Genomic DNA, 144179 nt, shown 5'->3' with positions numbered 1-144179 from the left:
TTTTATCTACTATCTACTGACCACTATGCTAATGGATATATATACATACCACATAAAAAGTTTTTTGTTTATATGGTACCATTATGTCTAATGTGTCCTTATACTATGTATCTATCACACAGTCATATTTTCTTTTTAAATCACTTTATTGAGGTATGATTGACATGTAAGATGCTATGCATATTTATGCATACAACTCAGTAAGTTTTGGGTAAGTATACACTAGTGAATCCATTATTAACACCATCAATGCCATAAACATATTAATCACCTCCCAAAGTTTCTGCCAGCCCCTATTACTATTATTATTATCTGTGCATGTGTGTGTAACTATGGTAAGAACACATAACATAAGATCTACTCTCTTAGCAAATTTTAAGTATACAATATAGTATTGTTAGCTATAGGCACTATGCTATAAAATAGATCTTCAGAATTTACTTATTTTTGTACACTTTCACCATTACTTCCCCACTTTCCCCTCCCCCAAATCCCTGGCAACTACTGTCCTACTCTCTGGTTTTATGAGTTTGACTATTTTAAGTTTCACATGTGAGTGAGATAAGACAGCATTTGTCTTTCTGTGTCTGACTTATTTCACTTAGCATAATGTCCTCCAGGTCTATCCATGTTGTTGCAAATGGCAGAACTTCTTTCTTTTTGAAGGATGAATAATAGTCTATTTTATGTGTTTTCTTCATCCGTTCATCTGTTGATGGACATTTAGGTTGTATTTTGGCTATTATAGAAGGAACATGAGAGTACAGATACCTCTTTGAGATCTTGATTTCAATTCCTTTGGATAAATGCCCAGGAGTAAGATTGCAGAATCATGTAATAGTTCTGTTTTTAATTTTTTGAGGAACATCCACGCTGTTTTCCATAATGGTTGTACCAGTTTACCTTCCCACCCACAGTGCACCAAGGTTCACTTTTCTCCACATCCTTGCCACCGCTTATTATTTATTTTTTTAGTAATAGCCATCCCAACAGGCTTAAGATGATATCTCATTGGACTTCGCTTTGCACTTCCTTGATTATTAGTGATGTTGAATACATTTTCATATACCTTTTGGTCATTTGTATGTCTTCTTTGGAAAATGTCTTTTCAATTTCCTTGCCCATTTTTCAGTTGGTTTTGTTTTGTTTTGTTTTGCTATTGAGTTATATGAATTCATTACATATTTTAGATATTAATCCCTTATCAAATATATAGTTAGCAAAGATTTTCTCCTAATCTGTAGGATATCTTTTCATTTTGTTGATTGTATCCTTTGTTGTGCAGACGTTGTTCAGCTTGATGTAATCCCACTTGTTTACTTTTTACTTTGTTGCCTTTCCTTCTTATGCTATCTCCAAAAAAACATTGCCAAGACCAATATCAAGGGATTTTCCCATTTTCTTCTAGAAGTTTTATGATTTCAGATCTCTGTTTAGATATTTCATCCATTCTGAGTTTTTTTTTGTGTGTGATACAAGGTAAGGGTCTAGTTTCATTCTTTTGCTTGCAAGTATCCGATTTTCCCAACACCATTTATTGAAAAGGCTATCATTTCCCCTTTTGTATTCTTGGTGATATTGCTGAAGACTAGTTGGCCTCATATGTATGGCTTTATTACGAGGCTTTCTATTCTGTTCCATTGGTACATGTGTCTGTCATATGCCAGTATTATGCTGTCTTGATTAGTATAGCTGTGTAATACAGTTTGATATAAGGAAGTATAATGTCTCTTTCTCAAAATTCCTTTGGCTACAAGGGGACTTTTGTGGTTCCACCCAAGTTTTAGGATTGCTTTTTTCTACTTCTGTGAAAAAAGAGTTACTGGAACTCTCATAGGGATTGCTTTGGATCTGTTGCATAGTATAGACATTTTAACAATATTAATTCTTTTCATCCATGAACATGGGATATTTTCACATTTATTTTTGTCTTCTTTAATTTCTTTCAACGATGTCTCATAGCTTTCAGTGTACAGATATTTCAATTCCCTGGTTCAATTTATTCATAACTACTTTATTGTTTTTGATGATATTATAAATGTGATGGCTTCCTTTCTAATTTTTGTATCTTTTTATTTCCTTCTCATCTAACTACTCTGAAGAGTTCCAGTAATATGCTGAAAAGAAGTAGCAACAATAGGCATCCTTGTCTCATTTCTGATATTAGACAAAGAGCTTTTAACTTTTCACTGTTGAGCATGATGTTAGCTGTAAGTTTGTTATATACGGCTTTTATTATGTTGAGGTACCATGCTTATATACCTAATTTGTTGAGAGTTTTACCATGAAAGAGTGTTGAGTTTTGCCAAATTTTTTTCTGTATCTACTAAGATAATATATGATTTTTTATCCTTCATTCTGTTAATGTGCTATATCACACTTATTTATTTTTTTGGCATATGTTGAACTATACTTGCATTCCAAGGAAGAATCCAATTTGATCATACTATGATCTTTTTAATGTACTGTTAAATTCAGTTTGCTATTATTTTGTTGGGACGTTTGCATCTATATTGATCAGGGATATTGGCCTGTAATTTTCTTTTCTTGTAATGTCCTTGTCTAGTTTTGGTATCAAGGTAATGCTGGCTGGCCTCATAATGCTGGAAGTGTTTCTTCCTCTTCAATTTTCTGGAAAAGTGTGAAAAGGATTGCTATTAATTCCTTGTTAAAAGTCTGGTTAAATTCACCAGTGAAGCCATCTGGTCTTGGGTTTCTTTGCGGGAATTAATGATTCAATATCGTTACTTAACATTGGCTTGTTCAGATTGTATTTTTCTTCATCATTCAGTCTTGGTAGTTTGTATGTATCTACATAAGTAAGTTATCTATTTCTTCTAGGTTATCCAATTTATTGGTATATAATTGTTCAGAGTAGTCTCATAATTTTTTTATTTTTGTGGCATTAATTGTAATATCTCCTCTTTCATTTCTGATTTTATTCATTTGAGTTTCTTCTTTATTTCCTCAGTCGTGCTAAAAATTTATCTTCTCAAAAAAAAAATCTCACTTTTGTTGATAATTCCTACTGTTTTTGGAGTCTGTTTTTACTTATTCCTTTGTTATTTCCTTCCTTCTGCTAAATTTGGGCTCAGTTTGTTCTTATTTTTCTAGTTCCTTGAGGTATAAATTTAGGTTGTCTATTTGAGACTTTTCTTTTTTCTTAATGTAGGCTTTTATTGCTATAAATTTCCCTCTTAGAATTGCTTTTACTGCATACTATAAGTTTTGGTTTGTTGTGTTTCCATTTTCATTTTCCTCAGAGTATTATTTGATTTCCCTTTTGACTTCTTCTTTTACCTGTTGGTTGTTTAGGAATGTGTTTAATTTCCACATACTTATGAATTTTCCAATTTTCCTCCTGTTGTTTATTGATTACAGTTTTATACTTGGGTGTTCAGAAAAAGTATTTGATATGATTTCAATCTTCTTTACTTTGTGAAGACTTGTGACCCAGCTTTTGATCTATCCTGCAGAATGCTCCATGTGTGCATAAGAAGACTTTGTATTCTACTGTTGTTTAATGGAAACTTTTGTTTATGCATGTTAGATCCACCTGGTTTAAAGTGCACTTCAAGTCCAACGTTTCTTAATTGATTATCTGTCTTGAATGTTCTATTCAGTGTTGAAAATGGGGTATTGAAGTTCCCTAATACTATTATATTGCTGTTTATTTCTCACTTCAGTTCTGTGAATATTTGCTTCATTTATTTTGGTGCTCCAATGTACATGCATATATAGTTATAATTATTATATCTTCTTGATTTATTAACCCTTTTATCATTATATAATAGTTTTCTGTCTCTTGTTACAGTTTTGACTTAAGGTCTACTTTGTCTGATAAAAGTATAGATACTCTGGCTTTCTTTTGGTTCCATTTGCATGGAATATTTTTTCCACTGCTTCATTTGCAGCCTGTCTGTGTCCTTAAAGTTCAAGTGAGTCTCTTGTAGAAGACTGATACACCACCATTACACTATTAGAGTATTCTGATTTTGACCATATACTTAATATTATCGGTGAGTTTCATATTTTCGTATGTCCTCATGTTATTAATTAGCATCTTTTCATTTCAGCTTGAAGAAGTCTCTTTAGCATTTCTTACAAGGCAGGTCCAGTGGTGATGAACGCCCTCAGCCTTTTTTTTTTTTTTCTGTCTGGAAAAGTCTTACCTCTCCTTCATTTCTGGAGGACAAATTTTTGGGTAAAGTATTTGTGGTTGGTAGACTTTTTCTTCTAGTACTTTGAATATACCATCTGACTCTCTCTAGGCTTGAAGTTTTCTGCTGAAAAGCCTGCTGATACCTTATAGAAGTATGTGACAATTCACTTTGTGTGTCACTTTGTATGTGGCAATTCACTTTTCTTTTGCCTAAAACATTTTATAATTATGATAGTCTATTTTAAGTTGATCACAGAGTCTACCAAACTAAAATCTTATGTAGATATTAAGAATGAAAGCACATTTATTAATAGAAGAATAAGTACAATATTTTACTTTCACATGATTATATTATGACTGAAAGTGCCTCCTATGCTCATTTATAGTAATGTGGAAAATGTTTATAATAAACGTTTTAAGGAAAACACACACAGAAACAACAAGTTACATATGATTACCAGTAGATAAAGACAAACAACAATAGAACAATAAAGCCAAACACAAGAACAATAATAAACTGAATAGAAAAAAGATGGAAAGGGAAAATCAATCATCTTTTTATGAGTTATTTTCTTTGGGTAATAATGTTTAAAGTTTTAAAATGTTTCTCATGTTCTCTAATTTTTCTTTAGGGGAATGAGTTATATTAGCAAGCAAGTGCTAAATTTATTTATTTATTTAAATACAGCAAGTACAGGTAACTTGATTTAATTTAAAATTGGACTTACAGTAGGCAGTTCTTAGCTCCCAAATTATTACATTTATTTTTCTTCTTTTGGAGAAAAAAAATGGTTTTTAATATAATGTCCTACATTCATATGTCTCCATATTAACTCATGTATCTGACATGGAGAATTCACATGTAGCCATCTATTAAAATAAACTTTCATATATATATAATAATCTAAACATTTAGTGAAGAATATCTATAGAAAAAGTCCCAAAGCACAACTCTGTCCCTTCCTCTCATTAAACTAGTTTCTGAGTTTCCTTTATAAAGGAATAAAACTGAAAAATTTCAAAAGATTTTTAACTATCAATTCCCTTTTATACTTGATGTTTTTTCTTTCATAAAATAAAATATTAAATGCTCTAAAATTAATTTTAAACATATGCATTATTATTAAGTGTTTTCTACTTTGTGTATTCATTACTATATAAATTTATCTTTATACTCCTTGTTTCATGACCTAGTTTGGCTTGCTTCACTTTCTCTATTCTGCTTCCAATTGACTTCATTTTTCTTTGTTTTGTATCATTTTTCTGCCTAGTTATGTCTCTGAGGGAATGCTCGTCAGATTTCTTTACAGGGAATAGACTCCAGTGACATCCCAAATTGGTGGTTTGGATTGTTTCTTTTTTTTTTTTTTTTTTGTAATTTGTCATGTAGCATTTTGTAAAACACTTCCTTTCCAGCAGTCTTCAAAAAGCCACATTTTCTCTGTCAAAGAAAACAAAAATTGTTTATTATTTGTAAATGTACTGAATGAGTAGCAAGTACTGCAAACTATTTTTTGTACTGAATAGAATTTGACCTATTTCTCTTCCAAAATATGACTTGGAAAAATACCAGATAAGAGACATTTTGGGGAAAATGATCTGTAAAATTGTAACACATCTAAGATCAGAAACAGGAAACATCTTTTGGTCTAGAGATATTTTTGTTTTATGATTTTTTTTCTTTTGACATCTCTTCTTCCATGTGGATGCACTCACTATCACATTTAGTGTTTGTCTGCCTTTGGAGGAAATCCTTTAGAGTGCTCATAAAGCTTTGCAAAATAAACTTAATTATTGCTGATTCTCTACCTTTTAGGGGAAAATACATTTTGGAAACTTTAATTAAAAAAGAAACTTGCTTAGCAAGATTACTTACTAGCTATAAAAGAGAGATGGGGCATTTGAAAATAACTTCCATAAGGACAGATCTGTAGGTTCTAAGCAAAATGCTATATCAAATGTGATCAAAGTATAGCAACCTTGAAAAAAAGTGCATTGAAGAATGAAATGTGATATTTCCATTATTAAATCAATACAATGTACAAATAAATGTATGTTCACTTAACTTCCAAATACATGTTCTTTAAGTAAAATTGTTCCGTTTTGTTTTTAAGCTTCAGTGTTACAGGCACAAATTAAGGCTAAAGATAAGTAACTCCCCTTTATAAAAGGAAGAAAGATTTTAAGGGAGGAGAAAGAATCTAAGAAACAAAAGGTATAATTTTAAAAACCAACCATTTTCAGCTTAAATTCAGTTAGCTTTTCAGGAAATATCACTAAAGATGAGGAGAGCTTTGGAGTTGAATGAGAAGATATATTTAACTGTGGTCTTGTTTAAAGTGCTAAATTGCTGAGAAATCTCAACTCATAGATAACAGTGTTGTGGCATTTTATTGGGAGTGAATCAATTTTACTGACTTACAAAGAAAAATTAAATGGAATTTGGAGAATCAGTATAGTCAGTGTTGGTGTTTCTTTCTATAGTTGCCTACCACTGATTTAGATCTAAATTTGAAGGGTTGCTTTAGTTAGGTATGTGATTAGCACCATGCAAAAGAACACATGTGAAATTGCTGGCTTTCATCTTTCCTTCTTTCTCTTAATTGGTTCTTCTATTTTTCATTTTCCTGTAACTTTAAATGAAAAAAAAATCAAGTGTGTGTGTTGGGTAGGGGGTAGTGGGAAATCTAAGAAAACCCTAAGAGCTATGTGTCGGTGTGCGGTGAGATTGAGAGTAGGTGGTCTAAACGGTCATTTGACCTACCAAAGGGGCCAAAGAAAGGAAAACAGTGTGTGAGCCATTAATCTTGAGCTTGTTTATACAACTGTAATTTTGTATTGCTTGTTTACTGCCACTCTGATGACAGAAACATTTCTTCCTTGACTTAGCAGCAGGCTCCTGGTCATCATCCTAGAAGATAATTTGCGATAACAATAATACTATTTAATAAAACAATTTAGTTTAATCTGATGCTTTTAAGTAAAAATGACCTTTGTCTTAAAGTATTGACAAATTAACTCTATCAGTTAAGTACTGTGGCTTCAGTGCTTACTTTTCTATAAAATGAACTTAAATATGAGGAAAATAATGTTTCTGCAATCTAGTGATAAGTACTTCCTAGAGAGTATTTTTGTCATACCAGATTATTGGCTTGAGATATATATATATATATGTGTGTGTGTGTGTGTGTGTGTGTGTATATGTGTGTGTGTGTGTGTATATATGTGTGTATATATATATGTATGTGTATATATATATGTATGTGTGTATATATATATATATATTTCAAAGATCTTTCATATGAATTTTATTCATCGTCAGTGTTATAAGATCTTTGGGTATTTTATTCACACTGTTTATACTGGATAGTTATCTCTTTGTGGGCTCTGTTTTAAAAACATATATTTAGGTTAAGTTGTCCTTTTGGTAAAGTTCTCAGAATTACTGCATAATAGGTGATTATTTTGTGATATAAATAAAGTCCAAAAAATTGTGACAATCTAAATTGTGAAAATCTTTCACCCCGAATGTCTTACTTCATTGAAAAATTTCATTAAGTATCTACATGTACCTACATGTATCTACATGTGCTGAGGATGGAACACCAAACACACTACTTATTCTGAGATTCCCAAATTTGCAGTTGTGCTGGAGACTGGTTTTGAGCAAACAAATAATTCCATAATATGAGTATGACAAACTCTGACAAGAGGATAATTTAAAATGTTTATAATTCTAACAAAAATAATTCATTCCTTGATATTTTCTTGAAAACATTAACCTACATGGTCTAAGGTGAATGCCAAGTTTGAATGAAAATTACTCTATACCACAAGAAAATGTGTAGTGAATGCAGGAAAAAAAATCCCACCTTATTTGATTGCTATATTTCCTAATTATGAAACATTATTATATGTTATATGTTAAATATATTATATCAAAATATATATTACATATTAAACATTATTTACTAATTATTAAACTTTTTCCTTTTTTAAAAAAAATTTTTATTGATTTTTTTTCAGTGGTTTCAAATTCTCTTTTAATAGAGTATTGCATTCAAAGCTTTGTCCAAACCTCAATATATAAACCACATGAAAGCAAAGATCTCTGGCTAATGTGGGGGTGGGGGCAGAGGGAAAGTCATTCTCAGTTTTTTTGAGGGTTTTTTTTAACATTTTTTATTGATTTATAATCATTTTACAATGTGTGTCAAATTCCAGTGTAGAGCACAATTTTTCAGTTATACATGAACATATATTCATTGTCCCATTTTTTTCTCTATGAGCTACCATAAGATCTTGTGTATATTTCCCTGTGCTTTACAGTATAATCTTGTTTATGTATTCTACATTTTGAAATCCTGTCTATCCCTTCCCACCCTCCACCACCTTGGCAACCACAAGTTTGTATTCTATGTCGATGAGTCTATTTCTGTTTTGCATTTATGCTGAGTTTTTTGTTTTTGTTTTTTAGATTCCACATATGAGGGATCTCATATGGTATTTTTCTATCTCCTTCTGGCTTACTTCACTTAGAATGACATTCGCCAGTAGCATCCATGTTGCTGCAAATGGCGTTATGTTGTTGGTTTTTACGGCTGAGTAGTATTCCATTGTATAAATATACCACATCTTCTTTATCCAGTCATCCGTTGATGGACATTTAGGCTGTTTCCATGTCTTGGCTATTGTAAATAATGCTGCTATGAACATTGGGGTGCAAGTGTCATCCTGAAGTAGGGTTCCTTCTGGACATAAGCCCAGGAGTGGGATTCCTGGGTCATATGGTAAGTCTATTCCTAGTCTTTTGAGGAATCTTCATACTTACTTAATGGTAGTTCTCAAACTTTTGACCATTTCAAAAACCTGAGAACTGAAATATGTACTTCCAGCAGTAAAGGGGCTGATTGACAGAGTGACTCTGAAGGTGTGGGAGCTTGATATCATTCCATGTGGCTGGATTTGGAGGAAGCATCGGTAGTTAAAGGGAATTCCATTTCTCAATTGATTTTGACACATCTTACTAATAGGGAGGAAAACTTTTTCTGTTCTTTCTCTCTGCCACCCTTTCCACTAACTAATAACTAATTAAAATAACTAATTAATTTGAAATAATCTTAGAAAACCTTTATACATGAGAGATTTTAGAGAATTCACAGCTAATTAAAAGAGGTCTCTCAGTAGAGCTGACATGAAAAATATACCAAGAACTTTATAATATTGATAACACAATGCACGGAAAGAATTAAAACTATTTAATCATATAATATTTGTTCACCAGGAGTAATTACTACAATTGCTACTGTTTATAAGCATTAAAAATGTATTTTTCCCTGAAATTAGACTTTTTTATGGAAGAATAAACATGAACTATGGTACTTATCTGGCTCTTCAGACATATATGTATACATATACATATACAAAAACTTGAAACAATCTTAAGTTAGTATTCCTATTATGGATTAAAACCACAGGGTTCATTAAAATATTCAGCATTTCAAAAAATCAGCCAATATCTTGATAATGTAAAATAATATTTAAGAATAATACTTTCAGAATATAAATTTTCTTAAAAAATACATAAGCTTTAGGGAACTGCATCACTGAAAGGCATAGTTTACTTTTTAAAAGTCAGATTTTCCAGCTTATGTGGGATAAAAATTAGGTCATGTTAGAAGTAGTTTCAATGTCATACATAGTATCTAACTGTCATGTGCTCAAGTTAATGTGGAAAGAAAGAGCTCTATGTTGAAGGATGGAAGAAATGAGGCAAGAGGGAAGAAATCAGATCCAAAATCTCTCTGTAGCTTACAGAATTCCATTACCAATAAACACATAAAGGATAGAAGCCAAATGAACCCAAAGGATTCTCATTGAAAATGGAGAGCTACTTGAAATAATAATTATTCCTTGAGTTTAAATGACCAAGCTTTACCCCCAAGGTATGAAATGATTACACATGCACAGAACAGCCAGTGGAAATTGATGAGGATGTCAGCAACGCTGGTAACAGAGGGAAAGAAGGGTGGGCAGAAAACTTCAGAGGGAAATTGCCTTGTGCGTGAGTGTATGTGCTTAAAACAGGCACTTCAGGATTATAATCATAATCTGGTCACTTAATTTTGTTCTTTTATATTCCATTTCTATTCTCAGATGTCCTTAAGATCAGAAAAAACTAAACCACTTTCTGTGAAAGTGTAAGCTACTAATTTAAGTCCCTACAATCAAATAAAAACAAAATCATAGATTCTTCCTATATCTCAGTATTTTTTTTACTTTTATTTTCACATAGTACTCTACTGCTATATTCATTTCATTGATGAAAAGAATGTTGCCTGTAGTTTTTAAATCAAAGTTACTTTTCAACATTTACCCTGGTAAAAGACCCTTCGTGAATTTATTTGTTGTAACTATAGTGTCATTGTTTTAAGTTTAAGAGTCTCAGACTCTTTTGTTTTCCCCACCTGATGGAGTTACTTCTAAAGCTCTAACTGCTTCCTCTGTATCCACCACCACAGCACTGGGCACATGGCCCAAGTTGGCCAGAGCACTGCATTCTCTGGTTCACAGAAAGCATGTGGCCCATGCCCAGTCAATTAGTGTAACGTTGTTAATAAAAATAGTTCTAGAACTGTATATTCACTTTATCATAGGAGGGACATTGCTTATACCACTGTAACCCTCACACTGGTTACAGTTTAAATACAAATAAGTGAAAGAAAATACCCCCAAAGGAATAAAAACTTAAACTAAACAAAAAAAAAACCCTTCTGAATTCTAATCATCATGGAAGGAGCTTGAAACTGGCCAGTCCATCCCAACAACAAATAAAAAGCTGCACAAACGGAAAAATCTACAGTTCCTCTTAGAGTCATCAGAGAAGTGAGGTCAAGGCGCAAACCACTGTCACCAAAACTGGAGACAGGCAAACAGAGAATCATCACTTACCAGAGTAGAAACCCATGAGAAGAAATCTCCACAGGAACCAGTGCTGGGGTAGGAAATCTAAACCGTAGTCACTGAATTGCTGGAGGATAGATGTGCTTGTGTATGCTAATTTATAAGTCAAATGAGTAACAAAAATTATTTGGGAGGGAGGAATTAAGATGACTATGTCTTAATAAGATATTCACCTGACCCACGAAGTGATATGGTATTATTTGAGTGTGGAAACGAATTAGTTGTTAATACATTGCAAACTGCAGGTTAACTGCTAAAAAAAGGTAAAATTTAAAAAGTGTAACTGATATGCTAAAAAGGAGATAAACAGGAATTCAGTAAAATGCTCAGTTAAAACCACGAAAGACAGAACAAGAGCAGAAGACAAAAACAGAAACAAACAACAAGGACAACAAACAGAAAACAGTAATAAATGTGGCAGATATTAATTCAACTATATCAAAAATTACTTTAAACATCAATGATCTAAAAATACCAATTAAAAGACAGAGATAATCAGAGTCGACCGAAAATCAAGACTCCACGATATGTTGTCTACAAGAATCTCACTTTAAATATAAAAACATAAAAAAATAAGAGTGAGTTGATAGAGAAAGATATGCCATTCTAACAGTAATGAAAAGAGCTATGTTAATTTCAGAGGAGAAGGTCCTTGATTATCTGGCTGAGACCTAATCCAGTGACACACGTCTTTATGAGAAATACACAAAGCAAAAACAGATACGAAGATAGAGGCAGGGTTTTGAGTGATGTCACAACAAGCCAAGGAAGCCTGTAACAACCAGAAGATAAAAAAGACATGAAACCAATTCCTAGAGTCTTTGGAGGAAGTGTGATGCTGCTAACACCTTGATTTCAAACTTCTGGACCCTAGAACCAGGGGACAATAAATTCCTGTTTTTTTAAGCCACCAAGTTTGTGGAAATTTGTTAAGGCTACCCTAAGAATTAAATAAACTGACTTCTAACTGAAATAGAAACGTATTATATGCAATGATTTTCACTATGATTTTGTACTTTTGTCTTCGGTTTTTCATATCAGCACATATAAATGCACAAAATCCTATTAACATCTGAAGAGTATTTCATTATTCAGCTGTATCAAAATTCATTTAACCAGGCTTCTACTGATGATCATTGATGTTGTTTCTCATTTATTGGTACCACTAACACAATTCACATTCTTCTATACATGCCTGTGCACATGTGTAACATCCACAGAATAAATTCTTAAATGTAGAATTATTTTTGAAGGTATGTACATTTTAATATCTCCCCTTCATTCTATTAATCTTATTTCTCTCTGTCCTACCAAACCCAATCACTGTACAATACACTGGAGATGTAAACACAATGTACTTTATTGTTCCTGATGTTCTAGTAGAAGATGTGCTGATAAATAAGTACACTCAAGGGTTATAGGGATACACAGTGCTAGGGTCAGGGGGCACATGCAATGTTCGGAGGAATGGTTGATTCCAGCTTTAGCAAAGACATGATACAGACAACTCTTGAGTGTTAGAAAAATTTGTGCTTATTAGGGCATTCCAGGCAGAATGAATAGCCAGGAAAAAAAAAAAAAGACAGGGAACTGTGAAAGAGCAATAAATCAATGTACCAGAAGCAAATGTTTAAAAGAAGAGTGCAACCAGAGAGAGCCTAGGGAAGCAGGTGGGTCCAGGCTGTGGAGTTCCAAAGAGAATCTGAAATCTTTTTTCTCTATGTCAATATGGAACCAATGAAAGATTGAATGAAAAGGAGTAATATGGTCCAAGTTGAATTTTTATAAAATCATTCTGAAGAATGATTAGTAGAAGATGGATTTGAGGAAGTATAGGTAGGGGCTGGAGGCCATAATATCAGTTTATCAGTTTGGAGATAAATTTCTATTTTACTTGGCGTGCTTCAAGGAACCTCAAACTCAATATGTTCAAAATTGTGGTTTTCTTTCTACCTAGTACTCTCACTGCACTCTATATCTCAGGTAAGAGAATTCTAAATCTTTCAAGCAATAGGTATAATATAAATGATTCTTTCTATTACTCTCATGTTTTATGTCAATTTGTCATCACCCACCAGAGGATCTGTCTCAACAAAATCCTGGACTCTCTCTCTGTCCTTATTTCCACTGCCTTTAGGTCAAACCTATGTCATCTCTTGCAAGGTCTGTTTCAAATGCCTTTCATCTGATCACTCCCTCCTTCACTTTCACCACCTATATTTCATTTTCCACAGTACTGAGAAGTGTGTGGCTAGTTACCAAAGCCCATCTACAGAAGAAATCTGGTTATGTCATTTCACAGCTTCAAACCTCCCTGGGTTTTCTGTTGTCCGAAGGACTGAGTCCTGCCCTCCACAGTCTGATTGAACGTTACCCTACCAACCTCTTCAGTACCTGTTTGAACCATTTCTCAAACTCAGTTATCTGTCATTCCCTGAGGACACCAGGCTTTTCTGTGACTTCTTTTTGTGATCTGTTTCCCTGCCTGAAAAAACTACCTCCTTCTTCATCTGAAAGCTCCAACTATTTTTCTTTACTGTTACTTCTTCTTGAAGAACCGCCTCACAGTTTATGGCAGAGCAATTGTTTACACTTTTAGTGTGTTATGATCATCTTTTGGTCTTACTTATATTATGGCACATTGTTCCCTATGCTGATTTTTGTGTTTTTGTGTCAACTGACTTTCATATCTATTCTGAGGAAGTCTAACCTGTTACCCGACACATTTTAGATCTGAATTTATGATTCTGGAAGAAATAATTAGCCAAGATTATATCTCTACTCTAAGAATATGTTACGAGTTGACACTAACTCTTCATTTAACTGAAGTTCACAAATGCCATACTTTCTGTGACTAACTGAGAGAGTAGTAAGCAATTTGTTTTAAATTCAGTTTGATTATGTATATTGTTTGAAGAATTGTCAACTTTTACTGGGTTTGCTTTTAGTTTCAATTTGCTTTTAATGTCATCAGAGGACCTAATACTGTACACAGAGTCACATAACTTATTTTGAAAGAGATTTACAATTCACAAAGTGTTTGAATGAAATTCTGATCTTACACATACATGAAGTTAATGAAATATTAGTGAAATTAAACTGCATAAAAAGCCTAATATTATGTTGCTCTATTTTTATGTTAAGAACTCAACAGAAATTAGCAAGGAAAAAAATGTAGGAACTAGAGTGAACTGAGATTTCAGACTGCCAGAGAAAAATCTAGACATCTAATGAAGACAAAAAACACATCCTCCTTAACTCTGAAGTAACAGCTAAGTTTGGGTGGCAATTTATGACTTCCCATAGCCTGATTAAGAAGTCATTGTGCTTTCAAAACATAATATGGCATTGAAGTATGAATAGTAACTTTTTTCTCATTTAAAGGAGGTTAGTTTACCAAATGTTTCCTGTCTTTATGCCTATTATGCTGTATACCCAAAGACCACTAGTAAATTTAGACAACACTATCCAAAAAAGATACCTTAACAATATAAACACAGTCAGAGCACATTCAGAAGCTTGGTGTGTTCCAATGATCTGCTGCCTTTTGTTCTGACCTCTCCTGCAAACCCATGTACACTGGGTACAGAGACCACTGTGTGTAATAAATTTAGCCTCCTACCTCTTTATGTTTCTGTTTCTGCCCCTCTCTCCTACTAGAACATAAACTCTTTGAGAGCCAATTCTGTGGCTTTTTTTTTCCCACAAAGCCTAGTGCCTCATACAAGGCCAATGTTCAAGAGACACCATTTGAATAAGTGAGTAAATAAATGAACAATCGTATACCTTGCCTAGAAATCAATTTAGTTAGAAGGTAATAAGAGAACATTTTGACTCCTATATTCTTTGTGAGGCTTTAAACATATAATCTGAGGGGCCTCATTTAAGATATATAATATGTAATAATTAGTGTGAAACTGCTAGGGCCTTTTTCTTTGCTGTGGAAGTGGTCTATGCAAGTGAGGTTCTCTGAAGTCACAGCTCCGCTAACTATATGAGAGTTTTGTTTAGTGTTACGTTAATGGTCTTCTCTGTGGCTAGATCTAAAATCTGTTTTAGATCACTCTTATCTGAACAATTTTCCTTAGGCTGGATGGACACCAGAGAGATGAGATCCCAGGGTTCCCTTGAGGATGTATGTCCTGAAGGAATCGTTTCCATTAAATACAGGAGGATTTAGTTTGAAGAGTAATTTTAAAACTGTATAAGAATTAGTGTCATTTTTAGGTAGATTTCTTTAGTTTCTTGCATAAGGTTAAAATTCATTTAATTATTTAATAAAGATACACTGACTATTAAAATTAATCTGAGAGTCAACTTTAAGGATATTTATACACATATACAGGTAAAATGAGAGGGAGAGATATATGCATAGATGCATGTACAGTTAGAGTGAGCCTGGGAGAGTTCAAAGGTGCATAGGTACATAGTGTACATATATGTATCCTATTAGCTCAGAGGGTGAGAATTTTTAATCTTTCCCCACCTTTACACAAAATGGGCTTACCTCTATTTATTTCAGGGTAGAGTTGCTGATTTGAACTTTAAGGCCTGAGATTACATCAGGGAAATCTGGGTTTTCTCCAGATGGTTTACTAGGAGGTCTGGACCGCCCATTCCCCATTCTTAATTCCTGCCTTGTTTATATCCAATTTAATGACTGTCTGGCCTCTATTACTGGCAAAAGGGTGTTACAAACCCCAGTGGTCACTGGCGCAGGTTTTAGCCACAGCTCCAGAGAGAAGAAGAGAGGAATGGAAAGGCTGGATTTGGCTGCTACTCATGCTGTTTATATCTAAACTGTCTCATAAAGTCTGACAAGTATATAATGGTTACTTCTGTTCACAGCAGGCCTGGCTGCTGATTCCACATCGCACTGGTCTCAGGCTTCTTATTTGCAGGCTCCCTCAGACTTCAGTCCTCACGGATTTACTCATCCCTCAGTAAACCAGTTCCTCTCAGAGATTAGCATACTGAACTTATTTCAGATTAGGTTTGCCAATTTTTCAAATTTGTGTTCTGGCACAGCAAGTCTAAGTTAAATAAAAGGCTCAGTGGCCACTTAGGTCTAATAATTTTAGTGTAAAAATTTGCAAAAAATTGCAAAATTTTTTACCCTCAGTGTTTCTTCTCCAAATTTGTCCTTCCTTGCTAACTCTTTGGTGACAACAAAAGCATGTGAATATGCCACTCTGAATTATTTGTGCCTTGCGATGTGAAAATAATCCTTTAAACAATCTTCATATACATATTCCGGTATCAGGGTAAAAAAATTTAATAATTAAACATTCATTCATGTTTCTAAGTTTTTATCCATATTCTGAACTGAGATTTTATTAAGTCAATTGGCATTTAAAACTTGGCTTGACCCTTTCTTTTTCTTGTTGTTGTTTGTTTCTACTGTTAACAACACATAGACAGGAATGGTGCCTCATTGAGATTTGTATTTAAGGGCTTGACACAGATTATGTGTTATGAATGAAAATGAATTATCAAAGGTGTTGATGTGCTTTGGAGGTTTGGCATCTTAATGGGACACCGTTTTTATTATTTTATAAATCATTTACAAATAGAATGGTGTAGTGAGACACATCCTAGATTGTAAACCAGAGTTTAGAAAAGAAAGTACAAGATGAAACTGGAATGTTTGTAGTGTCAAAAAAGGCTGAGAAATGATGGGAAACCCCCCACAGAAATTGGTGTGAATGGGGTCCTGCTGACCAAATATGGAATAATTTGACGATCAAAAAATAGCGATAATAATAGATTTTACCTATCAAACAAAATAGTAAATGATAAGGTCAATAAAAATATAAAACAATTAATGGGTATATATAAAGTCTGATGAGGAATGGGTTATTTATCATTTCAAACTACCTCCTCATAAAGTATGTATTAATTACAAAGGGGTATAGCAAAACTGAACAGTAGAATGGCTTTGGCTGACATTGTCTTAATGAAATGATCTAAGTAAACATTATCAATAATTGAAGAGACTGAAATTGTGTGTCACTTTATAAGATGCAATGAGAAAAACACAACATCACTTCTATAAAGGTACTGCCCCAAATTCATAACCTAAATCTACTCAAATCTATTTGGAATAGATTGTAAAAAATAATTAGCTTATGCCCTTAAAGATGAAGGTCATGAAAGTCAAGGAAAGACTAAGGAAATATTCCAGATTGAAGGAAAACAATTGAATGCAGCGTATAACTGTAAACTGGATTTTTTACTACGCAAGTCATTAATCAGACAATTGAAGATGCTTGAACGGAATCTGAGGTTTAAGTAATATAAATGTATATGTAATCTCATGGTTCTTCATGGTGTGTTATGTTTATATAAGATAATGGCCTCGTTTATAGGAAACATACACTAAATTATTCGACGGTGATGAGATAGCAACTTATTCTCAAAAATATTATTTGAACTTTTCTTCCAAGATTATTAGGTATTAGTAGTTGTTACCAAAATTTAAAAATTAAAAGCTAAAAAATAATTTTAGGGTTATAAAAATTTGTGAGAAGTTATATTGTATTCTGTTTACAGTCTTAACTTGCAAAGCAAAAAATAATAAAATAAAGCCTGAGCTGAACCTTAAAAATAATGATATGAAATCAATAGGGCTTTTTTTTTAACACCAAAGAAAACATTTTTACAAAGTGGACATAATTTATGGGAGGGGACTACTGATCCAATTAAGATGCCCAAAGAATAATTAAATATAGAAAGATGTAATTCCATGCATAGATTTATTTCTTCAGTGTGACTGCTGCTTCTCATTCTCATAAATTTTTATTTTTGCTACTGTTTTTATACACTGGAATGTACTTTGTGGCACTTAAATTACATATATTTCTTTGGAAAAGAATATTATGAAAGGCCCATAACATTTATGTTTATTGACCTCAGTAAAAATCTAGGCTATAATTGCACAATAGAAAATCCATCTGTTTCACTAGTGTGTAATAGATTTTGACTTCCAGACAGGGTAACTGAGTTATGTTGGGTATTGATATATGTTAGTACTCACTTGTTCCTTCTCCATTTTTATTAGGTAATCCTTTCAAAACAGTCTCCCCAGAGTGAGTTGCAGGCATTCTGTAAAAACAGGATCTACTCACTTAGTTGTGGACTACCACATTTCTCTTTTAGTAAGACAATGGAAAATCTGTTACTCATTAGACAGCAATATATTTTTTATTAAATCATGTAAGTTGACTCTAAAATTTTGTATTGGGTCTAATTATTTGGTTTAAGGGCTTGTATTGATTAAAATATTAAAGTATCAAATTGTTACTTTAACATTTTTGTTCATAATGAAATTTTTGACTAATTTTCACCCTTCTATGGAAGAGAACATTTCATGTTTTAAGATACAGTAATTGCTTTACATAATCATTACTGGTGACTATTAATGTGATCTAAGCTTAGCACACAGTTTTCAGAGATTATAGTGTTAATCATTTACGAAGAAGGTGAAGATCCTAGAGAAGATCCTGATGAGTAAAATGGCCAGATCATGAAAAGATATGATGACTATCTACCAAAGGACAGTCAGATAATCTGTTTCCAAAGTTCACTGAGCCAAAACAGAGCCAAGTGAGATCAACCTCTCCGTAGGATATGAAAGCCAGAGATAGAACAACAGGGAAGTGTTGCCAGTAACTACAGACGTTGGGAGAAGGCCCACATCAAACTGCGTCCTCCCAGCATGCAGTACAGGTCACTTGCCAGTAGACTGCTGATTATAAATGGACTCAATTATTCTAGACCAAACTAGTAGAAGTGTTTTCTGCTTACAGTGCACATGGACACGGATGGAAACAAACCCATATCAAATGTACATGCTGGCAACTAAAACACTTAAGGTAATTGGGAATGTCTTCCTATACATTAATGATAATGTGAGGTTATAATGGCACCCTTCATTTACAGGCTACAAAATGAAGGCAAGTGTTCTTTCCTTGATATTTTTATAAAATCTAGAAACACTAAGTGATGATTGTTCCAAATATGATATATCAGATGAAGTACTGTCAGTATACAGTGAGTCAGCTGTAGCACAGCTGGTGTTATTAATTCTACCATATTGAGAGTCTCAGCCCTGAATTGTTCGTAAAGTCCTCTACTATTGTCTTTGCCTATAATCATCTCCTAATTTTACATTTTCCCATTTCTATCTTCAAGAGAAGTACAACTTTTCTTGACCCTCTATGTTTTTGTTTCTCAAGTTTAGTCTTTTATTCTTTCTTTGAAATGCTTAATTAATGGTGGAGACAATAACTCAGGATGACCTGGAAAGTAGCTGACCTTTACTTATGTGACAGTCATATAACTGGGAACTTGATCTAGAAATATGACAACTCATCACTCCACCAATTCATCACTAAAACTATTATTCTGAAAACTCTTGTAGAATAAGAAAAAAGAAAAAGGAAGCAAAGAAGAGTCTTAACAAGTCAGATTCCAGTTCCAGAACCACTAGAGAAGCTTGCATTGAAAGGATTAGAATTTAGAAATGAGATTAGCCCTTTGAAAAGACTCAGGCTAAGACAGTAATCTGGAAAGCATGGTGGTAATAATTCAAACAAAAGTGAAACTTGGGGAGATCTAGCAAGAAGTTACAATGAGTTCATGGACACTAGGTACTCAAGAAAGAGACTCAATTATCAGAACTGGTGGGTGAAATAAAAGTGTGGTTTCAAAAATAATTTTGAAGTGCACTTTATAGATTTAAACTTAATGTAGGAAAAAATACCAACTCAGTTGTTTAGACTGGTTTACTTAAGCTCTTAAGTTGGATATTTTAACATTGTCCCTGGGATAAGCTTCTCCCTGCGGTAGGATTAATTCTGATAACATGAGTGAAACAGAGCCTATGTACACTCAGAAAAATGGAAGAGAGCTATAGAGACAAGGAAATATGTTGGTTATTACTGAGCTAATATATCATTGCAAGATGTTTCTGAGTTTCTGAGAAGTGAAGGAATAGATTTTGCTCTTCTGATAATAAAATAAATCCATGGAATCAATTTCTATTTTAAGATTTATTCTGTCTATATTCCATCTGGATTACGTAAATTTCCAGTTTCTACTTCGAAAAATAATGCCATCTCTTCTTTTTTCAAAATTCTTCTAGTGTATCTGTTGGGTGCCTAAATCACTCTTTTTTAGACACAGTCTTAAAAGTATGGTCTATAGTTTGAACTTTACCTCCTCAACAACTTTTGAAATATAATTTATTAACTCTAGTAAAATCACTCATTGATTTTATCGTCACCTAAATCCAATGGATACTTTCTTATCTCTCATCTTATTTAATCCCTCTGTAACATAATATTGAGCTCTCCTACTTCTTAACATACATGTTTCTGATGGCATCAGGTAGCCATTTCTCTTCCTAGCTTTCCCCTATCTCCAGTCTCTCTCATCAGTCCTTCTCACCCTTCTTTCCTAAATCTGTTCTTTGAATGTTCTTATTCCCTACAGTTTAATCTTGGATCCTATTCTTCTTTATGTTTTACATGTTTTTCTCTTGATGTTATCATTTACTTGGTAGTTTAATAAATAATTTGTTCACCAATAACCTTTTCTATCATTCTTATCACCTAATTTTCTATCACTGATTTCTCTGAGTTTATTTATGATTGAGTTCCTAATTGCCAATTTCTATCTTTAGTAGGATATTAGGCAGGAAACATAATAACACAGGTCCTACATCTAATTCATTTTCTTCTCTGGAAAACTTGCTCCTTTTCCTCTTTTCTTATATCTCCCATATTACTTAATGGCATCACTATTTGTTCAGTTCCATGGCAACTACCTCTAATTCCTTTCTCTTTCTGATGCTTCACGTGCAATAAGTTAATAGTTTTGTTCGTTTTTGTTACTCCTGTCATAGTCTAGGTTTTCATCATTTCATAGATCTTTTCTGTTGTCCTTGACACAAATGCCCTCCTACATCAGATGCTTTGTTTCTAGAAAATTTTAAGTTCCTCTGACCAATAGCATAACCTGTCTGTCACAGGAATTGCAGTCTAATTAAACCCATTTTTATTTTAAGAGCTAAATTGAAATGACTGTAATCCTCCATCTAACATTCAAGAAATTAACCATTGCCCCAGGTCTACCTTCCCTCATTCTACCCCCATTATATTTGGAAAAATTCAGAATGAAGTATCTCATATGGATCCAGAAATAAGTCTGGCTTGGTCTTCCCTTTGTTGCCCAAGTACATAAGCTCTTCAAAATAATAACTGCTTTTCACAACTTAATATTGTTTCTCTGTGCACATACATTTGTCACTGGAGGGGTGATAGAAAAATTCTAGTTTCAACCTGGAAATGTGTAAATATCTTTCTTCTCCAGCTTACTGAGATGCTTTGGTATCTTGGTGTTGAAGTGGCATTGCTTGTGTCTTGATTCTTACAAAATTCTGAACATCAATTCATTTTTTTTATCAATAAATAACCAAGCAACATGAAAATATTCTCTTACACATACTCCACTGAAACAAGTGTGGCTAAATTTTATTCCTTAAATTTCTTTATGATTTTCTCTGTTTTGTTTTGTTTTTGTTTTGTTTTACCTTCTTCCTGTTTAACAAGATAGCAGGACTTGCATTTCCTTTCTGCACATTATGTTTGTGGGGTAATAGCTTGTTCTTATTTTAAATCTAAAGCCTACTGATGAGATTAAGTGAAGTGCTCCTAAAAGAAATACCAAGAGAAAAGGATGTGTGGGAAATATTTGGAGAAACTCAGTAGTTGAGAGGGTGAAGAGTAAGGCTTTCCTCTAGATAGAAAAAAAGAAAAAAGAACCTCCTTAGGCTACAGAGAAACAATGAGAAAGGTGCTTGTGGTTCTGCAGAAAAGGAGACCCTTAGTCCAGCCTCTTGGCAGCATGGCAGGGAGTTAGGGATATGCTGAAGGAAATAACTGTGTAGTATTTTTGGACCCTGTGAAGCATTGCCTTGCTCTAATAATGAGTAGAATTCAAAGCAGTGGAAATTGAAGGATTAAGCACCCAGAGATGATGAGTATCTCAGTGCAAAACTTTGACCCACTGAAACTAAAGACCCCGATACAACCTGCTGATACCTTGAAGCAGGAGCATGAGACCAGCCAGACACCCAGGAAGAATGGAGGATATGCTTTCTGTCAGCAATAGATGGGGATTAAACCCACACTTTCTACCAAAATTGAATCCTCATCCAGCCAAGTTAAAACTAAAGATAACTGAGTGTCTTATCAAGACTCACTTATCAAGTGAGGACCTATCAGGTAGACTTATCAAGGAGGAAATACCACCCTTTCTGTTATTCTATGTCTGGCTGCCCTGAGATGTGCGGAATGTGATTTATTAGCATAGCATAATAGTCAAGAGCTTGGGCTCCAGAGACAATGAATTATCATAACCAGTGATTCCAAAACTTCCCAGCGCTGGACCTTGAAAAATTATGTAACCTATCTCTGCCTCAGTTTCTTGATCTGGTATTAAAAAATGATAATAATGTTACCTTTTTCATACAGTTGCTATGAAAATTAAATGAGATCATGCATATAAAGACTCAGAAGAGCACATGGCACAGAGTGAACACTCAATACAGTATTATTACTCCTGCAACGCCACCCCAGGTGAACAAGTTGAATAATTTACACTGTGAACAGTCTCAACTTTCCCATAACTTTCCAATCCAGATAATAACCCACTTAGTTCAGGGGCTTAGATTCCACTTTCAATTTAAGGCTTAGGGATGGGAACAAAAAGCATTCATTTTTTTGTTTTAAGAAAACATGAATTTTACAGGGATATTAGTTGTCAAAATAATATTTTGAGGTTTTAATTCATGCACTGCCTCCTCACCAAGCAGGTTTCTCCTTATCTCTTTTCCCCATTCAAATAGATAGCAGGCACACTAACTACTTCCTTGCTCAAAAGATAGTGTAAGAAGGGTTGTAAAATTCCAAAAATCAATGGTCTGAGTAGTAAATCACTATAGATACTCCTGAGAGAAGTCACAAAGAAAATTATCTAAAGCTATAGTTTGCTAGAGAAATTGGGCTTTGAGTGGAGTTACCCAATTCCAAAGGGAAGGAAGTTTACCCAAGATGGGGAGTATACAAGACAGAAAGATCTCAGGAGTCAAAAAAGTCCAAGCTGGGTTCTAATCAACTAGCTAAGGAGTTTGCAAGACCCCCTAGAGGGAAATGGTTTCATGGTGCAGCTACACAAAACATGTCCATCCTAGAATGTAACAGTCAACTCATCGGTGAGTTAACAATACCCTGGAAGAGAATGGTTTCACGATATGGCTATACAGAAGGGACTACACAGTAAAGTTTTCAGGCCCCAGAGGTGACCCAAAAGCATCCAGCAGTCACCATCCTGAAGAAGTCCTGAGGACAAGGCTAACAAGCATCTCTAAAAACTTCTAAAAACAAATGGCCAAAGACTAGGGACTCTGTCCTATCTGCATCTCCTTCCACGTACAGATGTCCCTCCTCCCTCCCTGGAAATTAACAATGAAGTGGACGCCAGAAGTAAAGCACAGTGTTGTGGGAGGGAGTTCATCAAGAAGACTAAAGTTTAGCTTTCTGACATCCCAGAGCGAGGAGTGTGAAATGAATTTGATTTACACAAAAGGGAAGTTTTGGCCTGAGGTTCATACTTCTTAAGAAAACAACAGGTGAACCTTAATCCATACTTACAAAAACATATCTCAGAGAATAATCTCTCTCTTCCACACAAAGAGACCACACCTCACATTTTCTAGTAAAATGTTCCTTTGATCTACAGTCTAAACACCTGCATTTTCAGTTTGTGGTTTTTGCTTCTCATCTGAAGATAATGCATTCAGGCCAGCTAATGGTCTGATTAATTGATTTTACCACAAAGGAAGAATTTCTTCTAAGGGTGGGGACAAATCTCCTCTTTCATCAAATAAAACTAAACCAAAACTTCCTCATAGCTTCAAAAAGAAGTATTTTGACTTCTACTTTTCCCACTAAATTTTCAGATATGGGTCAAAATTCCATGAAAGTCAAGCTCCAAAAGTAGGTTTTCTTAAGTGTGAGGCTTATGAATGGAAGCCTGGTCCCAAAATGACGGCAACGAGACGCCTTTTTGCCCCTTTCACAGCTCTTCTTTTGCTCTGAGATCTCAGATACACTAGGAGTCTGTACTAAGTCATTCATAAAAGTGCTCCCTTCAACTTTTCCTTGCCAGTGTCACCTCCATAAGCATCCTCTTTACATCTTAGCCATGTTAAACATATTCAAACATATCCTTCAAAGTCCTATCTCCTTTACCTACAGTCTCCTACTGCTGTGCCTCCTGCTGTTTTCCCCCTTCCCACAATCTCCACCATTGTTCTCTATCAGTAGGACCTCTCCTCATCCTCAAAGAACCCACTCAAGATTTTCGTTACTTCCTCAGGCAAAAAGTGTTGCCTTGTCTTCTGGACTTCCATAAAACTTTCCAGTGTCTGCATTATAACACTTACTGCAATGACTAAAATTATTTATGTGTCTGTCTCTCTCAATAAACTACACACTTCTTAAGAAAAGGGACAGGGTTTATTTTTCTTTAAATCTTCAAAGCTTGCACAGTGCTTCGCATAGTTGGGAGTTCAATGTTGATGAATGAATGGCTGCATGAACTAGTAGAAACTTAAGAATCCACTGCCCAATTATTATTCTGAAACACTTGCATTAGCTCAAGACTTTGCATATTTTAAAGCTCCACGAAAAAGGTGTCAGAGATACATTCATGATGCTCTATTAAAAGAAAGAATATACACTTTTTGTACTTTCAGTGAAACACCTTTTACAAAAGGTACTGCGTATTTTATTGCATAGGGGTACATAAATGTTGTGCTGCCCACCTTTTGACTAAAACATAATATAAAAATGCGGCATTGATAATTGTATAGGTGTCTACAAGGAAAGATTACCCCAAGTGACACTGGAACTTCTCTGTTGGTCTGTTGAGTAATCTGACATTTTTAGTGTGAGAAAAAAGTGTTAGGAGAGGTGTGCCACATCAGGAAACTGCCTGCAGAACTGGCTTCATTCCTATTATCGAAAAATCTAGTGGTTCGGAGCAGTCATATTACAGTATTTAAGTAGCTTCCCCTCTATACTTACCTTGAAGATGTAGTTTACAGTTACCCCTCCTTCCCTAAAAAACTCCGTTTTCCCTAAATAGGAAAGAGAAGGGAAGAGAATATTTTTATGCTCTTTTTTTTTAAGTTACTGATGTAATTTGGTTAACTCAAGTGACTAACAAAGGGTATGGCTTGTATAGTTTAGATTACATTAAAATTGCCAACATTAAAGGTAAAAAATATATATACGTGAAAAAGAAAAAAATGCAAAGAGTGAAGCTTAATTTCTATCCCTAAAAGCTAGAAAGAGAAATATACTAAAAGCAAAAACAGCATGCTGATTTAAGACAATAGAAAAAGGAATATTCTCCACATAAGTGGACAGATGCTCTAAACAGTCAGCTTTGGTTTCTGGATATTAGGAAAAAATGTTTTATAAGGCTTGGACTTCCTAGGTCTAATGAAGGATGACTTAGAAGGAGAAGCCAACCCCAGTCATCTTCCAACTTCACACTTCAAGAGCTGCCAATGTTTATGGTTAATGAGGTGGACTTGGAGCCATGCCCTTAATTACCTTGACCCTGTGAAATCCTGTTTCTTAAACGTTTTAAACTCATGACCCTCTGAAGCTTTCTTGTTCTGTGTATTTACAATAGCTAAGAAGACCCTCTCTTGTTTTTCTTTATGTACATTGAATTATACATTTAAAAAAAAACCTATGCGTCATAGATGCTTTTTCAATATATTTGGACTATTGGTGATTTTGACATGAGTCTTTCGTGTGGATTTTGCACTATGTGTCACCTCTTAAAAGTGGGCTTAAAATATGAGAGCTGTATGTACAACTTGTAAGTTAGGGTAGTCTACATGAGCTGGCATGTTATTCGAGGTTCTTCATGAGTGTTATTGAAGGAATTCAGTAACATCAGACACACAGAAGACAGAAGGAAAGGCTTTAAACTTATCTTCATATTTAGTTTTGTCTATCACTTGTACATTCATTATATGTACATATATTTTCACATAATTTCACTGAAATTTTTAATAAGCACACATTATTTTAGTTGGTATGTGGTGGAGGAGAGGGCCTCTACTGTGGAACAGGATCATAATTTTAATTTTGCAGTTTAAGAAATGTGTGGGGTTTTTCCACCTAGAATGTGGTATTATCAAAAATAGGATTGAGTGTGGTACAAATCAGTTACTCTACTACTATTAGGAAAGTATATGAAATTGAAGACAAGAAAATTTAATATGTATACTTGGAAACAGCAGAGAATAAACATTTTTATCTTTATGATTCTCTAGATTTTAGCTTATATACCACTACAAGATGTACTGGGATATATGACTCTCACTTAAAAGTATAACTAATTTAAGTGACACACACCCAATGAGGGGTCTGGTCACAAATTTTAAAATTGAATTACATTTACTGAATGCTTCACAAACTTTCTGAACAGGACTGGGCCAATTTTGAGAAAACCTGTGCTGATTGATTATTTGAAGTAGAAGCCATGTAAATTCATGGTTTCAAATGGATTCAACTAGAAAGGAGACATAGCCCATCAATTCTGCAAATGTTTATAGTTTTACTAACATGAGAGTAATAGCCATGAATTCACATAATTCTTAAGTGAAACAAAAAAAAAAAAAGAAAAAAATTAATCCCAACTTATATCAAATTTTGGACATCTATAAGATAGGAAATTTGATTTTAACTTGTTTCTACATTGGCATTAAATAGGATCATCTAATCTAATTCTGTAGGTATTTGAAGACACACATTCTGAAAGTATATATGTTGCTACTATTCAATACATGCTAGATTCAGGCAATTCCTAGATGTATGCACTTTAAATAGTATCAAAACACTTACTGTATCATTTTGCCTTGTATTGAGGACTTGGCCTGACACATCTCAGGAATCAGGAAACACATTTTGATTTTTCTTGGGACAAGATTTCAAATTGTGTAAGAAGTATCTTGGCAATTATTAAAATACAGATTTCTTCACTATACCCTCAGTGATTCTCATTCAGTATTTCTGGGGTAACAGAGAGCAATTTGCATTTTTGACAACTAAGCCTAAACATTCTGATGGAGGTGATATGTTTAATATAATTGGAGCAACTCTGTCACAGCTAATGTAAGAACCACATACAGTCCACTGTGCATGGTACTGAGGGTAGGGCAATAATGAAATGGTTACTTTATAAAAACTCAAATAGCTAGCAAACAGATATTGCCAAATTTCTGCTTTTAAAAAACAATTCTGTCTTCCTGTGGAAAAACTATTTGCGGGACTGACAATAAGATTGAAAAATTACAGTTTTATGATAGCCTTAGTCTATGCTTTAGAATATTATATAATAGAGGTAAATCTGTCTCGATGTTTCTGAATACTTTTCTTTTTTTCAAATCACTCACCCTGCTCTTTCATACAACTAGCCCTAAGTGTATAATTGCCTTTGTGATCAATTCAGCTCTTCAAGGGGTAATACTTCAAGCATTTAAGAACGAATAAGGCCAGAGCAACTGTCAATCATATAGACTCTAGACCCAGGCAGAATGAATGGAATTTATTAAACTTTGGTCAGGGAACAAAAGGCCTGTCCTGGTGTCTGCCAGCTGAAGATCGGCCCACTGGCATCCCAGCCACGCCAGCCCACCTGTGCTTGAGAGGCTTTTGGGTTACTCTTGTTCTTGTTCAGTTTCTCATGAATCTAGATTTTTGTTTCTTTGTCGAAAAGAATTTCACTTACGAATTATACTATTTCCATAATACATTTGCATTTTGATAGATATATTCTTAGGATAAACAAAATAACTTAAGAAAGATGCTCTATTTGTCAAAATTTTTAGTACTGTGGCCTGCTAATTAGAAGGTAAGTTAGTATAAATGATATTGTTAGGTTTTTGTCTAGGAATTATTCATTTACTGAAAAAAAAATTATGCCCATTTAATGCCAGAAACTGTATAGGATATGTAAATATAATTATAAACAATTTTGTATAAATAAAATTTTTATAAACAAATCCTATCTTTACCCATTGACCTGAGTGTTACATGAGCAGGTATCATCACTTTGTGGGGTGGGGGTAAGGAATGAAAGAAAAGTTTTATCCCAGTGTTGCACCAGCTGCTGTAGAGACAAAGGGAGTCAAGAAAATATTTTACTTCTAGAAGGAAGAAGTCTAAGGATGCTTGTACTCGAAATAGAAGGTGTTCCCAGGTCTCCCCTTTGACTCTATCTTTAGCCTACATATTAACTACCCAATATTACAACATGGTAAGCTTTAAAGACCAAGTACCTCCTTCTGAACCACAATGCACCAACCCTTTTCCCCTAAAACATGCAGTAGAAAAGCCTGATAGTCTCAGAGGGTAGAAAATCTAGCCATGCAAACAGAACATGACAGGATGTGAAACTCAACAGTTATTTGTAAAACATAAGCCATAGTCTTCTTGCTCTTTTAAATGACAAATATTTACTGTATTTTCTCAGGATAAAAACAAAAATAATAGATGAACACCTCTTTTCATCCTAAGAGATTTTAATGCTAGATGATGATATTGAGGATCAAAAACATAAGTGATTTGACTACATGTATATAACAGATTAAGGGAAGGAATAGTGACTTGAGAAAAACTTGTTGAATCTATAATTCAAGTTCTTATTTAGCACTATGCTACCTTTTTCAGATTACATTCCAAGTACACCCTCAAGATGTGCTCCTAAAATTACATTTACATGCATGCTGTAAGATTTTTTATCTCCAGTTAAATGTTAAAATTCCCCTTTCTCTTTTAGAAATAAAAACTCTTTTTTCCTTTATCTTATAGATTAATATAGTAATAATCCCTGTTTACTGAGTGTGTACTACAAGCTAAGTATTGTGTTCAACTGTTTCAAACATACTTAATCTTTGCAACAGCACCGTCAAGTGTTATTATCTCAATCTAAAAGATGAAGAAAATATGGTATAGGGTGGTTAAGTAAGTTACAGAATTGGTGAATGGTAAAAGATCTGAACCACATTAGTCGACTCCAAATTCCATGTTCTCAAACATTATTTTAAGAATTTGGAAAAATAAAAGTGGAAAGATGTGTAAGGAAAAAAATGTGATGAGGTAGTCTGTAGACAAGAGAATAAAACCAGAAGTGTTAAAGTAAATCTTTTAAAATATATTTTCAAATAGCTCCCAAAGATCATAAACAGGATAGAAAAAAAATTCTGAAAAATAATATAACAATGTAAAAAACCTTAAGTTGCATAAGTAACTAAACTAAAAAGAAAAAACAAGGAAGGAAAACTGAAATATTGGAGTCTTTTAAAAGAGGTAATAAGAGTTTGGAGATTGAAGCACAGGATGGGACAAGAGGGGAACAAAAAGAGCAGAGAGTTTAATGGGAACACACACTTTCCACATGAAGGTAACAAAGATGCTGGAAAATGAGGAGAGTCTGGTGCAATCCAAGACACAAAGGAAGAAAAGAAAGAGAGAGAATATGTCAGTGGTTTCCTATTTCTTTTGGCAACAAGAAGCTTCAGAATTACATCTGTTTTTCCGTTTCCCTTTACTTCTAGTACTGTTGGATTTGAAACTCCAAACCTCCAGTAAATTCCATCCTATGCTTTGGTAATCCTGCATAAAACACAGAAAAGTGGAGGTATGATTTTTTGAAAATAAAGTCATTCTATCCTGTTCTCCAAAATTGAGAAATTGTGTTGTTAGGATTTCATTGTTTGGAATAGTAAAATTCATCACCTTTTCTCATTCAAAGTAGGTGAAGGAGAAATGTCTCCATATAGGAGCCAAAGGCAACAACATCGACTTCAGTGCAAGAAACATTTAAGCTGAATTTGGTTATTTTCTATGTGTGTACATATTTGCACCTGGGAGTCTTAGGTGATAAAATTGGCAAGTAGAACTATGACTTCTAGAGAAAATCCTGGGGCCCTCCTTCTCAGCACAAAATGGGCACTGGGACAATAACACCTGCATTTCAGTCTGTATATGAGTATCTTTGGGTCAGGAAATAGTATTTTTGGCCGTAGCCTTTTTCAACATTCTCTTAGATGGCTGTGAAAATTCTCTGTGCAGAGAATGTATTCTACTTCAGAAGTCAAATAAATTAGAAAGACCTTCTTTCATGAACTTCATTTATTTAATGTAACTGGTGCTCACTACCTTTGCAACTTCAGACAAGTCACTTTCCATGGTCCCCTCTGTCTTCAATCTATCAATGTACTGTCTAAGGAAAGATAATTTATAAATTTGCTTAAGCTTGGTTATTATATTTACATATAATAACATGACTGAAATGAATGGTCAAGGAATAGGCATTAAATTTATTTTTAATAACTTTACTGTTTAAAGGATGGATGGGCTTCAACCATTTAATAACTAGGTGTATGTCAGTTATGCATTCAACAGTTGATTAAATTCTTAACATGGCAACCAAAAGAGCGAGCGAATAAGGATGTGCTTGTATTTCTGCTGCTAAATTCAGGATGCCTCCAATATTGGTTTCACACTTTGGAGAAGGACTTGGGGACCCAAGTGTTGCTCCCTTTTCTCTTCTTTCTTAGTGACTGCTGCCCCAGAGGATCAAGGGGCATGATGCTTACCACATTTAAATGTTTAATGGCACTCTGGAGTTTCCTTGCAATTTACACTTTAGAAAGCATAGCACTCTTGTAAATTTTAGAACTTACAAGTGTCCCTTTCCCCACAGGAGCCACTAATCTCACAGGAAGGGAAGGGGGGTGGAATCTCACACAGTTTAGAGATTTACAAGTCTGTGGTGAAGTCTGGGGTGTAAATTGCTGAAAAACCCAAGGGCATATTTAAATATTTAAAGTTAAGAGACACCTAGGTGTTCCTCCTGTTTGAAACTAATTAGATTGGGAGTTAGAAGGCGGAATAAGAAGATGCCTGGCCTTATCCCAAGATTTAAGCCTTCTGCCAAAAAGAAAGGGAGAGTTCGTTAAGCTATCCAAGTCATATTTTGTATCAGGCATTTAAGTTAAAGAGACAGAAGATTCTCAGAGCAGGCAGAACTTCTAAATTACATGAATGATTAATAAGAACAAAAACCTTACCTCTAGAATTTGAAAATCTTCAACATTTAAGTGCTGTGATTGTGGCTTTCATAAATTATAGAAGTGGCTATATAAATTTATCATCTGTATTGAGACACTACTAAAAATTAACAATTATGCTAGGACATCAAAATTATTATGACTAGTAATGATTAAGACAGCATAAGAGGTAAAAACTGGGACTGCCCAGTGAAGACTGAGACATAAAAATGTTTCCTTATTAGGTTACACTTAGGAAGACATGGAAAGAATATTTATTAGTTACATTTTCTCTTTTCTAAGATAATAATGATGATTAGGTATTTTAGAATCTCAAGATATACTTAAATTTTATAGCATAACAATTTAGGACTTTAAAATCTTCCATTTTTATTGCCTGTTAACTGACTATGTCTTATTGGACATTTCAGAGTAGACATCTTCCTTTTTAAGCTAGACATATTAGAATGGTGCCAAAAGGTCATTTTGTCACATAACCCAATCAGAATCAGAGAATTCAGTGGCCTCAGACAAAGGTTTCAGCCCCAGAGAATTGTACAGTCCAGCAACTAAGAGCATTTGGAAGCATAAAGCCCTAGGTTTGAATCTCATCTTTGTCACTTAAGAGCTGTATGACCTGTGCAAATTATTTTGTTTCCTCATCTATAAAATTGAGATGATAATAATATCACTTATCTCTGAATTAAATGAATTGTTGTGTCAAATGAATAAGAACAAACAGAACACAGCATTGTGCCTATCTCCAAGTTAATGTTCAATGAATGTAGGTATTGCTATTTTGTATTTGTTTTTAATGACATTTAAAAAATCTCAATCAATATTATTCATAATTCTAGTTTAAAAAATTAAACCTTACTAATAAGCATACACTGAAAAACAACAGTCCTCTGCTCAAACCTTCCTCATCCTTGATTCACCCTCCTTTGATACTTTTGTTGTTTCTTCTCATATGTCTCTTCTCACTTCTAAATAATGCACTTATATTTCAATTTCTTGATTTGTCAATTTTAGACATTTTTCTATTACCTTTTTTCAGCCCCATAATTTACTTTATGATCTCTAGTTTCTAATTCTCCCATCCCATATTTTCGGTATTTGTGTGGCTGAATTGGCTTGCCTTTCATTGGTATTCTTCATTACATATATCATATTGATACTCAGTTATTATCTATTTTTTCATTCATATATTTCTATATCTTTACTGTCATTGCATTGGTGTCATGACGGACAGGAAACAGTAATGTGTTCAATTCAACCACATTCAACTAAGAATACCTTTGTTGATATTATTCACCATTCTTCCCTAAAAACTTTATTTCCACTGATAGTTAATGGTATATATGTTTCAGGTATACTGACATCACCTAGACGTCAGTTGTATTTGTGACTGTTTTGTGTTACACACTTCCACTTTTATAAACTATTATTTTTTGTAAGTTTTAAAATTTTCTATCTTTACTTTCTATAGTAGATTGAGCAGTGTCACCCCTCCCCTCAATTCACATCCACAGGAACCTCAGAATGTGACTTTATTTAGAAATAGGGACTTTGCAGATGTAATTAAGGGAAGGATAAAGATGAGAGCATACTGGATAAGCATGAGTCCAAAATCCAAAAAATGTCCTTATAAGACATAAAAGGACACACAGAGGACACAAGGAAGAAGGCCAAATGAAGAATGAGGCAGAGGTTGGAATTAAGCTGTTACAACCCAGAGAAGCCACAAGGAGCTGAGAAAGGAAGGAAAGGATTCTGTTTTAGAGCTTTCAGAGGGAGTGTGGCTCCGCTGACATCTTGACTTTGGAATTCTGGTCTCCAGAACTGGGAGAGAAAAAATTTCTGTTTTTATGAGCCAACAAGTTTGTCAGAATTTGTTATAGCAGCACAGGAAACTAATACGCTCTCCAATCCACAAAAATAGCATTACTTCAAATACAACTTCTCTCTCATTTGAACATCTCAACCTTTTCTCCAGTCAATTTTCCTCTCCAGTGAATTCTCTGTGCTGTTTACAATGACACTGGCCCTTTGTTATCTGCCTTTTTAATCTTTCATTTTGACCAGGCTAGCCTCATTTATGGTGACCTCCTCTTTTGCTAGAGGTCACTTAAAACTGCCTTAGATTAAGACTAAGACACTTAATCAAAATGACTCTGACTGGATTTCCTCTCCTTTGAATTATCTGTTTTTCTTCCCACTAATTACACATCTCTTGAAATTCTTTGATGTCTCAAGAAGTTGACCCAACTTACTAATGAGAGGAGATGGTATATATCCAGTCTAAACATGAAATTGTTCATCATATCATAAAAGTTATATCTGGCTTACTTTTACACATAAGACAAATACTTGTATATATTTCCATGTTAATGTCTCTAGTTACTTTATATTTTAGATTATTAATGTTGTAATATCCATATTGTAAACAGTTAAGAGTAAAATTATTAACTTCACATTTTAAATTCTTTCTAATGAGCTAATAATAAACCATAAGATGACTTGTTTTATAGATGCTAATAAAAAACATTGAAAAAGTACATATAATTTTCCAGATAAATCTCAGGTTTTTTTGTTTGCAACAGCACAAATCAGAGCTAATGGCACTAGAATAATTAAAGTAAGCAATTATAAATCACTTTAACAATAAAAGTGCCACGCAAATGTTCAGAAATAACTATTCTCTCTAGACACAAAAAATCATGCGTATTTCAAAACTTTATTTTAGTGAAACAAAGAGATATGTTATGTTACTAATGAGGTTATACTAGATTATTTGTTATTAAAGGAGCTAGAAATAGCTAGAAATGACTAGAATTACATTCTTTAATTTTTAAATTAGTTTCAGTGGAAGAATAAGAATTCCCAAATGTTTGTGATGCTATTAAAACAGTAATATATGGTGAGTTTTTGTATAAGTGAACTTTTTTTAATAGAGCAAAATACTCTATATTAGACAAAAATGCAATGATTCTCATATATGGGCATTTAATTTCTTTTGTTGAGAAAATGTTTGTTTTAAAAATTAAATTGGTAATCAGTTGGTAAGGTTTTTGACCCCCCAATGTCAGAGCAAAGAATATAAATAAATCAGAAACCTCACATTTATTCATATTTTACTGATAAATCCAATCCAAAATTCTGGAATCCATCCAGTTGAGGGAATTCTGGAATGTACCATACGACAGTTGAGCTTCTTGCATATAGGAGAAGATAGGCAGAAAAGTTTAAAAACCCAGGCAAGGTGTTTTTAAAGCATAAGGTTTTGACATGCTCCTGAATTATAACAGGCTCATTACATATTTAAGTATGCTGGATGTCTACAACTTTAAAGTGTTTAAGAGTACAGAAGTACATTCCAGGAAATTACATTTCAGGACAAAGTAGACTTTTCATTGCTAAATTTATCTAGCAATGAAAATTCTAATCAGTTTGGTGACCTAGGTCTTTTACAAAATGAGCCAAATATTTAGATCAGAACTGCCCTGATGTAGATTAATTCTGTCATATCTAGTATTTTCAGTATGTCTCTTACTACAAATAATCACTCACTTTCTAATATCTAACGCAATTTTAGCCCATATACACAAAGCTCCTCTTCATCACCATACTCCCCCACTCCCTCTGTCAATAGTATAAGAAAGGCCATGAAATTAAATACAAAGCAAAATAAAACATAGAGCTCTGAAAGCACATCTGTGCTCCAATTTGGAAGAAAGGAACTCTCAAGCAGGAAAGTGCCAAATCTCATCTAAGTTCACATGCATAACTATCTCACTTTATTTATTTCATTTTTCTTTTTTTCATGTAAAATTTGCCACATTCTTTGAAATTGTACCATTTGGATATTAATTGTGATTAACAAGCTCCTCTTTGGAAAATGCTAATAGTTTTGAAAGAAGAAAAGTGTTGAAAATCTTTCCCAGATGAATGTGATTTAATTTAGCCATTTCCCATTTTATTTATTCAGTGCACATTGTTTATTGTCATGCTCTGCTCCAAGCACTTTAGGGGAATAGAGGGAAATGATCTGTTTCTGAGTGCAGTGTTGAAGCTCAGCAGTGAGGACCTGCAACAGCACATTGGCCCTGTGCACATTCTAACACTGTGGGTCATCTATCACAATCTTCCAATACACTCAGGTGTATCCATCGTCAGATAATACTTAAGATAATTAATACATATATGGTTTTAAAACACTTTCAAGCTTTTTTTCCCCACTTTTCTTTCTGCCTTTATTTTACAAAATAGAAAGTTTTAATATTAACTGTATTTCATAAGTGGGCAACCTATGGCTCTGAAGACTATATAGACGATATGTTTGGAAGCCAGATTTTCTCATGCCAATTGTAGTGATTTTTCTCTGAGTTCTTCTAACTCTAAACTATGCCTTCAGGTTCTGAGACTGGACATATCCCTACACATAGGAGAAAATGAACTGCTAGAAACAACAGACCAATGACGGTATCAAATCAGTCTTGCTATGGTGGCTTCTAGTACCTCCAAAGCTGCATTCACTTCTCTGTTCTTTGCATTCTGCTATTTACCTCAAGTCTTCTGGGATTGGATTCCTGCCCCTCAAATTTGGATTCTAGTATTTTTTTGCTTAAACATTAATAATGCCATTTTCTCTTGTTCATCTTTCAGTATCTAATTTTGAATTCCTGCTCCTTTAATTGTTGATACTTGCCCACTTCTTCAATGCAGAAACACTCATGTTCAGCTTGAACACAGATACTTTTGGGTCAAAGCATTCATACATTTCTTTATTCTTTTTCCATGGATTTTTCTCCTGGTATCCCTATTTGATAATCTTTAAAACAGTTAATCTCCATTTTCTCTAACCTAAACTCTTTGATGCAGAAATTGTTCTTGTTTATCTTGTGTGTCCATCCTCTAGTATAGTGTTTGGCACAAAACTGATGCTCCAATACTTATTTTTTTAATTAATTGTAGTAACAACACAACAACAGCTAAAGTTTCCATATTGTTTATATGTTGTCAATCATTGTTCTAAAAGCTTGAAATACAGTCTTCAATCTATCTTCATAAAAACTTTATGAGCTAATTACTAGCACTATCTCCATTTTATAGATAAGTACACAAAGACACACGGTGATTAAGTAAATTGCTTAAGGTCACAAAATACATTAGTGGCAGAACCAGGATTTGGGGCCCACAAGTCTGGTTCCAGAGTCTGTGATCTTAACCACTCTGAAAATGAAGGAATGAATGTTTACATGTTGACCTTTCTTTTAGTCCTAGGACTCTGACCACATTTAATGGACCACTCCAGTGCATGTGAATGGATGCACACTTGAAGGTAGAAAAGAAGCACAGAGGCAAAGATGCTGACCTAAAGGAAAAACTCCCCTGTCACAATATTCTAACTAGTGTTGTGCTTGACTCTACTTGTCCCTTCTCCCTCCTCTTGGTCCTTGATTCCTATAATCCATCACTTAGGTTATGTATTTCCAAAACACACGAGGTCTGTACTAGGCAAATCTAGAAAACTAACATTGTTTTAAGAGAAAATTCATTTTGAGTTCAAAAACATTCATAAATAAATTTTCAATGTCACATGTTCTCAAGTTAAGTCCTTGCCTGCATAAACACACACACACAGCATACAATCTTACTGTTTCTTTTGAATTAGGAAGTCCTTCTTGCCATTTACAAACATGGCTTCCCTTTCCCAAACAAAAATTTCTATTACATAATTTTACTGTGAAAGTTTATAGCTAATAAATTGATTCAATACTGAGCTATTTATAGAAAGAGACATCTAATAAAACCCAGCAAGAGCAAAGGAAGCAAAGCCTCTGAAAGTGAAATGAGATCATGAATGTCTTCCCTATAGACATTAATGAGGACAGTGAATGGGAGTGTGGTATTTGGGCCATCTGGTGAAATACTGGGAACTTGTAATTAAATTTTTTCTTTTTGCTATCACAGAGGAAAAATAAAACATTTATATTGGGCTGAATCTGCTGGGCTCTAGAGGCTAAACTGGATTTGTAATTTTTTTTTTTAAATTTTGGTGATGATGATGTTGGTACTAATTTCATTTTGGTTTTTAAATCCTCAAGGCCAAACACAGTGGACTTATATAATCTTTGTCACCATTTAGAATCTGTTTGTTTGTAGTGATCCACACAGGAGAATGATAGCAGGAACATATTTGGAGGCTTTTCAGTGTAGACATTGTTCTGTAATATATAATAGGAATTAAAATTTATTATGCATTCTGTATAATAACACAGTCACCTGTCACAAGTATGCTTAAGGCTGTAGATCACTAAATATACCACATTGACTACAAAGGCATAAATCTTCAAGGGTCTATAAATCAGTTGCATAGCCAGGCATTTGGTAATAAAGAAAATCCATTTGTAGAGGAAAAAATGCAAAAGGAAAACAGCTCATTCATAACCATACAAAGACATGATTCGATTATTATCATAAAGTGTCTAATGATGTTTGCTTTGAAAGTAAAATGAGAAAAGCTACATAATATCTTCCTCTGGATCCAGACTACCAGGGTCAGTTTCTTTCATTTGTTATGATTATACTATAAGCAAATAACTATCTCTCTGTGCCTTAGCTCTTCCAAAAATCTGGAAATGGTGAGGAAGTATGAGGATTAATCAAGATAATATTTGCATAATGCATAGAACAAAGCCTGGGAAAAATAAGTCTTCCTTAAGTGTTAGTTATGGGATAGTTTTTTTTCTTAGAATTAGACATAATATAACAACTATAGTTCGAAAAATTCTGAAAATAGAAATCAACTACTCATAGCTTAATTTCTTGAATATTGCATCAGAAACTAGAACTTTTGAATACCTCCAAATTAGCATGAAATCCTTTGATTCAAAAGGTGCACTGGCATGTTTAAACTAAGTCTTTAAAATTTATCAATTACTAAGTTTTCTACTTGTTAGTATTATTTTCCATTTATATAAGTTAAGACACTTAGAAAAATGACAAAACATAGATCTTCCCGTTTTTACAGATTTAGTGGGCATCGGTTAATCCTGGAGGGACTTTAGGGATGGTGGGTAATAAATGTTCTATTAATTTTGTCATTGAGGATATGAACTACTGAGTAAAGATGCAGTGAATTTTAAACAGATCCACTAGCCAAAAATACAAACACACACACACTGGACATATATTCCATGTATTCGTATATGGTAGCAGAAATTCAATGACATGATAAACATATTCAGACATCTGAAAGGAGTCCTCAGAATTGCAAAGTTATTATTGGTGTTATAGCCACTGGCCTGTTGGACTCTTAAGGATTAGAAAATGGGAGTGGAAGCAAGGAGACTGGCTCCTCCTGAAAGGAAAGCATGACGATTTCTCTGAATGACATGGTTCTCCCTATTCAGTCTCAGTGGTCAAAGCCAGAGACTGAGGGAAAAACAGATTTCTTCTACTTAAACTGTGAAAGGATGATTTAAAAAGGACTATTGACTTGCTGCTGGGTATATGGCATCACAGAAAGCTGCTGACCTAAGGAAACAGAGATACAAAGGCACAACCTTTGACCAAGTACTGAGCCCAGCTGCCAGCTGGTTCTGTGATTGAATTTCTGATATCCAGGATATCTTCATGAAATGGAAACTGCCAAATGCCATTTTAATGAATGCATCTGGTCTGTGCTAGAAGAAAGCAATCTCAAAACTGCAGAAATGCTAGAGAGGGAAGAAAATAATGAAAACACAAAATAAAATCAAAGGAAAACAAACAAACACATACATACATGCACACACACACACTCACCAGTAACAACAAAACAAAATCAAAATTGCCGAAACGTTCCCATTTAAAGTATGCCTACAAGATAAAATTTCAAGAAATTAAATAATAAAAAAGATAGCATCAAATCAAGTAATGAAATTCATATTCACTCCAAGAGAAATTTATGTTAGAAAATTTAAAATAATTGGAGTTTGGATGCTCAAAAAGAGTCATACTACATATTAAAAATTATACAAAGTGAGGTGGATAAAGCTCAGTGGTAGGGCACATGTTTAGCATGCATGGGGTCCTGGGTTCAACATCAGTACCTCCATTAAATAAGTTAATTAATTAATTAATTATACATATGTAACTAAAATCAGCTATCATAAATAAGAATGGTAGATATGCAAAACAATCAACTAATAACTAAGAAATAGTTTCATCAAAATTGTAATTATTGAAAGGATAAACTTTGTGTGACTCATATATAAAAGTTAACCCCAAAGGAGCATAGAGCAAAAAAAATTTAATATGTAAAAAATTTATATATGTGATGTATAGTTACAGATTTCCCATCAGAAATATGAGAGATTTAAATGAAGAAGATAATGAAGAATCAATATTTGAAGGGGATTAACCAGGATGGTTCCAGAACTGATGAAGTTTTCTGAGATACAAAATTCAGTGCAAGTTCCAGGCAGAAATAAATAAATAAATAAACATAACCTTACATCTGGTCATATCAGAGTGAAACTGAAGAATAGCAAAGCTGAAATGAATAAATGACAAATTTATGATAGAAAATATGCTGCAGACTTTGCATCACCAATGAGTGCATCTTCAATGTACTGAGGGTAATAATTGTCACCTAAAATTTTAATATTTAGTGGCTATATCACACAAGGTGAAAGCAAAATAAAACTAGTTTTGGACTAAAGCAAAAGATTTTAAAGCTTAAAATCTGACTATATTACTTTCAAGTAGTTTCTTTTGAAATAAACTAGAATCATAAGGGTATGAATGTAAGAAACAAAATTGAACAAAGTAATTGATAGGAATATGGTTAATAAATCCAACTGTTTAACATAAAATTAATATTTTTGAGTTTGGTTTAATAAAAGTAAAAAAACCAAGACTTTCTATTATATAAATAAGATGAAAGTGATGATAGGGAATTTAGAGGGTACTTAAACATGCTAAAGTCATGTATACTTGTTAGGTTACTTATGTAATTATGTTTTAAAAGATATTCAAAAATAGTAAGAATAATGTCTGTTTCCTCAATATGATCTGAAGGTAATAAATGTGGACACTTTCTCAATACAACAGAAGGCACAAAAATGGAAAAAGTGAAAAAAGGAAATAAACAGCAATCAAAAATGATCATAAAGTAAAGACACTTAGATAATTATAAAAATTAGGAATGGTCAATATAATCTATAGAAATAGAGACTAGCAGATTAGTTAAATAAATCAAAATCAAACTTAATGATTTAAGAACATTCTTTTCTAATCTCCTAATTTATAGAGCTTGAGGGGAAAAAATGATGAAAATCCATGGAACATACAAAGTCTACTCAAAAGAAAACTGGTAGAAAATTAGAATATCAGACAAGATACAGTTAACAGAAAATGTGCTAATATTTATAAAAAGTGGACAAAAGATAAGCTATCAAGAAAATATATTGAAAAGCATAGTATAAATATATATAAATATAAACAAAATATATCTTTGGAACTATAAAAATAATAAAAAAAGAAATTGATAAATTCATAAGCACAATGGAAAAGAACTCAATACACTTGTTTGAGAAACTGGTGAATGAAATAAAAATTTTTTTAACAAAAATATTCTTTCCAATATTAAATTGTTGAGTTATCTATAGTTAATCAACATCTTTGCTCACAATTGCTATGTTTATCCCCTTTCTTCTCTAATTACAGTTGACTCTTGAACAACAGGAGCTGGGGTTATTAGAGGTATCAAAAACCCCATATAATTTTACAGTAGACTCTCTGTATCCACAGTTCCATGGATTCAACCAACCACAGACCATGTAGTACAATTCTTGAAAAAAAATCCCCAGATAAGTAGACTCACAAAGTTTAAACCCTTATTGTTCAAAAGTTAACTGTACTTTATTTCAGAAGATCATGCCTTAAAATACATTTAATTGAAGGTCTGCTGGTTATAAATCCTATGGTTATTTTATGTACGAAGGTGACTTTTTTTTCTTACTCTTGAGTAATAAGTTCACCTAACATTTTTTTTAAGTTCACCTAATATTAAACTTTAAAAATTAGCTTTTAACAGGAAAATTATCAAGACAGTTGTAATAGATTAATGCTCAGATACACAAGGAACAATTAAATAAACTGACTATTTGGTCATAAGAAAAATTTTAACAAATTTTAAAGAATTAATATCATGCTGAATATGTTCTCTACTTATAAGGAAATTAAATTAGAAACAAGCAATACAAAAATCATATATGTGTTAGGAAACTTTAAAATTCACACTCAAATAATTTATGAATCAAAGAAGAAATCTTATGAAAAGTACCATATTTCTAGAAGTGAATGGCAATGGAAAGAGCATATTAAACTTGTAAGAAGCAGTTAACTGATTCTTAAAGTAATTTGTAACAAGAAGCTGAAACAATGATTTTATATATATTTGTTGGGTTTTGTCATTTTTGATAAAATGTATGTTTTTATTTCCAGTTTTATTGAAAATGAAGTTTGATAAGTCTGTCTCTTCAATTAAATTTCTTTCCTGGAGAACAAAGGTAAATTTCAGGGATGCCTTATAAGGAGGGTGCTCTATAATTTATCATCCTAGCTAGGATGCTCTTGAAACTGAAAGGAAAAACTGTTAATAATTACACTGAGACAACAGGAATGATCTGACATTTATGACCATCCTGTTTCTCACTCTCATAGGTAGAATTTAGAATATTTTATTTCCAGAAATTCATGTTGTTTACTTTGTTTAAAATCACGCCATCTATTTCAAGGGTCAACATCAGTATAATTTTATGTTTAGAACAAAAGTGTTACCACTCTGCTTTTGTTAGCACTTCCAAATTTTGCATAGATGTTAATTTACTTGAAATCTTTGAAATTACTTCCTTCTAGGTCACTGTCCACTTGGCCTCAAAAATAAACTCCTTTTTATATACTTTTCTAATCTAAAATTAAAGACTAGATAATTCATATAGTCCTATAAATGAATTATGTTTCATTCTGGTATAATAAATGCATCTGAAATTACAAATACTTCAGGGATGAATCTGAAAATCCTAATAAGCAATAATAATCTAAGCTCAGACAGTGTCTTAATACGGTGCAACTCACTCACAGCCTCAAATAATTAGTGAAATTTGACACGAAGGAAGTAGAAGAAAAAACTGTCATTTTGAGTAAAGCATTTTTTCACCTTGTAAAATTGCCAGGCAGCCTACTCAATTCCCAGCTTACATAAATGTTCTAACAATTAAATGTGACTTTGAAGGGTCATTGTCTTTATGCTTTATATTTTTCCTAGTTTCTAAGCTTGCAGGATGTGAAAATGTATGGATAAGCTGCATTTGTGAATATGTATCACTGATGCCAAAATGCACAGGTATAGATTTTAATCTGATTGTCTCCATAGGATATATTCCATCCAAAAGGGTGAAAGTCCCAGAGCTCCTCAGAGATTGCCAAAACCGTCTTCCATTCTCTTGGGGAACCGCATTAATCGCTGGGTTGTTGTGAGATGATGAATTCTAAATTTTTTTAGCTCAGAGCTTTTCGAACCCTTTGCTTTCCTTTAATGGTCGAACTGTTTCTTCGAATGAGATCTACATATAACTTTTTAATGATTCCTTATTCTCAGTTGCTCTAGGTTTAGCAAGCTGGACCTTCTTAGCAATTTACAACCCCATTTACCCCATTTGACTAAAACATTGATACTGCTTCATTCTTCTTTGCACAACAAACAGTTATGCTCCTAAAATGAAGTTTACGTAATGCCATTTCCCCTCTTTAAAATTCTTCTGACTTCCCAGAAATAATTCCAAAATTTTCAGGAAAGCAAAATAGATAGCCTGTGATCTGGCAGCAGCTGACCTTTTCTCTTTATTTCCTGCCACATCTTTCCACTACCACCACATGTTCCTGACCAAACATATTTCATACAGTTGAAAAAAATTACTCAGTTTTATTCTACTTGTGTAATCTCTCTCCGAGGTAGTCCAGATGCTCTCTCATATCATCTATGATTTTCCAGTATCTTGGATCTCTTATTTTCAAGATGTTATAATAAAAATTTGTTCTAAATTGCAAACAATTTTTAAAGTATTTTTTATTGAGTTATAGTCATTTTACAATGTTGTGTCAAATTCTAGTGTAGAGCACAATTTTTCAGTTATACATGAACGTACATATATTCATTGTCACTTTTTTTTTTTGCTGTGAGCTACCACAAGACATTGTGTATATTTCCCTGTGCTATACAGTATAATCTTGTTTATCTATTCTACATATGCCTGTCAGTATCTACAAGTTTTGAAATCCCATTCTGTCCCTTCCCCCCTCCCACATTGGCAACCACAAGTTTGTATTCTACGTCTGTGAGTCTGTTTCTGTTATGTATTTATGTTCTTTTTTTTTTTTTTTAGATTCCAAATATGAGTGATCTCATATGGTATTTTTCTTTCCTTCTGGCTTACTTCACTTAGAATGACATTCTCCAGGAACATCCATATTGCTGCAAATGGCATTATGTTGTCGGTTTTTATGGCTGAATAGTATTCCATTGTATAAATATACCACATCTTCTTCATCTAGTCATTTGCTGATGGACATTTAGGCTGTTTCCATGTCTTGGCTATTGTAAATAGCGCTGCTATGAACATTGGGGTGCAGATGTCTTTTTGAAGTAGGGTTCCTTCTGGATATATGCCCAGGAGCGGGATTCCTGGGTCATATGGTAAGTCTATTCCTATCTTTTGAGGAATCTCCATACTGTTTTCCACAGTGGCTGCACCAAACTGCATTCCCACCAGCAGTGTAGGAGGGTTCCCTTTTCTCCACAGCCTCTTCAGAATTTGTCATTTGTGGACTTTTGAATAATTGCCATTCTGACTGGTGTGAGGTGATACCTCATCATACAACTAATTTTCGACAAAGGAGGCAAGAATATACAATGGAATAAAGATAGTCTCTTCAGCAAATGGTGTTGGGAAAACTGGACAGCAGCATGTAAAACAATGAAGCTAGAACACTCCCTTACACCATATATAAAAATAAACTCAAAATGGATCAAAGACTTAAACATAAGACAAGATACAATAAACCTCCTAGAAGAAAATATAGGCAGAACATTATCTGACATACATCTCAAAGATGTTCTCCTAGGGCAGTCTACCCAAACAATTTTTGATTAGAGGTGAGAGTTTTTTTTGCTCTTCCTATTCCTGCTGGGAAATTATAAAGATTATCTATAGTTGGAACAAAAATTTAAATTATCTTAATAATCCCTCAATCAGATCTCAATCTCTGATTAAACAGAGTGAAAGATGTCACTTCCAATTTTGAAGCTATTAAAAATATCTAAAAAGTCCTTTAAGTCTTTAACAGAAACTAGCCTATTTGAGCTGTCACCATGTAGCTATATTCACAATTAGTGCCAATTTTTGAATCTCAGTCAGCCATATAGCAATTGGCATCCTTTAATATGGCTGTGTTGTGGCTTCATCCTTTTCACTTTTTACATTCTTTGCCTCAGAGGCAGAATTCAGATACTTTGAATAGAGCCATGTAGACTTTCATGACTTTGGACTGGCAAAGGAATCTGATTTTAATGGAGTACATTTCAAAAGAAAAGCAGAACACATGTTCTGCAGCTGAACTTCACAAGAGATCCTGGTTTAATGAAACAGTAGTAGCCACCTCTTCTATAGTCCCCCAGTAGCAACAAAATGGTGGCACCAAAGGGAGAAAAATGTAACCTTTCACATGTTTTTTCAATCTTAATATAAATGTATTAGTTCTTGGGAAAAAAAGGAGCTGAGGAAATTATAATTCCCTAAAACCACTGTAAAAGGGTAAAAAAATAAAGTAATAAAATTATAGCTTCTATTTAATTCTCTGACACAGTGTGTCTCCATGTTAAATATATAATTTTTCATAAAATCATATGTAAGTTTAAGCACAGGGCTCTATTGTCTATTCTTAACAGTAATTCAGCAGCCCCTATATAAATAATGTTTATTTCTCTGGGGACTAATTGGGCTGTGTCTACTTGTCTGGCTGCTAGGAGAGAGCAGATTACATGTTTTGCTCCAAGCTTTTCTTTTTGTAGCCTTTTCATGAGGAATTTGGCTTTTTCTTCAGGCTCACTTATAGAAAGATTGTAGACAAATTAATGAAGTCCCATATATCTTAAGTCATTGTCAGAATGGCTGATGAGTTTAAAGAGGCTAATTCAATTTACTTCCCCTTTCAAATGTAGTTGGGTATTTCTTTTTGAATTTTAAAAAAGAAAATTTGTTAATCAATGGATCTTGCTGGTATTGATTATATTCTTGTTAATTTGTGCATCAGGGTCAGTATTTGGATTTCCTATCAGTTGTAGAGCATAGGCTGTGTGGAGAAGTGTGTCTCTATAAAGGTGCCTTGCTCACTATCAAGTGACTTCATGTGACTCCATATGACTATAAACTGTTAATTCACCAGGTGTATTTCCCAAATCAATATTCTTAAAATTATCTCCCAATTTTGCATATAACTCTTCACAGCAAAAATATGAAGGTAACCACACACATATTGCTTTAGTAAATACCCTAGGGTTTTCCTTTTACATGTTAATGTTAATTTTTGTCTCATTCTCCTGCTACTTAGTGACAGGATAAACTTTTGATAATGCCCTGAAGAGAAGATATTTGCAAATGATATATCCAATAAAGTGCTGATGTCCAAAATATATAAAGAACTCATATAAGTCAATAACAACAAAACTCAATTAAAATATGGGCAGAGGATCTGACTAGATGTTTTTCCAAATAAGATATACAGATGACTAATAGGCACAAGATGCTCAACATTACTAATTATTAGAAAAATGCAAATCAAAACCATAGTGAGATATCCTCACACCTGTCAGAATGATTATCATCAAAAATTTTATAAATAAACAATTTTGGTGAGGATGTGGAGAAAGGGAAGCCTACTACATTGGACTGTAAACTGTTGCAACCATTATGGAAAACAGTATGGAAGTTTCTCAAAAATCTAAAAATAGGACTACTATATGACCTAACAATTCGACTGCTCAGTATATATCCAAAGAAAAAAAAATTTGAAAAGATACATGGACCCCAATGTTCAAAGCAACCTTATTTACAATAGCCAAGATATGGAAGCAACCTAAGTGCCCATCAACAGGTGAATGCATAACAAAAATGGGATACACACACACACTCACACACACAGTGAAGCACTAGTCAGCCACAAAAAACAAAGATGAAACCTTGCCATTTGTGAAAACATGGATGGAGTATTATGCTAAGTGAAAAAAGTATTATGCTCAGTGAAAAAAATATTATGCTAAGTGAAAAAAGTATTATGCTAAGTGAAAAAAGGCAGAGAAAGACAAATACTGTTTGACTTCACTTTTAAGTGGAATTTTAAAAAAACTAATGAAAAAAACAAATAAAAACAAATACATACATCCAGAGAACAGAGAAGTGGTTACCAGAGGGGAAGAGGAGGGGGAGGTGAAATGCATAAAACGAATCAACTATGGTGATGAATAGAAACGACACTTTTGGTGGTGAGCAGGCTAAAGGGCAGATGGAAACATGGAAGCAGAAATCTAACGTTGTACACAGGAAACTTACATAACATTATAAAACAATGTTACTACAATAGTAAGTATCAAAAGAAGAAAGAAATGAAAAAAGAAAGAAAGAAAAACAGAGAAAAAAGAAAGCTCTATAAAATGGAGAGATCAAGTAATATATATATATATATATGTTAAATTTGAATATTAAAAGGAAAAAAATCAGGCAAAGTTAGAAAAAGTGATGGAAACTTAGCAAATAAAATCTGTGTTTTTTCAGGGTAATATGGTATTACTATTTCAAAGATTATCAAACAATATAAAAATACAACACAAAAATTAACAATGTTTTTAAAGGTAACAAAGCTCTTAATTTACTTAATACCTACCTATTTCTTGCAGCACTATATTATTGAGGAAAAATACCCAAAAGTCAGAAAAAATGGTAAGGGATAAGGAGAGTGTCAGGATGCTTCTTCAATGTCACACAAAGGCATTTTCATGAATTATTTTATTCTCTAGGAAAATTTACTTATGTTTGACTTCGTATTTACATGTTGATTAAAGTCAAGATATCATACAGTTCTTATACGTTAACCTGAATATTTCTGTTACTCAGGAGGATATACATATAATTATCCTATTATATAGGACAAAAGATAATCCAAAGGTTATGATTTTATCGCCCTTACCTAGTTTAGTATCTGACAGAATCTTATTTTTTTTTAATACCTATAAATTCTTAGTTTCTAAAATGTCCTTGGAACCTCGTTTACTATTTTATTATCCCCTCATTCATGAGTTTAGTAAAATTTTGATACATGCTATATTTATATTTGTGTGAGATTGTATTTAACTTTTTGAAATTATACCTTGACACTATACTAATGAAATCTAGGATTCAGAAAAATATTAGATCCTACCCTTTAAAAATAGTCTCAGGTGTTTAGTATATCACAAAATACTTGGTCAAAAACTAAAAAGTATTTGAAGAATGACATGATGTTCAATATACTTCACAAAATGAGAAACCAGATGGATGCTACCGGATGGAAGTTAAACTATATCTTTAAAAAGCCATGATCTGTATCTTTGTAACAGGGGAAACAAGTTTCTGCTCTAGAATCAGCAACATATGACAAGTTTACAAATGTACTACTGTTTCATTCTTCAAGATACACCGCTATTCAGCATTATGTATGACAGCCCCAATGTAGAAATAACCCAAAAGTAAATAACAAAATGTGCAGAATATAATTCAATAATAATAAGGGATGTAGTGAAGATACATTCTCAAACATGGATAAACTTTTAAAAAAATTATGCTAAGTGAAAGAAGCATGTGATAGAAAACTGCCTGTTATATATCTCATTTATGAGGAATGTCCAGAATAGACAAATCTATAGAGACAGAAAGTAGATTAGTACTTGCCTGGGGTTGGGGTGGGGGTGAAAATGGGGAGTGACAGCTTATGGGTATGAGATTTCTCTGTGCAGTGAGGAAAACGTTCTAATACTAGATTATGGTCCTGGTTGTATAGCTCTGTAACTATACTAAAAGACATTGAAGTGTTCAGCTAAGTGGGTGGATACTACGGTACTTAAATTATATCTCAATAAAACTTTTTTAAAAAGATGCACTGTTATTGCTGCAGAGTTTTCAATATTTTCTCCTATTTCCTAATGTAAATCTACTGAGTTTGGGTTATTTTTATTATTTAATTAGGACATTAAAAGAGTAAATGAATTATATTTATAAGGTATGATCATCTTTATAGTCTTATGGGCATGAAATGAGATTAAAACTAGCAATATTTAGGCTAATCATAACAGATTTTGATGGTACGTGGACATGTCATCAGATTTGAATTCAGTGTTACCCAAATTACATGACAATCAGCTACACATTCATAGCATTTGGTTTTATTTACTAATTCAAGACATATTCAGCATTTTAAAGAATATTTCTTGAAACTGCAACATTACTGGGTTACCAGGATGCTGGTAATAACTAGCACCTAAAATAAAAATGAAGAGTAGTCTAGAGGGAAAGAGTCTTAAGTAAGTTGAAATTCGCTATACAAAGGCAAATATTCTTCACCTTTTTCCCTCCTTCCCTTTTCTTTATCCTTTCTCTTCAAAACTCCTCACTCTTTAATTCCTGTTGTCCATTCATTGTCTATCCACACAATCAGCACATACTGAAGCAAACTTTTAGGGTTGATAATCACTTACATCAACAGGATAAATAAGTACGATTGGGGGAAGAGGAGTGTAATTTCAATTTCAGAAAGGAGATTTCATTAACTATGTGGCTGAGAAAATTTTATCATCACAAAGCTGGAACCATGAGAATGGAAGGGTAGAAAGTATGCATGTATAAACTTTTCCTTTCCAAGGGAAAGACTCTGGCTGTAGTACTTCCAAGGAATTAATCACCAGAGAAGGAAGCAAAATAGGTTCTAAGATAACTTCTAAAATTATGTAGTATTTAAGTGCTCAATACATATTTTATTAGAACTGATGTTAATTTACTAACAGGATTCTCTTTCTTGTACTGTTTTCCTCAAAGTTACAAATCCTCAAGTTTCATGATCTCAATGTTTCTGTTTATGCCTTCTTAAAAAAAATCTGACCTCGGCAAAATAAAGTGGAGCCTGAATCAACAGTAAAGACACACTCTATTTCCAGAACTCAGATAGTTTTATAGGTACCTTTCCAAAGGCACAATTTTGGAGTGAGAAACTGCTTTTCATCTGTATTTAGAAGGCTGTGTGATTTTCATGTTGAGATGCATATTTTGGCTGTTGTAGAGTGTGCGATAATGAGAAACTTGCAACGTCTCAGCAGACAGCTATGTCACTTCAGACAACCCACTCCCTTTCCTGTCTGGACTTTTTTTTAATTTTTGTTTTTATTTTTAATCCTTGTAAAATCTTAGGCAATACTTGTCTTTCAAACATGATTTCGTGTCTACTGGCATTTCTTCCTCTAATTTTATGGATCGAAAATAACATATGTGTTTTTATTTACTTGTGGGCAATTTTCACACGATGGAGTACTATTTATTTATATGTATATATGTATGTATGTATGTGTGTATGAACATATTTTTCACACAGAGATTCTGGAGTTCTTCATCTTTGTTTCACCAGACTAGCTATCCAATTCTCATGCAAAAATTATAGACTAACAACATATCAACAAGTCTTCCATGTAAGATTGTTTAAAATCCATTTCTTAAACAGCAAAAAGGTGTACAGTAACATTTAAAAATGACCCACTGCAATATATTTATCTATATAGATTATGTATTCACAAGTTTTGACCTTTCAGTTACTAATATTTACAACTTAAAAATTCATACATTACTAAAGCTCAAAATAAATATTAGATATTATATATTATCCTTCTTTAATAATTTTACCTGGAGGGATTGTTTAAATATTTTGAACCCCTGCGTAAAATTATAACTATACATCTGTGTGATCAGTAAATTATAGAGATTATAATCCAATAATAATTGTCAATGTGTTTCTGTGAAAAAGAGTATTTTTGTGTGTGTGGGTTTGTTTATTCTGGCTGATTAATTGGCCTACTCTATTTGTATGACTTTCTATTCCCACCACATACATCAACTCCAAGGAAAGTCAAAAATGTAGGTAATGGAAGGCTCAAGTTTCTTCTTTCTTAATTTTCAGTTTTTAAAATAAATTTCTTATTCTATACATTTTTTCCTATTCAAATAGGTCAAATTGTCATATCACAAATTTATACTATAAAAAATAATTATGGTATATAATATATATTATATTGTATCTGTGAAAGTTTTTTTTTAAATTTAAAACAAAAAATGAGTATTTAGCCAATCTTTCAGGAAAAAAAACCCTGTATACATGCAGTTCTCATAGTTAATTTTTCTAATTAACTGTTTTCTTTCCTTTTCATAAATTTTATAAATACATAAGCCAAACAATATATTTTGGTTGAATGATATCTTAAGTCAAAGTAAGAATTAATTTTTTGAAACACAGACTTGGCAAAGTAAATTCAAATAAAAACTGTAAATGCTTTTAATGAAATTTACTTACAACATATTCTTGATCATGTTGAATAGCAGAATTAATAAAACAGAAACAAAAACAATTTAAATTAAAAGATGGCCTATAACAAATTTACACAAGGCATTCAAAAGAACATTTTTATACTAAATGACATTTTCAAGCTGAGAGATAACAGTAATTATATATATACCCTTTCACAGGTGTATATGTGAATTAGTGTTATTATTTTGTAAGTCTCTAGTTTAAAGGTATTTTATATTTTTCATGAGGGTAAAATACTGGAATTATTTGGTGTCTGTTGTTTCCTCTATTATTTTCGTAAGAGATATAAACACCAGCTAACTAGAAAAATTAACAGATGTCTACCATACATCTTGCTTATTACTGCAAAGTTTTCCTCAAATATAATGTAAATATTGTGTTTGTTAAAGCAAGTATGTAAATGTGTGTCTGTAGTGTATGAACAGAAACATCATTATATACTGTATTTACGAAAGATAAACTCTTTCCTATATATTTCAATAATTGTTAGCAGCAACGTGGAGGATAGACCAATTAGAAAATCAAAAGATCCAAACACAATGAAACTATGATCCCGATGAAGGTTTGAAGGTCTTGGCAAGAGGATTCTCAGTGGGACAGATATATGAGAGGAATTTATACAGTAGAGAGAAATTTTCTCAAGTAAATTCTGATGGGTAAAGTTGAAGCAATTTTATTTCCAATTGGAAGGAGAGGGAAAAGTTGGAGGAAGGGAAAACTTTCTTCTATGTATCTCTTGGTATCATGATATTACTATTAAGTGAGGTATAGATTGCCTTAGAGAGAGACCAGTTTGTGCACCATCTTGTCCAGACCACTCCCATCCCCTTCAGGAGATGGTTGACAAGTTCAGTGGTTGACAAGTTGCCAACTGACAAATTATAATCAAGATCCACTCCAAAGACTGTCCTGGTCTGAAGAGAGCCATCTTGCCCAGTCATATCCTCTTCCTATGACTCAGCGTATATGTGCCCTAATTCCTTGCTCTTGGCCTAGAACCATGCCAGCTCCAGAACTTGCTGTGAAGTCAACTAAGGCTTTTCCTAAGACTGTGTCACAACTTCTGTCATTCATACTTCCTTTACCCTTACAATTGCTGATACCTAGAGCACACCTCATAAATTTCTTCCTTTCAGACTCTATCCCAGCATCTTTTAGTTTAATTTTATATGCATTGTGTTTAAGGTAAATCTAGGACTTAACATAGTGCCCTTAATGAAAGAAATTGAGTCAAAGGGCATTAGAAGTCATAGTCATGAATAACATATTCATGAATAACAATGTCATGAATAAAAATGTGATGAATAACAATGAGAAAGGAGTGGAACAAGGGAAAATACTTGGGAATACAAATCATTTTGAATTTGGACAGAAGAAAAGACATGAGGAGAGAAGACTAAGAAAAAGAGAAAAGATGGACAGATGAGAGAAAAGTCATGGAAATAAGGAGCCACAGAAGACAGAAAAAGATAACATTTTAAGAAGGAAAGAATGGTCTCAAAGTCAGATAATACAGAGATATTAAGTAAGAGAATAGAAAAATGACTGACAGTTTGTTTAGCTCTAATACTAAATGCTTATTATGGGAGAAGTCATTTCAGTGGAATCATAACAAAGAAGCTGGGCTAGGATGCGTTGAGTAAGAAATTGAAAATTGAAAACAAATTAATTTAAATAAAAAAAGAATAAAAACAAAGGTACGTGATGGTTAATTTTATGTGCCACCTTGACAGGGCTATGGGCACCCAGATAACTAATCAAACATTACTTTATTCTAGGTGTCTGTGAGGGTGTTTCTTGATGACATAGATTAACATTTGGATCAGTAAACTGAGTAAAGCAGATTGCCATCCCTGATGTGTGGTCTTCTTCTAATCAACTGAAGATCTGAATAGAACAAAAAGGCTGAGTAAGAAGGAACTTCTCTGGCCTGTCTGCATGAGCAGAAATATTGCTATTTTCTGGCTTTCAGACTCCAACTGAAACACTGGCTGTTTTGGGGTCTCAAGCTTGCCTGCCTTCAGACTAAAATGCATACCATCAGCTCTCTTGGGTATCAGACCTGACTAGTCAGAAGGTCTGAGACTTTAACTACTGGGTCCTACTAGTTGCCCATTTGGGGATTTCTCAACATCCATAATCATGTGAGCCAACTTCTTATAATAAATCTCTTTACATATTGGTTCTGTCTCTGAAGAACCCTGACTACTACATAGAGACTATAAGTTGTTTCAAGAAGTTTGGCTAGAAGTGAAGAATTTTACTAGTACGTATGTTTAAATTTTAAATGAGAATGCTCCAGTGATAAAAGGTGCTACTTTTGCGTTCTTCCTTGGTTTTCTTCCTATTTCTATTTATCAAATACATAACACTTTATTATTTTTTATGTAATTTTCCAATGAGCCCTGTTGTTACTCAGAAGACTTTATCATGCGTTCTAGATGTTGAAATGTCTACCCAGAATGTGAGTCCTAGAATGTTCTCTCCACGTGGTGGGTCTCTCCACATGTCTGCTGTTTTGGTTTCCTTTGCATTTAACACTCAGAGGGAAAAAATCTTAAGTATTATCTCTATACTCAACTTCTATTAGCATGGTTATCTGAATTCCTTCTTTGCCATCACATTCAGCAGTTTACAAAACAGAATAATATGTTCTTAACAATACAAATAATTTTCACTCCGAATTTAAGTCACCTACAAAACTGTACTTATAAATAACATTTCCAAAGTATTTTCCATTCACTTACTCCTCTGCAGATATGTCAGCCCATCTGCTTGTATTAGTTTCCTAAGGTGGCAGTAACAAAATATCTCAAATGAGGTGGCTTAAAGCAACAGAAATTTCTTATCTCACAGTTCTGGAGGCTAGAGGTCCAAAATCAAGGTATCTTCAGTGCTATGCTCCCTCTGAAACCTACAGAGGAAGAATCCTCCTTTGCTCCTTAGCTTCCGGTGGCCCAGGTGTTCTTTGGCTTGTGGTAGTGTAACTCTAGTCTCTGCCTCCACCTTCACATGGCCATCTTCTCCCTGTGTGTCTGTCTTCACATCATCTTCCCTCTTTTTACAAGGTCACCAGTCATATTGGATTAGGGACCCACCCCACTGCATTATGTTTTCATCCTGACTTAACTAAGTACATCTGCATTGATTCTATTTTCAAATAAAGTTACAATCTGAAGTACAGGAGCTTAGGACTTTAATATATTTTTTTGGTGGGGTGGGGACAGAATTCAAACCATAAAACTGTTCTTTCTTGAGCACACCAAGTCTTTTTATACTTTGTGGCCTTGCACTCCTTTGCCCTTTCTTGTGCCTGTCACGTTCTTCCACTCCTTCAGGACTGTGCTCAAATATAACCTTATCAGAGAGCCCTTCCATGACCACCTACTGCCATTCCCTGTTACCTCATACTTATTAAAAATACTCATCATCATCTGCATGCTGTTTGTTTATTTGCTTATTCATTTATCGTCCGTCTATTTCCAATGATTGACTATACTCCTAAAGCAGAGGTGTTATCTTATGAATTGTGGAAGAAAGGAGAATCAACAAGGAAGACATTAGGGTGGAAGTAAGGGTCTCTGATAACTAAATGTTCTCAAGCTTCTATAAACCACAAAAATAAATACTGATGTTAAATCAAAGGAAAAAAATAAGCCAAATTCTTACTAATATGAGATTTAGGGATAAAGATTATATTTTAAGCAAATACATATAAGGGACATTAAAAAAAAGAAGTTAATTCAAAATATTCAGCAACTATTTATTGAATTACTATTATGTGTCAAACACTATTCTGGGCACTGATGCTATAGCAGGAAAACACTTAGATAAATACTCTGCTGTCATAACACTTACCTTCTTAAAAGAAGAGAGAAAATAACCAAATTTTTAAGAAAAATTAATACACATAGAGAGAGTCTGGTAGATGGAAGTGCTTGACAGGGTATCATTTTATCCTCATTTTATCTAAGAGAAGCCTCTTGATGGAGATGACATTTGAGCAGTGTCTTTAAGAAATAAGGAACAATCCCTTTGGAGATCTATAGGAGCAGCATCCAAGACAAAATGACCAGCAACTACAAAGGCCCTAAGATGGAAGGAATGGCAAGAAGTCCAGAGTGGCCAGAGTAGAGTGAATGAGAACAACAGGAGTGGTAGGTGGATTTGGGGTAGAGTAGGGGTCAGAAGAAGTGAGACTTTGTAGACCAGGAATGATAAACTATGACCTTAAAGGTTAAATCCAACCTGGTGCCTGTTTTTCTAAACAAAATTTCATTGGAATATATCCAATTCCATCCATTTGTGTATTTTCTATGGCTGCTTTCACACTACAAGGGTAGATGTGAGCAGCTGTGACCATGACCATATGGGACACAAGCCTGAATTACAGACATGTGATCTGACTCATGTTTTGAAAAGCTTACTCTGACTGTTATACAAAGAATAGACCGTACGGAGTTAAACATAGAAGAAGGAAAGCTAGTTAGGAGATGTCATAATGTTCCAGTACACATAAGCCACATTGTTAATTTACATAATTAAGTAATTTAGTCATCATAAGTAATCACAGGACTGGCCTATTTAAAATAGAGGAATGTACCATTTTACATTTAATTTTGGTGTGAATTTTTAAAAATCTTATACACTATCTTTTTTGTATTAGCTATTTTTAGTATCTCCAATGTCTCATTTTCCTAAATGCTTGTTTTTTAAAACTATATAATGAAAACAGAAAAATTTTAGTTTCTATTTTCTTGTCACTTTGAACAAGTCTAATGTCATGGGTGCTCTAATTATTCTCATGCAGATTACTTTTGCTGTATCTGAGTATTTCTTTAGGTTACTTTGGTAAATTTGCACTAATACTAACATTTAAGCTCCACTGCAATTAAAATCTTTATCTGAATCACTGAACTTGTAAAAAATAGTCCTCTTCTCACAGTATTAAAGTGAAATTATAAACCCTTTTTTAAAACTAACCTTAACAGAGATTAAAAAGTATGTAATTAACATTAAATGAACAATACTGTGACATTCATATCAGACAACAAACATTTATCAGGCACTGACTGTGACAGACACTGTCCTATGCACTAATGTGAAATGACTAATGAACAGACATGCTGCTTTCCCTCATACAAGGTGATAATATAGATGAGGAGAGAGGCAAGAACAAATAAGCAAGTAACCAAACAAAAAGAAATCAATCGCGAACGAAAAAGCTGCAGAAGGCAACAAACTACTAAGATAGAAATCATGGAGACCTACTTTAGTCTAGATGGCAAATGAAGGACTTTCCAGAGAAGTAATATTTAAGCCGAAATCTAAAAATAAGATGCAGTCAAGCTGTAAGGAACAGAAGGAAGTCTGTGATAGACAGTAGGGCCAGCACAGTTAAAGCCCCTAAGATAAGAATCTCTTCGGTGTGTTTGAGGAATTTAAAAGCCAATGCTGCAGAAGCACAATCATCAGAGAATAGAGTGCGGATGACCTCAATCTCACTGAGCAAATAACGTCTGCGGCTCCTAACGCTCAAGGGCACGTTTACACAATTTCAATAAATTCTGTGAAAAGAAGAATATTCAGGGACACTTTTTAAAGATGACTTAAAATAAGTGCTTTGCCTAGTTTGGAGAAAAGGCTTGAATTATTTGATATGAATCCAATCAAATATTAAATTTGTCTTCTCTAGGCACAGTCTAAAGAATCTAAGAAATGGGATTTTTCATTAGCTACGTCATTCCGATTTATATGCTTCATAGCAGGAAATCCGTTTGTGTGTGTGCATGCTTTGATCTTACTGTTTCATTTCATCTTACTAAATTCCTTATAAAGTCTTACCAAATATAAGCCTTGGGAGGTATGTATAAAATCCATTTCCATTTTTATCCTATTACTGGGTTCTTTCTTATTGAAAAAAATCCCTTAAGTTGCTCTCATTTTTATGCAGTTTGAAGATACAGTTTCATGCCTCCAGAGAAATAGTTTATTTACTTTAACTTTGATCATAGCTGAAAACTTAAGTGTTTTTAAACATGTATTTTTCTTAGGTGATAAAATAGGCTTTTTATTTTTACCAAAGGGTAATCTAAATAAATGTATATGTTTCCCAGGAGCAGTGAGTTGGAAATCCCTTTATCACATAAAGATGTAGCCAGTAGGTATATATTTCTGTTTTAGAATACAAATTGAGGAATAAAAAATTTTAGTCACATCATGAATAATTTGCAATACATGAACAGTGATTATTCAACATATAATAGATCTCTGACTTTTTTCCTAGCAATCTCATTTTCTGTATTTAATTGTAAAAACATAGACAAGTTGTTTGATCTATTTTGTCTAAATGTCATACTTCAAAAGTAACAGAAATTATGAAGTCAAGTTCAGATTTGGGCAATTTCAATTTCCTGGGTCTAATACAATAACTCTTTTGAAGAAGAAAACTGTTTTTGCTGGAAAAACCATCAAACAATTCAGAAACAAACACGGAGGCTTTATCAGCTCTTTCACTATAAACTGACTGAAATTAATTTTGGTAGATGAAATATACTATTATATTTTTAAACATATATTTGTTACCAAATATATATATCATTATGTGACAAAGCTTGCACTTAGTTGTAGGGCCAGTCCCAGCTGTCACAAACCCATACTGATTGGGAAAGTATAAAGTATTGAGATGGATCAGAATAATGGCACTTAACACAGTCTATGGCCATGGAGAGGAAATAGTATTTACTCTTGTAATTTAACAAGTAGCACATAAAATTACCTAGAGGACATTTTTTAACCACATAAGCTTGGGCTCTATCTCATATCGTGACAAAATGGTGTGGGGAGGTGTCCTATAAACCAGAGAGTGATATAATCACATACACTAATAAAGAAGGTCATGAGGCATCAGAATAAAATTCGATGGGGTGATGGAGGAAGGAAGTATTCCATTGGGGAGCTTACTGCAGTAATCTGGGTATGGATGATGGTGCATGAATTAAGGTTGTAGATGTGGAGCTTGAGAGAATCAAGAGATAGTGAAGATGACTGCATGGATTTCGAGTATAAAAAGAAAAGAGGAATTTTGTTGTGTAGAGGAAAAGACATTGGTTAAGAATCTGAAACATTAGATATGTGCTGTCCAATATGGTAGGCACTAGTAGTCGCGCATTACTTATTGAGCATGTACAATGTGACTATTCTGAATTGAGATGCGTTTTATGTACAAAACCCATCAGATTTTGAAAATTTAGTAAGAAGAATGAATGTGAAATATCTTCATAGCTATGGTTAAATAAAATATTGGATATTTTGCAGAAAATATCATTAAAATTAATTTCACCTGTTCCTTTTTACTTTTAATGTGACTACGAGTAATTTTAAAATTGCACACATGCCTCCCATTTTGGCTTGCATTATGTATCTATTGAACAGCATTATCCTAGACAATTATTTGTACTTTAATTTTAAATGCCACTTAATCTTTCTAAGACTCTGTTTTTACCTTAGCAGAATATGAATAATTTTATTTTCTGTAAAACTCACAGGCCTATTTGGAAAGTCAATTAAAATAGTATATAAAAATCAACAAAAATAACAAAACATTCATAACTTAATCCATAAGACATTAGATAAATAAAATGCATAATTTACATTGAAAATAATTTGTATATAAACATAACGTTTATGATTCAACAGCTAGCTAGCTGATCACACAAATAAGAATAGCTAATGACCCAAGGAATCTATTTTGGGCAGGGGTAAGTATTTTCAATTTAGATATTATCTGAAGAAATTCAAAAGTATTCCACAACAATATATGTCTACTATCTGATAATTTGTAAAAATCCAAGTGCTCTTTATAACATAACATATGGCAATTTATTATATTTAGTATAAACGACCCCTGCAAAATTCATTCATCCAAGAAGTCAGTGAATAATGAAACGGTTGCCCAACCTATAAATTAGAGTAATTTATTAATTTTGATTATATTATCTTTAGCTTTTTTCTTTTGCTTGGAGTATCAGCTCTAAATTATAATGTATAGATAAATGCACTTCTTTCAAAATCATTCTTTGAATTCTCTGAAAGAGCATCCTTACAGCCTGGGCTAAGCCAGTGGTAATTTTTAAAGCCATCTTTGGTAGAAAGTAACTGTTTGCACCTCTCACAATTGGCAGGGTTTTTGTTATTACATATATCACATAACTTGCTTGAGAGAATGGCCAAAGTGGATTTTCACAAAAATAAGTGAACATTTTCTTTTGGCTTTGTTTTCAAAATTAGTCACAGTGGGAGTTGATTTCATTTTAAATGCACTAAAACATCAAAGTCTCCAAATTTTGCATACAGAGTACATGACCTAAAGAAAACATTAAACACTCAGTCGACTGTAAAGTAGTTATAAATCAAGTGGAAAACATAACTGCACACACTACTTCTCTTTTATGTATTCACACTGTTAATTTGGGTAAGATGAGGATTAAGATCATTTAATAATTTTTTCACGATATGTGAAGTGTGATATATTTAATGTTTCCTTACAAATAGGATTATATTATGTGCCTGATTGCCTGCAGGGATTTTTCTTAAGCCAGAAAACATAATTTAATACTAACATGTGATTTTAAAAAATGAGACTAACACAGTTCATAGTGAATTCATGATTTTTATAAAAACAGTTCTCTTCAACAGTTTATTAATTAATGTTTCTTAAAATTCATGATCACTTATTTGTAAATTCTTCTTCCCTGCAACCTAGAAGATAACAGTATTCCTCTCTCCAAACCATTCCCCTTCTCTTCCCAATCTCCTCTTCCAAACTCACCAACAACCACAGCAAAATGCCTTTTTCACTTCTGCAATTTAAAGAAGAAAACTCAACCACCATTCCCTGAATATGATCAGTCAGGTTATATTCCTTTACAAAGAATGGAATGATCACGTATAAGAAAGAGTGGCAGAGGCCAGCAGTGGAGGGTTAGTCGCAGTCACGGTTACAGGGGGCACTCCTGGCTCTAGCTATATTTCTCTTACTTTCCTTTTGTAATTTTCCCTTTTGGTGATCTGTACCCTGTGTTTTTCATCAAGAGCAAAATACAATCCTGCCTGTTCTGTGGAAGATTTGGTATGTAAAACCATACTGGGGGTAAATTTATAGCATGATGGACTCTGAGAAGGTGAGAGAGAACTTGAATACAATATTAACTAAGCAAACAGATTATTTAAGATAGCAGGACTAAAAACCATACTTCTACTTTAAGAGACCATGGATATATTACTAAGGAAGCATGTTGTGACATGTGAAGTATGGTTAATGCCACTTTTTAACATGATGTTTTGATAATTCTCTATTTTTTAAATTTAGCTGTTCATTACTTACACATTGATTTCTCTGTATGTGCTAGGCTTTATGCTAGGCAATGAGAAATACAGCAGTGAATAAAATAGTTCTTGAATTTGTGGGCATTAAAGTGTTTTTGTAAGAAATATATACATTTTTTAAGAAGTCATAGTAAAAATGCCCCAAATTCTAAGCAATCTTTCTCATAAGAATATGAGAAATAAAAGGTAGCATTTATAGAAAATATTTGTTGGTAGATCTTGTTAGTTTGTTTTCAATATTTTGACTGACGTTTCAGAAAAAGAAAAAAAGAAAAACTCCCTGGTGCCTAAAATGAGAGAAAAGAGGTGCAGTTTGATGTTACAATTCAATCTAGTTTAAATTACACATAGGAATTAGAACTGAGGAACTTCTATTAATGATAATCAGTGAAGTGGTTACAAAAACTCTATCAGTGATAATTGTAGATTCTGTACCAAGACAAAAAGAAAAACATTTAAAGGTATTAAAAAGTGTTCCAAATTATAGTGGTAACAGGATAATTCGTTCCTGAATTAAAACTATGAAGGGGTAAACTTAGCATAAAATAATCATACAAAGATCCATGTACAAATATTCATAATAGCATTTTTCCTTAAACTGGAAATACCCAAATGTTTATCAACAATTGTTAGAGTCATTCAGTGCAATGATACTCAGCAATAAAAAAATGAATTATTGATATATAGCAGGATAAATGTTAATACCATTGTGCTGAGTGAAAGGATCAGGATACAAGAGTATATACTATAATTCCATTCATATGAAATTCCAGACTATACAAAATAATCTATACTATAGATAGCAGATGACTGGTTGCATGTGGTTGGGTTGGAGGGATGATTAACTCAATAAGGAATGAGAATATCTGTGAGTGATGAAAACAGTTTGCATGTTGATTTTGGTAATGCTTACATGTGCATGCATTTGTCAAAACTCATTGAGCTGTAAATGTAAAATATGTTCTGTAATTGGTTCATATATTTACCTTAATAATGCTGATTTTAAAAGCCAAGATAAAGAGAATTATAGGCAGAATGGACTTCTACTTCCAATCAAGATGTTGTAAAAGGGCTGTATTGAGCCACCAGCCTAAAACAACTAAGAAAAGGGACCAATTATATCAAACAATGTTTTTAGCATTGGACAACAAAAGATAATGATCACTGAGAAATGGGACACAAACAAGGTGAGCCCTAAAATTGCCCTACTTACAGTCTAGGGAAAGCTGGCAGACTACAGAGCAGTGAGGGAAAGCTCCCTGAGTGAAGGAGGCAAAGCAGTGTGTGTGAGGAGGGCAAGGTGGCTTGAGTTCATAACAGAGTCTCAGAGAGGAGAAAACTGAGCAAAAAAAAAAAAAAAAAAAATTGGAGATCTAAAGAGAGTCTCCTTTGGTATTTCTGGTTGAGTCTGACTGATAAGTATATATTTGTGAGGAAACTACCTGAGTGACTATTCCCAAGACTAAGAGTGAAAATTTTGTAATTCACAAGGCATCAGGTATGTATCAAGAAGGGTCTTCCTTTATTGTAGGAAAAAATTTACCTGAGATGAAACAATGCTTTGATACTAACAAAAGCAAGATCCAAAGAAAGTCAAACTATTTCCAAATAACTAAATTGCACCCAAACACAACACTCAATAATATTCATGGGAATACAAAAAACAGCAACTGACAAAGTAAAATCCACAATATCAGACATCTAACAAAAAATTACAAGGCATAAAGAAGCAGGAAAATACAAAATTGAATAAAAATAAAAATCAGTCAATTAAAAATAGCACACTTGACAGAATTAGTAGGCAAGCACATTAAAATAATTATAACTGTTTCATATGTTTAAGAAGCTAGAGTAACATCTGAGGATGTTAAGCAGAAACTTTTAAAGAATAAACTACAATATCTGAGATGGAAGAAAACCGTTTGACATCAAACATTATGGATATTTATTAGATATTGCAAAATAATTATAAGCAAAACAATTCCTAATTTTACCAATCTTCCTTTGACCATCTTTCCCATGAAGTTAATGGAAATTCCATTCCTTCAGTTGCTCAGGCATAATTTTTATGTTATTCTTGACTTACTTATTTTGTTCTCACTCCATATCTATTTTTTCATCAATCTTTTACCTATATTTTTCAAAATATATCCAGAATCCCACCATTTCTCTCTCTGTTGATGGCAGTGTCCTCCTAATTGTTCTCCTTGCTTTCATGCTTGTCCCCCTACACATTATCTTCCACACAGCAGCCAGTGTGATCTTATAACCTAAATCTAATCATGTCACCTTCCTCCTGAATATTATCACATGGTTTCCAAGCTCACTGACAACATCCTTATCAAGGCCTACAAGTTTCTACAATTTCGCTCGTAACTGATTCTCTGATATCATACCTTGCTACTTGTCCATTACTCATTATGGGCCAATTATTCTGGCTTCTCGGTTAACTAAAAACATCATATTGCTTCAGCTTAGATGCTGTGGCATTTGTATCCTCTGCATGAGTTCCTCTTCCTCCATACATCTGAATGATACCCCCATCACTTCCATAGGGTCTCAGATTATCAGTGAAGGTTTCCCTTATTATCCTAATACAAAATAGCTTCACCATTATTCATTATGTTCCTAACCTCCTTGAACTGTCTTTACATAACATGGCAACCTGACATGGTATGTTTATTTATAAATTCTCTCTCTTTCACTAGAATGCAAGCACATTAACAGACACAGAGAAAGACTCGTTTGTTTTTATCTCCCTAGCACATACAACAGGGATTGGCACACAGTAATGGCAGAGTAGTGAATAAATAAATAAGTAAATAAGTAAGTAAGTAAGTAAATAAATAAATAAATAAATTTATAAAACAAAAAAGGTAATGAAGACGTAATTCCTACATGGTACAACGTTATGAGTACTACAATAGAGGAAGAAGCATAGTAATATTCTTTGAAGAGGTTAAAAGAGAATCAGTTGGAGGGATCAGTGAAATGGCTTACATGAACCATTATATGGGTTCTGAAATGATTTGTTTTCCTGGATACCATTTTGCAAACCAATCTTTGTGCTTTAAATATCATGATTCTAAAATATAATATGATCAATTAGCTTCAGATCTTTTAGTGCTCCCACAATGTGCCTGATGGTTGGATCTTACTAGTCATTTGAGACATCCTCATTTATCACGTAGGCTGAAACGTAAGAGCCTGATGCAGAATGTATTTCCAGCTTCAATTGACTTATGCAAATAGGTTTCTCTTGCAAGAACTATTCTGGCTCTAAGATTCCTAATTTGACACCCCCTCTCCCCCGCTTTGAGAGCTAGTTCTGGCTCCATTGGTTTTTATATTGTATTCAGACTGCCATATTGGTTTTGCAAATTTCTTTTCCACAGCTCTCAGCCAATGTCACTAAGATTTGCACTGCAGCTTTCAGTTTGCTACATTCAACCTGAATTCAATGTGCGGGATGGAATCAACATTAGCAACTATTTCTTTACTCCTTGAGTAGGGGTGGGGATATCCCTATTTATTTAAATAATCATAATTATTATGTTGTCTTCAGACAAAAATCTTGTTAAGTGATACACCTGTCTTCAGTTTTAGGTTTTTTCTGGGCCTTGAACCTTTTTCATCTATGCACATTTCTACTTTATCTGTTTGGAGACCTTCCTGTGATCTTTAAAATTCAGTTTAGTTGTCATCCATCCTGTGAAATTTTCTCTGTCCCCCTCCTCTACATCACTCCCTGGACTGCCATTTGCACAGAATTCTACAGTTTCACTGAACAAATGTTGGAGTAATTGTTTACACGTGTTTCACTCAGAAGACTGTAATCTCTTTGTGTATAGTATAGTACGTAACATATTTTAGGCACTCAATACATGTCTGTTGGGTTGAGTGTTTTGGAATTAATTATATTGTGTAGAATCCAATTAATGATATTTGAACAGAACAGTGTGCAATGAACAGGGTTTTAGAAATGCAGATGGAGACTAAATGGATGTCAGAGGTGCAGTATTTGAAAAAAAAAGGCAGTGTTTGATAATTCAGAAGATGTTGATTCTAAGAAGTTGAACCTGAATGACTGACAAAACCAATATAATGTTAATAGAACTAAGAAAATTGGAAAGAAGATCTAGAACAGAAGTAAAAGACAAATTCTAATCTGACTGGTTCTCTTTGAAAAGCAAGATCAGTAATTAACTTTTAGAAGAGTCATATTTTAAATTTCATGCTAGTTATAAAATAGCATTTTCTTAATTTATTTATCTTAACAATGCAATGTTTAAGGCAAAGATTAAGAAATAAGTTTGAAAGATTAAAAAACCAGGCAACTAAAATTTGAAAATATATTAAACTTATACAAAAATGGCATTTGTTTCCATCTGTTCTTTATTGGGAAACTGTTAAGAACTGCTAAGCCAAAGCTCTGGTTATGTGCATATTAATGTGTGTGTACTTTTAAGGCAGTAACAGAGCAGCATAATGCTTTGCATTACGCATTCGTCTTTCAACATTTTCTTTATGCTTATTTAATGCATATGTTTTTATTCTTTGAATGATCAAAACTTTTATACTAATTAAGATCATGCTAAACTTCAGACAGTGCAAACATGAGGAAAGCTCTGCATGCTGTGAGATTTGCTAAAAGGTAATTTTTTCTTTTCAGTACTGTCTCCATACTCAGTAATGCAATGGAACAAACAAGCATTACATGGGTTTAATTGTCTTCCCCTGCAAAGAATTAGGACTAGGGAGGGGAGGATTTGCAACTAAAAACTTAATGGTAATTCCTATCCATTCTTAATTACACACACACACACATACACACACGGAAGTGTGAAAAGCATTTCTGCTTAGAAACTGAATTAGGAAGAAAAAAAGAGAGAGAAGAGAAGAGAAAAGGAAAAAAAGAAAAATAAAAGAAAGAGGAGGGAGGGAGACACAGAGTGACGAAGGAAGGAAGAAAAAATGAAGAGGAAGAAAACTACTTGGGGAACATGGAAAAATCAGATTTCTGATAACATACTGGTATTTACTTTGTTAACTATTCTCTATTTCCCTTTGTGGGCATCTAAAGCTTAAACCCTTGAGGCTATTCAAATAACCAGTGTAGAAGAGCAACTTACAGAGTTCTCCCATCATAGAGACAAGGGCTGGATGTTTATATCCTAAGCCCCATCAGTCACTGGTTGAGGAATGCCCATCCCCCACCCCCATCAAGTTCCCTGCCATGGTCATGGGCAGAACCAGGGCTGGTGGCCAGAAAAAGCTCTTGGGAAGGAGATGCTGGTGGTGGGAAGTTCAGCTGGCACGCACCCACATGGTGAAGATCAACTGAATTTGGGCATTGCACTGACCACATCTCTAGAGAAGTTCTATAAATACTTAAATTTCTGTATAACAGATAAATAATAACATTCATTTGCCACTCTTAAGAAGTAAATTTTCTGGTAGTAGAAATATAAAAAGTCAATTTAAACTTGAATTCTCCAGTTTTCTGGCTAATAGATTACCTAAGTGGGACAGTTAACGTGTAAGGAATTATAAGACAAAAGGACAGTTTCCAATATTAACAGTAAGATCTAATAAGATATAAGATATAAAATTATTAGTTTACTTGTAACAAAACTCATCTCCTGGTATGTTAAGCAGGCTCTGAAAATGCACCTATATCTATTCAGATAACTTTGCAGGGAGAGCTCAGAAGTTATACATTTTAGCTGGCCATTTCATCATTTTGGGAAAAATTGGAATGTGCTAGAGAAGATCCAGGAGAAGTAAAGGAGGTGAGGCTGTGGGAAAAGAAACTGGAAGGAGTAGAGTTAAAAGGCAAAGAGTGAGGAGGAGAGGAAGGTTGGAGGAAAAGATGGAGGAAGACAGGAGAGGGAGAGGAGAATTGGCAGGGGCACCATGACCAGGAAGGGGTAGAAAAGAAAAAGAAAAGAGCAATGGGGAGAAGTGAAAGGGCTGGGGAGATGGGAGGGTCATAGACTGGAAGTAAGAAGCCTGAAGGGAAGGAGCAGGTACAGCCACATAAAAATCAGGGAGAACAGCACTTGAGGAAAACACGAGAAAGACAGAAGCTCTTGGAAGAATGATCTTGACATATTTGAGAAAAACTGAAAGTCTGGTTTGGTGAGAGCCTATAGAGTGAGTGGATGAGATGAAGTAAACAGGGTACTAGGTACAGCATTACTCAAGTCTTTAGCTCCTGAAAGTAGAAAGCAGGAAATACAGTCATTAAGTCTTTAAAACAGATAGTTTAAAAATCCATCTCTTTTTCATTTTATTTAAGCTGCCCAGGTAATTCAAACATAAATAAGTTTGTGAACCACAGGCCTAAAATGTTTAAAGAATTAAGTGAGTTTCAACCTGAAGCTAGCAATGGTTCAGAATGACTTCAGGATTTAGCCAGCCACCCTTCCAGTACACATATACATGCACACACAAAATCATGTTTCTTGTTTCATAACTCCTTATTTAGCCTGTTATTTAATATGTTTTTCATTCAGCTGTTAGAAATAACAAGCATGACCATAAGCATGTTAGAGTTTAAATCCAAACTCTAACATCAATAGCTATCCGACTAAGGAGAGAGTTATCTAATCTTGCTTAACTTCAAAAATCGAATCTGAAAAGTTGAGGTATTTATGTCATAGGAGGTATGAAGCTCACTGAAATTAGGAAATTCTGAAGATAATACAAGGACATTTTCTTATCTCAGTGTTAGGGACATATTAGCCACTCTGGTAGATCTGTGTTAGTGGTAATACATTTCAATAAAAGTATCATTAGTAAATGTTTATTAGCTCTGCCACAATTGAAAGAGGTGATTAGTGAATAAAAGAGGCAAATATTGAGGGGAAAAAAATGAGCAAAGAATGGTAATATTTGTTTTGCAAATTCACTTCTATTATTTTAAGATTGCTTTTAAAAAAAGTAGTTTTGTTGAAAAGTCATCTTTTGATTGGAAGCTTTACAACTCACTTTAAGAAATGATACAGGAAGGAGAAGTCCCTCCAAGGTTTTTAAGAAAATAAGGAAAAAGGAAAATATTCAGAATTCAACTTAATTTCTGTTGGGTTCTTCTTTTTTTTTTTTTTTAATCTGAGAGACAGAGAGAAGGTATGCATTGAGATACTTTGTTTTACTTTGCTTGATTAATGAAATCTTTTGTAGTTTTTATTTTACATGGAGGATTTCTTGTAACATATTCCCATGAAAATCATTAAGATAGCACTGTATATTTCCAGTGAAATGGGAAAGGTTGTTAATTGGCCAATGTTGATAGTTTATTTACATAAATCATGACCCCATTAACTAAATATTCTCTTCCTAAATGGCAGCAATTTTAGACCTGAATTATCTAAATAATTGACTCAATTTTTCATTTTGGCTTGCCATTGTACACACAACCTTTGACTTAAAGATGAATATGAGCTTTTGTAAATTTAGCTGACATTACTAAATTACTTATTTTCTTAGTGATTTTTATCTAATTAGAGTCTTAATCTGAAATAACTTATTTTCCTTAACCCCACAGCAAGTCACTGCTGACTTTATGCTTTAAACTCCAAAATATACACCAGATATCAGTAAGATGTTGGCTGGCTTACTAGAACTCAGCTGGAAAATGTAACAATACTTTTTTTCAAAAATAAAATAAGGTGGCAGACAATCATGCCTTTTTTGAATAGACTGGAATTAGAGCAAATTTAAAGAGGTTCTTTTCAATGGTTTTTGTGACTATTGGTTGCTTTGTTATTTTAACACCATTGGTTCTTCATTAAATAGTATAAGAACCAATAAATGCAGAAAATCAAGTTTTTTACTGATTTATTTTCCAGAAAAACAAGCCATTTGATCTTTGAATTTGTTTGCTTGTATTCAGCTGTTTTCTTAAGCCAGTTGCCTTAAATGATTTTTTTTCTGTTTTAGCTGCAGTTGAGTGGGAGGGGAGTGTTTCTCCCTGCTATTTTGTGGCTAGAGTTCCCACTGATAGAGACAGCAGTGATTAGTCCGAACAACGATACGGGTGTAGTACCATGATGTGAACTTTCACAGCCGACAAAAAAGATTTGTAATTTTTACTTATCTGGAGCTTGAGCTTGTGTTTCTGATTTTCCTTCTCACCAAATCTCCCTGTGGATAGCTCGGTAGAAAATAATGTCACATTTGATTAATTGTATAATTTTTGCATTTGTGGTATGTGCAATAAATTTTACTTATATTTGTAAATTAATTGACCTTATCTGGGGCTCTTTAAGTTCTTTGTCTCTGGTGGTTTGTGGATCATCTACCAGTAGCAGAACTTCCTGGGGTGTTTGGAAATATGCAGATTGCTATCCTGCCAGCCCCAAGCCTTGATTAAATTGTGGCATCTGGCTGAGAAAGTAGTAAGTGATTCTCTCTCTCTCTGTATATATATATATATATATATACACTAAGATATATATGTAATATATCTTAGGAATCATAAGATATATATAATCTTCCATATATAACTTTTCTTATTATATAAAAAACATAACTTTTCTTATATGTGTAATATATAATATATATACAACTATATATGTATACATTTACAGATATATATATATGACTCGTAGTTGAAGTATTACTTTGCTTCATATATTACACACAATTTCAGAAATGCTTGCCATTTTCAGTTAGCTTTATATTGACCAAGAGACCGGATAGGATTTCTCACAGCCACTAATCACTGATATCCAAAACTGTTCACTGAAGAGCTAACTGGGATCTGTATTAGTTTCCCAGGGATGCTATAACAAAGCATCACAAACTTGGTGGCTAAAGCAATAGAAAATTATTCTCTTTACAGTTTTAGAGATTAGACTTATAAAAATTATGGTGTTCTGGTCTTGTCAACTGAAAGAAAAAAATGCACAACCTAAGAGTTGTGAGTTTCAGTTTAACTGGGGACCTTACTGAGAACTACAGCCAGGAAACAGCCTCTCAGATAGTTCTGAGGAACTGCTCTGAAGAGGTAGGGGAAGAAGCCAGTATATATAAAACCAGTATACATGATTTTGTCTAGGGAATATGTGCAGTCAAGCATACATCTCAGTAAAAATTTACTGCTAGTCACAAGATATCTCAGTTGATGATTTTAGTGCTTTCCTATGTATGGGAAGATGCAAAATGCTGGATTTGTTTATTTATTTATTTATTTTTATCCTGCAATATCTCTATCTAAGGGACTGGTTTTTCCAAAATACAGAGTGCTTCATCTTGACTTTCATCCTGAATTCCTTTCAGGGTGCACTGTTGGTCAAGGATTACAGTGGCCAATGACTTAATCCTTGTAGAACCAAATGATGAACAATATCTCTGTTTTACAGTCTGATGTTTGTGGGCCCCCACAATTCATATGTTGATACCCACCACCCAATGTGATAGTATTATGTCCTTTGGAAAATAATTAGGTTTAGATAAGATTGTGAAGGTGGAGCACTTATAAATGGGATTAGTGCCCTTAAAAGTGTCATGAGTTTGCTTCCTCTCTCTCTTTCCTCTTCTTATGAGGATACAATGTGAAACCAGCAGTCTTCAACCCAGAAGAGGGTCTATACCAGAACCTGTCCATGTTAGCACTCTGAATTTGGACTTCCAGCCTCCAGAACTCTGAGACATAAATTTCTGTTATTTAATGGTGTTGAGGGTTTAACTAAACTACTCCATAATACTGCTGCCTTGGGATTCATTTTGTGTAGCTAAGCAGCTGTGGGGGCCTTGAACTGACAGTAGCCCTTCCCTCTAGTGCATGCCCTAGATAATAGTCCACTGAGTCAAAAGTGAGTGTGAGTTCCTCATATGACATCCTCAGTGCACCTGGTGATAAAGAGTTGCCCTTGCCTCCTACCTCCTTCCCCTTCTATGCCCCTCACATAAGATCCCCACAAAGCTTACCAAAACCTTGCCCTTTTCGATTTGAATTGACCAACTCAGCCTCAGCCTGGGACCCTCAAAGCACTCCACCCATGGACCCTAATTAAGCCATATGCTCCAGGTCCTGCTGCTAGCACTCTGCCTGTGGCAGGCCTCCACCTCCCCACATGGCTCCTCAAGGCCTGCGGTGTACCTCCTCCAGGACCTATGAGTAATAAACTTCTGTTTCACTTTCCCTTGTGGGCTTTGTTGAAATGCTCATTCTCTGACACCTTAATACTCTGCTTAACAAATGCTAATTTAACAAAAATCACAATGATAAACCACCCAGCTAAAGGTATTTTGTTATAGCAGGCTGAAATGACTAAGGGTACAAGGTGTAGGCAGAGTCATGTTCTCTCTGAAGGCTCCATGGGAGGATCTTCCCTTGCCTCTTCTAGTTTTTGATGTTTGCCTGAAATTCTTAGCATTCCTTGGCTTGTAGATATTATCATGTCTATTTCTGCTTCTGTCTTCATGGCTTTCTACCCTGTGTGTTCAAATTTCCCTCTTCTTATAAAGCCTCTAGTCATTACACTGGGGTCCATTCTCACTCCGTATGGCTTCATCTTAATTACATCTACAAAAATGCTATTTTGAAATAAGGTTACATTCACAAGTACCAGGGGTTAGGATTTGAATATATATTTGGGGGAGATGCAAGTCAACCAACAACAGTATCTGTATGCATCATATCAAATTAGATAAGAAAGGATGATCTGTGTCAAGAGTTTTTAAAAAATTTTTTCTAATAGCTGTCTAGTGTTAAAGTAGATGAAGTTTAATTTTTTAAATATGAGAAATAGATTTTTTAAATTCTATAATAATTCTTCATTGATATTTTCCTTTTTTGATAGGAAGTTGGACCCTAACGAAATAAAAGCAAACAGAAGTATCAAGCAAATAATACCCTCCAGTGATCTGTAATTCAGTTATAAAGATAAAGTATTCATACATGGAATAGTTAACAAAACGAGCATAGTATCGTATGACTATTGATAAAACTGAGTGATAGAACATTATTTTGGGAGTAGGCTGGAAATAGGCAAGTAGAGGTGGTAGCACTCCAGTGGGGGAAGGAAGGTTAATATGTAAGTTGAAGTTTAGATTAATGAGGAACAAAATTTATTCTGAGAACCATGAGGAATTCATGTAGCTGGAATAATTTTGGTATGTGTTAGATATGCTTGAAAGCAATATTAGGGTGATAAGTTGTAATCAACTAATGAAAACCTTGAATGCCAGATTAACGAGTTCAGATTTTAACCTATAACTAACACCAGGGTCTAATTCCTTTCTACAGCATACTGGGACTACCGGCTTTTTTTTTTTTTTTTTTTTTTTACAACTGTAATCACAAGCCAGTCCCTAGCCTTGTGATTGATTTTAAATATTGGTTTTCTATCAGTGACTTCACTAACTTGGTTACTCCTGATTTCTTGTTTCTTATAACCTGAATTTAATTAATTTTTCTGGGGCTCTACTCTATTTACATGTCCTGTACCCCAGGTCTTGTTTAAGACCAGAGAGATACATTGCTCTTGCCATTTTTTTTCCCTAAGAACTTTAGCTATGATTTTAAGCCCAAACTCAAATGATTAAGGCTCTGCTGATCAAACTAGATGACACAAATGACCTGCAAATCTAAATTTTATTTATGATCTGGCTTATTCCTCACTTCTGTGTCTTAACTGTTTACTTGGGATATAATTTTAAATTTTCTTGATCAGGAATACTAACCCATTGGCAATGGAACTTATACAATAGACTTAGTTTTCTCTCAGTTACTACTATTGGGAATCTCCACAAACACTTGTTCTGCCACAAGCTTCTAGTTTCCTATAGGCTTTTGCTATAACTGACCAGAAAGTGCCTTGCTTTTTTCATATATCTCCCAGACTAGTTACAAATATTACTAACTAGCTTATATTGATAACCTCTTGCCTATAGCCAGTTTCAATGGGATTGATTACGTTTTTCATAAAACATTTAGAAATGGAAACGAAGCCTGTTTACTTAAGGATCAAAGACTCCTAAGAAAAGAAACCACTGAGAAACCACTCATACTCTGCATATTCTCACTCTTCAAACAGATGTGGTTGGATGACAGAGGGAATTTTAATCCCTTTCTTGAGTTGTGGCTTCACTGTCATGCCCAGTTTTCATTACTTTGCATGTTTACAGGGGAAGGGTTGAAACTCTTGGGTTTCAAAGCATCTTCTGGACCAATAAACTATGTACTGCAGCATGCCATGCTCTGGGTGGGACTCAGAACCCTAGAACACTGCCTGACTCTCTCCAATTCATTGGAAACAAGATGCTCCCAACTGACCCAACGCTAACAGGGCTATTGAAGTAAAATATTAACTTTCATTGATTTATTTACTATTAAGAACTTGATGGAAGAATGGGAGATATAAAATCATTGAATCACTTTGGCTTAAGAGGAAAATGTCAAAATTCAGAATAGTCTTAGCTTGACCTCTTTGGCCAATGCAAAGTAACTTCTAATTCTTTTACATTTTGAGGTAAATCCATTCACAGTAGAAACCTTAAATATAGTATGACTTTTGTGTCTTTTTTCAAAGGAAGAAATTCATAAATATAGTTTGTTATGAGTTGAACTGTATCCCCCCAAAATAGATGTTGAAAGTTCTAACATCTGGTTCCTGTAAGGTAACCTTATTCAGATATAGTCTTTGTAATGTAATCAAGCTAAGATGAGGTCATTAGAGTGGTCTCTAACCCAATATAGCTGGTAACCTAATAAGAAGAGGGAAGTTTGGACATAGTTATAGGGGCACAGAATTCCATGTGAAGACACAGACAGCCATGTGACATGGAGGCAAACTGGAATGATGAATATACAGGCAGGGATTGCCAAGGACTGCCTGTAAACACCAGAAGCTAAAAGAGGTAAGGAGATATTCTTTCCTGCAGATTTCAAAGGGTGTCCTGCTGACACCTTGATTTTGAACTTCTAGCTTCCAAAACTATGAGACAATAAATACGTGTTATTTTAAGCCACTGTTTCTGGTAGTTTGTTACAAAAGCCCTAGGAAACAAGTACACTAGTCTAAAAAAATTTACGAAGTACTGACTGTCATCTGCTACTTTCCTTTTATTTCCTTCAAAAGAAATTAATTCCAAATAGAAAAATTAAAAAGTGGTAATAGATTTGTGAAATCCTAACATAAGATAGGTACTGGAAGCCATTGAGTATTTTTGAACAGAGATTGACATGATAAACTTGGGGGTTTAGATATATGTTTGAAACCAATTGGGACTTTAAAAAGATTAAGTAAAACTAGATGCATTGTGAAAGGAATGAAAGGAAAGAGGGAAAATGGAAGGAACATACAAATGATGAAAAGAATGAAGAAATGAAGGAAGTTTCCCAAACAAAAAGTAATAAGATATAAAATGATGATAATGAAATTAGAAATGAGAATGGCATAAACTGGATTTGAGAAAACTTTTAAAAGAAATGATAAAATTTATTCACAAAATACACACATTTACGTTAATCTAGGAAATAAAAGATCAAAGTTAGCCACGGTATTCCAAATTAGAGTCAGAAAAAAATCAGTCCAGTTGATAATGTATTTTAGGCAATTGTAAGAAGTTTATTTGGATGAGATACAAAAGAGAAAGTAAAGAATTTTATTTTGATGTACTGGATTTAAGATAAGCTGGGTGTCTCAACTAGATACTGAATTCAGAAGGTAGTTGTACAGAACTGGAGAACAGAGGTATGAGTGGGACAGAAGTTTGGACAGGGATGCTTTGTTGTGGGTGTGCAAATGTCAACAGTAATCCTGGCTCCTCTTGGCTTATCCTGTACTTCCTGTCATTCTTAAACTTTGATTCCCATTCTCAACCTTTCAAGGTGTCTTGAAGAGCCTCAGTCTTCACATCCAAATTCCAAGCAGGCAGAAGGGCAAAAAGGAAGAAGCATAAGGGGCATGTCAACTGTCATTATTTAGAAGTTTTTGTCCCCCCAGAAACCACATGCACCCACACCCCTTCATATCACCTAGCTTCAGAGAAGGAGGGGAAACTGAGATGTCAGTGGGACAGAAGAGAGGAGGCAGACATTGGGTCAGTAACTATCAGTATCTGCTACTGGGACATCCCTGCTTGTTCAGTTTATTTAATTATTGTAATATGATCCAATTCTGATTCCTTGCCAGTGGATTAGCTCCACTGCTTTAAATATTTTCCTTTTCAGACATTTTAGAGAAAGCCTGTAGAATCAAGCTAGTAAATCATGAAATACAGTAATTTTTTGTCTAAACATTTGCTTGTTTATACGCCTTTGTATATATTTCTGCTTTCTGGAGAGTGATATAAATCATTTTTGTCATCTGTTTTCAGTAGTCTGCATTTTTTATATCTTACATTAACATAGACAATTAAAAGTTGACTTTATCCTAACGCTGTGAATGCATAAAGTTATTTTACCTTTGAGTATGATATAATTCATTCATTTTTTTCTATTCTACTTGTCAACACACAACAAAAGGAGCAAATAATGACTTTTCAAAATGTGCATCATTTGATTGTTTTGCTCAGAATATTATGAGAACATAATATCCTAAATCATGTAAATTACAGTTAACTCTTTAATTTCCCATTATATAGAAGAACTATTTTCTCTTTTACACATATTCAAATAAAATAAAACGATACAGAAGCAGCCTCAGAGAACAAACTAGTGGTTATCAGAAAGGAGAAGATGGGGGGAGAGGCAAAATAGGGGAAAAGGTTTAAGAGGTACAAATTATCAGTCATAAAATAAATAAGTCACAGGGATGTAAGGTACAGCACAGAGAATAGAGTTAATATTTTATAACTTTATATAATATGTAATCTATAAAAATATCAAATAACTATGTTGTACACCTGAAAATAGTATAATATTGTAAGTCAAATATACTTTTATAAATAAAAGAAAAGAAAGGTAATAGAATGGTTTATTCAACATTCACTTAAAAATATTTAATTCTTTCTGAGTGCCAGACACTATGCTCAACTGTAAAGAGAGATTCAATGATAAATAAAACAAATTGAGAATTGATGCTTTTCGAGAAGTTTGTGCCAGGGTAAGTTATTTTATCTACGGGTCCAAATATGTACGTATGTATGCATGTACATACATATCTACATCTGTATCTATTTTGTTCATAATGTTCTTGGTGCAGTGCAAATATAGTATAAAGATAGAGATGGTGTGGGGTGGAGGTAAAGGTGCTGAGTTGTATTTGCACTGGTTAGTGCTTGTCTGGACCACCCATTTAGCCTGTGACTTCATACTGGGTGGTGGTGTGTGTCAGGATGAACTGACCCTCCTGCAGAAAGTGACTAAAACTAAAAAAAATAATAACAATAACAGTCAATTTAGAAAGTACTTTCAGAAATGTTTCTAATGTATAGGTCAGTGGTTTGCCCTTAAACTCATAATTCTTGATCTGTTTAAAATCATGTCTGTTATTCATCATGTTGCTTTGCAGAAGCACTTTTAACTCTCATCGAATTTTACTTGACATAGTGTAGACTCCGTTGGCATGCTAGCAAATGTTCAGAAACATTGTAACTCCATGTGGAATTTTTTGAGTTGGCACAAAGAGTAAGATAACGAGACAAGCGCAGATTTATGGCTTTCTGCCTCAAACTTCCATATTCATTTGAAATTTAATTCAAGAAAAGTCTTAAACCATACATGTATAAAAATTTTCCTCTGTTAGGAGTATAAATCCTTAATAACATATTAAATTTAAGCAATCAGCTTATCTATTAACATAAAATTAAATTTGAAAATGTTTTATATTAAAAAATCTAAGTCAGTGCCAAAAGCTTAACTTATTTTTTGTTCTTAAAAAACATAAGCAGCATATACTGGGACTGAAATGTGAGTTTCCAAATATAGGGAATATTGTTTTATCAGTTTTCTACGTAATGCTATGCATTATTAGAACACAGATTCAATATGATTATAGATAGCAAAATGTGTTATAATTCAAACGCCCAGAAATTCTGTTTCTAAATTGTCAACATATTACAATTTGGTTACTTCCAGCATATTAAATTGTAGGATTAGTACTGTCCTGTAGAGGCAGAAACTTTTTATGAATGGTGTGTAACAAGGTCAGCCACTTAAGAAATTCTCAAAACACAAAAAGGCTAGGATGATACTGAATCATATCAATCATTTTCAAGTAAACAGATGAGATATTATCAGACAGTAAAAACCCAAAACTAAGGGTTTCGTTTATAATTCAAAGAATTCTATTATTGTGATTGGTAAATCAAAGGTAAACATCTGTCCTATTAATCAACTTATAGTTTTGTTAAGACATGGCCAATATGAGTTATGGATAAAGTAAAGAAAAACACAAATAAGGTTAGAGGGCTTGATGGGGGATGGCTTTGTTTTCAGAGAAGCCAAAGGATTTCTCTCATCCTCAACTGATTTTCATCTGTAAGATTTCAAGCTTTACATCCTGAGCTGATCTGAACCAAAACAAAATGAAAATTTATGTTACTTGGGAAATTGCACTTTTAACATGTGATTAAAAAAAAATTACATATGTCCTTAGTTATAAGACAAAGACCAAAAGAACAAAGATTGCACAGTTTAATTAATTGATGGATTGTTAATTCCAGTTTCTCTTCCAGAAGAGCAATGGTTATCATATCTCAAACGGTGAACATTACAGATAAAATCCATGGTAAAGACTAGATCTGCTGTGTAACTTCTCTGATAACTAAATTTGGAGGGATTTTAGAAAGGATTACATGAAATGATGTATATAAAACATGTAACAAAGATTTTAAAAGTTAGCTATTATTAGTATTTTCATTAAAAACAAGATTAATTTGTAGAAAATAATCAGACTTATAAATATTAATATATGTTAATTATATCTGGGAGCTTCCAATTAATGCTATATATAATAGTGGCCCTATTACAGTTTTGATCATTTCTAATACCCTTGACTTTGAATTGGTATTACTCAATTCAGTAGAAATTAAATGTAATAAAGAAAATTACTAGATGTTTAAGTTCACCTAATTTTTAAAACTATTTCATTAAACTGAGTTAAGATAGCTTGGTGAAATATGACCAACAACATTGTCCCTCTAATTGGCAATAAAAAACAACAGCTATGTCTTACATAAATGTTTCTATAATTTACCTAAAATTAGAAGTCTACTTAAAGGCTAAATGACCACTAAGGAGTATGTGGGTGACAAAATAGTTTTGAGACAAGATATTGTAACAATAGTGATTTGCTCTCAAATATCTGTGAGGTAGTAGCTACCATTAATACTGTCTTAAAAAAAATTTTTTTTATTGAAGTATGGTCAGTTAAAATGTGTCAGCTTCTGGTGTACAGCATAATGACCCAGTCATGCATATATATACGTGTATCATTTTCATATTCATTTTCAAATATTGTCTTTATTAAACACAAGACTAGTTTGTAGAAATGATTTGATATACCAGTTGTAAAATATGTTATCTGATATCCAGGTGCTTCCAGTCAAAGACTACATACAACAATGTTACTCATGAACTTTTAAGTCTGTGAACAATTTAATAGAGCAAAAGATCCCAGGAATCATATATCTTTCTGTCAATAGGAAAAAAGATCATGTGTTAATTAATTTGCATAATCCACAGAATAATGTCTAGGTTTAATAATAAATGTAAGATTTATTCCAACCCTCCAATTTCTCCCATCCTAAATTACACCAAATGTTCAAGACATTAGTCTGCAAATCATAGATATTTTACAACCTGTGGAAGAAGCAGTATTATTTGCTTGGTCAAAGTCTGTCTCAATCCAGGATCAGTATTTTCTCTAAATATATATTGTATCTTACATAAACATAACTAAATGAACTAAATCATTTCCTGGTCAGTAACTAAAATTATAAAAATATATCCAAAGAAATAGTCAAATTATATAATTTATATGAAGATTTTATTGAGTGCATTTTAACTGTTAAGGGTGTCTGTTTTTTGTATGTTAAGCACTTAAAATATAGCAGAGAAATTATAATTATCAAGGAAATTCAAGCAAAAACTCTGGAGAGAGAACATAAATTACAGAATGGGAGAGAATAGGGAAATATCACAATAAGAAGGGACATATTTCAGAAGAATTAAAAATAGAGTTTCCAAATAAAATAAAAGATGCCAAAAAAGGACACTATGAATTCATCTACAAAGCAGAAACAGACTTGCATAGTAAACAATCTATGGTTACTGGGGAAAAGGTGTGGGAAGGGATAAATTTGGGAGTTTGAGATTTACAAATGTTAGCTACTATATATAAAAATTGATTAAAAAAAGTTTCTGTTGGCTAGCACAGGTAACTATGTTCAATATCTTGTAATAACATTTAATGAAAAAGAATATGAAAGCAAATATATGTATGTATATGCATAACTAGGACATTGTACTATACACCAGAAATTGACACATTGTAACTGACAGTACTTCAATTGAAAAAAAAGATGCCCAGTTAAATCTGAATTGCAGATAAACAAAAAATATTCTTATTGTAAGAATGGCCCATGCAGTATCTGTGACATATTTATGTTAAAATTTTTTTGATTTTCTGAAATACAAATTTAACTAAGCATCCTGTATTTTTATTTGCTCAATCTGGCATTTATTCTTGAAGCAATTTTTAGAAATAAAAGGAAATAGAAATTTAAAATGTTTAATAAATTAATAAATATAGAATGACTGACGTGTGGGCAACTCAAGTGATATGGTTTAAAATAAAATTCATAGTATTATTAAAAACAAAACTGTTTTCAAGGCAAAAACTCAAGAAAGAGAAGGTTATATTTTTTACAACACAAAAAAAGAATATCATGGAGATCATTTACTTATATAAAAACCCTTTATATATTTCCTGAATATTTCACATACGTCAATTATTTTAACTATGAGTTTAATGTGATGTAAAAGGAATAATTCATTGGTAGAATACAGGTGAAATTTTTTTTTAATTAAGAATTTAGTTTTTAGAGAAATATCATTTGCTTACAAACTACTGCAGCCCTTTTTACATTCAAATATTCTATACATATTCACAGGCCATTTTTCTTTATCGATGATGGCATTTGGAAATATTAACTGAAGTAGTGTTACAAATACAGATGCTACAAGCATGTCAAAGTCTCTGAAATTGCTGATGACAGAGTTTACAAGTAATTATAAATATTGAAATAAAAGCCAAAAATACAGCTGGTGTGTTTATTTGCTGATGCTCAAAAGGAAATATTTATGTTAATTTTGTTTTAATCTGAAGCCATTGTACTCAGAAAGCTATACAGAAAATTGGTTGTATATTACAAAAATTTAGATATATTATTTCATACTCACTAGGCAACATTTCTAGAACTAAGCATGTAATGTATCTTAGGACATCAAAAAATTACAAATTAACATTTTTCTTTAAATGTCTTCTACAACTAATACATGCAGACATTGAGAGAGAGAAAAGGAGAGACAGCAATGCTACTCCATTTACATTTTAAAATAACATATGGTTTAAAGCAGGGTTTCATAAACTTGGTACTTGTGACATTTTGAGTCAGATAATTTGGGGAGTGTAAGGGTGATTGAACTATGCATTATAAGATATTTAGAAGCATCCTTGGGTTCTACCCACTAGGTGTCAAGAGTATCTTCTGAGTTGGAACAATCAGAGATGTCTTTAGACAAAGTCAAATGTCCCCTGGTGGGGGTTTAAAGTAAAGGACACATTTGCCTATGGTGCTTTGATATATCAATCTGGCCATTTATTTAATCATTACTAACACAATAATAACAACCCTATTTATTTAGAGCTCAATATGTGCTAGTTATACATCAAGTCTAATCATAATACACAAATGCAATCTATTTCATATTTAAAATGACTTTTAGGAGTCATAACAAAACTGAGAGAAGGTATAGAGATTTCCCATATACCCTTTGCTACCACACATGCATACTCTCTCCCATTATCAACCTGCCCCACCAGAGTGGTACATTTTCTACAACTAGTGAACCTACATTGGTACATCATTATCACCCAGATTTCATGGTATTCATTAAGGTTCACTCAGTGTTGTACAGTCTAAAGGTATGAAAATGTATAACTTGTACCCATCATTATAGTATCATACAGAATATTTTTACTGCCTTAAACAATCTCTGTGCTCTGCCTATTGATCCATTCCCAACTCAACCCATGGCAACCACTCATCTTTTTCCTGTCTTCATAATTTTGCCTTTTCCAAAATGTTATGTAGTTGGAATCATACAGTACATAACCTTATATCAGCTTCTTTCACTTAGCAACATGCGTTTAAGTTTCCCCCATGTAGTTTGATGGCTTATTACTTTTTCATACCAATTAATATTCCGTTGTCAGATGTACCACTGTTTACTTTATCCATTTACCTACTGATGGACATCTTAGTTGCTTCCAGGTTTTGGCAGTCACGAACAAAGTTGCTATAAACATCCATGTTCATGTTTTTGTATGGATATAAGTTTTCAACTCCTTTGAGTAAATAACAAAAATTGCAATTGCTAACTCTTATGGTAAGAGTTTAGTTGTGAAAGAACATTGTAAGATTTTTTATTGTTTCCTGGACATACTGTCTATTCTGATTGAATACTCAAGAGTCCATTTAAACCATTTTATTTTATCAGGCAGTCACCTTCTTCAGATTTAACATGCAGATATTGGCCTTCTTTTGAGGGTTGTTCTAATGAGTTAACGTTTTGGAATTTCTGCAGTATGATTTTGGTCTGCTTGGTTTCTCTGGTATTGTTGGGACCCCCATTGTTGTCTGACAGTGTTGCCTCAAATGGCATTTCTGTGAGTCAGTATCCTCTCTAATCAACATGTTGCAGAAAATCATTTATGTATGACATTTAGGTAAATGACATAATCTGGGGGTAATGTGGGGGAACAAAATGTCGTTTTAGGGAAAAATGTGTTTAAGTTTGTGTTTATATAATTAGAAAACATTATAATAAAAATATATTCTGAAAAATTATGTTACTAATTTTTTTTAGTGTTAGGAATGCTGATGCTTAAGGGAACCTAATTTTGTTAAGTTTCAAAAATTGCCTACAGAAAGAAATTCAGTCACCAGTAATTATCAACTATAAACATGTCACACAAATTTCTTGGGATTTTAAAAGCTTGTAGTTAGTGTATTAAATTACTATTACCCAATTATGTGACATTTTATTGCTTCATCAAAAAGAAAGCTGATAGTAAATAGTATAAATGACTAAGTAAAGTAGAATGGTGATGAAATCTAAACACAAAACACAACCATAAGAGTTTTTAAATTTCAAAACAGGAAAACTCCCCAATGCATCTCTTTACCCCTTCTGAGATTGATATAAATGGCGCACATAATAAATTGAGTCAAATTACAACGTCATCTATTAATTAGCATTTGTCTTCAGGTTAATTGTGCATTTAAAATAACAATAACAAATAAATAAAGGAAGGTTGATTTTCATAAGGTTTTAAAACATACTGACTAAATAATTTTCAAATTAAATTTAAGAACCACATTAATCTAGAAAAGACTATTTCTTAATAGCAAATATCCACTTGAAAGAATTTAATTAATATTGAAGAGTATCTCATGACAAAATTAATTGCAGTCTCTGGGGTCTTGAAACATAAAAGAAAAAGCAGGAAATTCTTTGTCTAAAGCAATACTAGAAGAAAAAATAACGTTTAGAAATTGCCTGACCTAGAGAGCCCTGTAGCACTTCTTCAGGTTAAACTACCTTTTAACTTCTGTACATTGCCCAGGCTGAATTTACTCATAAGAAATTCGTTTGCAAAAGACTGATTAGATAAAATAGTTTTTGGAGGGATTAGTTACTTGTTATTCTCAATTCCTTTGAATAAATTTAGTAATGACGAGGTAAAAAGAACAATTCCACGAACTCTCTTGGGATCTTCAGTTACTGACTGCAGTGAATGAGGAGAATTTTCTCTCAGGTAAACACGTGGGCCGCTGAGATGTGTGGTGAAGGAATGTCATGGTCTCATCATTTGGGAAAGTGAAAGTCATGCTCCTGTGACTTTCGCTGAACTGCTTAAACATCCCGTATTTTCCATGAAGGGCAGAAGCATCATCTACATCATGAAGCAAGCACTGGTCCGTGACCAGCTGCCCTTGCTCAGTATAATGTTTTTGGGAATCATCTATGTTCGTGCATGCAGCAGTAGTTCCTGATTTTGTGGCAGTATAGTATTACATTGCCTGCATATATCTCAATTTGAGAAGTGTCCAGTTTGGGGTTGTAAGAATAAAATTGTTATGAATGTTTTCAAATGTGTATTTTGGGGGAGCTGTGCTCTCAATTCTCATGCATCACATATATGTAGAAGTAGAATTTCTGAGATCTAGAGTAGGTATACGTTCCTTTAGTGGATTGGGATTGTTTAATCTTCTTGATACACTGACCCTTTCATCAATATGAAATGTCCCTTTTTATCATTGAAATACTCCTTAAAGTAAGATCTTTTCTCCCAATGTTAACATAGCTACCTCAATTTTATTTTGGTTAGTACTTGCATGGCGTATTTTCTCATAATTATACTTTTAATATCTAGGTAATTTATAAAGCCTATTTTTTGTAAACATCATAGAGTTGGGTCTTTTAAAAATTACTTATATATTTGGGTTTAAGTAATCACCTTGATATTAGTTCTGTATTTGTTCAATCAAGGCTTTTTAAAGTTTTTACCTTATCTAATTATTATTGTGTGAACAAGTACTATTTTATTATTCCATTTTAATTTTTAACTCACATTTTGTAACACAGTATTCTTTTTTTACTGATTACCCTAGAAATTAATATATCCTTAACTTGTTACAATCTACCTCAGATTCGTAGGGTTACATGCCCAAAACAATGCAAGGATATTTTAACAGTTAATTTACCCTAGTCTTGCTCTTTTTTATTGTTATCATGTACTTCATTTTACTTCTGGTAAAACCACAAAATGCATTGTCTTTATTGTATACTTAAGCAATCAACAATCTTTTATAATTAACTTTATATTTATTTTTTCTGGAGCTATTCATTTTTTACTCTTTCTTCCATCTGTGACCTTTTTTTTTTTTTTCCAACATGATTAACTTCCTTTAATATTTCTTGTAGTTCAGGTATGCTGGCCATTTGCCACTTAATCACTAGGCATTGAAAACACTTGTGTTTCAACTTCATTTTGAAAGATTATTGTCCCCAGGTATAAAATCTAGGTTGGCAGTTTGTTTTTTCAATACACTTCAGATGGCAGCAACCTAGCTGACCTTGGTAGCAACCAGGAGCCCTGTGCTTCTGTCACAGAAAAAGGAAGGAGCCAGTTTGCACGCAGGTCCAGAGCAGAACTCAGGGCTCAAAAAAACATCAGTATTTTCTGGCTTCCACAGTTGTCCTACTGCAGGCAGGATGCGTGTCTTCTTTCTCTGGTTATTCTTAAGGTTGTTTCATAATCTTTGCTTTTCTTCACTTCGATTATGATATGAGAGGCTGCTTTCTTTGTATTTACCCTGCTTGAGTTTTATTAAACATTTTTTAAATTCATGAGCTGGTATTTTTCTCAAATTAGAAAAATCTCACCATTATTTTTATAAAATTTTACTTCCATGGCATTCTCTTTGTCTGGCATTCCAATTATATGTGGGTTAAACATTGATGATATCCCACATTTATTTAATTTCTGATCTTGTTTCCATTATTTTTCTCTCTGAACTTTAATTTGTATATTTTCTCCTGATCAATTTTTGACTTTATAAATCTCATGCTCTTCATTGTCTAGTTTGCTGTTAAATTCACTAATTTGAGATACTGTATTTGAATTCATGGAATGTATATTTAATTATTTTGTATAGATTCTAAATATCTGCTGAATGCTCTGTAGTTTCATTCTTTTTATCTATATCTTCTATATTTAAAAACATTGCAATTATAATTATTTTGAAGTTCCTGTCTGTTAACTTCAGTATTTAATCATTTCTGTATCAGCTTTTAATAATTAATTTTACATCATCTTTGAATTGTTCCTGCTTCTCCATATATCTAGTAATTTAAAAATGTGTATTAGTATTCTGTGTAATACATGGTAGAGATTTTGGATTTATTTCCCTGTATCACGTATTAAGTTTTGTTCATCCAGCGATTAAATTACCGGCAGATTACTTTAACCTGCTGACTTGGTTTAAAATTTTGGTAAGGAGAAAGTAATTCAGTTTTGCCTTAATTGCTACTGTGTACACCCTTTCCTTTTTGGGCACGGCTTTCACTGCTTTTAAGTAAATCACCTGGAAGTGGGCAGTGTCCTTCTGCTGTGGCTAGGCCAGAACTGTAACATCTCTCCAGCTCTGTGCTAATTCTTGAATCACTTTTCAGCTCCCACATCTCAGCAGATGACTATGTTACGTCTCCTTTAATGTCATCCTGTGCACCCATGGCTTAGGGGTTGACCAAGGACCAAGGAGAACCCCTTCAGATATTCTCAGAGTTCCTTCTTTGTGGAGTTCTTTTTTTAATCTTGTCTCCAAATCTTATTAAGATTAGGAGATATAAATTCTGATCACTCCTCCCTCTGGCCAGTCAGACACTAACTTTCTATTGCTCAAAGAGGAAAGGGATACACAGTAGAAACAAAGGCAAAACTAAGTTAGAAACTCTTTACCAAAAGAGGAGAGCTCAAGCTCTCCTCTGGAAAACCTCTGAGGGAATTATGAAGATCACGTTCTCCTAAAATAGTGCATACATTTTATGCAATCCCAAACAAAATGTCAAGGGAGTTGTATGAAACTTCAGAGTTAATTCCAAAATTTACCTGGAAGCTTAAATAAGTAAAACTGGAAAAAAAAAAGATGACTATTTTTTCTATTGTATATTCATATACATATATATATATATATGTAAAACCTCTATTCTTCATGGGGTATTTGCTGAGGTAGGTGAACTAGAGCTGGAAGATGCAAGATGGCTTCACTCACATACCTGTTACATTATCTTGCATATTTGGAACATCTGGGGGCCCCTTTCTCTCTTTTCGTAATTTCTTAGTCTTCAGAATCTTTCTTTCTAAATGTAGCCATTCTCTGATGCAGTGTAGATGAAATTCTTAACCTGGCTATTGCCTTTGAGGGATAAAATTTTAAACTACAAGGAAAGTCTCTTAAGGCATGAATTCAAAAGTTCAAGATACTCACATTTATGTCATAAAATTAGTCCAAAATAATCACATGGTTTAGAATATAAAAGGGAGATATTAGACTTCATTCTTAATAGAAGAATCATATGCTTATAGAAATAGCCATTTTCACAGACAGTCTACCACGATTAGCATCACAGTTAGAAATATTGTTTATTTGGACGCAAGCTGAAACACAAGTCTTACATTGCCTCATTTTTTGTTTGTTTATGATGTTTTTCCACATAAAAATGAGAGTTCTTCAAGTGGGCTTTTAGTGCTATGCAGAATTCTGCCTTTAGCACACTTGGCAACAAGCCTGTACCAAAGGTGTGTTTTATTCACTAACACACTTCATCCTGGTGTATGAAACTTGTTTCTCTGTCCTCTCAAGGACCATGCCTGTGACTGCTAGCCAAAGGGGTGCTGGGCCTCTTATTAAATGTTATTTAAAAAGAAACATATATTTGCAATAATAAAAAGCAATAAAGTTCTAGCATAGAAATAGATAAGTAGATCAATGGGACAAAAGAAAATGTCCAGAAACATACATGAATATATTTAATTACCTTTTAATCTTTTAATATTAAATAAGGGACAGACTGATACTGAAATAATTGATTGTATATCTTATGGTAAATTTAGAGCTCCACCTCACATTATAGCAAACATGAGGTGTATCTTTTTATAAACTAGTTGTTACCCACAAGCAATTTTGAATGAATTCTAGAATATAATTTAAGATGCTACTGTTTTGTAATCATCTTCTAATGGGGAAAATTTGTTAAGATGTAAAATATAAAGCTCATAAATAAAAACACTAATATGATTCTTTAAAGTAAACATAAAGCTCTTAATGATGAACAAAACTTAAAAATTGACATATTATGAAGACATTTTTATAAAGTATGAAACTCAAATGAGATGAAAATATTTAATACAAAAAAGAATGATCCAATAAATCAATATGAACATGACATGTAACCCAGAAATAAAGGGGAAGGGCAAGCAGGTGCACTTAAAAGATCCCTGATCTCCTAGGTGATAAGGTAATTGGATTGTTAACAAGATTTCACCATAGATTTTTTTTTTCTTTTTTGTTTATTGATCAAGAAAAAAATTTTGAAACGGTGAGAAAAATTTTTATTTTTTAAGAAACTATGCAAGAAGTAGAACTGTCATACACTATTGATAGAAACATAAATTTTAAACAATTTTTGAAGAGTAATTTAATAATACCTACCAAAAATAATAATAGTTGTAAAATATTTTTCATTAAGAATTTCCAATTCTTGATAGTTTGTTTTAAAAATAACACCAAGTATATACACGTGTGCATAATTTGTAATATTGACATTTAGGTAAAAACTCATACGGAAATGCTTAAATATGCTGTATATACTGAGTAATAATATAAGATATTTAAATAATGGGGTAATAAAGCAAATTTCAGAATGATGTGTATTGCATTGATTTATTTTGTTTAAATAAAACTATATGCATGTATATTAATACATATTTATATATACACACATTTTGGGTATATATAAAATTCAAGCTATTACAGAGGATTTAATTGTTTATATGCCTTTCTATTGTTTCAAAAATGTACTTAGCAGTTATTACTTTTGTAAAATGATATTGAATTCTATTTGTATTTCTTACTAGCTATCTGAACACGGCAAATCTCCTGAATTTGAGTGTGCTAGTTTTCTAACCTGTGCAATGGAGATAATTACATCAGTCTTGGCTGGATTTTGTGACAATCAAGTGAGCTAACAACACATACATAAACAATTATATATTTTTTTAGTCAAGTTGGTTCTCTTAAGCATTGCTGACTTTGAATGTTTAGGAGGCTATTTGTTCCTTCGTTCATAAAGACATTTTTCTTTGTGCTCCATGGAAGGCACCAAGACTTGTCATGTTGGCAGTCTTGTGGGCAAATTAATAGTTATTGCCTAAGAGGCATCTTGTCCAGGAAAAATAATGTCTCTGTTGTTTCAACCTACGTAGTTTCTGTTTTTTATTACCTATAAAACAATACAAAAATTTTTTTTAAATGTGCATGAGGAGAAATATAGTAATCTATCAAAACCATTTCTCAAAAAATCTCACATTGCTTATTCCTAGTTTTTACGAGTCCCGTATTACTATTTTTTGAACATCAGATTAACTGCAGTGTGACCTCAGGTCAGATTCTGAGGTTCCACTGGAAACTCATGGTTTTTGTCTTTGTGTATTTAAGTGGATATATATTTTATGGATAAGTTACCAAGGAAAACGGACAAATGCTGATTTACCCATGCTGTTTTGTATTTAAAATTCTTAAGGGTAGAGTGTCTCTAAGTTTCCTTAATTTTTACTTGGATATAATTGACATAACATTATACTAGTTTTAGGTGTACAATGTCATGATTCAGTACTTGTATATATTGTAAAATAATTACACTAAGTCCCGTTAACATCCGTTACCATTTAAAATTCTAAGGGCAGAGTGTCTCTAAGTTTCTTTTGTGAAGGTATCATGGTCAACCATCAGAGTCTAAAATTTAATTTAAAAATGATCAGCCAATACAGGAAGTTATAAAAAGGAAAGAAAATTTACTTTGAAGTTTTGTTCTTCAAACAAAAAAGGAATGAATTACTGAGTCAGGTTTTCCTTGGTTAATTGAAGGATAAAATACATCTTTAAAATATCACAGGACGGTTATTCTCTGGAGCAGAAGAGAAGACATCAATGTAAAGAAGAGAACAAGAGAAATGGGGAGATAAAGTAATTTCAGCATGAATCAAACCAGTCATCTCTTTTTGCTTATTGTCTGGATCACAAGGACTGTCTTATCTGCTCTGGCTTTTCATGTCATGGGCCATGTGGAATCCTCACATGCTGCTGGGTCCCTTCCTCTCATGTTTCCCAGAAGGTTAAAATAAGATGGTATATCCTTATTTACATTTATCCAAAAGGTTGCATAGGCATCCCATTTTTGTTTACTATTCAGCAAAATGTCTATCACATGGTACAAGGTTAAGAACAAAGAAGAAGAAAAAGACAAAAAAATTAGTTTTTTTGTGCACTTGCTTCAATACAGGTGTGTCATTTCAGTGTTGTTGTCCTCACACAAAGGTCAATATTTAGAAAAGTATCATCAAGAGAACTGGAGAATAAGCATTGCAGATAATGATTATTTAAGTTGATAAATTTGAATTCCTAAGATTGATAGCTATTGGGCTAAGAAAATGAGATTTGTTTTAACAGACATAACAGACATGGGGTATTGAGGACAGTCCAGACCCAAAAGAAGTGAGAGAGTCATGCCCCATGTGTCTGTCTCATTCTCTGTGACAGATTTTAGTGATGATTTATCTGCTTCCTAACCCCCAAATAGAAAACTCATTTCATTCAGAGAACAATTCTTCTAGCCTACTTGTTAAAGATGGCATTAAGGCAGTCAAGGAGAATCATGGTTAATACATGTCATAACAGAGAAAGATGAGAATGTTATGCAGCATTAAATTTAAAGGCTCTGATTTAACACTAAATGATAAGTACAGTTAACAGCTTCTAGGGAAGTAGGGGATGGGAGACAAATCTATCAGTAATCTACTGTACAAGTTGATTGGAACTTAAAAATTGTAGGAAACACTGATCTCTACATATAATTATGCATAGATTTTAGCTTTAAAAAAACACATTTTCTATTGAGTGAGAATTCATTGTTACTTAAAGTCAAGTCTGTATAATAAAGGTTAAATTGAGATTTAGGAATAATAATAGCTAACATTTTTCAAGTGTGCACTAGGTACCAGGTATGTATGGTTCTAAGTGTTTTAAGTATTTTAACAAATTTACTTCTCATGACAAACATAAGCATTTTATGATGAGGAAATCAGAAAGAGCAAGGTAAAGTAAGTTGCTTGAGTCAGAGAATTAGAAAGACCCAGTGATGAGAACTAAACAGAGAGAATGGCTGCAGTGTACAGTCAGACATTGTATGATGTTGCCTCTAAAGTAACTATATGATTAATCTGATTGTCCTAGATAATCTAGATAATAAAATACTTAAGATGTGGATAATAAATTATCTAAAAGAATCTGGCTTTCCATTACATTTCATAATGTTGAAGGTAAGTCTGAATCTAATCCAATCATTTATTACTACAAGCTCAGTGATAAATTGTTCTCTAATTCCACTTATTCCACCTCTTCAACGTTACCAACTATGTGATATGTGATCATTATATGAGCCTTTTCTAGCTTCCCTCCCTTCTCTATCCACTCAGGGTACATCACTGCAGAAAATATTCTCCTGTTTCTGAGTTACAGACCTGTGTGTTTTAAAAAAAAAAAAGTCAGATATTTTGCTCTTTAACTTCTGAGCAGCCCTGGATTAATTCAACCATCTGCCTCCTTTGCTTCTGAACCTGCACCCATGTTACTGCGTACCACTAGAGAAAACCAGATGATCTTGAAGATTAGTACCATAGCAAATTTATGGAATCCAAACTCAGAGGTAACCACAACTGCTTGGCAACCCAATTACATTTTTCTTATCTGGCCTATTTCCCATTCCCCTCAGCAGTTATTCTAGCCCTTCCACATTTTCTTTAAATCTCTAGCCCCAGTAGACTCCATTTTACTCCATCAATTATTTCCACTCTATGCTATATTTTTAGGTTCCTCTACGCACAAATGTACCACACAAGCACACATATCCATACAAATACACATATGTCAAAATTTCAATACACATTTGTATATATATAGACATAAATATATACGTATATGTGTATACATATGTGAATATGTTCAACTTTTGACATAATTAAATCCAGTCACCCTCTTTAAAAGACTCTCAAACATTTATTTCCATATTTCTTTACATTGTCTTTTTTTTTATCCACTTCACAGTTTCTTTTGTAAGTACCTCCTTTTCTTAAATGATGAAACTCATCAGGACTGAATTTAAACTTCATGTCTTCCTCAGGAGTCTGTATTTAGGTGTCAAGTTTTTTGGCTTTAATTTAGAGTTGCTTAAACTATTGCACTGAAATGGGCTTTAAAGAGGCAATAAAACTCCTGAAGCTTCATATTTAATATTGTATATGTCAACTTATTTCTGAAGAGATCTAGAATGTTAAAATCATAATGTAACTCAATACAGGTTATGAATCATTGTTCTGAAACACTTTAACTCTTCATGTCAGTCTTGGTTTTCTGTTCTAACCACTTCTTACTTCTGTATTTATTTTCTACTTGGACTTCTGTCCTGAGTTACACCTGTGGCAAGTAAATGCCTTCACCTCTATATTTCAGAGGCAACTTAAATTCAACAAGCCCCAAAATGAAGTTATTAATTTTATCCATGAGCCCATCAAAGGTATTCTTCATGTCTGGTACTTTTTTGTTATTTCTAGCATTTCTTTTGGATACTTTCTTAGAACTGTTATCTTTTCATTACAATTTCCATCTGCTCTTGAATGTTGTCTGCATTTCTTTTATTAGAGATCTTGGCATATGAATCATAGTTGTTTTAAATTCCCAGCCTCATAATTCCAACACCCTTGCCATATCTGACTCTGACTCTAATTCTTCTTCAGTCTCTCAACCTTTATTTTTTACCTTTTAGTATTCCTTGTAATTTTTTTGCTGAAACCCAGACGGACATGTTTATCCAATATAAGAAATTGTTATAGACGGGCCTTTAGTAATGTGGTGGTGGGGTGTCCTATAATCCTATGATTAGCTCTCAGTCTCTTGGTGAGCCTGTGCCATGGATTGTGAACTTTACCAGTGCTTCTCAGTTCCCCACCCGCTGCCTTTAATTGGGACAGGATGACTAGACAGGGCTGCAGTTGAGTATTTCCCTCACCCCTTGGTAATTTAGACCCTGATAAAACTCCAGCAGGTAAGCCTCTTTTAATAATTTCTCCTAAGGTCAGGCTTCGTTAAGAAAAACAGAATGCTCTGACACATTTTAAAATGGTGACTTTTCCCTCTGACTTCCAGAAGCTTGAAAGGACTTTTCTCTGATGTTCACTGTGGGCGCCTGTAGAGCTCTGGAGGTAAAACTCACTAAAGTGTGGGTGCCCTCTTGTGACTGCTCCCCGCCCCCCGCAGCACAACCTTCTCTCCATCTGTGCAATAATACCTCTGCCCTCTCCTCTCCTCTTCATCCACTCTGACCGTGCACCCTCAGCCCTGCAACATCCTTTAAGTGATGTGTTGCAATAAGCCTCCGAGTCTCTACACCTATATCCAGCACCACGCTCCACCAGGGAAAGACCGGCTGCCTCACCTTCCCACGCTCCTTTGCAGCTTTGCCCATACCTTAGTTGTGACATTTTTTTCTTATTTTATAAGAGTTTGGTTTCTAATCTCCCTTCTGTACCACAATTATTGGAAAAAGAGAGTGACAGTCCATCATTTTCTAGAATAATATGTGATTTATACTGGAATCTTAGTACACAGTTATTGAAAAAAGAAAGAATGAAGAAAAACATTTTTGAAAATGGTTAATATGATGAAAAGCTTGGGTTTCTGTTCCTACAAAATGGTATATACGGCTATATTATGATATAATGTTTAAAACTGTAGATGCAGTCTCCATTACAGATGTGTAGTGTCTTGAATACATAAGGTAATTTTCCAGGGTTGGGTTGTGCCAAGTGAGTAGCCTTTAGTATGGCAAATTAAAAATGGAGAGCAGCAACACTGGAGCATACAGAAAGAAAGTTCATCAAGAATGTAAGAACTTTGCATATTTAGAGGGAAATAAAATTTAAGGGTTGTTTAGACAGGAAGACACACAAAAATAAGTGAGAAAGAAATGAGACAGCATATCTTCCTTAGAATGTTTGATAAATACACACACCAGGTTTACTCTTTTGCTTCATATATTATGAGATTATAACTCAAGCCAATGAATGACAGAGACAGAAGAGTTAGACTTATAAATAAATAAGACCCTAAAAAAGTTTACTCCATTGAAAGTACACCAGAATTTTCTGTTACTAGATCAATTCAATGGCAGATTTAGTAATTATTTGACCAATACATAGTAGAATGGATTCCAGAATTGGCTGAGAAATAAAACTAAAAGACTTTGTTCCTTGCAAAACTAAAATTCTAAATATAATGTTTTACATTAGGAGAAATTTAACATTATTTTTCTTTTGGAAAAACAATCTGATTCAATTATTTTTCTTATATGTCTTTAATAGAGAAGAATTAATATGCATAATTAAAAGTGGAGTGAGTACTGTTATTTTGGATCAGCACAACAAAAATCAAAAGAGGGACTGGTCAGAAGAATTCTTTTGTCATTTTTTTTTTCTATTCTTGATTTAACTGTAAATTGAGAAGAGCCTCTCGCTTACTCACTGGACAAACTGAAGCTATTTCAGAGGTAGTATAGGTGCCAGTTCAGTTCAGAATTTGAGATCAATTTAAATGTATTTTCATTATTTTATTTTATCTTTCTCCTGTGAATTTTCAAGCTGTTACTTAACAGTTTCTTGAGTTTCACTAGCCTGTTTTAAAGTCTGAGGTAATACAGAAAACTAAATTTTTAGAAGGGCCATTTGGAATGTTTATTTTAGTATAAAATGTTTTAATACAGTATCACGTTTCATTTGAGATATTCCCTATTAAAAATCTTGATAATCACCAATCAAAAGAGGAAAAAAATTGATTTTCCCATTTTGTTCAGGTATAGAATAAGAAGAATGATAATAACATCCAAGATATATAAACAAACAGATCAGATTGTTAGTTCTAACTCTGTTCCCAGGTTATTTTACTACGGATTTTTCAGTGTTTACCATCAACCTTCAATAAAACATTTTTATTATGAATGTGATCCACTAAATCAATGACTGGGGTAATAACCCAATGTTCATACCTTTAGAGAAATGCTGTTCTGCCCTTGCCTGAGATGTGTATGTGCCTGAAGTGTAGCTGCCTAGGTGAGGAGGCAGGAAGGGGAACAAAGGATGAAGGGACAGAGAAGAGATGAAGAGGAATGGGCATATTTGAGCCAATCAAGACAAGGCTGTGTGTGGAAACAAACCAAAGCAAGCTGAGAAGCTACTTGGCTCTATTTATGCTTGAGTTGTCTCCACTAGACTTTTCTGATAATAAAAGCTCTACTTGGAGTGGTGGGGAACCAGAGGCCCTGTGAGTACAGCATTCATTGCCTATCACTTTTCCCCTTTTCTCATCACACTACACTCTCTGCAGGGAGCCATGAGTTAAAATGCCACAACACCTGTCTTCCAGCGATGCCTAGTGGGCTGCCCCAGAGTGCCAAGAAAACAGTCATGTTTCCCTGGGAATCTTTACCTCTCTTCAGGGGACATTAGATGCTTTTGCTGCCTTTCACTTTTTCTCACTGAGGTTTACACGGGTGATAAGCTAAACGATTTCCAAAGTCTTCAAGTTCAAAACTTCACTGTACTCTCTGCAAAAATGAAGAATTTCTATGCTTTCACGTGGATTTCACAGCAGTACTGTATGTGTCCTGGCATCCTACAAAATATTTTTGCTAGTCACCTTTTTTGGGTTTTGTTATCAGAACAGTCTAAAGGAGACTGAACTTACGGGTAAATATGAGCACAAACGGCATGCTACACAGTTAATCTTTATTTGAAAACTACAGTTTCGTGATTTTGTCTCTGAGGAGACATTCGAAACTGTCTGGAAACATTGTTGGTTGCCACAGCTAGGAGAAGACACTGCTACTTTCTAGTGGGTAGAGTTCAGGGGTCGTGCTGAACATCTAACAATGCAAAAGACAGTCCCTCACAACAAAGAGTTATCTGCCTCACAATGTCAACAGTGCCAAGGTTGACAAATCCCGTTGTTCAGGCTTGTTTGACTAATAAACTTATGTTTTTCCTCCGTTTTAAAACATGAGTGCAAAACTGAACTTAGGCTTAAGCTAGTGAATACTTGAGTCCTTTCCTATTTTCAAAATATTCAAGTATACACATTCACATATTTACACACACAAACACAAACATACGTAATGAAACACCAATGTAACTACTCATGCAGATACAATTAACATGACTTAGGAACAAATAAAGTGACTCAAACAAAATGACCAGTGTGGATCTGGATCTGCAGAACACAAAGACTAATAATAACAAAAGATAAAAAATAATCTTTAGTAACTTATTACTGGATATTCATTTCTACAGGCCAGTCCACTCACAAACATGGTTTTATTGGTGTTTTTAATAATCTGTGGCTTTTATATGAAACAGCTTCTGATTTGGGAACAAAGACTTAAGTGATAGTCCCCAATATTTCAAAAATTAAAGTGTCATACAGATTTCACAGTACATTCAGTCATAACTTAGTATATTTTTAGATTTATGAAAATGAGATACTGTTTTTCATAACATTATCTTAAAAATTATTAAAACATCCTACTTATCTAAAACATTTTACAGTAAGTGTTAATGCCAAGTCAACTTTTATGACTGTAAGTAAGAATTTCAGTGAAAAATGTTGAAATCTCTTAAATCAGTTAACTGAAGTATGTCACAATAACAACTCCTAGTTAACCTTGTCACATTCAATGGATAAGATGTGAATTGGTTACATCTGATTATTAAAACATAATTATAGCCTTGAAGAGATTTACTAAATTCAATTAGGAGAAAGTGATCTAATGCCTAAAATGAATTCAACATTTAATTATTATCTAAAGAGTGACAGGTCTATTTTTAAAGATTATTTTTCTTTATCATAACATAAATATATGAAGAATGTAGAATATATGTTTGCCTCATAAACTGATGTCACCCTTCTAAAAAATTTAATGGCTAAAAGTCTGAATGATCTGTTTAACAGTAGTTTCAGTATACACTTTCCTTTTTCTTCTTTCTCACTAGTGGTTGAAAAAAATTATCAAATGTGAGGAAATTAATATAAAACTTGAAGGACAAGACATATAAAATAAGCAACAGCTTAATTATCTGCATAATATATTGTGGGATTTTTTAAATAATGATTCTGTGTTAACATATAAAATAATTTTTCACTAGCTAATGATGTAACTAGTGAACATAGAATAAACAGTATAGTTGGGGAACACAATATATTCTATACATATTTACATATACATATGAATGTTAGACAAGTGTCTAAGGAAATACACCACTGTGTTCACTGATGTATAATTTATAACATAAAACAATAAAAGTTTACAAAAGGAAAACACAAATGCTAAACAATATTAACAGATAAGTACATTAAGCAACATACATATATAGATTATTAATTAGCTATTAAAAACATGTTTTGGGCCAATCACTCTCAAATATTGTCTCCTTCACTTAAATTTCTATAGGGAAAAGGAAGTGAAATTCCGTGAAGTCTCCAAGTATGATATATTTATTTCTTTTTTCTTGTGGTGAAAAGCCCATAACATGAAATTTACCATTTTAATCATTTTAAGTGTACAGTTCAGTATTGTTAAGTATATTTACATTATTGTGAAACAGATCCACAGAACTTTTCATCTTGCAAGTATGAAATTATATACTCATTAAACAACAATCCCTTCTCTGACCCCAGCCTCTAGTAACCACCCATTCTAGTTTCTGTTTCTATGAATTTGACCTTAGATAACTCAGGTAAAATGGAATCATACATTATTTGTCTTCTTGAGCTTGGTTTATTTCAGTTACCATACTGCCTTCAGCATTCAGCTACGTTGTAATGTGTGACAGACTGTCCATTTTTAGGGTGCAATATTATTCCATTGTATGTATGTACCACACTGTGTTTATCTATTCACCTATCTATGGATGTTTGAATTGCTTCCACCTCTTGGCTATTGTTAATAATGCTGCTATGAAATTGGTTGTGCAAGTATCTTTTGAGATCCTGCTCTACTTCTTTTTTGATACATACATAGAAGTGGGATCACTGGATCATATGGTAGTTCTATTTTAAATTTTTTGCAGAATCCTTATATATTTTTCATAGCAGCTGCACCATTTTACAATCCCAACAGTATGCACTAATCTTTGCTAGCTTTTGTTATTTTAAAATTTTTTGTTTATTTTTTAATAGTGGCCATACTAACGGGTATGAAGTGATACATTATTGTGAGTTTGATTTGCATTTCCCCAAAGCTTTGTGGAGTTGAGAATGTTTTCATATGCTAATTGACCACTTATATATCATCTTTGGAGAACTGCCTTAAAGCCCTTTGCTCATTTTTAAATTGGATTATTTGATTGTTTTGTTGTTGAGTGTAGAATTTCTTTATTTTGTAGATATTAACTCTTTATCAAATATACGATATTTTAAAATACTTACTTCCATTCCATAGGTTGCATTTTTTTTAAGGTTGCTTGTTTTTGCCTTTGTTGCCTGTGATTTTGGTGTCATATTCAAGAAATTATTGCCAACCCAATATCAAGAAGCTGACCCCCTATATTTTCCTCCAGGAGTTTTATGGTTTTAGGTCTTACATTTATTTTTTTAATCCATTTTGAGTTAATTTTTGTATATGGTGTAAGATAAGGACCTAATTTTATTCTTCTGCATATGGATATCCAGCTTTCCCAACACCATTTGTTGAAGAGATTGTTCTTTCCACACTGACTGGTTTTGCTACATCTGCTGAAGACCATTTGATCAAATATGCTAGGGTTTATTTCTAGCATCTCTATTCTATTTCACTATTTGTGAGTCTTTATGCCAGCACTGTTTTGAATACTGTAGTTTTGTAATGTATTTTGAAAATCAGGAAGTGCAAATTCTCCAACTCTGTATTCCTTTTTCAAAACAGTTTTGACTATGTGGGGTCCTTTGAGATTCTATATGAATTTGAGGATTAATTTTCCTATTTCTGCTAAAAAATGGCTTTGGGATTTTGATAGAGATTGCTCTGGATTTGTACATTGCTTTGAGTAGTATAGATCTATTATGATCTTAACGTATGTTCATTCACAATATAGAGATAATGTGGAAGGGGAATATTTATCTTTAAGAAAAAAATTATAATAAATTCTTAAGTGAAAAGTATTAACAGACCAAAAAACAGTATATGTAAGGTCACTGCATTGTTTATTCTTCAGGAGTGATTTTTTTAAAGAATAGTTTGATATTTACAGAAAAATGGTGAAGACAGAATAGAAAGTGCCCATATCCTCCATACCCAATTTCCTATATTATCAATATTTTGTATTAGTGTGGGGTGTTTTTTAAAATTAATGAAATAATACTGATACACTATTATTAACCAAAGTGCACATTTTATTAAGATTTCATTAGTTGTTACCTAATGCTTTTTACTGTTTCATATCTCCACCATGCTTCCTACACTCCCCTTGTCTGTGGCAGTCTCAGAATTTTCTTGGTTTTGATGACCTTGACAGTTTTGAGGAGTAATGGTTTAGTACTTTGTAGGATGTCCTTCAATTAATATTTGTTTAATGTTTTTCCCATGACTGGAATGAGATACAGAGTTTGGGGGAGGAATACCGCTGAGATTTAGTACCATATTTCAAAATATTCAGGTTACACATTAACACCATGAATTGACACTCTGGTGAGAGATTGATTTAGATCTTTCATCCATTTTCTTTTTAACTGGGCTGTTTGTTCCCTTATCCTTGAGTTTAAGGTTTCTTGATATATTTTGCATACAAGTATTTTAGCAAATATGTATTTAGCAAGTGTTTTCTTGCAGTCTATGGCTTGTCTTTTCATAGTCTAAACACAGTCTTTCACAGAGTGGAAGTTATTTATTTTAATAGAGTCTAATTTATCCACTTTTTCTTTAATGGATTGTGTTTTATTTTTATTTTAAAATTCATCCTGAAATTCAAGGTCCTATATTTTCTCCTATGTTATTTTCTAACAGTGCCATAGTTTCAAATTTTACATTAGGTCTAGGGTCCATTTTCAGTTAATTTTCATGTCAAGTATAAACTCTGTATATATATATATATATATTTTTTTTTTTACATATGGATGGTCAATTTTTCCAGTACCATTTCTTGACCAACTTAAAATTCTGTAGCCAGTTAAATTATTCTTTAAAAGTTAAGGAGAGATACAGATTTTTCTCTGACAAAGAAACACTCAGTGAATTTGCCATCAGTGAAACTGCTTTGAAAGGAATGCTAAAGATATTCTTCAGAGAGAATGAAAATGACATAGGTCAGTAAGTCTGATCTACACAAGAAAAGAAGAGCACCAAAGAAAGAACTGGTAAAGGCATAATGAAATCTTTATTTTTTTATTCCTGTCTGATCTAATAGATAACCATTTATTCAAAGTGATAACAGCAACAAAGTATCAAGTGAATATAGAATACGGATAAGTAAAATAAAGGCCAGTAATGTTACAAAGGGTGGGAGGAAGAAAATGGGAAATCTCTGTTATGTTACCTGTACTACTATGTAGCAAGTATTATTTGTAGGCAGACTTAGATTAGTTGTAAATATATATGGCAAACTCTAGGACAACTACCTAAACAAGTCAAAGAAAGAAGTATAATTGATAGAGTGGAGAGAAAATGAACTTACATAAAAAGTTCAATGAAAACCAGAAAAAGAGGGTAAAACTTAGGAAAGAAAGAACAAATGTAGAAATAGAAAGCAACTGCAAACCAAGTGGGTATTTATCCAACTGCATTAGTGATTACTCTTAAGTGTGAACAGTTAACATACAGTAATAAAAAGGCAGTATCAGACTTAGCCAGGCTAACCAAGAAAAGAAAAAACACCAACAATACCATTTTAAAGAAAACATATTTATACAAATAAAAATTTTAACATTTTTTAATCAAATAGAATGATATGCAATTTAAAGTGCCTTTGTGTTTTTCAGTGTGTCCAAAATTTTATAAAATAGATTTCCTCTTCCAATGAGTAAAAGTCAATTGAAAGTCTGTCTTTATTAAAATTTGAGTCTAATAAGATCGTATGGTCATCATAAGCTTTAAATCAAATGATTATATTCATAATATATATGTGTAGATTCAGGGATTCAGCTAGATTTGGGGGAAAAAAAGAGCTGGAGTTCCAGACAAGGTAGAAAGAAAAAGTCATTTAAGCAAAAGGAACAATGTGTGCAAGGACAGGACTTTATGGCCACCCATGGCATGCTCAGGGAAAATTCTCAGTTTGATGATGTGTGTGGAAAAGAATGAGTGGAGGTGAGGTTGGAAAATTCATTTTAAGGCAGGTTTTAAATAGGCATGTTGCTATTTAAAACAGCTCAGAATTTAATTTGTGTTATTCTAGTATTGGGTTGAGGGTAGGGGTTCTCTAACAGGAGAAGAATATGGCAGTACTTGTGCATTATTTGGCAACTGGACTGTATACGAGAGAAAATGTAAATAGGGAGATCATTAAAAAGAAGAGCCCTAGTGAATTTTAAATGGGTCTAAACTTAAGCAGCAACAGTGGAGGTAAATGGCAGAGAAGTTCTTGGGCAAGAGACATTACACAAATCATGGAAACTGGCACGGAGGCAGTAATGAAGAGTCATAATTTTCAGCTTTAGTAAAGGTAGCAACAATGTCATTAACCACATTGAAGGATACATGAGAGGGAGTGGAGAAAATGACTTCCATGTGCTATTTTGACTCTGTAGAGTTGGATGAGCTTAAATATTTGCTTACAAATGTTCACTGAGCTCGTAAGAATAGTAGGAGGCAGTTTAGAAAAGTGGTTGAGCTCAAATTCCACATCTGAATTCCAACTCCACCTCTAGAAAACTGAAAGTTCACAGTTTCCTCCTCTGAAAAATGGAGAAATTAATACCTAATTTATATGTATTTTGTAAGTCAAATCAGGTATTATAGGTAAACCACATAGCATAGTGGTTTATACGCCTGGATACAGTAAGTATTCAGTAAATGTGAGATATTTACAACTTACATGAGGACATCATAGAATTCTATGGAGGACTGCTGCAGGATTGAAGTTGATAAAATCAACCAGGAAGCATTTAAGAAGATTCCAAGAATTATTTGAAGAATTAAGGAGAACTCTTAGAAACAGAAATAATAAGTAAATGGATAAAGCAGAAAAATCAATAGAAGCTAATGAGAAAGAGTACTCATAATGATAGGTTAAGAAAAAGAGAGTTTTGAGTGTTATTAACATCAGAGAAAAGAGGGCAGGTTTTCATGAAAGAAGATACTACTGCCTATTTTAAAAAATTAAAAAAGAGAACTACCCTAAGAAGCATAAGCACTGAAAAAGTTCTTTGTGGTTATGAGTTAGATTTTGTGAGGACTCATGAGAGCAGTTTGTATGAGGCGGAAAAAAGATTTCAGTGAGCTGAAGGTGGAAACAGATTGCAGAAAATGAAGTGGTTGCAGACTACTTAAAAAGAGGATTGGTGCTTAGCGAACAAAGTTAAATATGTTTGTGCTACAGCAAAAACATTCTAGGCACAAAGTTAGTGTTTGATTAGAGAAATAATATGCAAAGTTTATGAAAAGTACATTTAAAGTCTTCATTGTGCAATGTCTTCATTTATAACAGCAAAACGGAAACTAAAATTTTTAGGTATCAAAGCTTTTGCCATACTGTTTTTTTTTTTTTTTGTAATTGAAGCTTTTTACAGTAGTGTGTCAATTTCTGGTGTACAGCATAATGTTTCAGTCATACATGTACATACAAATATTCGTTTTCATATTGTTTTTCATTATCTGTTGCTACAATATATTGAATCAAGTTCCCTGTGCTATATAGAAGAAACTTGGTGTTTATCTATTTTATATGTAGTAGTTAGTATCGCAAATCTCTTTTGCCATACTGTTTGATGAGAACTTCATATAGAGGTAAAGAAAGAGGTGAACAAATAAGGAGGTAAGTTGTTTTCTTATATAGTTTTATATAACTTTTACACATTTATAATCAATAAATTTCATGTAACCTCAATAAAGTTGCCAGCTGAATTTTAAGCTAAAAAAAAGCAAAAATAGCTCATGAATTTCTTAGAAAAAAGGCTAATGAGTAAAAGATGAGAAAAAATGGTTAATGAGTAAAAGACACACCAGCATATAAATAGAGAAACTCCTAAATGAAAAAGGAGTGAGAATCCAGTGTAAGATATGTAGTAGTCAGGGTTCAATTAGGAGAAAGAAACTGCACCAATAATTTGAAAAGGGAAAATTTACTAAAGAACTGTCTACTAGTAAAAAATGGTTAGTAACTAAAAGGGGTAAGAGCAGATAGACAGTAAGGGATACAGAAATAACAAATTCAAAACCAAACTAAGCCAACACAAATAAACAAAACTACTACCTTTATGGTTGAGGAAAAGTGAACAAGGAAGGAAAAAAGAGCTTGGAAGAGATCCTGTACTTCCACGCTGAGGATGAGATTCAGATACGATTGGAGAGAGCTTGGTGCCACAGAAACATGCAGACTACGAAAGACAAAGAAACTTGCCTGAGTCACAGGATAAAACTAGTATAAAGGAGCAGACTTTCAAGCAGTTGAGAAACTTGCCAATGGGTGCAGGCAGGCAGGGTTCAGTCAATACAATTTACTGCATGACCAGAAAATTTACTCAAAGGATGTGGGTAGGCCAGCACTGGTCTTTCGGAAATTACTCATGGAATGGCTGAGAAACTTGCTGGAAGATGCAGGAGGGACAGAGCTGTTCTGGAGCAACGGCCTTCTGGTTGGTCAAGAAAATTACAGGAAGACGTAACCCCTAATTTCCTACTGTGGCTTCATGCTCCCGATCCACTCAGGCCAAGAAGTCTCTTCCCCTAAAGCCTAACATCAAGCCAACTGACAAAAGAAATATCCTTACGGGGTTCAGCCTTGATCCACAAAAGTGCACAAAAATGAGCTGATGTGTAGCTGAAATGTGGTAATAATTGGCAAAAGATCCAAATACAAACAGGAGTTTAGTATATTATAAATGGTCATAACATTACAAGAAATTATGAGGGGGGTTTCTTGTATAAGGGCAGTCTGAGAATTATTTAAAGAAAAACACATCAGAAAATTAAAAGAAAACTTTGACATATATAGTGAAGTATTATACATGCAAAATAACCACAAAGTCAAAGACAATTAAAAAACAGACAAGAATACTAGCAACTCATATCACAGAAAAATGGGCAATAACCCTAACACAAAGAATTTCTATGTGTCAAAATAAATGCACAAATATAGTAGAAAAAACCCCAAAAGGTACGATCACACTGCAGAAAATAGTAAATACAAATGTCTCTTAAATACATGAAATAATGTTCAACCTGACTCAAAATAAGAGAAAGGAGAATAACAAATGTAACAAAATATTTTCACCTATCAGATTAGCAAAAAAACACGCTGCACTGGCAAAGAAATTAACTGGTAGGCTCATATAGCTAGTGTGCAATTTGGCAATATCTAAATTTTTGTACATACCTCTTACTTTCAGTCTTAGGAATTTATGTTAGAGTTATCCCTGCATAAGTGAAAACTGAAGTATCTACATGGATATCTATTTTAGCTTTTTTTAATTGGAAAAAAATTGGCAACAACCTATAATAAATATCCATCAGTAGTTAACTGGTTAAAAACCAATACATCTAAACAATGGAACACTGTTCATCTAAAGAGAAAAATCAAGAAGCTGTATCATTAATACTTAAAACTAATTAGTGCATATTTATGAGTAAAAAAATAAATTCAGAACAGTGTGTGTAGTTTAAAAAGAGAAAAACAGTAAGTACTTGTATGCATTACACCCAGTACATATAAAGAATGAAGCATATGTATAGTTCTGAAGGATACACAAGAAAATGCTCACACATTTCTGGAGAGAAGTAGGTGGTAAGTAGAATGAAAGGATGTATTCTGCAATGCACTCTTCTGTAACTTTTGAATATTGTAAGTGTGAACTGACTATTATCAATTAAAAACACAATAAAATATTTAAGTTATTCAATCTCTTTAAAAGGATTGGCATATAGTTTTCAATAAGGTATAAGCCTCATCCTGGAGTGTCTCACAATTTATAAATATATTAGACACACGAACAATAATGACACATCAATATAATAACTTACAGTAAAGTTATATACAAAATACTATGGGAATACACTATTGTCTAGCGTTGCATCCAGGAGTCAATGAAGGTTTCTCAAGAAATAATCAATTTTATTGGAGTTCATCATCCTAGAATGATTTTTGCCTTATTATTTTCCTACAAAAATTCTGCCTAGTCCCACTTCAATAGTTATTATCTGGTAAATTCAGCCAACGTTGAACTTCTCCCACCTTTGGGATTCTGTCATGGTTACTGTTTATATCACCAATATGAATACTTGCTCCTCCTTTATTATTAACTGTTTCATGGTCTACATCCAACCTCTCTGGTGAATTTTAATGCCCTACAAGTCAGGGATAGTAAATATAGTTATCTTGGGAATGCTTGTCAGTGCCTACAATACTGTTCTTCCAAGAGCCAAAGCTTACTAAGTACTTTTGGGGGGAAAAGAGTAAAATACTGGCTTTTCATATCCTGTAAGACATACCTGATGGTAGACTGAGAAAAGCCTCTGCTAACATTCATGAATATAGAAAAACAATATTCACATCAGGCATTCACAAAAAATAATACTAATGAGAAAAATACCTGTGGTGAACTATTTGTAAAATAACCTCCTCCTGGGTTTAATATGCCACAATTTAAAAAGAGTTCAGTTCTGCAAACTAGGAGAGTAATGTATTAGGGGCCAAAATCCATTTCAGCTGTCATTGACTACATAGTCCAAGAAGCAGCTCAAACCATCAAGGTGTTTTATTTAAGCTTTTCTACTATTGAAAAAAAATATTGGATTATGTCTACATGAGAAATATTTTTAGAAAACTAAAATAATCCTGTAAGTAATATATCCATGCTGACTTACAATCCGTTAATCCCTCTCCCCACCACATATATCAAAATCTCACACAAACCTAATTAAAGATAGAGAAAGGAACACGTTCATTAAATTATATAGTTGTTAATAAATTCTACCAGATTATTTGGCCATACAATAGCACTTGAAGAGTTCTGTTCCAAATGTTATGTATACATTTTATATATGTGCAATATTTCCAAGTTGACTAGCACCAACTGTAAAGTAAAAAGCTAATGTTTACCCTTAACAAGTCACATGGGATTCTTATAATTTAGGCCCTTACCTGGAAATCTATTCTCCAAAGACTAATTGAGAAGAAAGGAATTTCCATAAATGGAGGGCTGATTAACTAAACACAGTGCTGTTTCCATGTATTAACCACAAGAAGCCCACGTCTCCCAGGTATTTCTTCATAATACTCTGTATACCCCTTTATGGACCCCAACTCTAGCCTTCTATTCCTGAGCCCTTACACCAGACTGCTTAGGAACGCAAGGTGCCTCATCAGCGCTGTCTCCCAGATCCTTGACCCACTGTCTGCAGGCTCCCTCTTACTTCCTCTAACTAAAACCCGGAGCTCGCCTCAAGGCAACACAGCTTCCTCTGCAGTTTCTGTGTAGCTTATTTTCTACCTGACATTCCTTTCTTTTCCTTGCTGTTTTCAGACTGTTATCCTGTGTTTCTCCCTGAAACCTTTTAGCATTGGATCTCTTCTCATCAGACATCACTTCGTCAATGCTCCTTGCTACAGTCATAGACTGACCTTCTCATCTCTTCCTTTAATTTCTTAAATATTTTAGCTCCTGACTCCTAATACCTCTCTCCAAACTGTTTCCTTATGACTACTGGTGATTTCAAAATCCAGAGCCAAGTTCTACCCAGTGCCCTTCCCTTTGAGTTATTAGCCTCAACTCTTTCCATGATATCAGCTTTCCACATTCTCTCACATCATCACACCCTACACCTTATGACCACCAGTAAGCATATCCAGTGCATAACTGGATTTCCATCATCCCATTCTCAGGTCGCCGTCTCTTGCCTTTCCAGCTCAGTCCCTTTAGTACTTACCCTTCCATTTCACAATGAACTTCTCACCCATTTCACCTTTACTTTCTTTTTCACAGACATTAAATTCCATGGTTAATTTTAATTCTATCTTCTGTACACTCTTAACCAGATCTTTCTTAGATCAAAATATTCTTACGGCAAAATAAATGTTCTGGTGAAATTCAAAATAGAATCTAATGTGTGCCTTCACCCATGCAGCTTGGCATTTTTTAAAGAGAAATACAAATAATTCTGACTCCTCTTCATAATATAGTAATTCTGACTTCAAGGTCATAATTACTTAATTCGTGGGGGTCGTCAATGGTGCCTAGCATTCATTCTGATTTTCTTGGTCAAACCACATGCTCAGACTTCTGATTATTTTGTACCTTCTTCTATCTTATCAAACCTTGAAAACTTTCTCATCCTCAATCTCAGCCGAGCACCTTGCTTTCTATTTCACTGACTAATAGAAATAAGCCAAGATGAAGTTCACAAGTTCCCCTCTCATATCCACACACCTATGAGCATCTGCACCTAAATATTAGGACTCCACTCCTGTTACTCATCCCTCTCTCCTCTCCAGGTTATTGCTGTAGCAGTTTTCTTCTCTCTCTCCTGGAGACTGAGTAGCTTTCCTCTACTGGATCTTTTCCATCAAAATAAAATAACGTTTGTCTCCATTTTAAGAAAAGTCTCTTTTAGTTCTAGTTTTTCCTCTAGATACAGCCCATTTCTTTCCCTTCTTTTGCAGCAAAACTGTTCAACAGTTTATTCATTTTATCTCTAATCTATATCATGGGAACCCATTTTCCATAGGCTTTTACCCCCACCATTCCACTGAAACTGTTCAGTCCTCATTCTACATAACTTATCAGCAGAAGGTTTTGAGGCAGTTGATTATTCCTCTCTGACATATTTTTTTTCCCACACAGGACACACTATGTTCTAGTTTTACTTCTATTTGATTTGCTGCTTCTTTTCAGTATTCTTTGCTGGATCCTTCTCATCTCTTTGGCCTTTTGATATTGGAATGTTATAGTGCTCCATTCTTTTACCTCTTCTCTTTTCTATATGAACTCCTGCTCTTGATCTTATTCAGCATCATTCAATTTAAATGCCTGTTATAGACAAGAGTATCCCTAACTTAGATCCCCTAAACTCTTATTCCTATATTCACCTCCACTTGGATGTGTAACAGATATCTCAAAATTGAGATGTCATGAAATCAGCTCCTGAACTTTTCCTTGCTAAACTGGCTTCTCCCAAGATTCCTCAATTGAAGTTAATATCAGTATCATTGTTCCCATAAATATTAACAGCAAGTAGTTAAATTAATAAAAATAGAAAACAAACACATTATAGGATAGAAAAAGTAAAACTGGCTCTTCGAAAAGTATAGTACATATGAAACATGTATGTGAAATATATGTGGAAATAATTATATATATGTGCACACACATACACATATAGATAACACACACACTCACACACACAAACACCCAACAATACAAACATACAATATCTTTGAATGAAAAAGAGGATATCACAAAAGGTCAAGAGGCATTAAACTCTTAATAAGAATGTATTCACAATAACCTTATTCCAATCAACTTTAAAATTTAAAAGAAGTAGCTTTATTTACTTAATTTAGAAAACCTAACTTACAGAAACTGACACAAAATGAAATTAAAAATTCTGAATAGTATTACAACTATTAGAATTAGTAAGACAAAATTCCAGCTCAGAGGGCTGCAGTAGTAAACTCTGTCACACAGGGCTCCTCCTGAAACATTTATCACTACCGAATACATGGTGACAAGGAAGCATCACAGATCACACGAGAAAACAAACCATAGCACCATGGGGTGGGGGTCGATTTTTCTTCAGTTTATTTTCACTGATTTCATCTAATTTAAATTTTTATCAGAGATACACTGTTTTTTTTTTTTTTACCATAGTCTAAAGAAACCAAAGTTTCTTTTTAACATTATTGGTATTCTCTGAAGGAAGAAGATGATTGTAACTAAATGGTAGACGTTTTCTAGACTTCAAAATACAGTGAACATGCATGGACTTAGAACCTCATTTCTTTCATGGAGCTATTACAAAACAAAAGAAATATCTCTCTTCAAGTTAATGTAAACTATACCCATTGTGTGATAAACCTTTTCATGTTTTGAACTTATTTTGTGACTATTCATTTCTTTGCATTTTAATTAGGCTAGAAGTTTTAGAAAGTTTGGAAATTTAAAATATATCAAGCTACATATGATTATACAGATAAAATACGGCACATGTATATTTCTATTACTAAAGGTTTATACATCTCTTTACACCTGTAGCAATAAAACACATAGTCCACTATCTTTGCTTGTTTTTTGCTACAATGATCTAATGATGAATGGGTAGAAATTTTTTTAAAAAAAGATATATCTCTTGGTCAAAGAGAAAACAATTATTTAGACCTCCATGTTATGCTGACTCCATGTTGTGATAACCTCAGTGAGAATATAAGGGCAAAAATGTGACGTGCAGTTGATGTGAGGAGGAGTCAGAAGTGATCTATGTGTTAGTATAACCTGTAATATTTCTCTTCCACCTTCAGAACTGAAACACGACCAGATCTGGCTCAGTCTATTGTCGAATTCCAGATGTTCACAGAGTTAGTTTGCTATCACCCTCTGAATCACTTTTCAGTAGAGAAAGAAGTCAGAGATTGGTCATTTCAGGCAATTGCTGTCACCAAGGGTTAGTTTCACATGTAAGAAACTGGGTGTTTTTGAATGGTTGAAAGCTTGTTCCCTCTTTGTATGGCATTAAAATCCTACACAATGTCATTCATTCAAAGTTCTGACATTTGAGACAGCTTATACCACTTTGTTGGATTGTATTTCATTTTTGAATCAGCTGTAGAAAATATTTTATTCGTATTTGTTTTATAATATAAAATTGCAACGAGCAAAAAATCATACCCCCATCTGTTATGAACTATCCACTGTTCCTGGAGAACGGCTGAGAATAAACATATTGTCATCTGGTCAAATAGAATGCCAAATGATCAAGAGGTGTGTGTGTGTGTGTGTGTGTGTGTGTATTTAAAAGGAAGCTTTTTTGTTTGTGCTTTTGATTTTGTAATTTTCTTCTAGTTGACAAAACGTTTAAATGAATGCATCACTCCCCAAAATTTTGGACTTTGCATTATACATACATTTAATCTAAATATGTGAAATGAATATATAAGGCTTATACTTCTTGAAAGTAAAGGTTAAAAAAAAGTGGAGGGTATGAGGAGACTGGAAACTACTATACTGGGAAAACAAAAATTTATATGCATTAATTGTTAAGTTAGAAAGCAATATAAAATAAGGAAGTATTGAACTATCGACACAAGAGATGATCCAGAATGAGATAGGTCAGTGGTGGGCTGGAGCTACTGAGGGAGGATTTCTGTAAAAAGTTGAGGCTGAATAGAAAAAGACTAAAAAATAATGGAATGGTAAAACAAAAATTTACAAATGATGACTAAAGCTTAGCAGAAGTTAGTTTAAAGATCAATGAAATAAGATAAAAGTGTCCATGGTGAAAAACAAAGTTTATGATTTGATAGCAAATTTTACCACTAGAGTTCTTGAGTAAGAAGTAATGGGATGAAAGTGGTCATTTGTAAAAAATTTATTTCAGGGGTTTTATTCAATGTAGATTTCCAAGGGTGAGAAGGCTATTAAGGAGTTTAGGCTTGAGACTGTACAATCCTAACAACTAGAACCTGAATTTCTTTTAGAATCAACTTGTCTTTGTTTGGGAAAGTATCTTTTTTTTAATTGAGTGTTAGTCAGTTTACAATGTTGTGTCAATTTGTCACGTAGAGCACAATTTTTCAGTCATACATGAATATACATACATTCATTTTCAAATTTGGGAAAATATCTTGAAATTCCTTTGTGAGTTGTACGAGGGAGTCTGGAGACATGGACTCTTGAGAAACCAAGTCGACAAAAAGACTGAGCCCCCAGTCTGGGAAAATGGCCAAGAGACTTTAGGACCAAAAGTATCCAGCATAGATTCTTCAGTTGCTTGTAATGCTACGTTGCAAGCTCTTTTATTTCTGCAAATTTTAACAAATCATGAAATGAAACTATATGAAAATAGGCTGGAGTGGAGGGGCTTTGTAGCACTCATTTATTACCACCCAAGTAGTACATGAGCATGATGGCTAGATAATGTCTCAATTTAAACAATTAAGCAAAAGCACCATAAATAAAATGAAGATGTTTTATAGTCTGGTAGAAGATGTTTACTTTCTGGTACAGAAAAAAGTGAATATCCATACTATAGAAACATTTCCACAAATTAATATTAGAAGGCAAATACCTATAAAAATAATGAGGAAATGATTTTAAAAGGTCTTTCACAAGAAAGATTAAAATCACCAATAAAAATATGAAGTGATATTTAGCTTCTCTAGTGATGTAATTTCCTTTATTGATCAGATTAAAAAAATATTATTATACTTATTATTGGCAAAGATAAGATGAAGGGGATATTTTGTACTGAACTGGCAGCATTATAGATTAGCATAGTCTTTATAGCCTTAATAGCCTTTATGGCAATGCTATGGTTTTGGTAACAATTAAATATCCAAAAAAGTCCTGTTACAACCGAAATCATACATGAAAGGGGGCAGTATTACCAATTCAAGGTAAATGAAAAGGATTATAAATGAGGATTATGAGTAAGTGCACATCAACAAATTAGATAACCTGGATGAAATGGACAAATTCCTAAAAACACAACACCAAGACAGAATCATGAAAAAATAGAAAATGTGAATAGACCTATAACTAGCAAAGAGATTGAATCAGTAATAAAAAAAAAATCTTCCTACACAGAACAGCCCTGTTCCTGAATATTTCACTTTATGAATTCTACCAAACATGTAAAGAACTAACGCCAATCTTTCTCAAACATTGTCAAAACAATGACAAGGAGGGAACACGCTCTAGCTCATTCTCTGAGGCCAGCTAGAAGGAAATTACTTCAATATTGTAAAACATACAATAAACATACCCAGTGATAAAAACCTGCAAGATTTTCTTCTAAAACTGAAAACAAAGAAAGGACTCCTGCTATTACCACTTCTGTTTAACAAAGTATTGCTGGAAGTTCTAGCCAGAGCAATTAGGCAAGATAAAGAAATGAAAGAAGTAAATTTATATCTATTTGTATATGATAGGTAGAAGCCCATAAAGATTCCACATACACAAAAATGCCAAAACTAGTAAGTGAATTCAGTAAAGCAGCAAGATACAAAGTCAACAAACAAAAATCATCTACATATTGTACACTAACAATGAACAATAAAAGTTAAGGTAACAATTCCATTTACAATAGCATCAAAAAATAAAATACCAAACAGGTTTTCACCTGATTTATACAATAAAAACAAGAAAACATTATTAAAAGAAATTCTAAAAGATACAAATAAATGAAAGCATGTTTATGAATAGGAAGACTTGATATTGTTAAGATGTCAATACTAACCAAGTGATCTATAGATTAAATACAATTGCTATCAAAATCCTGGTATTTTTTGCAGAATAGAAAAATCTATGCTAGAATCTATATGGACCTCACGGAAGCCTGAACACCAAAACAATTTTGAAAGAGAACAAATCTGGAGATCTCATATTTCAAAAGGAATGAAGAAGGTTACAGTAACTGTACACAAATATCCATTACATGGAAGGAACAACGAGCTTAGAGAACCTGAATCTCAAGTAATTATGATAAAAGCATGCCTGCCCCTTTGCTCAGATGAAGATTATTTCTATTTTTCCAAATTTATAACAACATCCTTAAAAAAGGAGTTCTAAACAAGGACAATCAGTAACTCTGCTCATAGGTGGTGCAGAAATATGAGACCCATGAAACACTGTCTCCCTATACTTTACAGAACATAGGATCTCTCACTTGCCAACACTGTGATCTTAGACAAATATATTAATCTCCTTAAACTTGTGTTTCATCATCTGTATTACACTGATAGTCACAGCCTCATAGAGTAGCTGTGAGGATTATATGGAGTTCTACAATCTACATAAAAGCAGAAAAAAGAGTGTCTGGCACATTGGAAGGACTCAACAAAATGTGCCTCATATTATTACTAGGCTTAATCTTTTTGTGTGTTTTGAGGTGTTTGAGCTTAGCCTCCACGGCCTAAGTTTGAGGGAAACTCAAGAGCTACCAATCCAGTCAGTCTTCAAATGCCAACGACTGCTGTAACGATGGTCACTAAGTGAGTAGTTTAAAATGAGCACCACTGGAAATGAAGGAAAATGAGCCATAATCCAAGGCACGAAAAAAAGATACCAGAATTATGTGAGTCAACCTGCATGATTACATCGGAAAGAATGAAAAAGCTAGAAGAAGGAAAGTCAAATAAAATAAGTATAAAGAAAATGAGAAAATATCATATGATCACAGATCATCAAAAAGAGATGGGTGAAATGCTGTATACTGAAAAATCAAGGAGAGATTTAGGAGTTATCTTTCACAATAAATGTCTTCCCTGATTTCTCTCATATGTATGGTTTGACCCACTTTATTGGGACACCCAAGATTTTTGCCCTGTGTTAAAATTCATTACGAAGTCCAACTTTCACTTCCTAATGCAGGAGGAAACATCTAGGAGGCCTCGTGGCTGAGTAGTATGTACTTCTCCAAAGCAAAAGTGGCCTGAGTATCAAAACTCTTTTGCTTCCAAGATATTCTCAGGAGCGGTTAGCTAGTATGAGATAATTACATTTTAATTTTAGCAGGAACAGTCTGAACCTGACACATATACAATTAACAACCTTATCCTTAAACACAGATTTCAATTAAGGTCTCAATTATGCTCCAATAACTGAAATTAGAATTTCGTATATATATATTAGCTCACATGATTAGACTATTTTTTACAATGAATTCTACTTTATAGCTTAGGAAACTAAGATCCAGAGATGAGCAAATGAAACAGCTCTAGGTCACATTAGCTGAATCTCAAAAGCTATGTTGGCCTGGCTGCAAAGTTCATGATCTTATCTGTACAGTACATGTGGCTGCTCAGGAATGACTTGTAAATGACCTGGAATTAGTTGGCCTTTAGCAAGATACTAGAAAGTTGATAGTTTAGAAGAGGATCCAGTCACATGCTAACCAACTCAAGGTTAGCTTTTAGTGTAGGGATGGTCACACAACCTAAACCGCTCCCCACCTTCTAGTTTTAAGTGGTGGCAGCCTACTGAGCCTTCCTATTGACTTCCTAGACATCTAGCATTCAATTCTTATTTTTGAGAGATTTGCTCATCAATGGCAAAAGCACTACTCTGGGACTGTTAAATTTGTCAATTTCTGTCTTTGGTCTCTCCTGACAAAACCATTTTTAATTTTTAAGATAAAAGTTACTATGTACTTTTCATTTAAATATATCTTTTTTAATATTTGCAATTTTCATATACCTGCATTGATCTTCTTTCATAGTTAAGTATGTGAACTGTCTGAAGCTTTCAACCTTTAAATGATGTCACTCTAATGGTTATAGAAAGGCCACATATACAAAGGTTTGTACTTCACACCTACATGCTTGATCGGCTCAGGAAGTACTCTGAACTTCTTGAGAGTAGATCCTGTATTTTATATTTTCTTTATAGCCTCCAAGGGCCTTATACAGTTTGTGTAAATGAAGGCATTAAAGAAACACTTGTATTGATTATGTTTATGTGTAAAATATTCTAAAATATCTAAGCCTTGCCACAAAATAACAAATAAAACATGATATGCTGTCACTGAACTTCACTGCTGACAAGAAACAACTGAAGAAATGAGAAATATGAAAGAAGACAGAATTTTTGCTTTTTCTATATTTTTTAATATGTTCCATACATTTCCTCATATCACTGCTAAACATGACCAGGTTTCATATTAGAATTATGATTGGGCTTCATGGATGCAAAATATTGCTCTGATACAGAAATACTATGGTTAAAAAAGCAGGAGAGAGGGTACTTTTATTCAAGTAAATTTAAATCTACTTCTAACTAACTTTAAAGACATAAATGTGTTAAACTGAAGTTTATTGTTTTAAATTTAGCATGTAGGCAGGAAGAAGAGATGTGGGAAGTGATGACATAAATGACAATTTACTCAAAAGAAAGTTGAATCACTTGTGCTGCTCAAATATTGGAGTAACAGAGATCAAAAAGTACTCACAAGATGCTCATGAAAATCTATTGTACTTTGCCTCACAATGCTTGCATAAACCTTATTATTTTCATATAGCCACAAATCCTCAACCCAGTACTCCATGCTATTTCCTATTGCTCAATTCTTATAAAAATGGATATATTTAACATTTCCTATTAAATTGACTCATGGTCTTTACTCAAATTCACTACTCTTCTCAAATTGATACATGGAAAATTTAGGGGTTTTTTAATGATTATTATTTCAGTTACTTCACATTGCAGAAGAAGGGTAAGCATAATTTAAAATGAGAAATTATGGATAATATTAAGTTTGCAAAAACAGAACTGGACCAGAAAGCTCCCGAAATTCTTAGCTTCAGTGTTAGAGCTTTCAGTCTATGTTGGCCATGCAATGAGTAGACATTAATGTCAAGTAGTCATCTTCTGAGTTGCAGACAGACTGCCATCACCATAAAGAATTGGCCCATGTTTGAGAACTGCATTCATTGTGTCGTTAAAAGTAATCTTACTGTTAAAGGTGAATGAGTTTTAAAATCTTTGGGATTCTAAACTGTTCATAGGTTTAATTATGGCACTTCATATAGGCTATAATTAGCAGAGAGCCCTGAATTAATAGAAGAAAATTCTACCCAAGTGCCTAATTTTACATTGTAAACCATTTAGCAGTTACGCTAGAGCCCATTTAAAGGCAGCTTTAAATGACCCATGGCTGGTTTCCAAAATAAATAAATTAAAATTTGGCTGTTAAAGAATGTTCAAGAGTTAAAAACAATTTTAATGAAAAGCAGTGGTAGACTCAGCACTACTGAGGGTTTTTTTTGCTTCATTTTTTAACTTTCTGTAGCAAATCTGAACGTGATGATACCTCAGTAACAATTTGAACACTAAAAAAGTGATGATTCTGGAGGTTAATTTAATTCACATTTATCTATCCCTTTACATTTGTTTGGCTTTAAAAATCATTATCTACTAGTATTATGACTGGAAACATAAATGGCAACAAAGAACCACTAGTTTCTTCATTCTCCCTTTTTATTCGGTTTGGTTTCTTTTTTAGCCTTTTTTCTTTTGACTGATGTTCCTGTGCTTGACATTTAAATGATGGTAATGCTCTATTATCCTGATTTATACATTGCTGAAAAAATTATAGTATCTAGTGAGTCAATATAAGAGAAAGCCATTAGAGTTTTAGATGCCTTTGTTTCTCTCCACTATGAGAGAGAATACATCTGAACCTGGGAAGAGTATTTCCTTCACAAAACTTGTGCCAGCTAAAGCACTGCACGTAAACGTCATTAGTATGTTCAGTTATTCTGACTTCCCATGGAAGGTGTTTCCATGTGGCTGCTGGCTATTCTTCCATTGTATAAAAAAAATCAAACAGTAGCCTAAATTACTTCCCTGAGTATTCAAGTTTCATAAAGAAATATGTCTCTAAGTAAACACGAAACATAAATTTATGTTTGAACAGCTCGTTGTAGCTGTTCAAATATAAATTAATATTTTAAAGTTTGCTTCTTTGTAATTGCCAACTAATTTTTAAAAGCCAAATAAATCACATTAATTAAAAACCCAAATTAATCACATCAAAACCCCAAATTAATCACACTTTTACTATAAACAAATTAATCACATTTTACTATAATTTTAATTGAATTATAATAACTATTGCAACTACTTATTGACCAGAGAGCACTGTTCTAAAATTGTGTATACGTGAAATATTTTCAAAATTTGATTATTATTATTTAGTAACAATGTAAAAGAATACCATCGATAATAAGTACAAACAAATTGTAAATAAAGCCAGTCTAGATTCTCGCATTACTATATTAATTGATGAATATTCAATCTTGTGTTTTATTCACTTACTCACTGGGTCACAGAAAATCAAGGTAGTTTAACAGACTGATACAGTTTTAAAGAAACGTCTTAATCAAATACTGCTCATTTTTGCATACGAGACTAGGGGAGGGAAATCTTTATTCAAAAACAGATGAATGACCTCATTTAAACTTTCACCAAATGTTTTTGGCTTCGCATTTCTTCATTAGATCCAGATGTTATAGGACTAACTGCCTGTAGTCATTTACACTAGTAATCCATGAATTGACATTTTTGCTAATAATACAGCAAGCTAAAGTTTTTCTTTGTCATTTTTACTTAAAATAGTGTGAGAAATGGAGGATGATGGCACCTCTCAGTCCCCATAGTAGCCTATTTCCAAAACTCTCTTTGAATGATACCATCCATTAGGAAGTAATGGGCAAGATGTTGTTCTTTCAAGACTCCACTGAGTAATGGTCATGTGATTTTAAATTAAGAATGAAGAACATATTTTACTTATGTATGCAACTGATCAACATGAGAGCAAATGGCCAATAATTTATTACTTAGTCACAAGACTAAACAAAGATTACATTATAAAAGGGAACATTACTCATAAATTAAATATATTTATGTGTTTCCATACATAAGTTTATAAGAGGAATATATGGTATGAATTCTTAGAGAAGACGGACGTTACTGTACTTCCCATGTTAGTATTGCTATTTAGATGGTATCAGATGGACACAGTACTCGTTTATCAAAATCAGTAGTTTCTTATTTTTTAATACATGCTCTTAAAAAATGACAGCCACCTGTGGTCTCTACCATAATCTTTCCAAATCAAAACCTACAATTTTTCTGAGACCTGCTGTTTCTATGGAGACTTTAATTTGCTAGGATATTTTCTGATTTCGTCTTAGTCTGGGTAATATTTATTTTTCTCCATTTTTGTTCCATTTTAATGACTGACATTCTTCACTTTCTGACTCGCTTATTTTTTTTTGGAAATTTGACGCCAACTGTTCCCCATCCATTTTTTTTTTACTCTAGTCAGAATGGCACCAGTAATTAGGAGGCTTCACAGAACTTTTGCCTTAAATAAAAGTTATTAATTCTGATATTTATTTCTACCTGGTGACACCTTTCTTTGGAAATTCCATAATGTTTACCATAATTATCTATCTACAATACAACAAAAATTATATATAATAGAGATACTTGATATTCATATCTGGTTAGTTTAGTATCTATATCACACCAGTTATATTTTATTCAAACAGAAAGTCTGAATTATTGAAAAAGTTACAAATTCTAATTTTATTACCATTACAATAATAGAATTATTAAAAACAAAAAATTAGCAGACTACTGAGTAGCAATATACATTACATGAAGACAGATTTTGTTAATAAGTTAATATATTCAGTTTTTTACCTTTTCCTCAAAATAAATGGATGTAGACATTATAGAAGAGAGAAGTATAAGACTTGGCATTGTCTTCAAGAAATTTTCATTCTCGTTACTTAGAAAAATCATTAATAATTTTAGACAGTATATGAAAACTCAAGGAAACAGTTTTGCTAAGATTTATAGTAGAGATGATTACCATATGTTAAAGTCAAAGACGATGCCACAAATTCCTAAAATTCTGACTGAAGTGATACTTTGGAAATCAAAATGAAAAAAGTTCTTAAGACGTGTAAAAAAGACAAAATGAAAATTGTCTTAAGAAAGCATAAGAAAGATACAGTATGAAAAGTATCAGTGCATATATTCTCCAAAATTTTATTCATTCTATTGCCTGGAAACAATTGAAGAAAAGAGAATAGTGCAAGAGGAAATTATTAAAAATAAAACGACTCTTCCCAACAACACATTTCTATTACAGAGGATAACATTTACCAAGAACTTACTATATGCTAGGTACTATCCTAAGCATGTCAGTGTTTTAACTGAATTAATAAGCACAATAATCTATAAGGTAGGCATTATTCATATTCCATTTTACAGATGAAGAGCCTGGGTCCAAGTAATCTAAGTCACTTGCCATAAACTACCCAGATAATTTTATCCTAGAAACGCTGACTCCAGAGGCCATGCTCTTACCTACTGCACTACCTTGCCCTGTAGCCCTCTTTCATACCTGCCTAATGCTGACAAAATATTTTGGATGGGTTGGAATGAAATTAAAGTTTCTTATATTAGAATATAGTGTGAGTAAGGGCTCACCCACTCATATCATTCACTCATTTCCTTCTCTCTCTCTCTTTCATTTATTTCACGTTCATTTTATAGACAACCATGTTTCTTAGCCTCACTTATGATTCACTTTATTGGAGCATTTTTTTCTCACCTCTTCCTCTGAACTAGGTATTTTTCAGTCTCGAAATTACTTTTGAAATATTCAGATATGTGTTTATCTTTCTAGTTACTAAAATAAAAACCTTCTTTATTATCTGCTAGCCACTTCTGTTTTATTATAGATTTACATGTGTACCAGAAATCTTCATGTTTCCATTTTAGAATTCACATATCTACACGCAAGGTTCTTAGTTGCATATTCCTTCCCATCAATTTACACAAACATTTGGCTATTGTAATCAATCATATTTATTATTGGAAACCTCAACATTTATATAATCCATTGATGCTATAGATTTTATAATTTAATTAGTCCCCCAAAATTTATATTTAATACTTTTTAAAGTTATAGTTATAGACTGGTAATTTACAAACACTTTAATTTATATAATGTCACATATTTAGTATTTAAATAATATTAGTAATAAATAAATAAGTTTAAATAAATAACATGATATCTAAATTTGAATTTTTATTGTAATATCTTCTAATCACTGTTAAATTTCTATTAAACAAGAAACTGCTTGATTTCCAAAGGGATGGCCAATTTATTATCTAAGGGAATAAATGTAAAAATAGGAAAAAGAAATTTTTACTGTAAATATTTTGTTTTCTTTACACAGAATCAATATAAATTTATAACACTGAAATTGCATTACTTGGTTTGATATCAAGAATACAACAGGGCAGTTATTTACTGAAAATCATGTTTTTTAAATGAAGTTACACTATTCATTAAGAATATCACATATTGAGATCCATGCCACTGGCTACTTTTGAAAGTGGGAGTGTAAATATGCTACATAGGTTCTAGCAACATTTATACAATGTAAGTTAAATATTTATTGTGTGAGTCTGATAATTACTTACCAAATTTCAGTCAACTAAAAGGGGAAAATGGTGTGCTAATGAAAGAGAAACAAATGCATAAAAACAAGAAGCAAGAATCTATGTGTATTTATTGCTCATCTATTTTATTTCTTCATTTCAAGCACCATTAGGATAAAAAGTATAGATACATAGATAGATAGATAGATAGATAGATAAATAGATAAATAGATAAACAGACAGTAGTTATAAGTTCGTATAGGATCTCTCTATTTTTCTAGCCCTAAGCTGTCTACCGAACACTACACTTGCATTTTTACTTACTTTTTAGTTGGTATTTTCACCTGGATTTCTTTCTGGCTTACAGCTAAATCTTAAAATGTTGAAAATCAGAATGATAAACTTGACCCTCTTCCTGATTTTTCTGTGTCTTCCACTTAGCACCAGTATATTCTACCATCCACCTATCCTTGTAGACATCAGATCCTTAAAGTCATCCTTAATTCTCACTTGTCCTTCACTTTTGCTAATCTATCTTCAAACCCTGCAAAGGCTTTTTCAGTTCCAATTCCAATGTAATCCCCTAGTCAAGACTAAAACATTTTTGTGCCTAGATCATTATAATAGAATTCTAGTAGGTTTCCCTACATTCAGCCTCTACTGTAATTGGTATGACATAATCCTCCCAAATTATTTTTAGAATGCAGGTATCTTCCGCTTGAAAACTATTCGTGCCTCCCAAATGTCAAATGATTAAATTTTTGGTCCCAGAAGCAAGTTTACCCTGAAGCTACTGAAAATTGAGCATCAGGCCCCTTCACTTCCAAGGTATTCCCTCCAAGGCCCTGTATCCAATTTCTTATGTGTAATTTTGTATTATATTATATTTAAAGAAGGGTTTCCAAATTAAATACATTTCAGGAATTAAATAAAACCTGGATCTATCCCAGGTTTGGCTTCATGATTAACATTTTGAGTAACTGAAATTCAAATAGAGTTCCTTGGCTAGAAGATTGTGTGAGAAAAATCAACAGCTGAAATAGTATGGGAGTTCTTGTAGGTTCCTCAGAGTAGGCATGAGAGAAAAGAAGTCTGCCCTTTCCTCAGTCTCATCCTCCATGCTTTCTAGTATGAGACAGTTCAACATGTGATTCCCAATGTACTATGGCTTAGTCTATCAAAATAACAAAGAGATAATTTTGTGATTGCTGACAAAGAAGCAAAATGCATCATTCACAGGATCAAATATACAGAATGATTTCACCTGTATCCTTAAGTTCAGTGGAATAGTTAATTGAAGATCAGGAGAAAACTGGGAAAAAAACTGGCAAAATCGTCCTTATAGGACAAAGATACCTAGATGTTTGTTTACAGTTTCAAATGTGGAAAACTTTCGAATGTTTTAATTTCTGAATTCTGTATCTATAGATAAAACAAAGGGTTCCTAAGTGGAATTTTAATCATATACAAATTTTGTCTGACATGCTGACTACAGGATTTGATGACAGATTCCTACACTATAAGATCTTATTTTCATTTCCAGATACATACCCTGCTATCCCTAAATCTGATTAAAGAACATGTACCTTGGGTTTTGTGGAAATACCATAGAAACTTTGATGCCCAAAATATGCTTAATTGTTATGCTTAGTTTTGGTGTTCAATTTCCAAAAGGGACTAGGAGACAAAAGCTAACCATCCACAAAAATTAACAAAAGGCTGTTTAAATCTCTCTTTGAGGTCACTGCCATGACTAGATCTCACAGTTTCTTTTTTCATGCTATGGACTGACAATAACACCTCCCTTGAATATTAAAGCACTGGTGTAAAATTTGTGACTAATTGCCTCCCCCTCCTTATCAGGTAACTCTCAAATATCTGTCATGAAATATATTTTGCATTCCCTCCTTTGTATCATATCAGTGGCAACATTCAAACTATAGAAACATAGGCAACTCATGGGGTCAGCTTTTAAACATGGCCTCATAGGAAAGTGTGAGTCACCCCATGCCCACTACCTAGAACTGAACTTGTTTACACTGTATTTAGTTAATTAGTTTGGCTAATTCACATGTATTTTTGGTTGCTTTCAATATATACTGAACTTTGTTGATGCCATCCTCATGTCCCCTCAGCACTTGCTCTCCCAGCCTACGCCAGTAACATCTTACTAAAATATCTGGAACTCTACCTCACGACTTTCTGTTGGCTAATGGGCGAGGGATAGGAAAGGACTCAGAAAGTGCTAAGAAGTTTCTGCCCCTAAAGCAGCATTAGTCAATAAAAAATGTGAGCTGAAAGATACATTGTCCAGCTTTCCTACTGTTGCAGAACAAATGCGTTTCAAAACCAAAGACTGTTGCAGGAAGAAGTTTTACTGCCAAGCAGGGACTCCCGTTTGTGGTGGACTGAATGATGGAGTTTGAGATGCTCACCTCCTAATCCCCAGAGTCTGTGAATGGTACCTTTTATGGATTTTACAGATGTGCTGAAGTTAATGATTTTGAGACAAGGAGATTATCATGGATGATTTGAGTGGGCCCAGTGTAATAGCAAGGATCCCTATAAGAGGGACATAGGAAGAGTCTGAATCAGAGGAAAAGGTGGATGTGATGATGGAAACAGAGACAGGAGTGATGCACTTTGAAGATGGGGAAGAGGCCACAAGTCAAGGGATACAGGAGATATATTAGTCAGGGTGCTCCAAAGCAGCAGAACCAATTATATATAGATATAAAGAAAGAGATTTACAGGCATTTGACAGAGACACAATGAGTTCCATACCACTGCAATAAAGTGAATATCACAATAAACTGAGTCACACGTTTTGGTTTTCCAGTGCATATAAAAGTTATGTTTACACCATAATTTAGTCTAAGTGTGCAACAGCATAATGTCTAAAACATGTACGTGACTTAATTAAAAATATTTTATTGCTAAAAAAATGCTAACCATCATTTGACAAAGCAGGGTTACCACAAACCTTCATTTTGTAAAAATAAAGAAAAAAAAAACAATATCTGCAAAATGCAACCAAGCAAGGTGCAAAACGAGGTATGTCTACATTGTGAGGGATTGGCTTAAGCAATCTGAGAGTCTCAAAAGTTCCACAATCTGCCATCTGCAAGATGGAGGCCACAGAAACTAGTGATGAGGTTCCAGTCCAAGCCGAAGGCCTACAAACTAGGGGGGTCAATGATGTGAACCTGAGTTTAAGTCCTAAGGCCCGAGAACCTGGAGCATTGATATCAGAGGGCAGGAATCGATGGATGTCCTAGCTTAAGGTAAGAAAGCGAATTTGCCCTTCCTCAGCCTTGTACCTCAGTTCAGGCCCAATGGATGGGGTGATACCCACCCACAGTGGGGAGGGTCATCTTCTTACTCAGTCTGCTCTTTAAATGATAATCTCTTCTGGAAACACTCTCACAGACACACCCAGAAATAATGTTTTACCATCCATCCCAGCATCTTGTAGGCCAGTGAAGTTGACATAACACTGACCATCACAGGAGGCCACTAGAAGCTGAAGAGATAAAAGAAACACATTCTCCTCACAGATCCTTCATAGCAGCCTATACCACAACACCTTAAAACTGTGCAGTGACACTGACTTTGGACTGCTGAGCTCCAGAATTGTAAGAGGATAGATTTGCGTTGTTTTAAGCTACTAAATGTATGACAACTTACTACAGCAGAAACAGGAAACGGATATACAGTCCAAGCAGAGTCCAGATGGGTTCTTGGGGATAAACTTCAGAGAAGGAAAAAAGAAACAAGTCTCTATGTTGATGAAGAGTCAGTATCTGGGTTTATTGATTAAGTAAGTCTAGATTGTCTGGAGGGGCTGCTGTGTAGGCGTGCTGTCCTTCTTGGTATCCAGCTGCCTTTGCTACACACATGAGGTCCCTGCCTCAGAGTTTCATGGATGAGAAGAGGCTAATTAATTGCTACATTACAACTTCCATCTCCCCTTCAGGTAAAGAGAGAGAACTCTGAGGTGCATTCTACATATTACCCAGAGTTGCTGAAAACAATATGTGCTCAAAAACATAATATTCATCAGCTTTTCCCCTTCCCTTTACTTCCCCACTCCCAGACTGGTGTTTTCTGGGATCCCTTCACAAATACAACCCTTATATTCAAATTTTTTTTAATCTCTGGGTCTGCTTTTGGGAAACACAGTCTGAGACACTGTAATATATCGTAAGTTAAAAAATTAGTAATAGTAACTAGGTATTTTGTCCATCATCGTTGTTAGTTTCCAGTAAGATAAACCAACTCTGGCTGGCTTAATTAGATAAGGAATTCATTAAGTCAATGCACAGTATCTCACTGCAGCTTTGGAGGAACCAGAGAAGAAAGATTTCAATTAAGCACTCGAGAACAATTCCCCAAAACCAAGCACCTACAGAACTGATCTGGTAACAGAACTTCTGAAATTGCCACTACATACTAGTTTAATTGCTGTTACTTCTGCCTCTTCTTCTGCCCTAAAAATTTAATGGAACTGTAACTACTAATGCTGCTGATACAATTGTCACTTCTCTACTAAGGACATAATCTTTTTTACCCAAAACTTTCCCTGTGCTACCCAAGAGGAAAACGTTCTACTATTTCACATTTCTTGTGCCACTAGCTCCTGAGTCAAGTATGACGGGAGTGCATTTGATTGGCAAGATGCAGATAACACGTCTACTCTCTGGCTGCAAGGGAGGCTGTGCAGAAGAGTGTCTGGCATGCCTTTCGTTCTCACTTTATATTGTTAGCTCTCGGTGAAAAGGAGAGACATTTGCAGTTGTGACTCACAATCCTCTCATTCAGCTAAGCACTTGCTATTGGATCAGTTAGGTTAGAGCAGAGCTCCTGCTATTCTCAAGAATTTACTCATATAACTGCTATATTTCGCCTTCAAACCCTACATTTTTTTTCCCAATAAATTCTGAGGGCTATCACAAGTCCTTATACCCAGATGTCTTTTCTAAGATGTCCATTTCCTTTCACCTCCCCACCTTTGCTGGTGGCTAGCTCCTTCTCTCTCTAAGAAAGCACTGACATACCCTCATATTCTAGAAAGGATAAAGACTGCCCTTACTCCATGTCTTAACCTAGCATTTTAGTAAAAGCCACAAAACTGGCCTAAATAGAAATCTTCATGAAGATATCACTGTGATGATTAATTTCATTTGTCAACTTGACTGGACCATAGGATGCTGAGATATCTATTTAAACATATTTGAGCATATATGTGAGAGTGTTTTCAGAAAAGACTAGCATTTTAATTGGTGGACTGAGCAAAGCACATTGCCCTCCCCAATGTGAGTAGGCATCATTCAACTAGTTAAGGGCCCAAACAGAACAAAAAGGCAGAGGAAGGTGGAATTTCCTCCCTGCCTGACTGCTTGAGCTGGACACTGGTCTTCTCCAGCCTTTACACAGGGACTTATCCTGTTGGTGTTCCTGGTTCTCAGGCATTTGAACTCAGGCTGGAATTTTCACCACCATCTATCCTGAGCTTCCAACTTACAGAAGACTGTGGGACTTCTGTTTCCATAATTACATGAGCCAATTTCTTATAATAAATCTCTCTCTCTCTCTCTTGTTCTCTGGAGAATATTGACTAATAGAGTCACTCCTAGAGTAAGGCTGACTGAAGGCCTATAAGCACATAATATTATTACCTATTTGTAAAGGATTACTTTGAGGTTCCCCCAAGCAATATTCGCCATAGCATCACCTTAGAAGGAATATTCTTTGTTTGGAGGCCATTGTTTCACTTGTAGCTACAGTTGTAATCAGTATGCAAGTCAGGTACTACAGGGTGTTATCTTTCAAAACCAAAGAAATTAGATGCCTTTGAAAATTTTAGTAACTCTGACGATGGATTTATTTTACCATAAACATTTTTATGTATAGCAGTAAATTAACAGCAAATTATTATAAAAATATTCTTTGAACTAACTACTTAACTAAGTCTCCTACTTTTCTTACTGAAAGAAGACCCGTCTGAGAACCAAAGGATATTCATATAATTCATGCTCATTGCCTCTTCTTCCCAAATTAAGTATCCCTTAAATTATGAGAGAGCTGTTTTGTGTCTGTTGTCTCCTTTAACTTGCTAGTAGAGGAATATTAAAATTAGTATATTAGTTCAGCACAAGTACACACAGGCTTTTAGAGCTGGTCTCTAGGTGGATATTCAAAGGTAAGTGCTGGCTTTTCCATTTGATTGCTGACCATATTTTATTCCAAAATCTAAGTAAACAACTTCTTGCTATTCTTCAAATATATATCATAGTTTCCTGTCTTTATGCCTTTGCTCATACTGTTTTCTTTACTCACCATTCCCATTATCTTCTCTGTCTGTGCTGTCCATTTTTAAGGCCATCTCAAATCTTTTCTGCTCCAAGATACTTCTCTTGGTTCTCTCAACCATAGGGAACTTTCCTCTTTTAAGTTACCATGATACTGCTTACATCAACTTACATCTTTCTGCCGTGAGTTACAGCTGTCTCATGCTTGTTACAGCCTCATTGCTAATCAGTAGGCTATCTGAGGCCTGACTCTTTGGGCTTATCTGAATAGTATATATCCACTGAACCATAAAATCAAAAGGTATTTATTGAACTGATATGAAATGTATAAATTCTAAATCAGATAATTTAGAATAATAATTACATGTCTTCAAAAAGAGACCCCCCTTTCTGTAGGATTCTATGAGGTAGTGAGAAAAAACATTTAAGATTGAAATTTTGGCTCTACCACTAAACACCTGTGTGATAAAAGACCAATTACTAAATTACTCTAAGCTTCAGTTTCCTGATGTGTAAAATGGAAGTGGTAATACTTGCTTGTCAGGGATCTTACCCCCCAAGTTAGGAGCTAGTGTGAGATAGTATGTGTCAATCATCCGTCATTTGGTATACAAAGCTCAGGAGTTACAACCATTATTTACACAAATGTAAATGAAATCCAATAGGTATTTGTGTAAGTTCAGTTCAGATATTCTCTGCATGATTTAAAAAATAGAAATACTGAAAATGGAGTCATGCATTACAACATGCATTACATGTCTTATTTTTGTTTGAAAGTTATACTGTGATAAACACATCATTAAGCACATTAAAATCAATACAAAGGGGAATTAGATTGTTAATTATTCGGTAACTCAAGTATATATGAAATACAGGCATTTGCATTGTTTTTTAAAGCAAATTCATAGTCATTAAAGCTGTGCATCTATCTGTATTTTGCATGCTGAAGAGAATTGATGAAAACCAAAAAGCTGAAGAGAAACAAAAATTCTGCATGAAATTCCTAGGAGTATTTTTTCTTTACTTGGTTATTTCTGTGCTTTTGGAAGGGAAATGCATTTGAACATTACATCCTTCAAGAGGCAAATGACTATCCTACATGTAAGCAGTCAAGGCGAAGTAGCCTAACCATTTCGGAGGCGAGCCAAAATTTTAAATCATTCCTGGTACTCACGATTCTGCTGTTCTCAGAAGGATCCAAATGGGGTGATTTGGTAAGGCAGCTGAAGAGTAGTGGAGGGTAACTCTGCAAGTGAAAAAAATATTTTATTTGTTTAGTACCCTTTTCCCGAGAGCCCCCAAACTTGCCTGGAACATAGCAGGGACTTAAGAAATATTTGTTGAGCGGATGAAAAGTGTCCCCTGCCTTATTAGCAAACAAAGGCTACCATTGCCATCAAGCCATCAGTCACTACAGGCTCCAGGCGTGGTGAGCCTGAGGGAACTCAGGATGGAGGTAAACAGGCTGCCCTCAGCCAGGCCCTCGGCCACCGCAGCCGCCCCCAGCGGTGCACCCGGGCTGACTCAGGAGGGGAAACAATAGATAGCTATGCTCCACTTCAAAGGAGTAATTATAGGAAGCCCAGAACCTTGCATCTTCCCATACATAGAAAACGGCTAAATTCATTAACTCCAGATGTCTGGGGTTTTCTTTAATTAACATTATCTATCGATATTCCGACTACCTGGTTTTTATTGCAAAACTCCCATATAGCCAGCCCCCTCCCCTACCTCCTCTGAACAGTCCCAGAGTGATCTGAGAGGTTGTCTTCTGGACTTGTTCTCGGAAAAACCACCAAATAAAACCAAATTCTCAACTTGTGGTTGTTTTTTTTTTTTTTTTCAGTCCACAGGTGAATGAATTATCGAATATTTAAAATATAAACCATACTTATAAAACTAAAGTTACTGTGATTAAACTACCAGGTAGCTATATAGATTTAGTCTAGATATTATGCTAGGTATGACTTAAAATCAAAAAACAAACGTAGAGTGCCGGCGCGCGGCTGTGGCCCAGGAGGCCGAGTCCTAGCCCCGCTCCAGGGGCCCCGGAAGCTCCACCTCCGTCCCGCCGGCCTCTCTAGCCCGCCAGCCCAACTCGGTGGCTCCTCCACCAGCCGGGGCACTCGTGCCCCCCTCCCCCCACCCCACTCAGGGGGCAGCTCAGGCCATGACGCCTGCATACGCGATGGTCAGCGAGGCGCAGCCCTAGCCTGCTCCTCCTATGGCCCCTGGCGACCAGGTGGAGGCAGTGCTGGCCGGCGGGCCCAGACACCTGAGCCCCTGAGGGCCCCTGGGGCTGGCTGCTGATGCTGACCGCCCTGTGGTGCAAGGGTCGGTGTCCGGCATCCAGGACGCCTGCGGGGTGCTCTTTCACGTCCATGCTGAAGACCTTCAGGTCCAAGGACGGTGATAAGATGGTCTTCAAGACAGCATAGGTAAGTTCTCTACGCGTGGGATGATTTCCTTTTGCTGCCCAGTAGCGTCTTCCCAGGCATGTTTGGTCGTGGGACAACAGCTGTGGTGGGTGCCGCTGTTGGGTTTGTTGGACTCAGGCCCAGTTCTTTTGTGAGTTCTGTGGAGCCTCTGTACCTTACCTGTGGAATCATGGTTGCTGTGGCTGCTCCTTTGCCTACCAGGCTTCACTGGTCATTTGGGGATGCTACTTCTAGAAGCCCCTTGGACTGGTGAATGGCATTGCTACCACTGGCAGCAGTATCGTCACAATTTTGCTGTCTTTCCTTTAAGGGTTCTGACCGACAGCATGAGCCTCTTTTACGCAGAGTGTCCTTTGCATCTTCCTGTTTGTTCTCTTCCTGGCTGGCTTTACTTACCGACCCCTTGCTTCCAGTACCAAAAGTTAAGACGGTAGACCCAAAGGGAGGTGACAAATTCTCCCACTTTTCCAGGACAGTTAAGTTCTCCAAAGAATGTTTTCAGTGTTGCCATATTCAGGGTGTCAGCCTTTGCACTGTGGGCGGTTGAAATACCTCTTGCACTTTTTGGATACTTTGTGCCTTGTGTTCACTTGAGTTGGCTGTTCCTTGATCGAGTCACCTCAGAGGTGGAGGGGTGTTGATTATCCGCCACCCTGGTCCTGGACCAGAGTTTTCTTTGCCTTGCAAGTTTCCCCTTGGTTCTCTCAGTACTAAGAACAGAGGCAGTGTTGGACCATCCCAACACTCAGAGCATTCTGCACAGCCATGGAGAGACTCGCAAGGAAACTGGCTAATGTGAATGAAACTATTGTGTAACCTGTTTCCAACTCCTGTATCAACTCTTTCTGTCTCTAGTACATTGTGAATATAAGAAAAAATTGCTTTTCACAACCTGTGACAAGCAGAACATGGAATATACATAGTTTTATGCTCAATTTTGTTTCCTACAATAAACATGAAGCACAGCAGAAAACAAAGACAAATGTATATACATTTATAGCAAGTTGTATTTGATTAATAACATAAGTGCTACTGTAGGAAAATGGAAGAAAGCAAACTACTTGATTTTTAGAGTTACTTATAAACTCTCTGAGACTTCTAATGGATCGTCAGTGTCCTGAGAAAGCCCTAAAGACTTAGCGTGTTGACTGTTCCTTCCCTCATTTTTTCACCCCAGCTTTATCTGTACTGTTTTTATTTGTTTATTTATTTTTTAATTGAAGTATAGCTGATTTATAATATTGTATTAGTTTTAACATAGTGATTCAATATTCTTACAGATTATACTCTAAAGTGATTACAGAATATTGGCTCTATTCCCTGTGCTGTGCAATATATCCGTGTAGCTTGTTTATTTTATACATAATAGTTTGTGCCTCTTGATGCCCTACCTCCCCCCTGCACCATCTTGCCTCTCCCTCTTCCCTCTCACCAGTGGTGACCACTAGTTTGTTCTCTGTATCTGTTTGTCTTTCTTGTTGATGTGTAAATTTCACCAGGTTTTTTGTTTTGTTTTATTTTTAAATGTCTCAGGTTTTGTTAAAATATACTTTTTAATAATTTCAAAATTTAACTGTAATATGGATATTTGCTTAGCCCTCAAGTCCTTAGATTAATATCAAATTAAAGTTCATTAAAGTTTGAGGAAACTAAATTTAGCTTATAAGAGTCTTACGATTCTTGTATCGACTAGGAAATAAATTATTATGATAGAGAAAAAACCAAAATAAATATTAAACTGCTTATAAATGATACAATTAAACAATTAAAAAAATTACTCTGTTTCTGCTTTGGCCTGTGCAGCTATTTTTTTGTGATATTGACAAGGATTCATTCATCAAAGAAGCTTAACCATTCTTAAGAAACTTAATATATCCTGCACAATAGTTTGGTTCAGAGTTGTTTGTCACATGATTTTAATCTGTATTATCTTTTGTGAGTGACCATGGTATCAATTGTAATATGTATGTGTGACGCTATTTTTTATTTCTCAGTGTCTCCATATTTAGTCTTTTTCCAGTAATTTATGCACAAATATTTAAACATACTTTTTTCCTTCCTCAAGGAATTAACGAAACAAAACAATTTTCTAAAATGGGCTTTAGGATTTGAAAAAACATATTCTTGCTGCTCTGCTTTTTCAGAATGGATTTTTTTTCTGTCAGCGCAGATAATTACTGATGTTGTTTTTAATGTTACAATTTAATAATTTGTAACATTTGTAAATTTGTGTAAAAGAAGCAGTGAACTGTTAAAATCAATTGCCTCTGATAGGTTCTAACTGTTTCATCTTTAGTCCCTTTCCCTTTGATTATCCACTGAGCATTATGGGGTTATTTGATGTCTGTTAGAAAAGTTGTTGTACAAATAAAATAGACTATATATATATATATAAATATGCTGAAATACACATCAGTGGACACATTAATCTGGCTTAAGTTATTTGTATATGAGTCATATTACACTAGTCCTCAGTTTGGAAGTAAATACTTATAATAGTATTCTTTCTGAAACTAGGTTTATTTCCCAATGTAACATATAATAGTAAAAAATCTCTGTGAGGTGCATGATATCCACATTTCTATATGATAAAAAGTGGCTTTATTCAAAGGTGATTGATGATAGTTAATTCTGCTGTTTTTCCTTTCATTTCTACCTCATTATGTAAATTACTATCTTCTTAATTTGCTCTTTATTCTCATCTACATTTAAATTGGACACAGGAGAAATTAGGACAGCGACATCTGGCTTTAATGAAATAGAAATAGTTATATAACTAAATGCCATCATCAATCAGACTGCATTTTGTCCCATTATAGATGCTGTTTGAAACAGTCACACCAAATATACCAAACAGAAGGAACAGCAGTAAAAAATGAATTAGTCTGCTCTATAAAGAATCAGAAACAGAAATCCAACAATCCTATCATATTCACTTCAGTTACATTCTGGCTGACTGAGAATTTAAAATACAAATCCATAATTGTATGAAGGGTCTCAAATATCTTTTTCTTTTATAAAATATTGAAATAATACAAATACGTGACAAAAACATGGTTCAAATGATAAGAAAGCCTCAAAATGAAAATCTCTTTCTCTCCTAGTCTCTCTTTCTAGAAAATAACATTATCAGTTTCTAGTGTCTTCTGAAGTTACTTTTTTTAATTAAAGCATAGTGTATTACAATATTATACTAGTTTCAGATATACAACACAGTGATTCAATATTTTATAGATTATACTCATTTAAAGTTATTATAAAATAATGGCTATCCCTGTGCTGTGCAATATATCCTTGTAGCTTATTTATTTTTCACATAATAGTTTGTATCTCTTAATCCCTTACCCATATCTTGCCCCTTCCCCCTCTCTCCCCACTAACCATTAGTTTTTTTACTATATCTACATAAAAATGATAACATACAGTATTTATCTTTCTCTGCATGACTTATTTCACTAAGTATAATACCCTCTATTTCATCCCTGTTGTTGCAGATGGTAAAATTTCATTATTTTTATGGCTGAGTAATATTTAATTATAAAAAGTATATCATATATATATCACTTCAATTATATATATATAATTATGTGTATATACCACTTATTTATCCAGTCATCTGTTGCTTCCGTATCTTGCCTATTGCAAATAATACTGCTGTGAACATTGAGGTGCATGTATCTTTTTGAGTTAGTGTTTCATTTTCTTCATATATATACCTAGGAGTAAAATTGTTAGATCATATGGTAGTTCTATTTTTGGTGTTTTGAGGAGCCTCCATGCTGTTTTCCATAGTGGCTGCACCAATTTACATTCCCACCAACAGTATACTAGGGTTTTCTCCACATCCTCACCAACATTTGTTATTTGTAGACATTTTGATGATAGCCATTCCAAGAGATGTGATTTTGATCTGAATTTCTCTGATGATTAGAGATCTTGAGCATCTTTTTACTTGCCTATTGAGCATCTGTATATCTTCACTGGAAAAATTTCTTTTGGTCTTCTGCCCATTTTATAATTGAGTTGTTTGGTTTTTTTGATATAGAGTTCTAGAAACTGCTTATATATTTTGGATATTAATGCCTTACTGGTAATACCAGTATTTGTTATTTCAGGGGTTTTCTCTTGTTTTTTGAACTGAAACAAGTTCTCTGTCTTCTCATTTTGCTTGACTTTCTCTGTCTCTATGAATTTAGTTGAAACAGTTACCGGTCCCAGTCTTGAAGGGCTGTCCTTGTGTGGGTGTGTCCCGACACAGTCCGTGTGTGCCCAGTGACTTTGGTGGGAGAGGTGGATCTGAGATGAGCAGATTCACATCCTTCCCCAGGGTGTGCTAGCAACTATCACCTTGGTAGGAGGTAAGGCTGGAGTTGGAGGGGCTAGAGCCAGGGCCAGGTGTGAGCCAAGGCTTCTTCTCAGCTCAGTGGCCAACACCACCCTGTTGGGGGCAGGGTTGGGTCCCAAGTTACTGTGGCAGGAGCCGTGAGATTCAGATCTGAGCTAGCTCTGGTCCCTCTACATGTGTGTGGTTTCCCCTGTCCTAGCACTGGCACCTTCACCCCTGAAGGGAACAGTGCTAGTGCAAGAAGGGCTGGAGGGGACACTTGGCATGGGTCAGGGCTCTGGCTGTGGTGGTCCTTCACAAGTGAGAACACCCCTAGGCTGCTACAGCTCCCACCTTGGTGTGGAGCTGACTGCTGAGCATGTGGGGCAGAGTGGGCGCTCACCTTGGTGGGGTCCCATGCTGGTTGTGTTAGCCCAGAAAACTGCCAGCCACATGCGGTTTCAGTCTGCTTCCTTTGCCTTGTTTCAGGATTAAGCAAGTTTGTGCTCACTTTTCATGTGTGGAGCCTAGGTTTCTTACAGCTGTCCTGTGAGTCCCACTGGTTTTCAAACCCTAGGAGAATTTATCTTCCTAGGGTTAGGCATCAGGGCTGGGGCACCCAATATGTGGCTTGAACTATTCATACCCAGGGAGTATCTCCACATGTATAATCCTCTACCCTTTAGTCTCCTCTCTGAGCACTAGTCCAGAACTGAATGCCTCTCTTCCCTTCTTTCCCAATTCAGTATGGATCTTTTTTTAAAGCCTTGGTTGTATGAGTCTTTCTGCCAGTCTCCAGTTAGTTTTCAGTGAGCTCCTGAAGTTACTTTTAAAACCGATGTGGTATACGTGTATTTGAATTGCTGAAGTATTAATTTTTGATATAGCTATTTTTTTCTCCACTATAAAGGATGATACATTTTATTTTTACTAGCTCTGTCTCCCTAGTTTGCTCCTAAAATAATTGACTCTTCTTTTCTTCACTCTTCTTCTACTTTTCAAGGTGTCTTCTAGCTCTATTATTTGATTCTTTAACACAATCTAGAAGATAAGTCTGTAAAAAGTTTTCATCATTGTCTATTGGTAATACACTTGATAGAACAGTAAGAGTCATGAACGTATGTTATATATGAACTGGCTTCTTCACTTACATATGTTTTCCCATTGGATGGTATAGAAGTTGTTAAAAAAAAATCTGGGCAACCTAGGTAATTATTTGGATATCAATTTCTTCATGCTATAAATGCTATAGACTGAGTGATCTCTAAAATAATTTTCATATTCAGTGAGCAAAAATAAATTCATATGATAGCTCTTGGTTTTCTAGCACTTTTTCTAGGAATACATCTCCTTACCAGCTAACTCCCTGAGTCTGACTGAATTGAAATATATATTTCTTCAATGAAATTAGATAATTCTGGAAATTATAGATCAATGACAGTTGCCAGATTATCTAAACAACTTCTTTTTTTCATTTGCTTTGCTTATGAAGTTAACTTCTGTTCACAGTTTAGCTTCTCACAAAGATTTTTCCACAGGAAATTGATGTACACTTATATCTGATAGACAATATTTTTCCATAAGTAAAAATAAAGTCAACAAGTAGTTTTAGGATCTACATTATCCAGGCATTATACTGAGAGGTGGAGGTGCAAAAAATAAAATACAAAAAATAAATACAGTAAAATACAAAAATATAAATACAAACACTAACTTATGCCAAGGAGTTATAATACAATGTAGCAAATACAGTTATTCAAATAGCCACAGATTTTGCTGGGAATGAAGAAAATGGTCTTGATCCAGACAGTGGGAGCAGAGTGAGAAAGACACATAAAAAGAAATAATACTTTGCATAGGCTTAATTGAACACTATGATGTCGTTGGAGCGTAAAGTTTGGTTTGGGGGATTAATATTGAGGCTAAGAGCATAAGCTTGAATTTTAGTGCCTACAAAAAAACTATAAGTTAGGCATAAATGACCTTCTTACAGCTTCTAATTTATACGAAATTTAGGAAGCTACGTTAACTTGTCAAAAGACACATAAAATATTGCTTTTTAAATAATAATTTATAGTATTTCATAATACATGTTTGGCATAATTAAAAAACAGTAAAATAGGAGATGCCAAAGAAATTTGTCATTTATAAAACACACTATTGGATAAATTAAAAGATCTCCCAGAGAATATTTTATTTCTGTCAGTGATGAGCTAACAAGACTAGATTCCCCATGATAAATGACTATAATTCTGAACAAAATATACTAGATAATTATTTTCAGACATTTAACATTAGATAATGAAGGACTATGATTCAAAGTAGAAGGGAAACAAGAGATTTGAGTCAATTTCAAATCTCAAATCTTTATCCTGACTTTCAACCAACATTATCTGGATTGTGTGGCAGAGTGAAAAGAAGACTAAATTACAGAACTCTCACTGAGCTGAGAAGGCTTGAGTTCAAGGCTGCGGGGGTGACCGAAATGTGCTGGGTAGGAGAGTAGAGGCCTATACAGAAAAAGAAAATCCTAACGGCCTTTTCTTGAATTATTGGCAAATATTTAGCTGTAGAAGCTATGAGAAAGAGTCCATAAAGTTAGAGAAAGAACAGTTACCAGGAGCTGTGAGCTGGGGAGGAAAAAGTACACACACACACACACACACAAAGAAAATGAACAGACAAAAGTGAACAATGTTCAGATTCCAAAAAGCAAGAGTGAAGAGTCCTCATTGAATAGCTGGACATTGAATAGACTTCAGAAATTGTGAATCCGGAGTAGGTCTACTCTAACTCTTGAATAAAGGTTACTTTAGTTTTACCCTAGTTACACTTAAAAACAACCACTGAATGGATCAAGCTAGTGTGCAAATAAATTAACGCCATGAAAAAACCTCAAAACTGTATTCAGGGAAACAATAAAATTTAGATAAACACTAACATAGCACTTACAATGTCCAAAATGCCATAAAATACTTCTAGATATGTGAAGAAGCAAAAAATGTCTCATAATAAGATGAAAAATAACTATTAAAATAGACACAGAACTGTCAGAGATAATGAAATTAAGAAATAATTTTAAAAGGTCTATTAAAATGTGTTCAAATATTTAAGAAAAGAGCATAAAGATAATGAAAGAACAAATATAAAATCTCCCTAGAGAAATAAATACTGTAAAAATAAACCAAATGCACATGTAAAATAGACAAATTAAATATCCAAAGTGAAATTTCCAAAAAGATGGGCTCATAAACAAATTAGAACCAATTAAATAAAATATTTGAACATGAATAAAGGGAAAAACTGAATGCTTCTAACTGCTTAAAACTGAAATACAGAAAAAAAAACAGAGTTTCAGGGAGCTCTGGGAAAATATCTAATAGTCTCATATGCATGTAATTGGCATACAGTAAGAAGAGAGAAAATTTCAAGCAAAAAGATTAATGGCCAAATATTTCAAATTTCAATGTAAAGATAAATCAGTAGCTTTAAGAAGCTTAATCAACATTAAGCAGAATATACATAACAAAATGGACATCAAGGTACATTATAATCAAATTGCCAAAACTGAAAATAAATAAAGAGAAAAACTTTAAAAGAACTAAGGGGAGAAAAAAAAAGACATATTGCAATTAGAAGAACAACGTAAAAATACTTTTTAATACAAAATTTTTCTTTCAAAAACTTTAACCTATAATTGCCTATCCAACATAAATATGCTAGGCAAATGCAAAGGAAATAAAGACTTTTCTAAATAAAGAAAAGCTATGAGAATTTAATGCCAGCAAACCTGCACTGTGTCCAGTATTTATGATGGTATTTATAGTAGACAAATGGATTGTAAAGACACATACAGATTCAAAGGAGAATAAAAAATGGTGAACCAAAGAAACACCAATTATAAAAAAATGGAGTGTCTATATTAATAATAAAATCAGTTCCAGAACAAGAAAGATTACCAGAAATAAAACAGACATTTCACACTGATAAAAGTTGAATTAATCACAAAGACATAACAATTCTGAAAATATGTGTATGTGGTAACAAAGCTTCGAATATTGGCAAAATATAAAAACTGAAGTGATAAAGAAGCCAACTGAGATTATAGTTGTAAAGGTCAACAAGTTCCCTTCTCAGTCATTTATAGAATAAGTATATAGCAAATCAGTAAGGGTATTAAAAGACTTGAGAGATACTATCAACCAACTAGAACTAACACACATTTATAAAAAACTGCACCCAACCACGATAGACTACATGTTTTTCGACTACCCACAGACAACTAACTAGAGTAGGCCATGTGCTAGAATAATGGCATTATATTAGAAACAGTGGTATTAGTAGAAATCAAAACAATGGTATTGTATTAGAAATCAGTAACAAAAAATCATTATAAAATCCTCAAATATTTGGAAATTAATTAACATATTTATAAATGATCTATGACTTAAAGAAGAAATCATATTAAGGGAAATTATAAAACATTTAAAAATAAATGATAATATATCAACATTTGTGGGATGTAGCTAAATTATGGCTTAGATGCTAACTTATAAATGCTTATAGAAAAGACAAAAATTTTAAATCTAATGATCTAAATATCCACCTTAAGAAGCTGTAAAAAGAACAGACTAGAGAACCCAGATATAAAGCAATACACATACAGTCAATTAATCTTCAACAAAGGAGGCAAGAGTATACAATGAAGAAAAGACAGTCTCTTCAGCAAGTGGTGTTGGGAAAGCTGGACAACTACATGTAAATCAATGAAGCTAGAACACACCCTCATACCATACACAAAAATAAACTCAAAATGACTTGAAGACTTAATTATAAGACATGACACCATAAAACTCCGAGGAGAAAACATAGGCAAAACATTCTCTGACACAAATCTTAGCAATGTTTTCTTAGGTCACTGTCCCAAGGCAATAGAAATAAAAGCAAAAATAAACTAATGGGACCTAGTTAAACTTACAAGCTTTTGCACAATGAAGGAAACCATAAACAAAATGAAAAGACAACAGTGAAGCTGACAAGGGCTTACAAAATATACAAACAGCTCATACAACTGAATAACAAAAAAAAATCCACTCAAAAAATGGGCTGAAGACCTAAGTAGACATTTCTTCAAAGAAGACATACAAATGGCCAACAGGCACATGAAAAGATGCTCAACATCACTAATTATTAGAGAAATGCAAATCAACACTATAATGAGGTACCACTTCACATTGGTCAAAGTGGCCATAATTAAAAAGTCTACAAATAACAAATGCTGGAGATGGTGTGGAGTAAGGAACCCTCCTACACTCTTGATGGAAATGTAAATTGGTACAGCCGCTATGGAAGATGATAAAAACTAAAAATAGAGTTGCCATATGATCCAGCAATCCCACTCCTGGGCATATATCTTTAGGTAACACTAATTCAAAAAGATGCATGTGCCCCAATTTTCATAGTAGCACTATTTACAACAGCCAAGACATGGAAGCAACTCAGATGTTCATTAACGAATAAATAAAGAAGATGTTGTATATATATATATACACAGATGTTGTATTTATATATATAAACAGAAATACTACTCAGCTATAAAAAAGGAGTGAAATAGTGTCATTTGCAGTAACATGGTTGAATGTAGAGATTATCATGCTAAGTGAAGTAAGTCAAAAAGAGAAAGACAAATACTGTATGATATAACTTATATGTTGAATCTAAAATATGACACAAACGAACTTCTTTACAAAATAAAAACTGACTCACAGACGTAGAAAACAAACTTATGGCTACCAAAGGGGAAAAGAGGTGAGAGAGGGATAAATTAGGAGTTTAGGATTAGCAAATACAAACTACTATATATAAAATATATTTTTTTAAAAAAAGATCCTACTGTATAGCACAGGGAAGTATATTCAATATCCAGTAATGAACCATAATGGAAAATAATATGAAAAATGATATATATGCATACATAAAACTGAATCACTTTGCTGTACACGAGAAGCTAACACAACATTGTACATCAACTATACTTCGATAAAAAGAACAGTAAATTAAATTTGAAATAAGGGAAGAAAAGCAATTGTAAATAGAATTAAATCAGTTAAACAGAAAATGGACAAAACAGAAATAATTAATGAAAATAAAACTTGATTCTCTAAAATAATTAATAAGATTGGTAAACCACTAACTAGATTAATCAAGAAAAAATAGAGAAAATACAAGTGAATAATTTAGGAATTAAATTAAAAACATCGCTATAAATTATTCAGAAGGATAATAAAAGAATATTTTGATAAAATTATTAATTCACTTCAAAGATATGGACAAATTCTTTGAGAATAAATTACTGAAAATTTTACAAGGTAAATGTAAAAAATAACAATCTTATGTATTAAGGTAATTACGTTTTAATTATAAACTTTCCAACTAAGAAAACTCCAGGCCAGAAGGCTTATCAAAGTTCTATGCCAAAAATACTGTAAAAAAAAAAAATTTACAAAAAATCTTTTATAAAGGAGCAATAAACGCTTCTCACCTTTGTAAGGCTAGTAATTCTGAAGACATTACAAAAAAAAAAAAAAAGAAAAGAAAAGAAACTACACACTAATATCATTCACTAATATTGCCCTAGGGTTTTTTTTCTTTAAAAGCTCAGCGATTAAATATTTTTTACTTTTGAGGGTCATATTGTCTTGTTGAAACTGCTCAACTCTTCCATAACAGTGTAAAATTGATCATAGAGTATATGTAAATGAATTTACATGGTTAAGTTTCAATTAAATTTTATCAGACTAACCTCTGTATAGATGCTATATATCTTAAATAAATATTAGCAAAACTTACTCAGCAAGCTCCAGAAATGTTTAATACATAGTGACCAAATTTTGTTTATCCCAGGAATGCCACACATTTTAAATTCAAAATCCAACAATGTAATTCATCATATTCATTAAAGGGGAAACAAAATCATTATTGTATCAACAAATTTAGAAAGTGTCAGACAAATCTAACACACACTCAAAATAAATGCTCCCAGCATTCTAGCAATAGAATAAATTTTTTTTCTCCAAAAAAAAAAACCCACAAAATAAAAGTATAGGTAGCATCACAATATATGTTAGGAACTGAAAACTTTCCCTTTACAACTGCAAACAGGGCTATACATGTCTATTCATCATTTCCATTCAGACCACAGGTCTGAGCCAGTGCACTAAGTCAAGGGAAAGGGGAAAAAAAGGTCGTACCAATTCACTAGGATGAAATAGTTATTTATATTCACAAAGGGCCTAATCATGTATGTAGAACATAGTAAGGAACAAAAAACAAAACAATGCAACAAGAAAAAATACTACAAGTGCTAATGAAAGAATTTAGCAAAGTGATAGAATAGAAGGTTAACTTGTGTGTGTGTGTGAACTGCAGGTATGATATCAGGTACAGAATTATTTTTAAAAAATATGATATAGTTAGGTATAAATTTAACAAAGTATGCGTAAGGATTATGCAAAGAAAATTACAAATTAGAAATCAATAGCAAAAAGGTAGCTGGAAAATCCGCATGCATTTGCCAACTAAGCATCCTATTTGCACATAACCAATAGAACAAAAGAAAAATTTGAAAGTAAAAAAAATTTTGAAGTATATTAAAAATACATCATACTATAATTTGTGGCATGCAACTAAACAAAATCTCATTCAGGGAAACCTAAAAAAATTTAAGTAGGGATCTATACCAGGGTAATGAAAAGGAGTGTTTCATATTTTTTTGCTGCTGGTTCATCCAAGTTGATCTATAGATTCAATGCATTACTAGTAAAAATTCTAGCATATTGTTTGTAGAAATTAAGCAACTGATTACAAAATGTATGCAGAAATTTGAGGGACTTAGAATAGACAAGACAATGTTGAAAAACAATGGTGGAGGAGTTACACTATTGGAAATCAAAATTTGCACACATCTGCGTTTACCAAGGTAGTTGATATGGTATTAATATGAAGATATAAAACTAGGTTAATGGAACAGAATGGGATGCAGAAGTTGGTTCACATTTACGTGGTCAATTTATTTTCAAAATGACTCAATAAAAAAAGCTAAAGTCTTCAAGATATATGATGCTGGAACATTTTTTTTTCTCATTATAGTGAAAAAGAGAATGTAGTTTACCTCATACAATATGTAAAAATTACTTTGAGGTGAATCATAGACTAAAAACACAAACTTCTATAAGAAAACAAGAAAACATCTTTTTATCCTTAAGAGACAATTTTTTTAATAGAAGACTGATGAAACAAACTAGACTTGGAGAAAATGTGAAAATATCTACAATTCATTTGACAAAGAACTTGTATCCAGAATACATAATGACTGCTGCACTTCAATAATTAAAACACAACCAAATTAAAAATTAGTTGAAAGATATGAAAAACAATTCACAAAATTAGATATGCAAATGCCCAGTAAGTACAGGAACAAGGTCAGCATTATTAGTCATCAGAGAAATGCAAAATAACATCTCAGTGAAGTACTAGTACATAAGTATTAGATTTCAAAAAGACTGCCAACTCAACACACGATGTTGGCACGGATGAAGACATTCATGATGGGAGGTTAGAATGATTAAAGTCATTTTGGAAATTAGCTTCTCAATTTTTCTTAAACTTTTTTTTTAATATGACCCAGCCATTCTATACTGTTATTTAAATAAAAGAAATGAAAACATGTATACAAAAAGGTGGACGAGGATGTCTATAACATAACAAGGATGTTCAGAGTTGCTCAAAACAGGAAACATCAAATGCCCATCAACTAGAGAGTGGTTAGGAGAATTGTATATCCGTATAGTGGAATAGCTCTCAGCAGATTAACATACCAAAAAGCAACAAGCTTCTAATTTGCACAAAATTGATAAACCTCAGGAATATTACACTATTCAGCTGATTAAAAGAAGCCAGGTACTCTTTACTTAGATTTGAAATTCTGTAATAGTCAAAGAAACTTATGAGGCAACGAATCACAACAGTGATTGTTTCTGACATCGGGAGTAGGGAGAGGTATGGAGTTTGAGAAGCATAAGAGCTCTTTCTCAAATGATGAAAATATTCTGTATTTTGATGGAAGTCTGAGTTATCAAGTGAAAGAGTTTTTCAAAAGGTATTGAATTGTGCACTTAAGCTTTGTTTATTTTATAGATGTACAATATACCTCAGTAAAACGATGCCCACTCCTTGAGATATATGTTCAATGTCCAGTTCATTTGATACATATTTGAAAAGCACTGACCAGACAGTAGGAGTCTTTGAAGCATTTTAAGCATGGAATTTATATGTTCACATTTTCAAGAATACATTTATATTTTTGATAGATCAATAAGGAGACTGTGTGGAGAATAAAATAGAAATGAGCAAAACTTGGGATAAGAAAATCAATTAAAATTAAGAAAATAGCCTTTCATTTTAAAAAATAAGTAAAATTGTTTATTGGTGATTTCTCTGGCAAGAATTACAAACCTAAAATATCTGCTAACCATGCATCTAATTAAGCCAACCTCAGAGATAACGAGAATTCACTAACTCAATATTCAGTATATTCTTGTGAAAAATCAAATATTCATGAGCAAAGAGAATATTTAGCACTCCTGTGATATCAAGAGATTCATATTTATGCATATTCCAGCCCGTGCACTAGAGTCATATTTTCCAAACATTTTAGATCCTGAGCCATCTTTAACATACAAGCTCACAATTCATCTTGGGACTTTGTCATTTTGTAATTTTGACATCATATATGATAAAAAAGTGATTCAAAGAAAAAGAAAAATATATAATGTTTTATATTATTATACTATCAAATTATATTAGTAATGTATTTACCAATGTTGATACTAGCCTCCTTACATAAAGATAAATTTAAAGGTTTTCCCTCACTTTACAAATGATAGGTGTTTTTTTTAATGTATTTCATAAAATTATTGAAACATTTGACCTGATTTTAAATAAAAATTTATATTATTGATTTTGAGATTAGATCTGTATTAATTTAGACGTCATAACCTCAGCTTTGCTTCTGCTGACAGTTCTAATTCAAAATGCCCTCTTCACACCTCACCATACAACATGCACTTTCATGCATTATCTTGTTTCATTTTGCCTGTGTTAATTATCCTTATGTGACATATTTTTTTGCTTACAAGTTATTTTCTATCTCCATTCACTATTATATACATTTTACAATGGCAGGGTTTTCTCTTGTTTATGTAATATCCCCAGTGCCTACAATATTTCCAGGTTCATATTAAGCACCCTATAAATATTTGAATGAGTGAATGAAATAATGAATGAATAAAACTTCAGAAAGTGTCTAACATAGAAGGCATTTATTGCATTTATTTGATTACATTTCTCTTTACTTCCAGTTTTTAAGAGAAAAATTATGTTGCCTGTTCATTTTCTTCTTTTTCCCCCTTTACTAATGTTGAGAAGTCAAGGGTGGAAAGAAATCAGAATTGTGGGATTGTAAAAAAAAAAAAAATTGTTCAACTTGGTATGTTTAAAATGATCATAACCATATTCTGATTTCATGTCACAGTGGGAATAATTCTAGTTTCAAGAAATGGATTGGAAAAATCTCAAGCTTAATTTCTTGCAATTTTGCATGTAAGTAGATAAGTAGGTTTAAGAAGAGGTCACTGAAATGTAATTATAACTGTTCATTAAAGAAAAAGTGATCTGTTGCCAAAGCCCCAAAGCTTTATAACTTGGTGAGCAGAGTAAGAACAGCTAAATCTGGTTCAAATCAGCTTTAGGTAAATGATTATTAGATTCCATTCTCCCTTCTGTCTGTGCTAAGAAAAAAACAAAACATATGAAATTTAAAAAGCTACCATTGAACCCCTTGGGAAGTGGTTCAAATTCTGACAGTTCTAGAGGAAAGAGCATAAATGTGACCTCAGAACTAATAAGCAAAGTGATGTGAGAAGTCCTAGATCAGTTTCTGTAAACCCTGAATGCTTCCTCATTGATGCTGTTATATCTCCCCTCTTCATCCACTTCTCCATCACTCTCTAGTGTACCAGTTTAAATCACTTATATAAACCTGATAAAATTGGAATATTTAAGAGGTACAAATTTCCAGTTGCAAAATAAAAGAGTCATTAGTATGAATGTTCGGTGTGGGGAATACAGTCAGTAATAATGCCATGTCTTTGTATGGTGACAGATGGTAACTAGATATATTGTGGTGATTGTTTTACACTGTTAAGAAATACTGAATCACTCTTTGGTGCACCAGGAACTAACATAGTGTTTAGGTCAGTAGTACTTCAAAAACAAATAAACAGACTCATAGAAGACGAGATCAGATTTGTGGTTACCAGAGGTGGAGGGGAGTAGAGGGAAGAGGAATTCGATGAAGGCAGTCAAAAGGTATAAACTTTCAGTTATAAGATAAGTAATTGCTAGGGATGTAATGTACAACATGGTGAATGTAATTAACACTGTGTATGTTATGTATGAAAATTGTTAAGAGAGTAAATCCTAAGAGTTCTCACCACAAAGAAAATACGTATTTTTCTATCTCTTTTCATTTTATATTCTGTATCTATATGAGATGAAGGATTTTTACTAAACTTATTATAGTGATCATTTCATGATGTATATAAGTCAAATCATTATGCTGTCTGCCTTAAAGTTAGTGTTGTATGTCAATTGTATATCAATTAAACTGGAAGGGAAAAAACTAGAATATTTAAAGTACTTTATTATACTAGGTTACAATAACTTCAATTCTGGAATGCTTTCTAAATCCAAAAGGAAAAAAAAAGTAATATTCCCAGGATTCAAATGATGCCTGGCTAGTGCAGAGACAAAAAGCCCTTTCAGGACCCCATTAATATTGACTTCAGCATCAATAGTAACCTTGTTTGGCCCACCCCTGCATGACACTATGTACACTAGGAGTTAGACAGTAACATCAACTACACAAGTTAGTTTAGCAAGAATAACCAGCTGACTGATTAATTTCTATTGCTTATATTTTTACTAATGTTACCCAAACTGGTCCTGATCATTATCCTTTTTAAGTGTTTTTAGATTAAATCATTCAAAGTTAAACAAATGTGCTTTTGAAAATTTTCAATGCCATACATTTGATCACTGTTCATTCATTCACTCATTCATTTAAACAATCATGTTTGGGTCATTGACCATTTATTACCTATCAATATATTAAACTAGTTTTCGTTTTTCTTATAGGAAA

General features: G+C 33.6%; 1 long non-coding RNA gene and 1 pseudogene across 1 annotated transcript; one reads left to right on the top strand and one right to left on the bottom strand.

The window, feature by feature from the left end:
* Positions 1 to 76255: 76255 nt before the first annotated feature.
* LOC140685723 (uncharacterized) lies at positions 76256 to 127151 on the bottom strand. Its single transcript, XR_012059081.1, has 3 exons — positions 126890 to 127151; positions 126333 to 126404; positions 76256 to 76886 (listed from the first exon to the last, which is right to left on the bottom strand). It is a non-coding gene; the product is annotated as an uncharacterized lncRNA (long non-coding RNA).
* Positions 127152 to 127654: 503 nt separating this feature from the next.
* Positions 127655 to 128237, top strand: LOC102542569 (monocarboxylate transporter 10 pseudogene; annotated as a pseudogene).
* Positions 128238 to 144179: the final 15942 nt, after the last annotated feature.

Source organism: Vicugna pacos, chromosome 2 (genome assembly GCF_048564905.1).
Source record: "Vicugna pacos chromosome 2, VicPac4, whole genome shotgun sequence".
NCBI lineage: Eukaryota > Metazoa > Chordata > Mammalia > Artiodactyla > Camelidae > Vicugna > Vicugna pacos.
This window is presented reverse-complemented; position numbering and strand designations above follow the sequence as displayed.